Consider the following 144,179-nt stretch of genomic DNA (forward strand, 5'->3'; position numbering starts at 1 on the left):
TCACGTTTTCTAATTTATGTAAGCATGCACATGTAAGATGAACGTTTATTTCACATCGTTTATTTGAGAAATTGGTTCTCTAATTTAATCCACTCAATAAAGTCAACATGGATTCAGCCACAGTGAACAGACTGGCGTTGATAGTATTGATTATTTATTTATTTTATATTTTTTTAATGGCTAGTGCAGGACCTGTTACGCTATTTCACGATGAATTGAGAAAAATAAAGAAATGTTCAAAAAAAAAAAAAAAAAAAAAAAAAGTTTTTGTTACACCTACGAAACAAAGTAGCCTATACAGCGCCAGTAAAGGAGCATTTATTAGGCCCCATATACTATAATTATTCGTACTTTAAGTTATTAATAGACTGTCTATATTTCTTATATTTCCATTCTAATAAACATTTCGTATTACAAATAGCGGATATAGACTATAAACATACATTTGTGCTTCTGAGATCATTTTACCTCAGATAAAATACAAACTTTTGACATGTAAGCAAATTTTAAATTTCGTGTGATGTTCAAAACAGTGAACATTAATGGACTGTCTTATTAGTCTACAGTAGATCATGTTGATGACACGCATTTTAATCGCTATAAAATGTGAACTTTAAATAAAATTCAGTGCACAAACAAATAGTAAAAACTGTTATTTATTTGAAGTCATTGCAATAGCTATTAAAACAATTATGATGGATTTTTTATTTATTCATTTTTTATTTTTTTATTTTTTTTGTCAGTGTCTTTAAAAATAACTGTATGCATATTATTATCAATGCAACGTTTTACATGATCTAGAGTAAGCGACACGAAAAAAAGAAAAGAAAAAACCCACACAACATTTGACAAAACAAACAAAATTACATGTCCAGCCCAAGCAAGTATTTATAAATTAAACAGGCACATGGAGTTTAGTTACATTTTCTTTAAACAAGCTGTAATTTCGTTTATGCGTGTAATGCGTTATCAGGAAGGAGGGTAAGCAATGGTGAATCATTTCTAACAATAATAATTAGACAATAAAGTTAAAGTCTATGTAAAAAAAAAAAATTTAAAAAAAAAAAAAAAAAAAAGGGGGGGGGGGGGGGGTGGGGTTGGGGGGTTCAACACTAGCGCACTGCGCCCCCATACGATTAGGTCATCCGAACGAAACACTTGTGAAATGCTTAGAAAATGAATATTCACATTTCCAGGGTTTATGCATATTGCACAAACTCGCACAATTTGCACACACAAAGTAATAATTGTTAAAGTGTTTTAATGACCTGTAGAGGTGTACTGGAAAAAGTGTCAATGCTTTTTTACTGTTATTTTATGAACAATAAAATAACACTATGATATTTATAATAGAAACAATAAACATTATTTGTGAAAAAATAAATAAATAAGCTATAACAAATGTCAAAATAAATCAGATATCAATAAATCTATAGAGAATATATTTTTTATTTTTGTCACAGCTCCATGGAAATGTTCAATGCTTATTCTTGAGCAACACAAAATAAGTTTAAATAGAAACAAACCTTTTCCCAGATTTTATATAATAATCCTTTAACTGGAGGGAGCCACCCTGCTATTACTATCTGATCACCGGTCACAAGGCATTGACGTTTTCTGAAAAAGAGCTCATGATAAGGCAGCTAGATTTAGTCCTAAAACAAACTAAACATTTTGTGATCCAGAAAATGAATCAGTAAAATCTATTAAATGAAAGATTCTAACTGCGCCATTTTAAATATTATTATTTATCTCTTTTGTACAGGCCTTCATTTAAGACAGACATACAAAAACTAGCATAAATCAAAGGGAGTTTGTTAAAGTTAGTGAGCAGATACTTGGCCATTCACTAGTGCATTGTAGGGCCCTTGTTTGGCCATGAGATGGGCATGTGTCCTCTGCTCAATCACCCTTCTGAATGACCGTGATGATGTCAGCATTCTGAATAGTGGACAAGCGGTGGGCAATGATGATACATGTGTGGCCAAGATGAGCATCATCTAAGGACAATCTGTACCATAGGTAAGAGAGAAGTGGGAAAACATAAGTCATGCAGGTTTGTTTTTAATTCCACACTAAAATACTGTATACAATAGTTAAAAGTTATTTCTATGGTGAGTAAATAATGAATACTAAGTTGTGAATATTTACATAAGCACTTTATAATGCTTTTTAAATTGGTAAACGCAGTCCTTAAACTTGATTCTTATTTTAAGCCTTCTTTGGTTTCAGGTCCTATCTAAATGTAAGTGGGTAATAAAGTAAATGGAGTTTATAGAGTAGCACTTTAAAGGAATTCTTAATAACATAAAAGGCTCACAAGCGTCAAAGTTCATACAACCTAAAGGGCCACCTGCTGGTTGAAGGCAGAAATGCATATTGTCTTATTATGATATCAAAAGTGGGACAGCAGTTTTCCATTGAACCGACTTTCCATAAAAAGTGCAGCAACTTTTACTTCATCAAATGAACTAATAAAGTTAAAGGGAAGTATTAATGAATTTACACACACACACACACACACAAAAAAAAATTATGTTCTTATGTTCTTTATGCCTTGCATTTACATGCAAGAGTCAGTAACACTGTAGGTGGTAAATTATAAACCATGTGGAAAAAAAAACTCACTCATGGTCTCGAGGGCTTAATGAACTTATGTAGAAATATGTATGTTTAACAGTTTTAAGCAAATAATATTTTTCATCCTTGTGTTCTTCAAGTCATGTATTTTACATTTAAACTATGTGCAAAAGAACCCCTTTGCAAACCTTCTCACTCATGGTCTCGAGGGCTGATGTGGCCTCGTCCAGAAGCAGGACTTTGGGCCTCCGGACCAGCGCTCGAGCAATGGCTATCCTCTGCTTCTGTCCTCCAGACAACTGAGTGCCTTTATCTCCTACTTGAGTGTTGTATTTCTGAAGGGAATATGACAATTACATATACCTGTACACATATACATTATATATGCATTACATAAATACAACAGGGTTCAAATGTCTGAGCCCACTTTTGTAAATGCTTCTATTTTGTTTGTATTTTCCCAATACAAACAAAATGATCTGCATAAAAGTAATGAGAGTGAAACATTGAATTAAAAAATGAACGTGAATTTCAAAACATCTTAGTATTTGCTATGTCCCCCTTTTGCTTTTATTGACAGCATGCGCTTGAGCTGGCATGGACTCCCCATTTGTGCATAAACCTGATCAGCCATGTAACGAGCATGATCCGAGGATGTTCCAAACAGCATATTGTGTTCTTTAATGGATGCAAGGAAATCTTACCTTTAATTTTTTTAAATCCTAAAACTTTGTTTGTTTTCAGGCTTAATTAAGATTTTAAATCACAGATTTGCAATGTGGACTTAGACTATTGAACCCCACCGAGCAGTACCCATACACACACACACACACACACACACACACACATTAGTGCGGCTATCCTTATGAGGACTCTCCATAAACATAATGATTTTAATACTGTACGAACTATAGATTCTATCCCCTAATCCTCACAAAAAACTTTCTGCATTTTTACATTTTCAATAAAACATCGTTTAGTATGTAAGTTTAGTTTTTTAAGCGATTTGAATTATAGGGGCACTAGAAATGTCCTCATAAACCACATTTATAGCATAATACCCTTGTAATTACCAGTTTGTAACCTACAAATATTTCCCTGTAAACCACCCAAACCCGCCCGCACACACGCACACACGCACACACACACACACACACACACACACACACACACACACACACACACACACATTAATGCACATTTCATGTGTACAATACCTCTGGAAGGCTAAGGATGAAGTTATGTATGTTGGCCTTCTTTGCAGCTTCCTTAATCTCCTCCTGGGTGATGGCACGACTGTTGTCCCCATACTGAATGTTCTCTGCAATGGTGCAATCAAAAAGGATGGGCTCCTGAGACACTAGCACAAGCTGGGTGTACAGCCATGCCAGGTTCAGCTTTCTTGTGTCAGCCCCATCTACAAACTGTGCAACAGAAAGAAGCAAACATCAGACAAAATGTGAAGCATAAATGGATTCCTTAGCTAAAATAATGGTTCACACCTTTAGGTACACAAAACCACCTGATGAACTTACCACATCAGACCCTGCAGGACTTTCACGTTTTGACAGGTTGGTTACAAGAACTGCACCTCACAGAATTCTATATTGCCTGTAAAGTGTGACTAAGTAAAGGGAGAAAAAAAATCCTTATTAAACTGAATAATGATTCAATATTTTTTATTTTATTTAGTTATTATTATTATTATTATTATTTGGACTACTTCCAACAGATGTTGAACATATATACCATCTAGTACAGTGGTTCTCAACTGGTTTTGCTTTAACCCAGATTTTACACTGGACTTCCATCAACTTCCCCGACATACAGTATCAATTTTCTTTCTTTCTTTCTTTCTTTATTGTACAGAAGTAATTAAACATGTTCTTAAAATCAAACTGCATGAACAGAATAGGCCCAAAAAGATGCTTGGTTACTTGCAAGCCATAATTTGCTTTTGGCAATGTTTTTTCTGTCTATGACTCTATCAGAACAGACATGCAACTCATTTTTGTGTCGCGACTCACCAGTTAAGAACCACTGATCTAGGGGGGCCTGGGTAGCTCAGTGTGTATTGACGTTGACTACCAGCCCTGGAGTCGCGAGTTTGAATCCAGGGCGTGCTGAGTGAATCCAGCCAGGTCTCCTAAGCAACCAAATTTGCCCAGTTGCTAGGGAGGGTAGAGTCACATGGGGTAACCTCCTCGTGGTCGCAATAATGTGTGGTTCTCGCTCTCAGTGGGGCGCGTGGCGGGTTGTGCGTGGATGCCGCGGAGAATAGCGTGAAGCCTCCACACGCGCTACATCTCCGCGGTAATGTGCTCAACAAGCCACGTGATAAGATGCATGGACTGACTGTCTCAGATGTGGAGTCAACTGAGATTTGTCCTCCACCACCCCGAGGACTTAGAGTGCATTGGGAATTGGGCATTCCAAATTGGGGAGAAAAGGGGAGAAAAAAAAAAAAGAACCTCTGATCTAGGATTGCTTTATGTTACATAATCAAAAATTCTCTCTTACTGGTTTGTCTCCTCACTCATCATAGATATCAATGGCTGGTTTCTTGCCTAGCAGCATTAAGATCCTCACAGCTGCTGCTTTAGCTCTGGCAAAGCAGCAAAGACAATCACAGAAAACACCTTATGTGGAGGAGGAACCAACAGATTACTCCAGTATTAGAGAGTATGGATGAAGGAAAAAACGGACTTTTGATAGAGTCTTCATACAAATGGTACTTACAGGAAAACATTTTCATATTCTGTGTAACAGTGTGCAATGAGCCAGGCTCCAAAGCTTAAGATAGAAGCATTGACCAGGTAGGGAATCTCATGGGCAAGGGCAAAGGTGATTCCGTAGATGGGTGCTTTACACAAACTAGATCTGAAATATCACAGTGTTGTTCATAAGATAGAGACTTGAATTTATTTGAGCACATGTTTTAAGGTGGTTTGTCCTAAAAAATGGGCTTATACCGATATGGCTCACTGAGACTGTCAATTAACCTGTAGTAGAAGACATCTTCATGCACTGTTAAAAATTTTCCCGTAAAAAAACAGTAAAGAACTGGCAGCAGGGTTGCCAGCGAGTTACTGTAAAATTAACAGTATCTTGCTGTAGCTGAAATTTACAGTTTGTTACTGTTTTTACAAATACAGCATAAAGCTGTTATTTTAATACCTTTACAGTAAAATACTGACAAAAAGATTAGCAGTTAATGACTGTTTATTTGCACTTTTTCACAAGAGGTATATTTGCAGGATTTTACTGTAAACTACAGTAAAAATACACTACATGCTACTGTATAAGCTACTGAGTAATGGACTGCTAGCAAAAAGGACTACAGTGTGTTTACTTTTTTCTAAACCTTGTGATTTAATAAATTATTCCTTAGTCTTGCAATAAAAAAATACCATGTTTTAATAGTGTATAAATGTAGCCTTTTAAAAGTTTAAGTCACCATTTCAGACAAATAATACAGCTTCAAAGTGTCTTTTCAAAACGTCTCTCTTTATTTGCAAAACCCCATTCTTGCAAAACATCTGTACAAAATTATAAAGCAAAACAATTGGTGAAACAAAGCCCAAAGCTGATTTGGGTAAATAAACTTACATTTCAGCCATATAAATAATAAATACATATTATAACAAATAATAACAAATCTCTGTCTGTCCAAACACTGAACTCTGGACACAAACACTCAGTAAATAACTGAGAAAGTGGCTGAATGAATGACTAAAACAGTGTGTGTGAGTGTCTGAGAAAGTGTGTGTGTGTGTGTGTGAGTGTGTATGTGTGTGTGAGTGTCTGAGAAAGTGTTTATGTGAGTTTGTGTGTGTGTGTGTGTGTGTGTGTGTGTGTGTGTGTGTGTATGTGTGTGTGAGTGTCTGAGAAAGTGTTTGTGTGAGTTTGTGTGTGTGTGCATGTGTTTGTGTGTGAGTGTTTGTGTGTGTGTGAGTGTTTGTGTGAGTTTGTGTGTATTGAGTGTGTGTGTGTGTGTGTGAGAGAGAGAGTGTGTGTTCAGTGTGTGTGTGTGTGTGTGAGAGAGAGTGTTTCTGTGAGTTTGTGTGTGTTGAGTGTGTGTGTGAGACTGTTTGTGTGTGTGTGAGAGTGTTTGTGTGAGTTTGTGTGTGTTGAGTGTGTGTGTGTGAGAGAGAGTGCTTGTGTGAGTTTGTGTGTGTTGAGTGTTTGTGTGTGTGTGAGAGTGTTTGTGTGTGTGTGTGTGTGTGTGTGTGAGAGTGTTTGTGTGAGTTTGTGTGTATTGAGTGTGTGTGTGAGAGAGAGTGTTGTGTGTGTGTGTGTGTGTGTGTGTGAGAGAGTGTTTGTGTGAGTTTGTGTGTACTGAGTGTGTGTGTGTGTACTGAGTGTGTGTGTGTGTGTGTGAGAGTGCTTGTGTGAGTTTGTGTGTGTTGAGTGTGTGTGAGAGTGTTTGTGTGAGTTTGTGTGTGTTGAGTGTGTGTGTGAGAGAGTGTTTGTGTGAGTTTGTGTGTGCTGAGTGTGTGTGAGAGTGTTTGTGTGAGTTTGTGTGTGTTGAGTGTGTGTGTGTGTGTGTGTGTGTGTGTGTGTGTGAGAGAGAGAGAGAGAGAGAGTGTTTGTGTGAGTTTGTGTGTGTTGAGTGTGTGTGAGAGAGTGTTTGTGTGAGTTTGTGTGTGCTGAGTGTGTGTGAGAGTGTTTGTGTGAGTTTGTGTGTGTTGAGTGTGTGTGTGTGTGTGTGTGTGTGTGTGTGAGAGAGAGAGAGAGAGTGTTTGTGTGAGTTTGTGTGTGTTGAGTGTGTGTGTGTGTGAGATAGTGTTCGTATGTGAGTGTTTGTGTGAGTTTGAGTGTGTGTGTGTGTGTGTGGAAAGAGAGAGAGAGAGAGTGTTTGTGTGAGTTTGTGTGTGTTGAGTGTGAGATAGTGTTCGTATGTGAGTGTTTGTGTGAGTTTGAGTGAGTTGAGTGAGTTGAGTGAGTGTGTGTGTGTGTGTGAATGACTGGGTTCACTGACTTATATAAAGTCCCACTCAAAGTCCATTAGTTTCTTTAGTAGACTGGAGACACGAGGGTTGACTGATGTCATCTTTTTCTGGGCGACTTTCCCCGTATGCTTTGACAGGACTTTGCCTCGTCCAGCCTTGGTGCCTCTCTCAGGATTATCCCGATGAAACGCCTGAAAAACAAATGTGTGTATTCATAATTAGTGTCAGGAGAGCTTTCTTAAAGGAATAGATCACCCAAATATAAAAATTCCAGTATCACTAATGTTTTCAGATTAAAAGAGAAGGAATATCATGCATCCCTGCATAAAACTTAACATTATCAGCTGTTCAGCTGCGTTTCCCAAAACCGTTGTATACTTCAACTTCGTCGTAAGTAGATTGTAGAAAGTATTGTCACCAATGGTTTCTACAACCTATTTAAGCTTACAATGCTTTTGCGATTTGCAGCCCAGATCTGAACATTAAAGTTGTTATCGTTATCTGAGCACACTGACCGCTTGAGTGAGGTGTTTCTGCACTGTTTTGTGTGACTCCAATTTCAAATCTGACATGCAAATTAACAAATTAACCCAAATCCAGTGCATTATTCAATCTGACAACAAATCACTTAAAGAAAACAATTTTAGTAAAAGAAACAAAGATCTTGACAGAAATATAATGTTACAATCAGCTTATTTAGTTGATATTGGGATCTGATGGCAGATAGGCTACCAAAATCATTATCACAGCACAATATGAGTTGAACATAAATGTAATGTTTTATGGCTATGCTAAAAAGCAAAGCAAAACGGTACTCACCTATTAATTCAGAAGATGAAGATGGGTGAAAAAAATCACCCCTTAAACACGTGTGGGCTCACTGTAGTCTTGTGTTCCCAAAATGCAATGCAAAAAATATTGTAAAGTACTGTTTTCTTTCCTTTGAGCAATTAATACTGTAAAATACCGTAATATTACGTCTAAGTCATTTAACCAACCAAAATTAACAGTAATGTACTGCATTTAAAAATAACAGGATTATACTGTTGATATTTTGATGTAAATTAACAGCAATTTTTAAGAGTGTGGGTTAATGCAACAACCGTCTTGAAGTTCTCGACAGTTTCTTTGGATATCTGAGGGGGAAAGTTTTAAATGATACAGTAAACTACAAATTTTACACAATCGTATACAGAAGGAGTTTTCAAACTTTTTCCCAAAGACCCCCAAATATGATGATCCACTTTGTAAGGGTCCACCCTCTTAAATATAAAGGCAGCTATATATTTTCATGTATAAAGACCCATTTATACTGTTTGAGAAAAACAGTAAATTGAAAAGACTACATATTCTTTCCAAAATTAAATAATTGGCATATTGACATTGAACTAAAGGCAAAGAAAATTATTAAAATATTTTCTGAAAATACTACTACAGTGTCTTTTATTTTATTTTTATTATTTGTTTTACCCACTATTAGAGTAATGCTAGATGTATAAACCTGAAGTGAAACATTTTCAATGGCAATTTTTACAATAAATATTGTTTCAAAGCAGCTTTACAGAGTCCTTGTGTGAGCAAATAAAAGGCAGTGGTGAGGAGAAACTCCATTGAAAGATACAATACAAATACAAACTATTCTTGTACATAAATGTGTCACAAGGAAGGAGTGATTTATTTATTTTATTTTTTAAATGAATATAAAAGAACATTTAGAGTGTTTTGTTTTTCTCCACAAAAGTCGACAAATTTGATTAATCTCATGATGTCTGACCAGTCTTTTGAACGTAGAATGAAACAGTTATATCAAATTCTGTAAATGTGCTAAAAAAATATTGCGTTAAACATATTTATTTAAAAACACATTAACTTTGGCAGCCCTAAAAATACATTCTGTAAAAACATTTTTTTATTTTCTCTCAAATTTTCTCCAAACCCCTAGCACCCTATTGAGGCCCATATGGGGTTCCCAGACCGCAAATTAAAAACCCCTTGAAATGCATAAAATTGCATTCAAACAAAATGGTTATGTTAAAAAGGCAAGGACTAGTGTACCTTTCCGTACATCTCCAGTGCACTCTGATCTTTGGTGGCATGTCCTGTCATGGCTCTCATTTGTATGAAGTCTACTCCCGTGAGAAAGGGAACACAGGCAAGGATAAGCAAGGTTAGCTGCCAGCTATAAATAAAGGCTACAATGATGGCAATCCCGAGAGCACAGATAGTGTTTGTGGCCAGTCCTAATCTGGATCCTGCTGCCTAGAGATGAAGCAGAGAGAGAAGAAACTAAATTTTTACTTTAGGAAAGTTTTCTCATGTTATTTGGATAGACCATCTTATGGCATATGAATAAAACAGGCAAACGATACAGTATCTGTACTAATGCTTAGACTAAGTGTAAAATTTAAAGGGATAGCTTCCCTTAGTTTCCAAAAAATGAAAATTCTCTCATCATTTACTCACCATCATGCCATCCCATAGGTTTCAGACTTTCTTCTGCAGAACACAAAGATTTTTAGAGACTATTTCAGCTCTGTTGGTCATCACAATGCAAGTGAATATTGACCAGAACTTTGAAGGTCCAAAGGGGACATAAAGCCAGCATAAAAGTAATCCATAAAACTCCAGTTGTTAAATACATATCTTCAGAAGTGATATGATAGGTGTGGGTGAGAAACAAATACATTTTTAAGTCCTTTTTTTTACTGTAAATCTACACTTTCATTTACACTTCCACATTCTGGGCTGCATCTGGGCGGAACCTGTGCAATGGGTTTAACTGGAACACCCTAAACCCTTGATCACTTGTTGCACATTGAGGGCTGATGTCAATTTGTGGAATTATTTAGTATCTCTGCACCTGAGAAAACAATGTTTTTCGGAGATTGATACAACCTCAGATTCAGGTAAAATTTAGTTATAATTTCAGAATCTTATGTATAAATCTTATATATGTTTAAAAAATATTTTTCATTAGAATTAATTGTTAGAAAGGATTAATTAAGCTTTACAAAAACGAACATAATGGTAACATGGTAACATAACAATTAACAAATAGGCTATAACTGTGTGATAAACAGTTAGTTTAAGGTAGCTACAAGTATTATGCTGTTAAATCTCAATATAACTTTTCTAAACTGCTTAACTTACCTAACTTCACTTCCATCATACATTAGAGTTGTGTGTGGGGGTGGGGTTGATGAAGCACGATCTGCTGTCACATCACAATCGAGTTGCATTGTGGGATATGGAGCTGCCTGAAGCGTACATCAGAGTAGGCTCGCTCCCTCAGTCAAAATCAAGGGGTTGAGGGTCTATCAACAGAAACTTCCCTTGCTCACTTAATGAAGTGGAATGGTTTTCTAAAATGGCGGCAGGTATTCCCCTGAGGGGAAGTGCTTAGGGGTGTTAGCGAGTGGAACACAGCCCTGGTGTGGAATTGACTTTCACTTTCACATTAAGCCACCTTCTGCTTGGAGCTGATCAACTTATAGTAAAAAAGGACTAAAATATTGATCTGTTTCTCACCCTCAGCCATTATATCGCTTCTGAAGACTGAAGGATTTAACCTCTGGAGTCATATAGATTGTTTTCATGCTGCCTTTATGTGCTTTTTGGACCTTCTGAGTTCTGGTCACCATTCACTTGCATTGTGAAAGACCAACAGAGCTGAGATATTCTTCTAAAAACCTTAATTTGTGTTCTGCAGAAGAAAGAAAGTAATACACATATGGGATGGCATAAGGGTGAGTAAATGATGAGAGAATTTTCATTTTTGGGTGAACTATCCCTTAAACTTTTTTTGATAAATGACTTATGGATGAAAAATGTAGATTAAATTGTATGGCCTCTAGCAGGATATACAGTCGAATTCAAAGTAAGTTTCAGTATTAACACTAGAAGTTGTGGGAAATGCAAAGGAGAAATAGATTCAGCCGGGCCTATAACAGTTTTGAGAGATGGATGTACTGAGCCGTTGCCAAAAACATAGGCTGTATCCACAGTGAATACTTAATTACTGGTTCTGATGGCAAATCACTGTGTTCCACTCACCCCTTTGACCAGAGACACATCTGTGGCTAATTTAGTGGTCAGGACTCCCACTGCATTGTTGTTGTAATCAAACCAGGCAATCTCCTGTTAAGAGAAACAGGCTTGAGGATGAAGCACAAATTTTGATAGCATTTTATTTGTGCCAGATTAGCTCTCTACTGCATTAGTTTTATACAGTAATGAAGTGAGAGATGCAGGATTTGTGCCATACCTGTCTTATCATGGCACTGAAAGCCTGACTTCTCAACCTCATGGTTAGAAGCTCCCCAGATTTACCAAACACGAAGCCCTGAGGACAGAGCAACAGATGTGAAAATTATCAGTTAATAAATTGATAAAACTTTGATTTGGATTACAAAACATACTAGATTTTTACATTTTCTGAAGAAAATGTGCTTTTCCATGCAAAAGTCTCCTCCACGCTAGGGTGTTTTCCAGGGCTTTGCTTTGCAGTTGCAGTGTTTTTAGAGTGTTCCTATTTGTGTGCTATGTGGTTGCTAGGGTGTTCTGGGTTATTTACTGCCCCACCCTCAAGTTTCTATGACATGCTGGTCCTATATGGCATATGGTCCTAAAGAGTCTATAATATATTTTATTTATTTTTTGTCCGCCAGGTAAACAAAGTAAGACTGGTTACTTAGAAAAGTTATACAACACCTCTCCTCAACAAGCTGCATGACTAGAAGTATTATTCATGTCCATAGCACAAACAAAGTGTATGATGAGTTACATGTTACGGATGTTTTTTTTACAATGAATAGTTGCTTGCCTTAGAACTAATAAAAGCATTGATAACAGATCACAGATAAAGGGGGCCTGGGTAGCTCAGTGGCTGGCTACCACCCCTGGAGTTCGCTAACTCGCTAGTTCGAGTCCCAGGGCGTGCTGAGTGACTCCAGCCAGGTCTACTAAGCAACCAAATTGGAGGGAAGAGTCACATGGGGTAACCTTCTGGTGGTCGCTATAATGTGGTTCGTTCTCAGTGGGGCGTGTGATGAGTTGAGCGTGGATGCCGCGGTGGATGGCGTGAAGCCTCCACACGCACTATGTCTCCGTGGCAACACGCTCAACAAGCCACGTGATGCGATAAGATGAGCGGGTTGGCGGTCTCAGACACGGAGGCAGCTGGGATTCGTTCTCCGCCACCTGGATTGAGGCGAATCACTACACGACCATGAGGATTTAAAAGCGCATTGGGAATTGGGCATTCCAAATTGGGTAAAAAAAAAATAAAAAAATCATTGATACATTCTCACCTGGAATAAATGGGTGATAAATGCCACTACTCCAGTTAGCAGAAAGAAAAGTGAAAACATCATAGACTTCATAGTCATAGATCACTTTACTTCAGGATCAATCTCTGCAAAAACCTACGAACAGAAGAAGTGCTACTGAACCGAACTTACTGGGTAAATAATTTTAAATGCTAAGGATTTGTGATACTAGTATAAAATCCACTGACATATAGCTGTCCTAAGAAAAGGGTTGTTATCTCAGGTATTTTAAAACTTAGGGGATAGTTCACCCTAAAATTAAAATTCTGTCACCATTTACTCACCCTAATGTTATTATGATTACCTGTAGCTTTCTTCCTGTAACACAAAAGGAGCTTCAGTCGCCATTTACTTTCATTGCATGAAAAAAAAAAAAAAAAAAGCATGACTGAGAGTAAAATAATGCCTAAAAAGTTATATGGTTGTGGAATAACATTTAAAGTAAATTAAATTTGCAGTTTTGGGTGACCTATCCCTTTAACATCAGTTTAAACAGGGAGATGAGCAGGAGGCAAAATATACACAATAGAGATTTTTATTCAGAGAAAAAGTATGCAAACAAAGACAAAGGACACTCATACCAACGATTTTGGCAAACAGGATGGCCTTACAGGGATAAACACAAAGCCAGTGTGCCCACCAGCAGGTAAAGTTTGGGTCTCTGTCTCTTACCCTTTTGCACCACCAACAGTACAAATTTGAACCATAAGGCCTTGAGACAAAGACTAGATTTTCCGCCATTTTAACTTTCCAAAAAACAACTTTTACGAAATCCTATGCCCTATATCCGATTCGAACAAAATGTGGTGGGTATCATCTAAGGACATTCAAGACAAAAAGTAATTAAAAGCTTTTTGAAAGACCAAACCATTCACATTTAAAGCTTCAACAAATTTGACAGTGAGCACGCCAAAGAGGTTGTAAAGCTATGTGGTGATGGGGGAGTGGCTGAGTGACGTTTGTAGAGAGCGAGGCCAGGACAGACAGAACGGTAAGGATTGACACCTGTGGGAAATCACCTCTAACAGCTGTTTTGTGTTTGCAGTGAGAGTGGAGAGGGATAAAAAGGGCAATCCAGACTGCCGGAGGAGAGAGAGAAAGAGAGAGAGAGAGAGAGAGAGAGAGAGAGAGAGAGAGAGAGAGAGATGCATGCAGCAGTGTGTGTGGAGTATTCGGCTTAAAAGCATCATTTTGTGTGTTACACTAAAAAGTGTGTAAAATAAAAACTCACATGGATTGTTTTCCTGGCTCCCACTTCCTCCTTCAGACAGAACTAAAGACCTGTCACAGTGGTGCCAAAACCCGGGATTAGGAGCCATAGCCCAGCCCCACATCACGCTCGTGAAGTTGGGGCCACAAGACGATCCAGATGCCTTCATCGAGCTCTTCAAGTGGGCGGCTTAAGCGTGGGGCTGGCCCAACACCCAGTAGGCAGCCTGATTGCTGCCCTTGCTGTCCGGAGAAGCCCAGCTCATGGACAAATAACTTCCGGTCACAAACGTCATGGAGTACGCAGACCTAAAGCGGGCAATCTTGCAATGAGTCGGCCGTAACCCGAACAACACCGGCAGCGCTTCTGTATGCTGCCGTACTGTGAATGCAGTCGCCCGTTTGCCTTCACCCAACAGCTCCTGGCAGAGGTGGCTGCTGGCAGAGGATCATGACTCCAAAGCTGTCATCGACCTCGTAGTACTGGAGCAGTTCGTCAGCCGGTTACCAAAAGGAACGGCTGAGTGGGTCCAGTGCCACCACCCGGCGTCGCTGACGGAGGCAATCCAGCTGGCTGAGGACCATTTGGCAGCATATTCGGGGGCTGTTGAGCCCTCTTCTTCTCTCTCTCTCTCTCTTTCTCTCCTCCCTCACCCCTTCTTCCCCCCGTACTATTGCTATTCCCTGGATACTCTTCTTCCCCCCATCCTATTCCTATCCCCCAGTCCTGTGGGAAGTTCAACCTGCCAGTTTTCCCTAACCCTCTCCACTCTCCCCCACAGGCTGGTGAATCCACTGCTGCAGATGTGGGCATGAAGTCTGGGCCAGTCTGCTGGAGCTGCGGGGAGCCTGGGCACTTCCAGGACCAATGCCCTGCGATGGAGGTGGAGACATTGGTCCGGATCCCCGACACACCACAGGCCGCCCCCGATCGAGCAGGAGCGTACCGGATACCTGTGATTATTAAGGGGGGTACATACCATTGATTCAGGTTGTAATCAAACCTCCATTCACCAAAGCTTGGTTCAATCCGAGGCTATGGATACAAGCTGGTGGGTGAAGGTAAGGTGTATGCATGGGGATAACCAAAATTACCCTGTATTGATGGTCATTATCCAATTTCGGGTACAAAAACATAGTGTTGAGGCTGTGGTTAATTCCTGTCTCACCCATCCACTAATCTTGGGAATGAATTGGCCAGCATTTACTACCTTATTAAGGGGAATGTGTGTGGATGGGTCCTGCAACAAAGCGTATTGGTGGCTGGGGAGGCAGAGCCAGGGCCGTCTATGTCAACTCCACATCAGGAGGATGCAAGGGACAGGGAAGTCTCAGCTTCCCCAGCCCTTATTCCCTGCTGGGGATTTCCCTCTGGAGTAGACGCAAGATGAGACCCTTACACACGCCTTTGATCAAAGTGATTGATGGTCAACGCCTCCAGCCAGACATTGCACTCACATATCCATATTTTTCAATTATTGTGGATCGGTTGTATCGAGTGATGCAGGATGCTCAGACAAAGGAGGATACAACCCAATTGTTAGTACTGAAGAGCCATCGGGAAATGTTATTCCAGATGGCTCATTATAATCCTGTGGTGGGTCACTTAGGGCAGGGAAAAACACTAGACCATCTGATGGCCCGTTTCTATTGGCCAGGCATTCACAGGGATGTTTGCAGGTGGTGTGCGGCATGCCATGAATGTCAGTTGGTGAATCCCACAGCCACCCCAAAAGCGCCATTGCACTCCCTTCCTTTGATTTAGGTCCCCTTCAAAAGAATTGCCATGGACCTCATCAGGCCATTAGAGCGGAAGGCATGCCAGCATCGCTTTGTGTTGGTTCTGGTGGACTATGCAACACGATATCCAGAAGCAGTTTCTCTGCGCAACATCTCAGCACGAAGTGTTGCGGAGGCACTCTTCAAAATTATCTCCCGAATGGGGATTCCGAAAGAAATCCTCACTGATCAGGGCATGACGTTTGTATCATGTACACTACACAAACTGTATGAATTATTGGGGATTAAATCGATAAGGACCAGCATTTACCACCCCCAAACAGACGGCTTGGTGGAACTATTTAATCAGACACTAAAGAATATGATTTGCAAGTTCATGCACGAAGACGCTTGAAATTGGGACAAGTGACTTGAGCCCCTATTATTTGCAGTACGAGAGGTCCCGCAAGCCTCCATGGGGTTCTCCCCACTCAAATTATTGTACGTCCTATGAGAAAATTGGGAGGAAGGACCTTCAAACAGCAAAAATGAAATTCTTGGCCTGAAGCAAAACTCCACACACTGGGGCAATTAACACAGGAGAATTTGCTCCAGGCTCAAGAACATCAAACAGGCTGTATAACGGGGTACTAGGCTACAGGAATTTGCACCTGGAGATAAAGTCCTTGTATTACTCCCCACATCAATCTCTAAATTAATCGCCAGGTGGCAAGGACACATTTGAGGTCACACGGCGAGTCAGGGAAATCAGATAGAGGTGGAGCACGTCAGATATACCACCTCAATCTCCTAAAACCATGGAGAGAGGTGGTCCCCGTGACTTTGACGATGGTGGTTCCGGAGAGGGAGGAGCTCGGACCAAAGGTGAACTTAAAAGCCACCAATCGCCTCACCCCGGTAACTTGTGGAGACCACCTCTCACCGTCTCAAGTCACAGAGGTTGCCAGGTTGCAAGAAGAATTCTCTGACATGTCCTTGCCTTTTCCCGGTCGTACAAGTTGTCCCTACTGATTACCCGAACAAACAGTTAAAACAGAACAAGTAGTTCGGGAAGAATTAAATGCCATACTAGATATGGGGGTAATAGAAGAATCCCATAGTGACTGGGCCAGCCCGGTGGTGCTGTGTGGATTGTAGAAAAGTCAATGCAGTGTCTAAATTTGATGCATACCCAATGCCTCGGATTGATGAACTGCTCAATCAGTTAGGTGTGGCTTGCTTTTATTCAACACTGGATTTGACAAAGGGATATTGGCAGATCCCCTTAACTCCCATGTCCTGTGAAAAAAAATATATTTTCCACACGTTTGGCTTATACCAATTTGTTACCCTTCCTTTCGGTTTGTTCGGGGCCCTGGCTACGTTTCAGCAGCTCATGGACAGAATCCTCATACCGCACACCACTTACGTCAATGCCTATCTGGATGACATCATTATTTATAGTAATGATTGGCAGCAGCACCTGCAGCATCTGAGGGCTGTCCTGAAGTCATTGAGGCAGGTGGGACTCACGGCAAACCCTAAGAAGTGTGCAATTGGATGGGTGGAAGTATGGTTTCTGGGCTTCCATTTGGGTCATGGGCAGGTGTGGCCCCAAATTGATAAAACTGCAGCGAATGCAGCCTGCCCGAGACCTAAGACCAAAAAGGAGGTGAGACAGTTCCTGGGGTGGGCTGGCTATTATCGTAAGTTTGTGCCTAAATATTCAACTGTCACCAGCCCGCTGACTGATCTTACTAAAAAGGGGGCACCAGATCCGGTCCAGTGGACAGATCCGTGTCAGCAGGTGTTCCCGCAAGTGAAAGCTGCACTCTGCGACAGGCCGTTATTGCAGATGGACGTACTGGACAGGGGGATGGGAGCAGTGCTGTCCCAGATGGTGGAGGGGGAGGAGCATCCCATGCTGTACATTAGTTGCAAGCTCTCGCTGAGAGAGACTAAGTACAGCACCATCGATAAGGAGTGTTTGGCCATCAAGTGGGCTGTCCTCACCCTCTGGTACTATCTGTTGGGACACGTATTCACCCTTTGTTCGGACCACGCCCCCCTCCGGTGGCTCCATCGCATTAAGGATACCAATGTGTGGATCACCCGTTGGTATCTAGCTCTCCAGCCTTTTAAGTTCGAGGTGGTCCACAGGCCGGGGTCGCAAGTGGCTGTTGCGGATTTCTTCTCCAGAAATGGGGGGTGTAAGTGACAGACCAGATGGCTCCCCGGCCTGAGTCGGGCAATGGAGGTATGTGGTGATGGGGGTGTGGCCGAGCGATATTTGCAGAGAGCGAGGCTGGGAAAGACAGAATGGTAAGGATTGACACCTGTGGGAAATCACCTCTAACAGCTGTTTTGTGTTTGCAGTGAGAGTGGAGAGGGATAAAAAGGGTAATCCAGACTGCAGGAGGAGAGAGAGAGAGAGAGAGAGAGAGAGTGCACGCAGCAGTGTCTATGTGTGTATGCAGTATTTGGCTGAAAAGCATCATTTTGTGTGCTATACTGAAAAGTGTGTAAAATTAAAAACTCACGTGGATTGTTTGCCCGGCTCCCACTTCCTCCTTCAGAGAGAACTAAAGACCTGTCACAAGCTATATCTTGGAAACACTTTGGCATATTAAAATGAAACTTGGTATATGTCATAGCCATTATGCCCGGCTGAGAGTACCTGAGCAGTTTCGGGGAGCGCCACCGTCTTGTCAAGAAATGTGAAAAATGGCTATTTTTGCTTATAACTTCTGAATAATTTGGCCAAAATGTATTAGACTGGTCTGTTTAGATTCCTTGGGGCATATAGAGTAGAAAGATACCTAATAGGTTGGTTATAGTTTAGTTTTTCAGATTATTTAGCTTTCTATTTCAGTTTTAGTAATTTAGGGCTCCCAAAGTTAATGCATAGACTGATATAATTTTAATTTGTTTAACACTTTTAAAATTCTCAGTGTTGTCAAATTATTTGCTAGTGACATTTTTATGTTTTATAAAGGCGGGTTGTTAAGCTTTCAAATTTTATAAAATACTGTGAATCAAAACTAAAACTAACATTAATTTGTGGTCAGTTTTTATTTAGTTAGCTTCAGTTAACAAAAATATTTTCATTTAGTTTTCATTAACAATATTAATATGATCCAACACTGTCTAATTGCTTTGCCTTATATGTTGTTTTGCATATACGTATACATGTAGAGACAAGTGTACCTGTTGCATTACAAGAGAAAAGTACACTCCTTTCTTGGCCATGAGTTCTCTGTGAGTGCCCTGTTCCACCACATTTCGCTGAAGCCAGCAATTATATCTGCTGAACAAATAGTTGACAGGCGATGTGCAATCAAAATGGTGGTGCACCCAGCTCTCTCCTGAGACAAAAACACACAGCATTATTACCAGCACTTCTTCACTGCTGTGAACTTTTGTGCACTTTGTTAGTGCAACGGAAACTGTAATAAAAGATATATTTACACCCATAATCAACAATAAAACTTTTGTTGTGCTTATCAAAAAATCCTTCATGTATGTTACAGAGTGAGTTGTTTTGTATTACCTTGTCTAAAGCTGCCTGAACGATGGACTCACTTTGTGTGTCCAAGGCCGATGTGGCTTCGTCCAGCAGGAGGAATTTGGGGCATTTGACGAGAGCTCGAGCAATAGCGATTCACTGCTTCTGCCCTCCGTTCAGCTGAGCACCCCTCTCCCCAACCATAGTGTTCAGCTTCTATCTCAGAGAAAGAAAAAACAAATCAAAATTTAAAACATTTAACCCCACAGGCTGCACATAACTTTGATTAGTATAGAGCAAATATAAATAGTCTACTTACAAATCTAAACAAAATAAATTATATACTGCAGAGACGTTGGAATGATATGAGGCCAGCAGGAGGAATATAAAACATGGACATTTTTATTTGTGACTTTTTGGCTATCATACAATGTTATCATATGGCTTCAGAAGACTTGGAACGCTGCATACAAGTTATATGTACTACTTTTATGGTATTTTTTTACCATAATTTGAGCTTGTCATCATGGTCACTATGAGCTGTCGTTATATGAAAAAAGAGTTGCATATAGATCCTTTAAAATTCAGCATACGGGTTTAGAAAGACATGAGGATGAGTAAATGACAGAAATGTAATTTTTGGATAAACTACCCCTTTAAACATAAGTGGGTGAAAATGAAATTGATGGCTTCAAGTTTCATTCATACAAATTTGACAGTCCGTACATCTGGTGGTCTGGAAATGAAATCATAGGCATTTGCTTCTTTAATGGCTCGCTCAGTGTCTTCATCGGTGGCATCCTCACGGCCGTAGTGTCCATTATCAGTGATGGTTGTTCCAAATAGAACTGGCTCCTGACTCACGAAACCAATGTTCTCCCTCAGCCAGCGCACATTCAGAGAACGGATATTATGGCCATCCAGAATCACCTGCAACCATACACATTTCATAAACAAATGACAATTGTTTTTTTTAAATCAGTTAATCTTTCCTGATATAAACTGAAGTGAACTGCTCTTGTGACTGAATTACACCATTTTTGTGTGACGTCTTAAAAAGCATTGAGGGAATGTGATTTTAACTGAGACGCGACATTTTATGGATGCTCATTAACTGGCTCTAGGTGCATGTCAGAATTACCTCTCCTGAATCAGGGTCATAGAAATGCTGCAGAAGCGGAATCATTGTGCTTTTCCCACAGCCGCTGGCTCCAACCAAAGCAATAGTCTTTACATGAGGGACCATGAGACTAATACCCTGGAGAATCTAAAGTGGGACACTTAGTCCTTGATATCATATAGGGTTATTACAGTTTTTAATTTAGTTTTTATTTCTTTTGTATTTTCAATTTTCCTTTCAACTTTGTTTAGTTCAACTTAATATTAATCAGTTTTCACTCTATGACTGTTGTAGATATAGTTTATTTTTTCAGTCTTTGCTAGTTTCAGTTAAGTTCTAGTTTTTTAGTATATTTAGTTTTAGTTTTAGTATTTAAGTGCTTCCAAAGTTAATGCATTAACTGATACCATTTAAATTAATTTAATTTCTCAGTGCGATCTACTGTAGTGTTTTCAATATCTGGTGGAATTTTCATTTTTAATGAATGTGGGTTGTGAAAGTTTAAAATTGTATAAATGAATTCTCCAAGAAGCTTGGTACATATTATCTGCCAACAACCAAGAAAAACTGTGTCCAGGTGTACCTAGGTGAATTGGTGCTGTTTTAAAGGCAAAGGTGGACATGCCAAATACTGATTTAGCTTTTTTATGTTTACTGGACTTTGTATGACATTAAGTGATAAATGAATACTATTTATGGCATTATATTTGAAGACGTCCTCACTATGCAACATTTTTCACAAGTGCCTAAAACATTTGCATAGTACTGTATAAATGTTTTCCATCTGAAAGGACTAAATATTAAATTAAACAAATGAAATTAAATTGCAAAGTAATCTCTTCAGTAATCAAAATACTTTTTGAATGTAACTGTATTCTAATTACCAGTGATTTAAATTGTAACTGTAGTGGAATACAGTTACTTATATTTTGTATTTTAAATATGTAATCCCATTACATGTATTCTATTACTCCCCAACCCTGCACACTAGCAACATATAGAATGCACCTCTTTGTCTTTAGACTATTAAAATCTGTAAAATTCCTGACAGGTGAGTGAATTATCTACCTTCACATTTTTTCTGGACAGATAGCTAAAGTGAATTATCTTGAATTCAATATCTCCTTTCACTGTCTGGTTTGTGTCCCTCTTTTGAGCTGCTGTCAATGTGGTGGGGCTGCAAGGGGATATGGAACAGAAAAAAATTATCTAGAATTTGAAAATGTAATAAACATTGAACTTGTGAATTGTGATGAACACAGATTGAAAGTCTGTGCCATGTCAATGGTTTTGTTGGTGATGCTCTCCAAGTTTGGAGCTCCCTGACCTAAAGAGAATGTGCCTATCATCACAGAGAAGAAAGCCTAGGGACAACAGTAACAAAATTGCTGGTTACTAGAGTTACTATAAAAGACTCTGTTAAACCAGCAATTTTATTATATATCACGAACAAGTTTCACAAACTAACAGTGATGACTCTTCCAGTGGTATAATTCTCTGGTTCATCCACTGACAGTTTTGTCCCATACCAAAATGCCAAAGCATAAGTGCCAAATAGAATGAACTGCATCAGCCCCATGGACACATTAGTAGTAATGGCTTTCTTTACCCCAAAGTTCTTTGCTTCCAACAAGTTTTTCTCATACCTAGAATACAGAAATTTGCCTGTCACAGTAACCCTGTACACAGTCAGTACTATTTGGTTGTATTCTTGTCATTCAGAATAACGCCTGAACTTATTGCCCCGTTTAAAGTGACAGTCCAACAATGTGCTCACTTCTCCACTGCTTTCTTTTGTCCATTAAATTTAAATGACACAACAGTTATGATGGCGACCAGAATCTCTTCAGCTACAGCTCCTGCTATCCACAGTTTTCCTGAGCAATCACTGGGTGGAGCCATGATGATCCTAATTGCCTGTGTTTTGTTTCTGGTCTCGAGACGGCAAGTAAAAATGAGCAATTTAGATGGAGAACAACCACCATTAAAGTTTTTTATTTTATTTTTTTTTGTAGTAAAAAATAATTTCAGGCTCAACTTGTGCTGTTGTTGTAACTAATCTCGGACCATCTACACACTCAGGTGAAGCACTGTCAATAAAAAAACAGTAATCTCGACTCTGCAGATTTGGCACTATACAGCCACATGTTTTTTGACCATTTTTGCTAATGTAATACTCGAAACATCACATTACACGCTAAGAATATAAGGCGATGGGAGTGTAAACACTGGAGAACGTAAATTGAAATCAGTCAAATCGTGGAACACTTCCACGTTCAGGAAATAGGTAGATAGCATATGCCAACAGCTCCTTACTGGTCAGACTGGTAACAATCTATGTATAACAGAAAAGCAACATATTAACATATAGATCAGTGGTGATTGGGGGGGAACTGGAATTTTTTCCAAGGTTTTCAAATATACATCAGCCTAATGTGCCTAATGTGAACTGTAAACATAATTAGAACATGTAACATCAATATGCTTCATCTCCTTTAGAAAAAAGTAAAAATAAAGTTCATTCACAATTGCCTTCTGTCTCCATGACGTTAACCTCTGCATACATGAAAAAAAAAAAAAAAAAATCCCCTCTACCTCTGCTTTTTTTTTTTTTTTTTTTTTTTTAATTAGCCTGCCTTTTAAACTAGCTGTCATGTCCTGTATGCTTAATTTTCCCCCCACCCGTATTCTGGTGTTATGGATCAACTGGGGATCGTGTTAACTGGGGATGTGCACCTGCATGTGAATAATTTTACTTGCATTTTCAGCAGATTCGCTCAATGTGAATTGCCAAGGAGCCAAGAAAAGGCATTTTACACATCATAAAAAAAAATTGTTATCATTTATTAAACCGCTTTGTATGATCGATGTCTGTTCCAATGAATTTGACAAAGTTTAAAAGCGATTTTAACATGGTTTCACAGGGTAACATGGTTGCCCATGTTAACGTGGGACATTGGTTTGAATGGGAACTGCCGATTACACTTGTCAGAGAAGTAAATCGCATGTGGAAGTCTTTTATTTGCAACACTAAAGCATCATAGGCTTATGTGTGTCAACAATAGGCCTATACTCTTAAATTGCTTTTATTTATAAATAAGCCAATAGCTTGATAAAGTTGATAAAACAATTGTTGCTGTTGACATAGAAGGTCTGTTGGTCTAGGCCCTAGACCAACAGACCTTCTATGTCAACAGTAACAATAGACTCTAGGGGTAGTATGTTTGCTAACCATGTATACAGACCTGGGTTCAATTCCCTGTGAATTTCTGCATTTTTATTTAAAATGTTATAATAGCATCTTTTATTTTTCAAAGGTTCTATGCATGACAATGTCATATGTTTATGACTACCCATGACACTGCCAAAAGATGATCTTTCAGAACAGTGCAATATTTCTGGTGGAGCGCAAGGCCAAATTGACCAATGGGTAAGAATAAATGGTACTCTGAGAAAGCTTTTCAGAAACATAATGATTTTGTTTGTTAGGCAAAATCTTACCACTTACCACTGGACCAGTGTACCACCTATTGATTCACTTTATATATTTAATGGTTGGAGAAAGTGACTCAAACTATTAGTTCATCAAGCCATTATTCATTATAAAGAAATAAAAGCAAATTAAAGTATATTATTGACACATATGATGCGTTAGTGTTGCAAATAAAAGACTTCCACATGGAATGGGCAACCATGTTACCCTGTGAAACGGTTAAAATCGCCCTTAAACTGTGTCAAATTCATTAGAACAGACATCGATGAAAAAAGAAACTCGGTTTTAATAATGAACGTCTTTTCTTTGCTCCTTGACAATTCACCTTATACGAATCTGCTGCAAAGGCAAGTAAAATTATTCACGTGCACGCGCACACCCCCAGTTGATCCATAACACCGGCAACTCTCGCTATTGTTATAATTAGACGTCAAATGATTGGACGAAATTTTTTTATACGACGCCTTCTGATTGGATGGTTATCTTACGCGGTTAAGAACGAAAACAGTTGGAAGATGCAGGGGAAAGATGGACAAAACAGGTAAATCTCTTTGTTGGTAATTTTATAGTTGATAGCTCCACACTGAAAGAAGTAACCACCTTCAAGATAAGTCATTAAGGTGATTCTATAACTACTGACACTTTGTCATGCGAACAGCAGATCTCCTTGATTTAAACATAACCATAACGGTTAAAATATACGATATAACATGCAAATATAAATGTAATGTCAACTGTAGAGATGGGGCGTTGGTGGGATACTTAAGATTTCTTGAGAAAAAAAGTAAATATCTTTAATATTTCCTTGTCAATTTTGCGATCGATAAAGCATTTAAAGGTGATACATTTTCAGAACGCTAGATGGCGCTAGAGCAATATTTTTGGCGAGCATTTAGCTGTCAATCAAAATTTTATTTAATTTACTTCATTGTTTATTTGTCTTGCTCTGTTTTCAGTCTTCATTCATTTACTCTTGTTCATTGTTTTATTGTTTCATTGCTTGTAAAAACTTTGCCATTACTAATCTGTAAACTTAGCTGATACTATTACTTTGCACGGTTACTGTGTTAGGCCATTTTAAATGAAATATCAATTAATTTATTTATTTATTTAATTTCCTGCCTTCTGGGACAATTCTCCAAAAGTCCAGCAGTACCAGTGCAGACCATGGTAATGTACAGCCTGCAAGTGCCCTGCCAACGGACCCTGCAGACTGGCCTTATGTTCCTTTTACATTTATTTATTGAAATTTTGGACCTTATATACTGTTGGCTTATTGTCACTATAAAAATTAATAAATACTAATGTTCCTTAAAAGTAACTGTTGAAAATTGTTTGTTTACTATGAAACTGCTCTGTAAACAGGCTTAATGTGTGGGGGATCGTTTTGGGGGTGACGACACACTGATGGGGGGCCCCCCCAGACAAAGTATTGCTTAGAGACCCCAAAATGATAGGACAGGCACTGTTGGATCTTCATTGCTCTTTGATGATCTGGAAGCAAATGTGCAGTTATTGTTTGGTTGTTGGGTAACACTTTACAATAAGGTTCCATTCGTTAACAGTAGTTAATGCTTTGGTATAATGAACAAAAAATAAACAATAGCATTTATAGCAATCAGCATTTATTAATCTTTGTTAATAATGTTAGTTAATAAAAAAAATACAATTGTTCATTGTTAGTTCATAGTGCATTAATTTATGTTAAAAAAAATTATTATTATTTGAACAATGTATTAGTATATGTTGAAATTAACACATTAGTGAATGCTGTAAAAGTATTTTTAATTGTTAGTTCATGTTAAATAATGTTGATAACTAATTTCAACAAATGGAACCTTATTTTTAAGTGTTACCAGTTGTTGTACAGTATACCTCTTAAATTATTTCCAATATTTGAGTCATTGAGTAAATCTGTGATACACATGTTCCAAAGTTTTATAAATATGTTATAATGTATGTTAACAAGAATTCAGTATTTCCCCTAGGCAGTATTCAACAGGATGTACAAATAATCTGAAACTTAATTTCCATCCTTAAAAATCATCAAAGCTACAAATAGAAAAACCCATTTAGTGTAATTAGCATGCAAAAAAATATGCAAGTTTCATGGTATTTTTTTTTTTTTTTTTCAGATACACAAGTCTTAGAAATACAAATACTATATTTCTAGAGTGACAATGAACATATCTGTTTGAAAACTAATCAGGACCAGCACAAATTACCGGTACTTCATATTTGATTAAATTAAGAGAGACATACAGTAATCTAATGCTTTAAGTTTGGATTTATATAAACAGAAAATTTTCTGAGATTGTTTAAATGATTTAATGTTTAAATTGGAAAGAGCTGAAAGAGCAAAAGTTAGCCACTTGAGGGCAGTTACTGAAAAAGTTAATGTGTAGCCCATTTCACTTTAAGTATGCTATAATTTAAAATGGTTCATGACTTGTCCTAAGAATCTGAATTTTGCTGAAGAGTGCATGCGATACTGAAAACATTATGTTTGAACACTCAAAATCTGAACTGCAGCACTTTCCTAAAAACAAAGACTTGTTTTGTTTTTCAGGTCAAAGAACAAAGACAGTGTAATATAGATGCATGCTTGACAATATGTGTACACTTCAAAAGCTTTAATCTGGCCGTTTCAGGGACTATCTGCCTCTCAGTATTATTAAGAATGACCTGTTAATGACCTGGGGGGAACATTATCAACTAGAAATGAATTTTATATTTAAAAGCATAGTTGGAGATAAACATGTCTGAGAACTAAAATTCTAAACTCAAAAGTAAAATTCCTTAAAGGTGGATAAAATAAGATTTGTGTGAATAGTTAATACAATGAAATTACAAATACAGATGGCTATAGACACAAATGTAATTGAATTTGTATACCCAAACCATTTTTTTTTTTGCCCATGCAGTCTCAGGTGTTGCATCGCTATGTACATACATTTAGAGGAAGCTTGTTTGGGTAGTGTTGTCTAATGAAAACATGAGAAGGACGTACAAACTGTTTGACTGTTTGGAACTCCGTATTCCAAGATGCACTTCTCCACTATTCGAGCACATACAGGCAACCAGAAGTAAAAGGTGTACAGTTGGTGACACTGCCGATGATTAAAAACACACAAAGATTAATATTTAAATGCAGCCTCTTCGTTTTGTGTTGTTTCTTGGAATGGTTTGCAATAATCTACAATGACAACAACCCTAAGACATTAACAACTTGTAGACTGTACTTGATATACTATTAATATTTTGCCATCATCGAGCAGACAAAGGATAATAAAAGTAATACATTTATAATTAATAATAATTTGGTACAGTAACCTCATTTACCTCTTTAAAAATTGAAAACTGTTCCCCAAAACTTCCAGTTCTTCTCATTTAACTTCCGTTTTATTATGAGGGGGGTTTGGAAGGGGTGGTGATTGTGTCTCACACTAGAATGTGGCCTTGTGAAGGTACGGCTTATGCTGATTGGTTGTCCATGTCACAGTGGCACTTCAAAGCCTTTAGAGGAGCTACAATTGTGATGAAATGTGGACTACATAATTGTACTGCACATGTGGAAAGCGGAGGCCAGTTTTAAAAGGCACAAGGTAAAAATCTATCATGTAGCCAACTACAGCACCTTGGGGGTTTACCTAAGGAGTTCAAAGCTTAAAATGTCAGCTGAGGGGAAAACTATGGAATCAAAAGGACACACAGGTTTGTTATACCCAGTGAAGATAGAGACAGTGTCTTCCAAAGTAAAGCATATTTATTATTTATGTATTGCATAATGGCCTTTGTCAAACTACAGACTACAAATCCTAAAGTTTGAATGAAATGTACTTATTTCCTGTTGCTGCAAAAAGTACATATTGAAAATAAAATAGAATAGACTAGAAGGTTATTCCACGCTGATGTAAAAGTTGGGTAATCAAGCTATTCAAGAAACAAATTTTAAATAGTATTTTAGTTGCATATTGACTAGTAAATATCCAAAACCATACGGGAGAGTTTTTTGTGAAGAAAAATGTCATATTTATCTATGAGTTGGACTTGATTTTTAAACACACTTTGAAATGATTTGAGGGATTTTAAATTCAGAATTCTGAGTTTAATCACGTTTTCTAATTCTTTTCTGTAATTTAAGCCACTAAATAGGCTACATAGATTCATCCACAGTGAACAGTCTGGCGTTGATATTAATGTCCAACTTAAAAAACAGTTGCTAGTAATCGGTGCAGGAGCTGTTACTCCATTTCGTGATACTATGGAACAATAAACATTTGTTCAAATAGCCTATATTAAGACAGTATTAAAGTTTTTATTATCCTCACAAAATAAAGAAGAAAATTAGCACTTAAACTCAGAAAAAAAGAAACGTCCCTTTTTCAGGACACTGTATTTTAAAGATAATTTTGTAAAAATCCAAATAACTTTACAGATCTTTATTGTACAATGTTTTCCATACTTGTTCAATGAACCATAAATAATTAATGAACATGAACCTGGTCGTTAAGACACTAATAGCTTACAGACGGAAGGCAATTAAGGTCACATTTATAAAAACTTAGGATACTAAAGAGACCTTTCTACTGACTCTGAAAAACACCAAAAGAAAGATGCCCAGGGTCCCTGCTCATCTGCGTGACTGTGCCTTAGGCATGCTGCATGGAGGCATGAGGACTGCAGATGTGGCCAGGGCAATAAATTGCAATGTCTGTACTGTGAGACGCCTAAGACAGCGCTACAGGGAGACAGGAAGGACACGTGGTCAGTGGGAGACCACGTGTAACAACACCTGCAGAGGATCGGTACATCCGAATATCACGCCTGCGTGACAGGTTCAGGATGGCAACAACAACTGCCTGAGTTGCACCAGGAACGCACAATCCCTCCATCAGTGCTCAGACTGTCCGCAATAGGCTGAGAGAGGCTGGACTGAGGGCTTGTAGGCCTGTTGTAAGACAGGTCCTTACCAGACATCACCGGCAACAACGTCGCCTATGGGCACAAACCCACTTTTGCTGGGCCAGACAGGACTGGCAAAAAGTGCTCTTCACTGACGAGTCACTGTTTTGTCTCACCAGGGGTGATGGTTGGACTTGCATTTATCGTCGAAGGAATGAGCGTTACACTGTGGCCTGTACTCTGGAGCGGGATCGATTTGGAGGTGGAGTGTCCGTCATGGTCTGGGGCGGTGTGTCACAGCATCAAAGGACTGAGCTTGTTGTCATTGCAGGCAATCTCAACGCTGTGCGTTAGAGGGAAGACATCCTCCTCCCTCATATGGTACCCCTTCTGCAGACTCATCCTGACATGACCCTCCAGCATGACAATGCCACCAGCCATACTGCTCGTTCTGTGCGTGATTTCCTGCAAGACAGGAATGTCAGTGTTCTGCCATGGCCAGCGAAGAGCCTGGATCACAATCCCATTGAGCACGTCTGAGACCTGTTGGATTGGAGGGTGTGGGCTAGGGCCATTCCCCCTTGGTGGAAGAGTGGGGTAACATCTCACAGCAAGAAGTGGTAAATCTGGTGCAGTCAATGAGGAGATGCACTGCAGTACTTAATGCAGCTGGTGGCCACACCAGATACTGACTGTTACTTTTAATTTTGAGTCCCTCTTTGTTCAGGGACATATTATTCCATTTCTGTTAGTCACATGTCTGTGAAACTTGTTCAGTTTATGTCTTAGTTGTTGAATCTTTTGATGTTCATACAAATATTTACACATGTTAAGTTTGCTGAAAATAAAAGCAGTTGAAATTGAGAGGAGTTTATTATATAATACAACTAAAGGGCACTTTTTTTTTTTTTTTTAAGTTATTAATATCTATATTTCTGTTATAGCTAGGAACACGAGAATAAACCTAAATTTGTGCGTCTGGCATAATTTACCTCAGATAAAAATAACAACTTTTGACATGCAAAACTCAGTCATTCAAATTTGACATTTTGTGTGTTGTTTTTCAGTGACTATAAATTTAGGTTGTCATTTTACTCTACTGAAGATCTTGCTGATGAGCTATGCATTTTAGAAACTATAAAAACAGGAGTTTTTAGTAAAACACAGCCTACCACCAAATGATACAAACTGTTAAGTTTAAGTAATTTCAATAGCCACTAAAACAAGTAATGTGGATTTTTGTATTGGATTTCTGTCTTTAAAAAATAACTGTTTGCAGATTATCATCAATGCATCATTTTGAAATTATGTGGGGGCGTGTAAATGTTTTAAGGAAAAATGGTAGACAATAATGGATAGTATAATTTCTAACTTTATAACAATCGAAAGTGAACTTTAACAATTACTTGTTTTTATAAAATTATCAGATATAATAAAATATTGTTGTCAGTACTTCTGTTTTAGAGAAAAGGTGTGTGTAGAAAAAGCCTTAAAATGCCACTGGAGGCTAAAATCATGAGCGAACATATAAATGAGGTCATATAAATTAAATACTTGTGAAATGCTTAGAAAATTAATATTCACATTTCCAGGGTTAATGCCCAATGTACGTACTTGAACAATTTGTATAAAAAAGGGAAAAAATCAAGAAAGTAAAGATAAAAGTTGCAAAAAAAATGCAAAATATCAGGAAGACCTAAAAGTGTTGTAGTTGTCTTTTAGAGCAGGGACGTGTTAGAAAAAGTGTCAAGGGAGTTTTACTGTACATTATTTTTATGTAAAATAAAATATTGCTAGTTATAATATTTATAATACAAACAATAAACAATATTTGTAAATAAAAAATAGAGAAAAATAAATTTACAGATATACAATTTTATTTTCATTTTTGTAAAAGAATAGTACCTTTATGGAGCTGTAACACAAAAATGTAACTTCCAAAGTGGAGTGAGTCACCCTGCTGTTACTATCAGCTGATAACCACCAACCACACAGCACTGACTTTTGTTTTCGAGAGATTTATATACATTTAAATATAGTTGTTGTTCAAATGTGTGTATACGTTCCTATACACTATCTGTTGACATGGATAGAGAGTGTATTACAACTTGCTCATGATAAGGCAGCTAGATTTAGTCCTAAAACAAACTGAACATTTTGTGACCCAGAAAAATAGGCAGTAAAAATATTAAAAGATACTACCTGCCATTTAAAAAATATCATTCATCTCTTAGTTTAGGCCTTAATTTAAGACAAACAAAAACTAGCATAAATCAAAGGGAGTTTGTTAAAGTTAGTGAGCAGATACTTGGCCATTCACTAGTGCATTGTAGGGCCCTTGTTTGGCCATGAGATGGGCATGTGTCCTCTGCTCAATCACCCTTCTGAATGACCGTGATGATGTCAGCATTCTGAATAGTGGACAAGCGGTGGGCAATGATGATACATGTGTGGCCAAGATGAGCATCATCTAAGGACAATCTGTACCATAGGTAAGAGAGAAGTGGGAAAACATAAGTCATGCAGGTTTGTTTTTAATTCCACACTAAAATACTGTATACAATAGTTAAAAGTTATTTCTATGGTGAGTAAATAATGAATACTAAGTAGTGAATATTTACATAAGCATTTTATAATGCTTTTTAAATTGGTAAAAGCAGTTCCTAAACTTGATTCTTATTTTAACCTTCTTTTGTTTCAAGTCCTATCTAAATGTAAGTGGACAATCAAATATAGAGAGTTTATAGAGTGTAAATCCATGGAGTCTCACTTTAAAGGAATTCTTTAAAACATACAGGCTCATAAGCGCCACAATTTATACTGCTTAAAGGGCCACCTGCTGGTTCAAGGCAGAAATGCACTTTGTCATAACAGGCATCAAAAAAAATTGGACAGCGTTTTTCCATAATAGCAGCTTTGATTAAAAAAAAAGAAAAAAAAAAGAGTGCAGCAAATTTTAAGAAATCAAATGAACTTACAGTTAAAGTGAATAATTAATGAACTTATGTAGAAATATGTATGTTTAACAGTTTTAAGCAAATAATATTTTTCATCCTTGTGTTCTTCAAGTCATGTATTTTACATTTAAACTATGTGCAAAAGAACCCCTTTGCAAACCTTCTCACTCATGGTCTCGAGGGCTGATGTGGCCTCGTCCAGAAGCAGGACTTTGGGCCTCCGGACCAGCGCTCGAGCAATGGCTATCCTCTGCTTCTGTCCTCCAGACAACTGAGTGCCTTTATCTCCTACTTGAGTGTTGTATTTCTGAAGGGAATATGACAATTACATATCCATTATATAATATGTGTGTTTGTGTATATGTGTGTGTATATATATATGTACAATATAGTTTTGACCTAATATTGACCTTAAGACATGCCAGTCTATTGCATACTGTGGCAACTCAAAAATAAACACAAAGACAATGTTAAGCTTCATTTAATGAACAAAACAGCTTTCAACTGTGTTTGATATAATGGCAAATGATTTTCTAGTGCAAATGAGCAATTTAGAATGATTACTCAAGGATAAGGTGTTGGAGTGATGGCTGCTGGAAATGGGGCCTGTCTAGATTTGATCAAAATGTTCCATTACAACACATTACTACTCAATGCATAATAATAATTCAAATTAATGCATATATATATATATATGAACCATTTTGAGAAACCTTTTACTAGTCTAAAGAACCCTTTTCCACTACAAAGAACCTTTTGTGCAACGGGAAGGTTCCATGGATGTTAAAGGTTCTTCATGGAACCATGCATGCTGAGAAGGAACCTTTATTTTTAAGAGTGTAGAGTTAAACAGAAAAATATTATGTTGACACTTGTGAAATGTTAGCGATAATTTGCGTTTCCATCAGCTTTATTTTGATGCGCTCGCAAAAAAATCCTTGGATGGAAACATAGTAGTGTTGTGTCATGCAAAGACAAGTGATTACTTCAAACTACAGTCTTGCATAGTCAGACCTATATCCACACTTTGTTTTAGCCCTGTTCCAGCACTGGAGAGTCAAATATAATATACAGTCTCAAAGTTTGCAGTAAAACAATCATAACTGTGTAATTTTAATTATGCTACCTCATCTGTCAGCATGATTTCGGTGAATCACATTCAGCCTCTTTGTACGTTACGTCATTGTTTTTGTCGATGCTCACGTCCCTATGGAGTGTGTGCGCGAGCACGAGCAACAGGTAGGTGGCTGCAGTTCATTTAACGGCCACAGGTGTCATTAATAACAAGGGTTTCTGAATCTTACATACTGCACCTTTAAGTGTAAACAGAGTGCTTCAAAGTGTACATGTAAGATCATTGTGGGTGCGCAACATGTAGTTCAAGGCATCCAGCAGTTTTTCTTCTGCATCAGTTTATTAAAGCAATCCGTTGCTCCGTCAGACACCCCAACATAAAGAATCGGCAACAGACTCTAAATAATGTCCACAACACCTTACAAATAATGGGAACATTGCTTACAGCAGGCAATTTAAAGTCTAATCATGACTTAAAGTAACATTTATTGCTGAATGCGGTGAATTTGTACAGAAGCAATGCTATAAATAATGAGTACAATTTAAAATGCAAATTTTCAAAGTTTACTCGCTGATAGTAACTACACGCACATGCACCAAACGCTGTCAGCATGCTTAAACAATACAAAAAGTGGCATATTTAATTCATCACTTTAAAATCAACACAGCTAAAAATATTAAACTTAATATTATCCAGTCCCATTTGCAGAATGTGTATCTTTCTACAGTACGACTTCTGTCTGCTTGTTTTACATCCGTCATGTCAGTCAGTCATTTATATGCTCCCAAACAGCCGATTTAAGTCGCTTTTTTGATGGAATTCACGTGTTTAAGCTTCAGTTTCACGTGAATTGAACGTTCAAGTTCAATCTTTGGCACCTGGCCATAAAAGCACCACTTGGCCACAGTCCGTAACCATAGCAACAGCTCCAGTACCCACACAGGCACAAGAGTTTCCCATTTAGACTTACAAAACCTAACGAAAAAACCTTTTCTATTATATATTTATACATTTGCATATTTTTTGCCACGTGTAAATAAAGCATTTCACAGTTTTTAACCGTGGATTCTAAATTCTTACGGTTAAATTAACCGTGATATTTTTAATCGTGGTTAATAGTAAAACCGTATAATCGTGTCATCCCTAATTCAGTGCATACTCTTTGATATTTATACACTGTATCATATCAAACATTCACAAAAAGCATTAGGGTTTCAGGAAATTACAATTCTTACCTACTCATCTGAAATGCCTGTCTGCTTTCCTCACCATGAAAAACAACTGATTATTTCTATGGACGCCTTTAACATCTTCACTGACTCCACATATGGCTTGTGTTATATTTAATATTTTCTAAATTCATATGAAAGTTTTGTGTGGGTTACAGTCCTACAGACCGAAATTGCACGTTGTCCACCACTGACTGTCGTGTGAGTTTTATTCCTGCAGGGGGCGCTTGACACTTGAAAACCGAATCCTCCATGCATCCGCATTTAAATCTAAGAACGTTTTATATCCATTTGGAGACATTTTACACTGGATATTTATTTTTAATAAAAACGGATAATTGCAAGGATTCATACCTGTGAATGAAAATCCGCCTCGGCATTATCTATAAAAGCATTTTTTAAAAATCCTCATACAGTAATAATTAACGACTGTGAGTTCATGCATCCTGGCCAGCGCTGTCAAAAGTAACAGGTACCACGTGACACCACTGTCTAGTTGGGCGATTCCAAATCATTCAACGGAGGGGGGACTTTAGCAATTGCAAGGTATCTCATACAAAGTTATTTTCAGCGTTGATAAAAATATATAAACAAGGACAGATGCATGATGGGGGTGGGCAAATCACCCACTTCACAGCATTGGGGGGGACGTGTGCCCCCGTCTCCCCCAATTCTATGCCAGTGGTTTAAATACTTCATAGAGTGTAAATCTCTTCAGAATATTCCTGCACACGGAGGATAAAAAAAAAAAAAAAAAGAAAGAAAAAAAAACATGCATTTTTTTTTTCGCTTTTCATTTCTAGAACTCTATGGGGTGCCATTTTTTATTTTCCTAGTTAATGGTTGTGCCGAACACCCCCCACCCCCGCCAAAAATATATGGGCGAATTCAAATCGAAAGTGTTCGTCCCTATGCCCTACTCACTACAAAGGACAAAGCTCTTGATGTGGGCTCTCTAAAGAAAGCATGGCATTACAATTTGATTGTAGCCATCACAAACATTTTTTGTAAAAGGGCTTTTTGTGAAAAAAATAAACTTTTTTTGTTTGTAACGTCTCTTCGAGTAACGTCCCCTTCCCGAAGTGCCCCTCTAATGCGCAGAAATGCCGTTAGGAAAACTCCCCATATACAGCTCTGGAAAAAATTAAGAGACCACTCCAAATGTTCAGTTTCTCTGGATTTACTATTTATAGGTGTTTGATTAAAATGAAAATTTTTGTTCTATCTATAAACTACTGACAAATTTATCAAATTCCAAATAAATAATTTAGAGCATTTATTTGCAGAAAATGACAACTGGTCAAAAAAAAAAAAAAAAACAAATGCAGTGTTTTCATACCTTGAATGATGCAAAGAAAACAAGTTCATATTCATTTTTAAACAACACAGTACTAATGCTTTAACTTAGGAAGAGTTCAAAAATCAGTATTTGGTGGAATAACCCTGATTTTCAATCACCGCTTTCATGTGTCTTTTCATGCTTTCCACCAGTCTTTCACATTGCTGTTGGGTGACTTTATGCCACTCCTGGTACAAAGATTCAAGCAGGAATTCATCAGATACTGGAAACTGGACTTTCCTGGTTCGGTTTGGTCTGTATCAGGATCCAGACACTCATGCTCCATGTTCTGTCTGTTATTGAGTGCATTGCGCTTATGTCATCTTGGAGACATGCACTCGCATCAGTAGTTTATGTCTGTCTCTCGCGAACACGGGTGCGCCTCGTGTTGTGCTGCGTGCCCGGGTCACGAGCTGTCTTCAGGTTGTACTGAGGTTCGGTCACTTCGGTCTGAGGTGTCGGGTTTGTGTGTGGCCGAACTCTTGCACAGGTGTCCTGTTTAAGCATCATAATCATTTACCCACAAATGACATCAAAGCATAGCTATCATACATTCTACAGTTAACTGCTGAGCATGACTTTTTATCAAGGTAAACAAAATAAGACAATTGTTTAGTTGTTCAGCAGATCCTCGATAATGTTGACTGATCCATGCATTTAGTTAACGAACAAGTGTACCAGTACATTCAGTTCGTTCTTGAATGAGACGTCTCATCTTGTGCAGACTCTGAACTTCAGTGACAGGGCGTGGCTGATTGATTGATTTTATTTGACAAACAAAAAAAATGCTCTGTGCTATAGTCTCACCCATTAATTTCCTATGGTGGGTCAAATTTGACCTGGAACAGGATGAGCTTCTTTTTTTTAGACTAATCAAATCAAGTCCAGTTGTTTTCTGTGTGTTCAGATGGCAAAGGAAACCATTTTTAATTTTAAAAAGAAATGTCAAATGGGTAAAAAAAGACACAAACAGTAACCAAGTGTTAACCCTATAATGCTGTGTGTATCAAATATGATACACAATATTTGACGGCTCCCGTTTCACTCTCTGTTCAAGCTGAAGAGCCAAAAAACATATGGTATGTAAGTTTCACATGTTTATGGCACCATCTAGTGGTTATTTGTAAACAAAGAAAAGAAAAGTGGTTTCAATGTTTATATCGATCCATTTAAAATGGTGCCCGACTTGCGTGAAAATTGACTCTTGGGATAAATGGCAGCTTATATTAATAAAGTAAAAGTAACAATAATGTTTATATTGTTACTGATATTTTAAAATGAGTATTTGCTGAATACAAGCAACTTGTGCTTGGTTACAATTTTTTGTATTATTTTATTGAAAAAGCCAGTTGAAATTACATGTATCAAATATGATACAACAGGCTTTTGAGTTATATCTCTTGATCATCATTACATTACATTCATGCCCACCACAAAAAATCACAGAGCTTTGAAAATTCTGACATATATTTTTTATAAGATACATTTAAAGTGTGAACTAATATATCTGTGTATTATCATATATGCAGTCTGCTCTGTCATTTATAAAGATCTCATTATTTTACATTACAAGCTATGATAATGTCATCTTACCATACGTTCCTGAGACAGAGCGAAAAAAAGTTTAACAATTTACTTTTTTTAAATGTCAGTATAGTGTTTGGTGCATAAAATACATATGCTAAAAAATGTTTATTGAAAATATAAAAATAAATCCATATTTATAGACCAAGGAGAGGAAGTTGTCATGACCAAACTCTCAAAAATGTGCCATCTCTGAAAATCCCAGGGAGTCCTCTGATAATACCCCAAGATTTACCACTGTAGCATGTATGGGCTAAATAAAACTTAAATAACAAATGTCCTACATAAAAATGAATTGCTGGGCTTCAGGAGGATAATGACCTTTAAAGCATAATGTATCAAATATGATACATAATTATTATTATTGTTTATTTTTTTTTACGATTTCTTTTTATAATTTGTCTAGTGGTACAAAAAACAGTATTTTCTGACAATTCTTTCATATATCAGGCTTTACAGGGTTAAAGGCAAGGGTGGTCACACCAAATTTTGATTTATTTTGATGTATATTTTATGTTTACTGCACTTTGTATGATGTTAACTAGTTGATAACTAGTTATGGCATTACTTTTGAAAACATCCTCTCTATATAACATTTTTCAAAAGTGCCTAAAACACACGTTATATTATCAGCTTGACAATTTGTCTGAAAATTAGAATTTTTAAAAATAACATGAATTAAAAAATGTCTTAGTATTTGGTATGCCACCCTTTTGCTTTAATTACAGCGTGCACATGAGCTGGCATGAACTCCACAAGTTTGCATTGTTTGAAAATGTTCCGTTGATCATAAGTAAATCCTACCTCTCGTATAAGATTAACATGTTCCATGTCACAAATTAGTGTATCAAATATGATCTTTGATCTGAACTAATTCTTATTAGTTCATTTTATTTCATTTCATGTCATAACTAGTGCTGTCAGTCGATTAGAATCAGAATCAGAATGAGCTTTATTGCCAAGTATGCTTACACATACTGGTCTTGGTGACAGGAGCTTCCAGTACACAACAATACAAAACAGCAACAAGACTTTTAAAAAATAATTAAAAAATTCAATAAAATAAATATTGAAAAGAAAAAACTATATATATAATACACAATAGACTAATATATATATATATATACACACACACACACACACACACACACACATACACACACACACACACACACACACATATATATATATATATATATACACACTACCAGTCAAAAGTTTTGAAACACTTCATTCTTTATTATATATATTTTTTTTTCTTCACATTTTAGAATAATAGTAAAGTCATCAAAACTATGGAATAACATAAATGGAACTATGAGAATTATGTAGTGACTAAACAAAAACCAAAATAAATCAAAACTGTGTTATATTTTAGCATCTTCAAAGTAGTCACCCTTTGCCTAGAATTTGCAGACATGTGCTCTAGACATTTTCTCAACCAACTTCTTGAGGTATCACCCTGGGATGCTTTTTAAACAGTATTGATGGAGTTCCCGTCTATGTTAGGCACTTACTGGCTGCTTTTCTTTATTATTTGGTCCAAGTCATCAATTTCAAAAACTTTTTTTTAAATTAAATTTTAGTTTTGTAATTAAATAAATTAATATGGCGGCACAATTATATTTTTGTCTACAAAACTAATTTCAAACATTTAAGCATTCGCATTCAGATCACAATATTTTTAAAATCATGAGAAACATTTCAGTCAAGTGTTTCAAAACTTTTGACCAGTAGTGAATATATACATATACATACATAAATACATACATATATATATATATATATATATATATATATATATATATATATATATATACATACATACACACACACAGACACACACATATATACATACACACATACATAGTGCAAATCTAAATACAAATCGGTTATGTACAGTGCAAGGGAATGTAATGGCAGAAGAGGTTGGATGTGTTGGATAATATAAAAAGACTAAGCTGTGTATAGCACATTAATTATTTATATTATTTATTATTATTATTACTATTATTTATTTATATTATTTAATCACGATTAATTGCATAAAGATTTAATTGAGATTAATCACAGATTTTAAAAATGCTAAAATTTGACTATATATATATATATACATCTTTTCTTGTCAAAATGCATTTAGCTCCTTCTTAGGAAAGAAAACAATACAATATGTAACAAACAGTTTAGAAAATTTGACAAACAAAGCCCTAGAAATGCACTAAAATAGCACCAATTCAGGTAGCATTAAAAAGTTTCTGAAAGTCTAAGTGTGGTTGACTGATTGAAAGAACTAATCCCTAAAGGTTGCATATTTGTTAAAAGCCTACACATCAAATCTATTAAACACTCATCCTTTATAGTATTAATCTGCAGGCAGGCTGTGGCTATCCACTTTGCTACAGCAATGATGAAGCCAAATTCAAATGATTCGCGTCAGACCGTCAACGCTAGCGATGTGCCACGATGGTCCACTAATCGACTAGTTGTCCAACAACTGACCAGTCAATTAGTAAGTTCGACAACTAAAAGTATTATTTTTAGTGGTGGGGGTTTAATGGGAGATGCAGTTCTCAAATTAACTTAGAGACACATCTTCTTGGAGAGCAATTTTGCTAGCTTGCTGTGCTTAACAATGAATAATAGTCAGCACAAATAAACCTCAACATGATCACACAGGAGGTCGGCATGTTGTTTCCAATGGTTCCAGTACCCTAGGATCGGCCACGTTTTGCCTAGTCACTGACAAGCACCATCTCCTATCAGCCAGGTCTGCATCGGCTCCAGCATGTTTACCTTTCCCTGTGGTGTAACCGGAGGTACGTTGCGTCAGCAGCGTGGGACAACCGGGTTCGGATACCATGATGCAGATAACCAGGAAGTAATCGTGCTGGCATAATCAGTGACAAGCATGATTCAGAGGTTTAATTTTTCCCTCTTATGTTACATTTTTACTATACTTATGGTTAGGTTTAGGTTTGGGATTTGGGTTGGGGGTGAAGTTTATAAAACATGCATTCCTCTGCACAGCTAAAAACAACTCGCTTCAAAACTTCTTTTTGGTGCCCATCCATGGACATTACACCCAGAAAATGGAGTTCACACTTGCCCATATGCCCATCAACACTTATCGCTGTGGCCACTGGGGGCAGTGTTTTGCATTTCGGTGAGCACAGACCAATTTTAGCTAAAGAAAAGTTAACCTACTGTTTCGATTTCACTGTAAGATCAGTCTCAAAACCTTGTTTTGTCTCTTTAATGCTTTAAGTTTAGCCCATTTATCCACCGCTGCTGTTTCAGCCATCAAAGCGCCGCATTTACAAAACATTACAAGATGATCACTGTCGGACATCAAATCCTCTGTTCTGAGTAATGTTCCTGTATATGTGAGGTGTTTTGGAGAGATTCAAGTCTTTTACTGATTTTGTCTGACACAGTTTAAATAAATAGGTGCAGTAAAAAAAGGTTTAAACTGCTTGATGTCGTGAACTAGATGTGTATACATTATTTTCTTAACGCTGATTAGTCGACTAGTCGTTCAAACAACCGAACGACAAGTCAATTATGAAAATGGGTAGTTTTGCACATCCATAGTCAATGCACAGCTCAACATTCAACAGTCAAGCGCCGCTTTGAACTCCACATAAAAAAAGCTACAGACAACAGTCAGCCATGTTCAAAATGGAATACAACCCATACCACTCTTACTGCTTCTGCCATATCTACAGTATGTATTTATCTTCTGCCATATCTTCGAAAGGACAGCGGCAACAGGTTCAAAGTTGAAATTATTTAACCTTTGAGTGACGCATTGTCAGACATTTAACGAAAGAACTCAAACTAGCTAACCAGACGCAGTGGTCCCTCATCAGTGTCATGTATCGTGTGGTTGACTTTTAGGTGATGGTTCAGACATGCTTCTGTGGTAATTAAATTCCACATTACAAAGATAACAAAATCCTTGACTTTTGTCACAAGTCCCATCTGGGTTTGTTTTGTAAGAGGACCTTTCTCCATCACTTAATCACTGACACAGAATTGCTGTCGTGTGTGTGTGTTTGTGGTGTTTCCATCAGTGTAGTTGACTCTGGACAAATCGCCAAATTTACGCCCTATTCCAACCAGTGTTTAGAACTCACACAGAGCTGAATAAAATGTCAGAATCTAATATAAAAATTGTTGAACGTGTTAATCGCATTAAAGGAACATTAACGCCTTAAACATTTTAAATTAATTGTATGCATTAACTCTTAAACTTGATTTTGACAGCTCTAGTAATGACATTTCTTTGTTTTTAATTTTTCCAAATGACAAAACTTTATATATTTCCAGGTGTGGAGATTGTGGCATAGTTGAGCGACATTCTGTGGAGAGCGAGGCCGGGAGAGGAAAGCGGTAAGGATTGACACCTGGAGAAATTCTTTCTAAACAGCTGTTTTGTGTTGCAGTGAGAACTGGAGAGAGATTAAAAGCAGCCAGAGCTGCAGATGAAGGGAGGAGTGATACACGCTTGCTGTGTGTGCACTGTGTGTGTGTTTAGGAAAATTATTAGTGAAACTGAAAAGTGATTTATTAAGATAAGAGAAAGGTGAAAATTCGTCTGGCTCCCACTTCCTCATTTTCACAAGAGAATTAAAGAACCTGTTACACCAGGTTTAAATAAGACTTTAAATCTCTGATTTACTATGTGGACTCCCACTTTTGTGTATATGTATTATCTATGATACCTATACACACACACGTTCATGCAAATATCATGTGAACCTCTGGAAGGCTAAGGATGAAGTTATGGCCTTCTTTGCAGAAGAAGCTACCTCAGTCTCCTCCTGGGTGATGGCACGACTGTTGTCCCCATACTGAATGTTCTCTGCAATGGTGCAATCAAAAAGGATGGGCTCCTGAGACACTAGCCCAAGCTGGGTGCGTAGCCACGCCAGGTTCAGTGTCCTCATGTCAGCCCCATCTACAAACTGTGCAACAGAAAGAAGCAAACATCAGACAGAATGTGAGGCATAAATGGATTCCTTAGCCTAAATATTGGTTCACACCTTTAGGTACACAAAACCACCAAATGAACTTGCCACATTGCCTGCAGCAGGATCATAAAAATGCTCTAGAAGCTGAATGGTTGTGCTTTTCCTACAACCACTGCTGCTCATCAGAGCCAGCATCTGTCCCTGCATTACTGATGCATTCAGACCCTGCAGGACCTTCACGTTTTGACGGGTTGGGTACGAGAACTGCACCTCATGGAATTTTATATTGCCTGTAAAGTGTGACTGAAATTTGTTTTGTTTTTTTAAATAAATAATAACTATACTGAATCACGAGTAAGTGCTTTTTTGTGACTACTTTTGACAGAGGTATTGACCAGGTAGGGAATCGCAAAGGTGATTCCGTAGATGGGTGCTTTACACAAACTAGATCAGAAATATCACAGTATTGTTCATGAGATAGAGACTTTACTGACTCAGATTTGAATTTATTTAGGCACATGTGTGAAGGGGTTTTTACCGATATGGCTTACTGTGGCTGTCAATAAACTTGTGGAAGACATCTTCACGAGTTAATGAAACAACCGTCTTGAAGTTCTTGACAGTTTCTTTGGATATCTGATGTGGAGAGTTGTAAATGCTTCTGTAAACTACCAATCAACTGTGCATAACATACGTTTTTTTATGCCAAGGACCCCAAAATATGATGATCCCCTTTGTTAGGGGCTCCCTTCCTAAACTATAAAGATAGCCATATATTTTCATGTATAAACACCCATTTACACTGTTTGAGAAGAACTATAAATGTGATAAAATAAATGCAACAAATTATTTTTAAAAATTCTTATTAAATTAAATAAGAGTCTTGGACACTTAAGATGAACACTTAGAAATATATTAATACACACATCAACCCTAAAAATACATTTCCTAAGAAATAATAATATATTTGTCTTCCTCCAAACCCCATAGTCCCCTTGAGGCCCCTTGAGATTAAAATTGAAAACCCCTGATTTACAGGATAAATTGCATTTCAATGCATTCAAAAATGGTTCTGTGGGGCCTGGGTAGCTCAGGGAGTATTCACGCAGACTACCACCCATGGAGTTACAAGATGAATCCAGGGTGCGCTGAGTGACTCCAGCCAGGTCTCCTTAGCAACCAAATTGGCCCAGTTGCTAGGGAGGGTAGAGTCACATGGGGTAACCTCCTCGTGGTCGCAATTAGGGGTTCCCGCTCTCAATGGGGCACGTGGTAAGTTGTGCGTGGATCGCGGAGAGTAGCATGAGCCTCCATGTGCGAAGTCTCCGCGGTGTCATGCACAACGAGCCACGTGATAAGATGCGTGGATTGACAGTCTCAGAAGCGGAGGCAGCTGAGACTTGTCCTCTGCCACCCGGATTGAGGTGAGTAACCGTGCCACCACAAGGGCCTACTAAGTAGTGGGAATTGGGCATTCCAATTCTAATTTTAATTAAATTAAAGGACCAGTGCACTCTGATCTTTGGAGGCATGTCCTGCCATGGCTCTCATTTGTATGAAGTTTGCCCCCATGAGAAAGAGCACATAGGCAAGGATAAGCAAGGTGAGCTGCCAGCTATGGATAAAGGCTACAATGACGGCAATCCCAAGAGAACAGATAGTGTTTGTGGCCAGTCCTTATCTGGATCCTGCTGCCTAGAGACGGGGAAGAGCGAGAAGAAACTAAATTGTTTCAACACGAAAGTTCTAAACAGGTTATTGGGATACCACCATTGTATGGCATAGGAGTAAACAAGGCAAATAATACAGTGTCTGTTCTACTGTTGAAATGTAGGAAAAGGGATAGTTCCCTAAAATATAAAAATTCTGTTATCAATCACTCACCCTTATTCTGTTTCGAAACTGTATGACTTACTTTCTATTGAGGAACACAAAAGGAGATATTATGAAGAATTTTAGCCTTAGTCACCATTCAATTTAAATAGAAAAAAAGATGCAATTATGTCATTCTGCCAAACATCTTGTGTTCCACAGAGGAAAGAGAGTCATATAGAACTGGAACAATATGAGGGTGAATAAATAATAGAATTTACTCAGAATTTTCATTTTGGGGTAAATATCCTTTTAAGGGTGGTGTTTTCATCCAAATTCCTAAAAATAACTATTGTGTTTAAAATGTCTTGATAAATATTTACAGAATAAGAAAATATAAATGTACAGCATCTGGCAAAATATAATTGCAAATTCAAAGAAATTTGCAGTATTAACACTAGAAGTTGTGGTTGTATGCATTAGCTCTCTTATAAATACAACAAAGAAATAGATTCAGTCGGGCCTATAACAGTTTCGAAAGATGGATGTGATGAACTGGTGGCTGTATCCACAGAGATGCATCTGTGGCTAATTTAGTGGTCAGGACTCCCACTGCATTGTTGTTGAAATCAAACCAGGCAATCTCCTGTAAGAGAAACAGGCTTGAGGATGACGCACACATTTCAATAGCATTTTGTTTGTGCCAGATTAGCTCACTACTGCATTAGTTTTATACAGTAATGAAGTGAGAGATGCAGGATTTGTGCCATACCTGTCTTATCATGGCACTGAAAGCCTGACTTCTCAAACTCATGTTAGAAGCTCCCCAGATTTACCAAACATGAAGCCCTGGAGGACAGGGCAACAGATATGAACTTAGCAGTTAATAAATTCATAAAACTTTGATTTGGATTACAACAGAAACTAGATTTTTACATTTTATATAGAAAATTTGTAGTGCTTGCCCATGCAAATGTCGCTTGCATGCTTGGGTGTTTTAGGTGGTTGCCAGGGCTTTGCTTTGCATTTGATAAGACAAAAATATGTAAGACAAGTTTTTTTTATTGCAATAAAAGTCATAATTGTAATTTATTGTAATGAAAGATAATAATCAGCAACAGTATTTCAACTGAAATTGATATACTGCTTGTATGAAAATCCTTTAGGTCACAGGGTGAGTTGTTTTTTATTACCTTGTCTAAATCTTTTTAAAGAATATTTCCCCCAAAAATTTAAATGTATAATTTTGTAATATAATATTTACCCTGAGCCTAAAGTTGTTCCAAACCTATAAGCTGTTATTTTTTCTGTGGAACACAAAAGGAGTAATTGCACACTCTTCTTTTCCATACAACAAACGTTCATAGTGACCACATCTGTCACTCTTCAAAAACAATAATAATAAAAAAAAGTAGAGGAAAAGCACGATAAGAGTATTCCATGCAGCTTGTGCGCTATATTCAAGTCATATGATAGTTTTGTGTGGCCAACAAACCGAAGTTTTTGTCATTATTCACTGATAATCTTGCCCTCCAGTGAATTGTTAACTTGAGACAGATCATTGATTCAGTGAGTTGAACTTGAGAAGCAGATCCAGTTCATCACACTAACTATGTTTCCAGCAACGTTTTTATGTGCATTTTGAGATATCGCATAAAAACTGCTGGCTGGAAACATCAAGATGTGAATAGATCTCAAAATGCGCATAAAAAACAACAACTATACGCTCACTTGAGGTGGATACATATTTATTCAATAAAAAGAAATGCGCATAAACTATGATGGAAAAACATTTACTGAATAAACTCCTATTGAATTTGTTAGGAATAAAAGATGCGCATCAAAAAGGTCATGTGACTGAATAACTTGCTCATTAATGGACTAACCAGCAGGCCAATCATCGCATCTGAAATGTTGCTCCGGTCATCCTGAATTAACGGTGTCTAGAAAATCCAAAGCCTACAAAGAGTTTGCAGAGCAAATAAACGAAAACAAAATGTAACTGTACAGAAAGTTTATTGACACTTTTTAAAAATATCATATAGATCCGCACGGTATAGTCATAAGGATGGATGAACACACATATATAGTGCTCAGAAGTGTATGACACGCTGTCACTCCCAAAAATGAGACAAAGTTCTTTACAGTGTTTTGTCTGCATGCTCTAAACCACCAGTATTTTATTAATAAAACACTCACAGTGGCTACAGTTTCTCCGGAAAAGACAATTTCATCCTTTTGAACAGACTTGGACAGAAACGCAACTTTACTCGCACATTATTTTTGCAATAATAAAAAAAAATTTTTGCAAAAAATTCGCAACTCTGATGGAAACATAGCTACTGAATCAATGATCCAGTCTCAAAGTTTCTGGAGTTAACGGCTCAAAGTGAATAATGACTTAAATTTCAGTCTGCTCATCTCACCAAAGCTATTGTATGACTTTAGGAGACTTGTAACATACTGTAGCACACAAGTTATATTGACTACTTTAATAGTATTTTTAATCATCATTTTACCGACACTGTCAATGAACTGTCTCTATATGGAAAAGAGCTGCATGAAGATTCTTCAGGAATTCCCCTTTTGTCTTCCACAGAAAAAAAATTACAGCATACAGGCTTGGAATGACATGAGGATGAGTAAATAATGACAGAATTGTTTTAAAATAAAAATTTTCCTTCAAGTTTCATTCATACAAATTTAACAGACCTTACATCTGGTGGTCAGGAAATTAAATCATAGGCATTGGACTCTTTGATGGCTTGATCAATGTCTACATCAGTGGCATCCTCACAGCTGTAGCGTATATTATCTGCAATGGTGGTTCCAAATAGAACCGGCTCCTGACTCCTGACGATGCCCATGTTCTCCCTCAGCCAGCGTACATTCAGAGAATGGATATCATGGCCGTCCAGTGTCACCTGCAATCATACACATTTTACAAACACGTAAGGAGAAATATTTTCTTACCTTAGATAACCTGAAGTGAACTGCTCTGACTGAATTACACAGTTTTTCTTTGACATCTTAAAAAGTATTGAAGGAATCAGTTTTAACCGAGACTTGAAATTTTTTGGATGCTCATTAACTGGCTCTGGGGGCATGTCAGAATTTCCTCTCCTGAATCAGGGTCATAGAAATGCTGCAGAAGCGGAATCGTTGTGCTTTTCCAACAGCCGCTGGCTCCAACAAAAGCAATAGTCTTTCCATGAGGGACCTTGAGACTAATACCCTGAGAATCTAAAATGGGACATATCGTCTATATTACCATGCAGGGATATTATAGTTTCGAATTTTTGTTTAGTTTTTGTTTCTAATTTATTTTCCTTTTAAATTAGATCAGCTCAACTTAGTTTTCAGTGGTTTTCACTCTATGACTGTTAGTTCAGTTTCATTTTTCAGTGTTTTAGTTTCAGTTTAATTCTAGTTTTTCAGCATATTTCATATTTATTTTAATATTTTAGGGCTGCCAAAGTTAATGCATTAATTTCATTATGTAAATATCATTTAAATTTGTTTAAGTTCTCAGGGCTGTGAAATGTAGAATTTTCAATTGGAATTTTCACGCTTAAGAAGGCAGGTTGTACAGGTTTCAGGTTTCAAATTTCATAATACATGTATATAATGTGATAATATTTGTATTGAAAAGTAAAACCTGTACACAAAGTACACAAAATTGTGAAGCTTATAATTTTATATAAGCACTTACATTAATTATTCTATTAAAAGTCATGTATTATTTGAGCTGTAAAGTTGTTTTAATCATAATGTTTACAGTCATTTTATAGTTTTACGGTTTGTTGACATTACATTGTCATGGCAACAAAGTTGTAAAATTGGCTATAACTTTACACAGAAAAGGTTAGTAAGTGATTTTATCACATTAAAATCATGTTTACACACATATCCTTTATGTCTTGTGGCTATACTTTTGAAACAGTGAGTATTTTAATGTAAAAAAATGGCCCCCATTGACTTCAGTTGTAAGTGCCTCATTGCAACATAGATTTTTACATTTGTTTTTATTTTAAGAAATCAAGATCAAGTCCAAATTTATTTTTGTGGTAATCAGTATTATGCCACAAATGTCACTCAACTTGTGTTGAACCGGGATTATTCCTTTAAATAAAACTATCCATCACAGAATGAATACAAATGAAAAGGACAAATTTAAAATGAAAGGACAAAAATAACTAAATAAATAAAATTGCACTTGACTCACTCTGTAAGTCTTATGTTCAGCTCTCCGATTGATGCGTGTCAAACCATGACATCAGCTGGTGGAGGATGGCATGAAAGTGCTTCTCCCGGATCCTCTTTGTTTGCTTTGCAACTGTCAGCAAGAAAAGCATTTTCTGGAACGTGCCCAGGAGCAAGACTGCAGCCCGATTCCAACAAAGTAATAAGCATGTCTGTATAAATAAACCACCAACTTCAGTCACGGTACAATGAAGAACTTATCAACAGTGTTTGATTCTAACGGTCAAAATGTTAAAAACATTTACAACTGACAACTGAGAAACTTCAATAAATTATTCATGGGTGAATTGTGTGAGTAGGAATGAATGTGGCACCAGAGGCTGCTCACTTAGTCATTTTTTCTCCAATGCCTATTTCAGGAGAAACAGCCAAACACTGCAATTTGGAGAAGTTCAAAGAGGAGTTTAAGGTGAAGTTAAAGGTGAAGTTTCCGGTGAAATTGCCTGAAAACATATGGGAGAAACATTTCCTGAAACCAGTAGTACCAGAGCACCCAAAACCACAAAAACATGTGAGTCAAACTTCAGGAAAAACACCCGTGACACATGGCCGCTACCCTCAGGGCTTATTATTACCACTTGTATCACTGGTGACAAAAGTTAGAAATAAATTATGTAAGAAAGCAGAGACATGTGCACTCTTACCAGTTGAAAAAACCCAACTGATTTCACTGGCTCCTTTTTCTTTTTTGGCTTTTTTTCTTTTTTGGCTTTTTTTCTTTTTTTTTTAAACAAAAAAAAAAAAAAAAAAGACATTACGTTTAAGAAAAACACAAAATGAACTGTGTTTATTGACAATTGTCCTTTATATTTTAAAGTCTTTATCATTGTATCAGTGGATCTACTTGCATATTGCATTTATGCATTAAGGTAAAAGAGGCAATGCTATATTTTTATATACAGTATTCTCACAGCCCGATGCAAAGCCCTTCAGCCATGAAAATCATAAGATTTTTTTTTTTTTTGTATTAAAATATATTTTAAGTTCATTAAATGCCATTCTTCCATTAGAAAATAAAGTCCCTGACAGTAAACAGTAACAGGATGTTACTATGGGTGCTATGCAATTATACAGATAGGAGCTTGGTGAAGAGGTCATAGTGGTGCTTTATTGTAATAAAACACGCCTATTGACCAATCAGCATCCAGGACCGGAGCTGAATCTGTTTTATAAAACTTTGTAATAATATAGAAAATCTAATCCAAATCTTTTTTTTTTTTTTTTCTCAACATTTTGGAATGCCCAATGCCCACAGCTCCTCAATCCGGGTGGTGGAGGACGAATTTCAGTTGCCTCTGCTTCTGAGACAGTCAAGCCACGCATCTTATCACATGGCTTGTTGAGCACATTACCGCGGAGACATAGTGCGTGTGGAGGCTTCACGCTATTCTCCGCGGCACCCACGCACAACTCACCACGCACCCCACCGAGAGCAAGAACCACATTATAGCGACCACTAGGAGGTTAACCCAACGTGACTCTACCCACCTTAGCAACTGGGCCAATTGGTTGCTTAGGAAGCCTGGCTGGAGTCACTCATTATGCCCTGGATTCGAACTTGCGACTCCAGGTAGTCAGCGTCTTTACTTGCTGAGCAACCCAGACCCCCTCTAATCCAAATCTAATTCAAATGTACATATATTTGCTTTCTGTAGCAGATGATTTCTTGCCAAACAAACTTCGGTAGTTGACATGAAATACTTTTGGAAAGCTGAAATGTCTTGCAGTGTGAAATGCCATCCTTCATCTATTTTAAATATTATTTTGCACATTCTTTTAAAATGAGTATGAATGAAGCTTGGAAATTCATTTGTCACATTCTAGGACCATTTTATATGAAATACCAAAGCCAAAAAAGGTCATTTAAAATAAATAAAAAACAGAAATTCTTATAAATTTTAACCTGCAATATTGATATTGACATAAAAAAGTCCACTGACATGTTTTACATGAATCTAGCCACTTGCTGAAAGGCATTCTTTTTTTTTGTTTTTTTTTTTTGTTAAAGGCTAATTTCGGAACATCATATAACATACCACTCAGGATGGTAAGGTTTTTTTCATGATACCACTCAAGATGGTATGTTAGCCAAAGTCACAAATACCTAAACAGGCCTTTGCCCTTTGGTTTTGCAGAGGACTCCTCCTTTGGTGGCTCCTCTGGTTTTTCTTCTTGAGGTTTCTTATCCTGGGTGTAAGCCAGGTTGACCAAGCCCTCAGGGATCACCTCTGAGGAAAAGGGTTTTAAATTTACTCACTGAACAGGTGTGTATGTCTAAGGTGTCTTACACACCACAGTATTTGAATAATTCATTCGAAACCAAGGTCCAGACTTTTACAAATTAGACAATCAATATAGTAATATACTATTTGTAGAACTGCCATTTAAAAAAAAAACAAAAAAACCTGGAGAGCAAACCATGTAAGGTGGCGGGTCTGTCGATTGAACACTCAGCTCTTTTTTCATTGTAATAGTACAATATTAATGTGCTGCTAGACAGAGGAAACAGTAACTTTGTGTAATTTTGCTTCAAAAAGTACTGTACTGTAAATTGTTACTGTAAGGTTATTTTCATGATTATTATTCCATTGAATATGGAGAAGAGATGCAAAAACAACATGAAAACTGAAAAAGCGAACGTAAAAATAGATTTATGGTACAGCTGTATTTATATTTTCTCATGAAAACAGGAGCTATTGTAAACTTTGGGGATTTTTTCCAATCATGTTTTTAGTGTCATTATGTCATGTGCATATTGGCGTAATTGCATAAGGCCAAATATTTACCAGTAAATTACACTGGCAGTCATCTCTGGGTTTAATCTCATTCATCAGCTTGTTACCTAACCAGTTGTATTACAATTAAAGTTTGTGTCACATGGATATGACACTTCATTGGATGTGCATCCTGAAAATAAATAAATAAAATAAAATAGAAAAAAACCCAGAGGGGTCAGTTTTAATTTATATTTTAACTCTAGTTGCCACTGATCTTCACATTTTGTACTCTCAAAGAATATTTTAGCCTATTTTTAAGATTCATGCATTTCTGATTAACAATTTTTCTTGATTCACATAAATGTACCTCATAGAATAAAACATATATACATAGAATCAAACTTAACCCCAACTATTACTCCTCCGCCTCCCAGTCCTACCCTAACCACAGCAACATAATAGTGGTCTTAAATGACATAGACACACATGCACACACATAAAAAAATAAAATAAAAAAAAACACAACAACAATAATCACACATCCACAAATGACAAATACCCGCCCCATTTCTCCACGAACACTTTATACCTCCCCGTTCCTCTGAATATAACTTCCTCAAAGGCCGCCACCCTTCCCATCTCTGAGCACCACTCCTGAAAAGAGGGTGCTCCAGCCCCTCAAAATGATCTGCCTGGCGATCATGACACTGGTTAAGACCCAATTCTTTATGTGTCTGCTTACAATGTCAATGACCGCCAAGATACAGAGTCTGGGGCAAAATAATACCTGAATACCTAACACCTTGCATACCAGACTCTGCACCTTTAACCAAAACTTTTGAATTTCAACACACCCCCAAAAGACATGGGTTAAATCTCCATACTCTGAGTGTCTTTAACACCAAGCCTATACAATTTAGAGGGGGTCCGATAGAACCGATGTAAAATCTTGAATTGTATAAGGCGCACCCTTGCATCTCTAGATGCAGTTTTTATGTTTTTTTAAAATCCTAGCCCACTCTCCCTCCTCCAATTCCAGAGGTCTAAATCCCTCTCCCATAATCTTTTGAGAGTGGTTGAGACTCCGTCCCCCAGACTCTGAATTAATAAGGATTAATACATTGATGCCTCATGGCCTTTCCCAAAAGCAGAAATTACCTCTCCCAGAGTATCTGCCGCTCTAGGGGGGTGTAAACTATTCCCAAAAATAGTACAGAGCAAGTGTCGTAGCTGAAGATACCTAAAAAACTGAGATCTGGGGATCCCAATAAAGATCTCATAAAGATCACAGAGTGTATTAACCCCCCTTGCAATCCACTCAGACCAACAAAAAGGGGACTTATTAATGCATAGTTTGGGGTTTAGCCATAGGCTCGAGGCAACATTTAGATAAATATCTGAATTAAACACTCTGGACACTTTTGTTTATTAAGGGATCAAAATTAACTCTGACTAAATCAGACAAATTTGCTGGGAATAAAATTCCCAAATACTTAATGCCCTGTTTGGGCCACTGGAAGGCGCCCGGCTGGAAGACCATTACTGGACAGTATACTGTCAAAGCCAAAGCTTCGGATTTAGACCAATTGACTTTGTATCCTGAACTTGGAAAAGGAATGAATAATTCTGTGGAGGCAAGGCATAGATCTAGTGGTGTCGGAGATGAATAATAAAATATCATCTGCGTAAAGCAGAAGCTTATGCGCCACACCTCCCGCAATCACCCCTGGAAATCATCCTCCTTTCTTATCGCAGCTGCTAATTGTTCCAGGGCAAGACAGAACAATAAAGGGGAAAGAGGGCAACCCTGCCGGGTGCCCCTATCCAGAGTAAAATAATCAGAAATGAATCCATTTGTTTGTACCGCTGCTACAGTGTGTCTATAAAGTAACTTAATCCAACCAATAAAAGTACTCCCAAACCCATACATTTCCAAAATCTTAAAAAGATAATCCCATTCTACCATATCAAACGCCTTTACGGTGTCAAGTGAGATGGCAGCGACCAGAGATTGATCATTCGCTACTGACCACATGATATTGATGAAATGCCTAATGTTATAAGAAGAGCTACGGCCCCAAATAAACCCCACCTGATCTATATGTATAAGTGATGTCATAACTTTACTTAATCGGTTAGCCAAAATTTTTGACAACATTTTTACATCTAACTGGATCAGGGAAATTGGATGGTAACTTTTACACTCGCTTGGATCTTTGTCTTTTTTAAGAATCAGACTGATCCGGGCTTGTGTCATGGTTGGCGGGAGCTTTCCATTCTTTAATGATTCCGTATAAACTTCTAACAAAAGTGGAGCCAGTTCTGTAGCATAAGATTTGAAAAATTCAGCAGCAAAGCCGTCAGGCCCCGGAGCCTTGCCTGTAGGCAGGGCCTTAAATACCTCATCAAGCTCCTCCAAGTTTATCTCAGAATCAAGAGAATTTTTTTGCTCAGTCGTCAATTTAGGGAGTTCTAATAGTTCCACAAAGTTTCTAATATCTTTATCAGTAGACAAAGACATGGAACTATAGAGATCAAGGTAGAATTCTTAAAGCATTAAAAGCATTATTAATATCAATGGCCAAGGTAAATATTTCACCACCAGCAGATTTCACTGAGGAATGGTAGAAAAAGACTCTCTCTTCTTTATATATCTAGCCAAAAGTTTTCCTGCTTTGTCCCCTGACTCCAAGTACGACTGTCTTGCCCTGAATAACCAAAACTCCACTTTCCGCAACAAAATAATATTACATCTATATTTCAATCGGGTCAATTCTCTTGTCAATTCATTTGTCGTCTGAGGCCGTCAGACGACAAATGGTGCTTCAGCTCTGCCTCTGCACTTTTAATATTTCCTTCCAACTCCACGAATTCTCATGCTTTGGATTTTTTGATGAATGAGGCATACTGTATGATCCGACCCCTAAGAACCGCCTTAAGTGCCTCCCAAGCCGCGCCCACAGAGGACACTGAGGACCAGTTGGTCTCCATATAAATATTGATTTCAGTCTTTATCATTTGTTGGAAATCAGGATTTTGAAAAAGGGATACATTAAAGCGCCAACTATATGATTTCTTTTTCTCGGTATGTGGCAACACCTCTAAACTCACCAAGGCATGATCTGAGACTAAGATGTTTCCAATTGAGCAATCCACAACAGATGAAATGAGGGACTTAGATATATATATATAAAAAAATCTATTCTAGAATAAATCTTATGGACTGATGAAAAAATTTACAGTCCTTACCAGATGAGTTCAAAAGTCTCCAAATATCTGTAAGACCAAGATTTTTACACATCCTGTGAAGCGTCAGTGTTGCTCTTGGGGGCTTACACACTTTTGCTTCACTATGATCAAGGACTGACTCCATCAATAGATTAAAGTCTCCTCCCAATATTATATCATGAGGGGTGCCAGCGGCTTGCAACATCCCTTCAAGATCTAAAAAAAAGCCCTGATCATCAGCATTAGGTGCGTAAATATTAGCCAAAATAAACCTTTGCCCCTGAATTTCAGATAAAACAATAATTACTTTCCCTAATTTATCTTTAATCTGTTTAAGACATTTGAATTGTAGATGCTTATTTACCAATATAATGACTCCCTTGCTCTTACTTGAGCCAGCACTAAAAAAAAAAAAAGTCCACCCCATATCTTCCCAAATTTTTCAGCTTCCTGCGGGGAAAGATGCATTTCTTGAAGAAACACTATATCATATTTCTTACATTTAAGAAAAGTAATAACCTTCCTTCTTTTTATAGGGTGCCCCAACCCATTTACATTCCATGTGGAGAGAGATAATCCACTAATTTTAACAATTGACATTTTGATATAGTAGAAAAAATAAATTGTGTGTCAAAAATAAAATAATACAGATCACATTCCCCATTAGTGAAACAATCAAACCCCGAAGTTCCCCCCGAACAAAACAAACAGAAAAAAGAAAAATGTGCGCATTAACCCCATGCATGAAAGCGCCAACCAGCGACAATCCCTCTAAACTCAAAAGGTCCATGAATACCCATGAGCCCCCGTGACAACTTTGCCATCGGAATGTACAATTTTGCCTCACAAATTTGAAAGGCAAAACTACATAACAAAAAATACTTTGTAAAATAAACCCCAGCCAATAGGCAGAATAAACACAAAGAACATGTAGATTCATTCACAGAACTGTCTCAAAGGTGTGATCCTCCACAAAACAAATTCCAGCCGATATAAAACTGTTCAGATTCCTCGGACAGACAAACGAATGATCAGTGAGCGAGCTATTATGAGTCCAGCAGATGGCGTGATCATTCCAGTGTCCCGTAAAAATACTCAACAAAACAAACTCCATCCAGCAGGAGGCATAAGCACGAAGAACGAAAGATTAATCCCCAGCTGTTCCAAAGGAGTGTAATTCAACAGAACATACTCTAGCCACTAGGCAGAACCAATACAAAAAGAAACAAATCCGGCATCCCGGTTCCCTAGTTGATCAAGTCAATTCACTCGGAGGCCGCATAAAAGTATATACCATGACTTATTCAATCCGTCAACTTTATAAAAGACATCCTTTGTGTGAGCAGCATGTAGATATTTTACAGTCATCCGTAATGTCCACTCTCAAACTGGCCGGGAACTTCAATGTAAAAGTGATCTTCCGTCAATGCAAAAGTTTCTTTAAGGAAAAGTGTAATTCACAAAACAAACTCCAGGCGCTAGGTGGAGCCAATGCAGAAAGAAACCAAAATGACGCCCAGCATCCTCAAAAGCCAGAGTAAGTACAGCGAGTCGACCCACTCACATGAGAAACACCCAATGGTTTACTCACCCATTGATTCAATAAAAGACATTGCCTGATTGGGACATGTAAATACTTTGCGACCATCCTTCGATTCTATTCTCAGCTTGACCGGAAGCATCAATGTAAAAGTGATCTTACGTTGATGCAAGAGTTTCTTGCATTCCCTGAACCGATCGCGTTTCTCTCTTGTTGAACTCGCAAAAAAAAGAATGAAAATATTATGATTCTTCCAAGAAAGCTTTCCTTTGCTCCTCGCCTGGCGCAACACAAGATCTTTATTGGATAATCTCAGAAATCTGGCCAGGATTGATCGGGGCCTGTCTCCCTCAGCAGATCTGCGAGCAGGGTTTCTGTGAGCTCGCTCGATTTCCAGCTTGTGGCCTGTTATGTCGAGCAGACTCGGGAAGAGCTCGTCCAGGAATTTCACCATATCTCTGCCCCCCTCATGCTCAAGAATTCCAACTATTCGAACGTTATTCCTGCAGCTTCTATTCTCAAGATCTTCAAGCTTTTCAAGAACCCGTTCCAAATCAACTTTGGTCGCAGGCAGATTAGCGGATGATTCCCTCTCCGAAGACTCCAAATAATCGATTCGTTTCTCAGCATCTGCCACTCTTGTAACTAACTCAGAGAATTTTATTTCCATTGCCGTAATCGATCGGCATATTACAGCGAGATCCTCCAAGTCAGCAAGAACCTTCGTCAGCATCACCGACATGTTGGACAACTGACACTGGATCTCCTCTCCCGCCGTGCCATCTAAATCGAGTCACCGGTCTGTAGGCCTGTCGGGGCTTTCATCCTGAACACGTAAGTGTCTTTTAATGTCTCCAGAGCCCGAGGATTTTGACTTCTTTGCCGTGTTTTACCTCAAAGAGCAAATGTGTAACTGGGTGTATCGAATTTCAACAGATTATAACATGAGAATAATTAAAAATTAGCAAAGTGTGCAGTGCTCGTCGCTCACACGTCTGCTTCTTGCATGGCATCACGTGACCTCCCCCAAGATTCATGCATTTCAATTTCATTACAAAATTCCATCAAACTGAATTGTGTGACTCTTAAAAGTAGGCTAAATGATTTTTTGAGTGTCCAAAATGTGATTAATATTTATTAAAATAAAAGTAATATTAAAACGTGCAAATAAAACTTAAAATATTTCTAATATTCTAATAAAAATCAACATTATAGGCTGCACCTAGCGATGTGTTTTGAAATAATCCAGCACAATTTAGATTATAAAACTATGTTTTACACATAATTCACAGTGTTATTCTTTTCACAGTTTTCATGGTAACACTTTACAATAAGGTTCCATTTGATAAGATTAGTTAACAAAATGATTTAACATGAACTCACAATGAACAATTGTGTTTTTTATGAACTAACATTAACAAAGATTAATATATGTTGTAAAAAATATACTAATTTTTAGTTCATGCATTAACTAATGTTAACAAATTGAACCTTAATGTAAAGTGTTACAGTTTTCATTTCCAGGATTGCTTGTTTCACAATATTTGTTCACTGCATTTTTCTTAAACTTTCCAAGAATAGCTTTTTTATTATTAATAACTTAGACAATGTCATCAAGCATCTCTCTTAAGAGCTGTTTTTGGAGCTGAGTTGCACTCAGTTGCATATTAACAAAGATCATACAGGCATACCAGATACAGTATATCTTGATTTAGTGGTTTTTTGTTTTTTTTTCATGGCACATGCAATCCAGTTTTGATTTTGTATTTATTTATGTAGCAATGGTTTCATGAGTGAACTCTTTTACACTGGTGAACTTCAGCACATGATCTAAGAAAAAAATATTTATCTCCTCTGTTGGCAGTCTTACCAGTAAATCATCATATTGGCTAGGTGATCTGCTTGAGATTTCATTAGCAGTGAACCTGTATATGAAGGAACCAATTCCACCTTTTTCAATATGTGTGACACCTGTGCAGTCAGGATCCTTTGTAAATACAGGAGTGTTTTGCAATAAGATAACCTTAAGTGCAAGTCTTGATTACAAAATGAAAAGTTTATAATTTCCATGCATGGTTGTACACGAAGACTGACAATGGCCATTGATAAGTAGGTTTTATCTCTGTCCTCTGTACTTGATATTATAAGAAAAGATTACTGTATTTGTGTGGTGGGCCAAACGGGCTTCAGCACCCCAACCCCCCTAACAAAAATTGTTACTGTCTACCTCTAGATTGAAAATGCACTTACCTGTTTTAAAAACTAATCAAAAACCAGCACAAATAGATACTTCATATTTTAATAAATTACGTGAGACATACAATAATTCAATGTCGTCAATTTGGATCTATATAATGAGAATATGTTGTGAGATTGTTTTAATGAATTAAATAGGCTGAGACGAAAGAGCTAATATAGCTAACGTTAGCCACTAGAGGGCAGTCACTGAAAATTAATTTTTGTTGCATTTGCGAGTTCCACATTTCATTTTATAGAAGTATTCTTTCACATGGTTCATAACCAGGGTTGGGAGGGTTACTTTTGAAATGTATTCTACTACAGATTACAGAATACATGCTGTAAAATGTAACTTGTAACGTATTCTGTTAGATTACTTAAGGTCAGTAATGTATTCTAAATACTTTGGATTACTTCTTCAGCACTGGTAGATTTTTTCACTTGTTTTGACTATAAAAACTCTGCCAGTACAGTAAGACAAAATACACATGTTAAAAATACATTCTCTGAAAAACCTAAATATCTTATGCAGTCTTGTTTCTAAAACAAGATCAATCAAATTGATCTTGTTTTAAGGATTTTTATATATTTTTACAGGAAAACAATACAAAAATATTAATCAAGAATATGGTTTTTGCCCTTATATCAAAGGTCTTACTAGAAAAAAAGAAATTATGAGATAACGTGAATTTTCTTGATAAGAAAATATGATCGTGCCTGGTAACATGTGCATGTAAAATGGCTAGAAATAGCATTTTAGCTTAGCGTAAAGCTGACAATTTACACAAGGTTTTTTTCTATTTCTTCTGCTCCAAACATACTTCAAACTTACTTCTCTGTCTGCTTGTATGAATGTATAAATGTTTTCCATCTGAAAGGACTAAATATTAAATGAAGCAAATGACAATAAAATGCAAAGTAATCTCTTCAGTAATCAAAATACTTTTTGAATGTAACTGTATTCTAAATACCAATTATTTAAATTGTAACTGTAGTGGAATACAGTTACTTATATTTTGTATTTTAAATACGTAATCCCGTTACATGTATTTCTTTACTCCCCAACCCTGTTCATAACATGGTCTTCAGAATTTTTCCGAATTCTAAAAAAGATCTACAGCAACAGAGACATTTAAAATGTAGTATGACTACTCTTTTTTTGGTTAAAACATGATGTTTGAACACTCAAAATCTCCTCAGCAGCCCTGACTTTCCTAAAAACAAAGACTTTTTTTTTCCCAAGTCAATGGTCAGACCCTACAGCACGTTCAATGCACTATCACTATCTCACTATATGTCAGACTCTGTGATGAAGATGCATAGCTTGAAAATGCGTATGCTTCAAAAGCTTTAATAAGGCCATTTGACAGACTAGCTTTCTCTCAACATTAATAAAGAATGACTTATTAATAAACCTGAAATGTTATTCAATTTAAATTCAAAAGCACATGATAAACATGTCTGAACTAAGGTTTGAAGATCATTGGAAAGGTTCCAAAAACTTTATATTATGAGTATCTTGGATAAGAAATTAAATGATCTTCACATCAAAAAGTGTATAAGAAGTTGTTTTCCGAAAACACTTGTGAAATGGAAACACAGTTTTCCTACAGATAAGATATGGTCCGAGATCAATACATTTTAACACCCCATATAGGGTAAGGAAATTCATTTTAAAGTGTTGCAAGAATCTATACTATTCATACCCTGTCTCTTTGCAATGTTCTTTTTGCAATCTTAAATTGAAAATCTTTACAAATTTATTTTGCACCTGTAATTACTCTAAAGACTTCTTGGCCCAGGTAGGCTAAGTAGATATTTGATGTATTTCGACTAATCGAAATGAATGGCACTATTATTCTGTTTTTAGACTGTAACACTGTCTTCCCCATATGATGACACTATAAAATACTCTTCTTGGATAACTTCACATAGAAAAACATAAAATTATGTCTACTAAACCTGTTTAGTTGTTTTGTATAGATAAAAAAAAAAAAAAAAGCTTCAGTGAATATCTTGTTCAGTAGGCTAATAATAATTTTAAAAATTGCATTTGATCTCTCCGTAACATGTAACTTTTACATGTTTGTATGTTGTTTCATTAAAGAAAAAAGTTTGAAGATCAAAAGTACAATTCCTTGAAAGTAAATAAAATTCGTGAGAAAAGGTTATTGTAATGATGTCACAAATACATATGGCTATATAAACAAATATTGTCTCACGAATTTGCATACCGAAACCACCTTTTGCCCTTGCAGTTTCAGGTGTTGCAACGCTCTGTGCGTACATACAGAGGTGGTTTGTGGGTGGTGCAGTCAAATAAAAACACGAGGAGGACGTTCAACACAACTGTTTGACAGTTTGACTACGTATTCCAGTATGCACTTATCCACTGTTCAAGCACATACTGGCACAGAGATGTGTAATGTGTACAGTTGGTGACACTCCCCGAACGATTAAAAAAAGTTCGCGCGAGGAAAGAGTTGGAAAATACCATGTTTCAGGTGAGTGCGTTTCAAGTTCAAACCGTTTCAAAAATACTTTTTAAAATGTATATTTTTACTAGCCTAAGAGTTTGCGTGGATAAGCGAAAAACAACAACAACAATAAATAAATAAATAAATAAAAATTAGTTCAACTTGACTACATCAAATCTCACGTGTGTTCATTTGTTTTCAAGAATATTTAAATAGACTGTGTAGGCAAGCTGGGGAAGAACGTGACATGTGTGATGTTTGCGGCTTTTTAATCATTTTGGTGTAAATGATTGCAAGTATTATTATTTTTCTGATAGAACGCATTGTTGCCCGCGCAGCTCAGTAGAATAGAACGTTTATGTTTTCTTTTGTGTGATGACGTCTGCATGCGGTAAAGGACAAACAGGTGTATTGTGACGTGGCGGATGCAGGGCGTGTTAGAGCATGTTGATTTGAATAGAGTACTCAGGACTTCCACTGAGAGAGCTTTGTTATGAGACGCTAATTTTCAGACAAGACAAACCCGTTCCATTGCACTGTCACTGCACAACACGAATTTAATGAGTCATTCACGCAGACAGAGAAAATTGGACAGTGAATCAGAGACCCATGAAACAACTATAATGTAAAACAACAAGAGAAGTTTCATGATTAACTCAATAAACCTCCTTAGGTCACTGTTATGTTTAATGTTTATTCATTCATTGATAAAATGAAGAAATAAATGTCTGTTGTTGAATTGTTTGAATAAACAATCCATCATTTTATCAAATTTAAATTTAAGAGAATATAATGGTTTGTCATTATGTTGATGTGAGTTTTAATTTTCTTATATGACTTATTATGTAGAGAATCAATACCTACAACCAGCTACACTCATTATAGTTTTTTAATTGCCTCATTTTAACATGTTCATTTATTTTTTAAAGCTTTGACATTAGAGACAGACTCTTGTCATATTATTGGATGTAAATGATGGCAGCTATGGTAAAGTCAGACAACCGTACTGGGAATCTGCTTCGATGTAGATCGGAGGGAACGCTGATAGATCTAGACGAGAATGTGACCATCAACAACAACAACCTTCATGGTAATTATGCTGAAAGATCTCTCTCTCTCTCTCTCTCTCTCTCTCTCTCTCCACAATTTTATCCAGCCATTGTGTTCTTCGGTTTTCAAACTAAAGCAACACGCTATTGCATCTATTTATTAATATTGTGAAGAAATTTCTTAAAATAGTATTCAAGATACTTATTCCATCTGAGTAATACTATGCATTAATACGCAAACTGATCTGCCACAAAGTCAACAAGAATAATTATAGAATTTTGTTCCTTAATGTAGTTCTTGAATGCTTTGTGTCATTTGAAATGTTCTCTTCTCTTAGGGAGCTATGCTCATCAGATTGGAAAAACCTCTGTGTGGCCTGATCTGCCGAAAGAGATTGAACATCCAAAACAAACTACCAACCCCTTCTGGAATCAGCTGGGCCGATCGAATCCATTCTTAAATGAAACAGTCCACACAAGCACCTATGATTCTGGTGTGTCCATGCTGAAAGAGGATCCCTTATCTTTGTTTGATAATAATAACGATGACTCAATCAGCACATCTTCAGATGAAGCAAACTATGCCCATCTTTTAGCACCCAGACAAAGCAATCTAAATCGATCTGGGAAGTGGAGAAGTGCCTCAGATATTCTTGAAAGTCTTGAGAAAAAGGAAAACAAGAGGGAGAAGAGACTGAACTCTCAAGGACCATTCCTGAATCCTGATTTCGAGTGGTTGAAAAATGACAGAGAAGCTTACAAAATGGCTTGGCTGAGTCATAGACAGCTAACAAGGTCCTGCTTGGACCTCAGCTTAATGAAGCAAAGTCCTGGATGGGCACAAACCCAGGCCACAGATATTCAAATCGTCTGCAAGATTGACCACAATGGAGGCTCGGTACAGTTGCCCGACACTGATATCACAGCTCATGTTCCCCAGGGACACGTCCCCCCAGGTGAGATCCAGGAAATTGCCCTCAAAATTCTCCTCAATCCTCCCAATGGAATAAACAACAACTACACCACAACTCTGAGCCCTCTTTTAGAGGTCAACCTCAGTAACCTCAATGTTTCAGGGGGCATTTCACTGGAAATGAGAATGGCTGCTAAAGTTAGGAATGACCCCACAAGTCACGTTATGACTTCATTTGTGGGTCTGGTCTCGCAAAGGAAAGAGGGACCTTTTCAGAGGTTAAAAGACTGTTATGTATACAATGGTGTGTTACAAATGAAGCTCCTGGATTTAAAACCTTGCATGTATGTAATAACTGCTGCTGAGGCCACAGTTCTGGAACCACCTGCCATATCGGTGTGGGATTACTTGGATCACTTTGTTACGGTGGCTATCTATGGTCCTAAGCACATACACCCATCCCTCAAAGTGGTGCTGGTCATCTCATGCCATAACAATATTCCTCCTAGGCTCCCTTTCTCTGACATCCAGAGGGGTAACAGGAACCTGCCCCCTGTTGTCTTGGAACTTTGGGGAAAACATAAATTCAACCCACATGGTCTAAAAGATCTTCACATTGCTTCAAATGTACTGAACTCAAACTTTAATGTGAAATCAATATATCGAAGTAAAGAAATCAAACAGGAGCAGCTTAAAGCTGGCCGAGTGCTCCATATACCACTGGAGCTGGCCAAGGTGGGTGGAGGTGAGATGAGTCCATTCAAACTCAATATTGAGGTGAAAGACTCAAAGAGTATTGCTTTGGGAGACTTTCACGTTACCTCTCCTGACACTGCCCCTCTGAGATCAGACAAACATGGCCATAGGTGGTCAGACCAGCAGAGAGAAGTGACTTGTTCCATGCCCATTCCAGAGGAATCCATCCCAGAAGTCCTTACCGAGAAATTTCAGGACAGGCCTGTGAATTTGCTGTGGTACGGGGTAGCATTAAAATCAATTCTCAGACAACCGAGAGTTGAGTATCTTCTGGAATATTTTAAAGGTGATACAATTGCTTTGCTCTCCAAGGAAACTGTTAGATCTGTAGGTCAGCTGAAGGTTAAGGAGTGGTATATTGGTTTTTTGCACGGAAGGATCGGCCTTGTGCACTGCAAGAACCTTAAGGTCATAACCAGGGATCAAGTCATCGACTTCACTGGAATTAAGCTCACCACTCAAGTTCTTCTGGACAATATGACAATTCCTTTTAAGAAACTCACGTACATGTACTCCGCTATTCAGACCCTGGTCACAGATCATGTAAAATGCTGGAAAACCTTTGCTGAGGCTCTCGATTACTCTGATGTCTCCGTTGATGCTATCTCCAGGAGACATGCTGAAACGGAGAGAGAAAAGGTGGCGTGTGTACTTGAAAAGCTGAAGGAAGACTGTCACGCCGAGAAGATTAAGAAAAAGTTTCAGCATGAGCTTATTATTGTACGTACCATCTATTTTGACGTGAATATACTGGATGTCTACAACAAAATGCAGGGAAAAACAAGGGTTATTTTAATTACTTGTGTTTCCCATAGGGGCTGTTAAAGATGGATGCTCAAGGCCTTGTAGCCCATATCATCCAGGACATAGTGATTCTGTCCACAGCAGTTGAGCTTGGAGTCCGTTGGAGAGAACTTGCTGAGCGAATCGGGAGGCTGTCAAATGGTCAGATTGCTGCATATGAGGCTCCACACAGAGGGAAAAATGGAGAAGTTAGTACACAGGTGAGCTAAAATTAAAGGTTATAACAATAATTCTTCGCATGAATTGTTTCTTTTACTATTTTCGTATCTTTCCAAACCTGCATGGCTTTCTTTCTTATGCAGAACACAAAAGGAGATGTTTTAATGAATATCATGGGCTGTCTTTTCATGACAATCGCACTTTAATCTCCTGAGACCTGAACGTGACTGCTGTGTGCATTTTTCGTTTCCCTTTTTGATTTGTAACTAGTAGCACCTAATAAACATGCAAATAAATAAATAAATAAATAAATAAACTTAGACCAAATAGTTTTCCTAAAAATGAATGGCTATATGGCAGCGGGGCTAAGTTGTGAAATTTTAAATATTACCAAGCTATAGAAAGTCCGATTTATTTATTTATTTATTTATTATTCAAATTTGTTGTTTTCAGGAGTGTTGGTTATTGATGTTTTTGAGACACTACAGACATTACATCAGAAATTAGCATAAATAATTCTGATTCAAAGTAATGGCCAACATTATCCAAGCACTGCCAACCATGTTAAATAAAATTATACATTATACATTCTAAATCTATGTACTGATTATCATTGTCCCATGTCTGCCAAACATGTTGAGTGGTTCAAACATTATTTGCAGCCTGAAACTGAACTTTTGGTTGGATTTTAAGAGTGAATGCACTTAGCTACACAGAAAAGCTATAGGATGCTCCCTTGCTCCCTATTTAGTGAATGACTTAACCTTTCAGCTTTTGGATGAACCTTTCAGCTTTTGGATTGATTCTCAATGTGATGTGCAGTATGCACAATGCACAGCAAATGTAGTTTTTCTAAGGAAAAAATGTGTCAAAGTACACATTAGTGTACATTATTGACCACAAGTCTAAAATCCTGTGCTGACCAGCTGGCCCTCATCTTCACAAAAATCTTCAATAGATCACTGGAGCAGTGTGAAGTTCCCTGATGCTTCAAATGCTCCACCATCATTCCTGTCCCAAAGAAAACCAAAATCACAGGACTTAATGACTACAAACCCGTCGCTCTGGCGTCTGTGGTCATTTAGTAATTTGAGAGATTGGTGTTGGCCCACCTGAAGGACATCACTGGACCCTTTCTAGATCCCCTTCAATTTGCTTAGAACAAACAGGTGTGTGGATGATGCAGTCAACATGGGATTGCATCATATCCTGCAACATCTGGACAGACCAGGGACATATGCAAGGATCATTTTTGTGGACTTCAGTTCAGCTCTCAACACCATCATTCCAGCTGTTCTCCAGATTAAATTACACCAATTTATTCCCACGTCTATCTGTCAGTGGATCACCAGCTTTCTGACGGACAGTCAGCAGCTAGTGAGACAGGGGAAATTCACTTCCAGCACCTGTACGATCACCACTGGTACCCCCCAGGGATGTGTGCTCTCCCCAATACTCTTCTCCCTGTATTCCAATGACTGCACCGCCAAGGACCCCTCTGTCAAGCTCCTGAAGTTTGCAGACAACACTATTGTCATCGGCCTCATCCAAGATGATGATGAGTCTTGTATACAGAAGGGAGGTTGAATGGCTGGCTCACTGGTGCAGTCAAAACAACCTGGAGCTGAACATGCTCAAAACAGTGGAGATGATAGTGGACTTTAAGAACACCCCAACATTGACCCCGCTCACCATTCTAAACAGCACTGTGGCAGCAGTGGAGTCATTCATGTTCCTGGGCACTACCATCTCACAGGACCTGAAGCGAAACACCCACATCAACTCCATTGTGAAAAAGGCCCAGGTTTGCCAGCTGAGGAAGTTCAACCTGCCACAGGTGCTGCTGATACAGTTCTACTCAGCAGTCACTGAGTATGTCCTCTGCACTACAATAACTGTCTGGTTTGGTTCAGCTACAAAATCGGACATCAGAAGATTACAAAGGACAGTTAGGACTGCTGAGCGGATTATTGGTTGCCCCCTGCCTTCCCTTCAAGAACTGTACATTTCCAGAGTGAGGAAAAGGGCTGGAAATATCGCTCTGGACCCCACTCACCCTGCCCACTACCTTTTTGAACAGTTGCCTTCTGGACAGCGCTACAGAGCACTGAGCACCAGAACTGTCAGCACAGGAACAGTTTTTTTCCCTCAGGCTATCCATCTCATGAACAGTTAAAACTGCCCCATTGAGCAAGAATTATGTGCAATTTATCCAACATACCCTTCCTCTTCTGCCATACATTCCCTGGCATCTGTATATAACAGATTTGTATTTGTACATACGCATATATATAATATATAATATATATATAATTTATTATTGTGTATTTCTATATATACTTATATTATGTATTCACTTTATTTTTTTTATTATCTATCTTGCTGTTGTATTGTTTGTGTACTGGAAGCTTTTTTCACCAAGACAAATTCCTTGAATGTGTAAGCATAAATTAATAAAAACAAAGCTCATTCTGATTCTGATTATGTTTAGCAGCATGGCCTTTCGCTATAAACCGCTCAAAATTTTAAAAAAGCATATCGGAGTAAACTAAAGATTCTAATATTTTGACTCAAACAGGTTTCAATGTAAAAACTTAATTAGGTTTTTTACCAGTTGTAGTTTTGTTGGCGTTTCTGCCAAAGACAAACTCCACTGTATTCAGCGCCATGTTGCTTTGTCACATGACTCCAAGGTCGTAACTATGTCTTGAACACTGGGGGGGACCAAACCATTTTGGGGGTGGGGGGTCGGTCACGGGTGTTGAAGTCATAAATATAATTGTCCTCTTTGGTCCTTTAAAATAGTAAAGGCTCTGAATGCAATAATTTTCTGAATAAAGGCTTTTAAATGCAATAAAGGCCCAAACTTTTATAATTTTTGGTTTTAAAAGATATATATTTAATATTTTTTTTCTCACACAGAAGTTCACACAGTACAAAACTACCACTGTGTCTACATTGCTAGCAATTTGCGTGTTTTGGTCATCTTCTCTTTCTTTTTTGTGCTGTATCAAAGAAAAGATGAATATAATTAAAATTTCATTTCATCACGGATGTATCTGTAAAATGACATGATTGTGTCAGCTGGCTTGCAGAAAAGAAAAGACACAAAATGTTTTACTGCCATCAAGTTGTCCCTCGTGTTTTTTTACCCAGTAGAATCTTAACACAATCTTTTCTTCGAGAACCCGAACGCTGCTCTTTTCCATACAAAAACAGTTCATATTGAGCACTACTGTCAAGGTCAAAAGAAAAAAAATCATTATTAATATACCATAAAAGTAGTCCATACAACACAAAGCTGTTGTGTGGCCCAGAAAGCTTGGAATTTAATGCACGAGTCATATGGACTACTGTTATGATGTCTTTATACTGAAACTTTAATAGTGCTTTATAGTATTTGTCCTTTTTGAAGCTCAACATAAAATGCTCACTATAAAATGTTATTAAAATGTTATTCTGTGGAATAGAGCTGCTTAAAATATGTTTTTATGTTACAAGAAAAAGTAACAGCATGTGGGTTTTGAACAACATAAGGGTGAGTTAATTAGTGAGTAAAAGTACATTTTCCATTTTTAGGTGAACTACTTTAACTGGTGGCTCATTTAAAAAAAGACTCTTAGGAGATGCTGTACAAAATTCAGAATTAATTAAAGACAAAGAAATTATTTCGAAAATCTTAAATTGATTTTAAATTATTACCTAATAATATTTGCATTGAAAATATATGACACCGTACTTGCCACAACATAAAAACTCAATTGAAGCCACAAGTCACTGGTCTTACCATGTTCTAGTTTTAATCTGAGGGTGAAAACACTCTACTTTGTGTTATAGATCATTTTCTAAGACAATATCAAGTGAATTTTTTAAAAAAGGTACTTCAGAAACAATCTGGAGGCAATCTGGACATATCTGATTATTTGGGGGAACTTGTCCCACTCAGTGTATATTGTGGTTACGGCCCTGCATGACTCCGTACATCGAAAGATTTACCCTTTACTGACAACATTTTTGAACAGTCTTTTGAACTGATATCAGTCAGTTTAAATGAATTTAAATTGTGTTGTGTATAGCAAAGCAAAAATACAACATCCATGCATGTGTACACGGGGTCGCACAAGGTTAAAGATTACATTATTTTTTTAGCGCTAAACAAGGCAAGTTCTGCCGTGAACATGTGCCTTTGTGAACAAGCTTCTCTCATACTACTCCCCAACAATCTGGTCTCATTGTAAAAACATTATATACCGTATAAATGCATTTTAGCATAATTAGTTTTATGTGCCTCGTTCTATGTATCACTGCAGTTTTCTGATGAAAAAATCACTAGTGGTGCTAAAAAAAACAGTTATATTAACTTTCACACCAATCACGAGTAACACGGCAAATTAGAACTTTATAAAGTTATTTTTTGCTCTATTCCCCACACAATACTATCTTATTACATCAAAACACTTTTACTTATTTTTTTAACACATTAGTTGAAAGACGATGCATTTTAACGTTTGCACTTGATAACCAACTACATATACAGTATATACAGTATAAGCTTATTCAAGCATAATTAACTTGCGCAGTGGCACAACTGATAGAGCTTCAGAGTTTGAATGCAGAAGACCCGGGTTTTAGACCAGTAAATCATTGTAGTCGACACTTGAGTCGGAAGTGTCATAGAAGTACCACAAAATGGTGTGGCTGCTTCAGCTATTGCATTTTTCATTTCACATTTGCTTTTTATGACACTGTGGTGTTGGGGTTCAGGTTTAGGGTAAGGATCTCTGTTTTGTTAACGTTTAGACGTAGCAGTAAGGGTAGGGATGTCGGTTTTGTTCTTTTCAAAATAGAAATTACCTTGCTTTTTTGGACAGTATTGGTTAGGTTTCAGTTAAAGGTTTAGTTTAGGGAGGTATGTTTTTTTTTTAATTTTTATTATTATTATTATTATTATTATTTTTATTATATTTTTTAATACTCCATAGAGCATTAACCTTAACCTTATCTTTTGGGGAGAACATTAAACTTACTTTTAGCATCCCTCAGTGGACATTTCTTCTTAACTGCAGCAAAATGTGTAATGAACCACATAATATAATTTTGCAAAAATGTCTTGTAATTTTCATGAGATCAGGCTGCTCTTGAATGTGCAATGGCATCAAGATTTTTACTAAAAATGACCTAGATTTCAGGTTGTTTCACACAATACTCACTCATGACACCAGTGCCATTGTATTGAAAAGACAGACCATGATACTCATTAAAACATCTCCTTCTGTGTCGAAATGACATAAGAAAGAAAGTCATATGTTTTTGGAATGACATGATGGGGTACATTATGGCAGAATTTAAATGGGTGAACTATCCCTTTAAATTTAACACCATATCCTAAATTAAGTTTATTTAACTCATTCCTAGATGCACTGTTTGCCACCTCAGCATTCTAAAGCTATTATTTTACACTGATTTCTTCCAGTCCATGTGGAAGCCTGCATATGACTTCCTGTATGCCTGGAGTAAGCAGTATGGTGACAGCTACAGGGATATGATCCAGGACCTTCACCTGGCCCTGGATAAGATGAAGAGCCCAGTGACCAAGCAGTGGAGACAGATCACTGGAGCTCTCATCACGGTTAACTGCATGGAGATCCTGAGGGCCGCCAGCATCCTCAGAGATTAGGGTCGGCACTTTCAGAGCATCCCCGCTTCATACTGAGGTGAACCTGCTGAGTTTATTTGGACAACTGTGACTTATTTTTTTATGTGATAACATATCCAACCTTGATGGCATTTTTTCTTTGAAAAGTACTACATTTTCGTTACTGTATACCTGTTTGTACTTTATATGTGTTGTATTTAACTAGACTGCAAATTTACAGCCATGCTGGTTCATGTTGAATTTACTGTGACATTGAAATTGTTAAAGAATTAAACTTTGACAGAACTTTTGTCTGATTGCCAATTGCAAGGCTGTTGGAATTAGATTTGCACTTGTAGGTCTCAGAGTTGTTTTTAAGTCCCTTATGCAATACTAAAACGTTTTAGTGTTGTTTAGCTGTTGGTAGATATTTCATAAAGAAGATTATGAAAAAGAAATATGAAACACATTTACATCATTCTGTTTGAACTACCTAAAGGTTACCTTCTTTGTTTTCTTTCTTTTAGTTAAACACATTTTGTCTGAGTTATAGTGTCTGTCTGTACGTATATGTTTTTAATATTCAAATTTATATGTGGAATATTTGAAGTGTTACATGTCTTTTGGTCCTTGCGGAAGGTGATTTGTTGTGATTCACTATTCGTCAGTGTATCAGTATGTTGATTCTTTCAGTATCACAGGTTACAGCATTATAATAGGTTTTCATCTAAATTAATTTATCTTTGTTTCACAAGTATATTGCATGACACTGGCAAATTGTATTTATCTTGTTTTTCATCATGTGTAAGAGTTTAGTTGTCATTTTAAAGATGCAAACTACAGTGTTTCAAAGTAAGTCCATGCATAATTGCAAACCTTTCCTATCTTAGCGGAGTCTTTCAAATAGATTTTGTATTGATGTATTTGTTTTCACATAACTTTCTTTTTTATGCTAATACGTTTTGAGATTTGTATGTAACACTTTTAAAATATCACCTTTTATGTCATGAAGGTGCTCTAGAATAAAGGGCAAATATAATAATACAAATGTTGTTTATGTGTTTTGATCTCAAAAATACTTGCAGATATATTGATTAAAATTGGTTAAAATCATCTCATTTGATTACATGGGAAATACACAATGGGCTGCATATCATAACCACACATGACATAATATTTGCACTGCATTCTGAGTGGTTCAGCAATGTGCAGCTCAGCCTCACATTTGTCACTTCCTTTTGTTGATTAAATAATTATGCCATTATTTGGACACCAATGGCCTCTTCTGACCTCAGTGTCACAGCCTCATTTGTAATATAGGATGATGAGACCCATAATTGTCATTAGCCTTCAATCATGCCTGTTTCTCAGAACTATTTGATTAGAAAGTACGGTCTATTGCTTATAGAGCTCTGGTTTTCTCAGTCACGCATACACACAGCCTCTCTAAACTCCCAAATTTCCTCTTAACAGGCTAGCACACCAAAATGTCCTTCATCCCTTTCTGTAGTATCTGTTGACATCCTAATCTCCAGTGTGCTTATTTAATGTGTGTTTGCCTAAGCCTTATCCCACTAAAACTTTCATTGTTCAGTGTTGCTCTCTAAGACTCCAGTTCAGCTAAGCCTTATTAAATGATTTCTGAGGCCTTTTACCAAGTCATGATTATTTACCATAAATAACAGTGTAACAAAGCCCAGGGAAAAGTTACTGTATGTATGCCGAAAGAATGGGCTGCCTGTAGAGTTAAGCTTTAAAAAATGGGTGATTTGCATTTGCTGAATCCTTTCTCATATCCTATTTTTATGTGCAGAGTCAATTAAATATAATAAGTTGGTATGTTGAGGAAAACATTGTGTCTCTCGGGCACTTTCAAAACATTGCTCTGTTTGAGCATCCTGAATATCCCAACAAAGTAACACTGACTAAACAAATGGTGTGAGTTGGGGGAGGGACTATATGTTTGTCCAACTAATGGAAGATGGGGAGTGTTTAGGAAACTTGTTTGATTATTTTTGCAATTGCGTTTGTTGATGCTAGAGGCACAAAAATTACACACATCACATGAACTGTGAACATGGATACATCATGTAACTGTTTATGTTCATTATTCCTAATAGATCATGATACCAATTAAGTGGTCAACTAATTTAAACAAAAAAAATTATAGTATCATAAGCATCCATTAATACATTGACAGCTAATCCAGCCCAAGACAGCACTGGCAACACACATCATTGTTTATGAATGGACAATTACAAACCATCTCACATCTCTATCTCTATGATTAATGTGATTGATGTCCAAAACTCTGGACATAATTGAGTGATCTTATGTCCCAAAGCCCACAGGGTTGAGTGTGATCATACTGTAGATAACACTGGCCAAGTCCAAACCTTGGCATGCAGTGTGGAGATACAATAGCTCTCTCATTTGTTACCTGGATAAATGTTTGCAAAATGAAGCAAAGACTAAATTAACTTCACAGAAACCGTCCTGACCCAAATAAAAGTTTCCTGAGTATAGTGCTGTGTATTTTAAATCGTCAGTTTTTTTTAAATGAACAGAATGTTATGTCATCATTAATTTGTATTTTTTTTTTTTTCTAAAACAAATATATTGTTACATTTCACAGTGTACAGTTAATTTGTGTAATATTCTTAGTAACTGTATTGCTTTCATTAATGACATGGCATACGGTATATGCTTTCGGTTATAGTTTTCCAATATACACCAAATCACAGAATAATGACAGGAATCTTATATTTAGTAATTTGCAAATGCTTTAAAATAACTGATCCTAAGGCAATTTTTAGAGGTTGTGAAGTCAGTTCCTGTCAAGTGTCTTTAAGATAAATGCCACCTGGTTAAATTTTTTTGTTATCTAGTACAATGACATTCATCCATTTTTATGTGTAACTCAAGTGTCCAAATACTTTTCAAGCCACTTTATGTAGAAATGACTGGTAAAACATATAGTATATGGACCCTAAGATTGTGTCAAAAACCTTTTTCACTTTATTCTGCGATACTCCGATTCAAGCTCTGATTCATACTCAGATTCCAATATTCTGGTGCATGAATGTTGATTGTGATAAACAGCACAACTTGTAAAAGATTCTCCACAAATATTGCTTGTCAAAAAATAGTGTTCATTACACTTACAGAAAAAGAATGTAATGAAAAAGATCGTAATAAACACTATTTCCTTCAGAAACATTCTGAATTAAAAAGAATAGGAGGTCATGTGTCAAAATCTCCCTCTGCAAACCTACATACATATTTACATCTGCAGGTCACTAAAAATGCTAGGGAGGTTCAGTTATTAGATAATAGTTTTCCACAGAGCACAATGAACATCAGCCAAACAACATACCAGAAATAACTGATGTAACAATGTTAAACTAGAGAAGTTTTGCTGTTTCTATGTGCCGTATGCCTTTAAGAGTAGGCCTTACATGATTATGGTTTTACTGTAGTTCAGTAAGCTCCATTGTTTGAGTGTTTGTAGTTCTCACTAATAATAAAAAATTAAATGAAGACCATTACACTATGCTTGAAAACCTTTCCCCCTGAAATCTACAATTCCACTTGCCACCCAAAATCAACTGTAATATGTAATGTACTCACTTCATCATTTTTTTGTTTTTCTGTGATAACAGATTTGTGCTGGGTCATTATGATGCTCTGAAATTGCAAGACTTGTCAAATGTCATTTCAACCTGCTTCTGGGATATTTTTGAATAACAGAAATAGACATGTCAATGCTCATTCTGCAGGGAGAATTCTGATGCAGCTCATTAACCCCAAGTGCAACTTAGAGAGAAATTATTAGTTTCAGTCTTAGTTTGATCTTAGTTTAATCACAGTAAATGATTCTGATTTCCATTATTCAACCGTTGCATTAAGCAAAAGCTGTTTCATGAATCATGCAAAGTAAAGTGTTCAAAGCATATTTTATTTAATAAACATGAGAGCATAGATACAAGTGGGAAATAAAGTGTCCAAGCGGCATAGTTTAAAAACTCAGAGGGGGCATGGTTCCATGGTTGGGAAACCAACATGATCGCATGGGAAATCGATATGCTACTTCTGAATGTTCAGGTTTCCAGAAACCCCCCTCAGATATTTTGCATAAGTTCCAGCATGAACACATTTGCTTCTAGCACTATCAACAGCACGTTGTGCAAGCAACTTCCAAAGACATGGGTTCTGGTCCCATGGAAACCAGGATGTAATTGCCTTCACATAAACAATGGTGCGCGAGATTCGGAGGTTGCATTTTCACTGATGGGTGGGGTTTGGGCTTAGGAAATTCCTGTTGACTGTTTTACATAATTTACATCAGGCCATCCACTACATGGACCCTGAGATGTGGGAGTTTATTCTGTTTTCTGAGTATTGTGTGGGCAAGCTTTATGTGTACTCAGTTTAGAGCAAACTGCAGGACACCAGGGTAATGAACGGAAAACACACTGGCTTCACACTCCAGAGGCACAAACAGGGAAAACAGCAAGCCTCACATTGCTGTGCTTCAACACAATTACCTCCAGTTCTGTGCAGTTATTGCTGTGTTCTTGTAACACAATAGGCTTGCGTGTTACCATAAAGAAAAATTAAAACCTCTTTATGATTCCATAATTTATGCATGTTTTCAAACAGGATAGAACAGTAAAATATTTTTTTATTTATTTTTTATTTAAGCTTAAGAATTGAAAACTGCTGCCTTCAAAGTCCTATGTCTGAGTTAAGCAATTGTTATTATGTTGTCAACATAGTGTTATTCTTCAGACATGGTTTAGAGTTTTTCCAAAATCCCTGAACCAAGACAAAATGATCAATAGTAACTCCTCCTAGAGCTTTCAAGCTACATTCACCCAACTTGGCACAGATCTGCAGACTGTCTTTTCTAACTGATTGGACTTACACTTTTCCCATAGCGGACAATAGAGCGCACCAGTGCCTGCCTACTTTTTCATCCATCTGGGTTCCGGAAGTATTCCATAAAAGAGTTGTAAGCCATGAACCAAACGAACTAGCTCCCAGGTAAATCACAACATTAGAACCTTTGTTTTGAGGCAAAAAGTATTTGAAAATCAGAAAAAAAAAGAAAAGAAAAAAGGTAAGACTGTGTACTTACTATCTTTCATGAGGGTACGAACTACAATCCTACGAAGCATTGCAAATTATGTAACAGAATAAATAATACTGAGAATATATACAACTTTTTCAGTCATGACAACTCTCTGAAAAATTTAGCATGTTAATGTGGGTATGACATATTGATAGGATATTGGTCTTGGTGGACTAGATTTGCTACACTGCTGCTGCTGCTGCTGCAGAGCAAGTACGTACAATTGCTACTGCTAGAAAATACAGTACACATACATACTGCATTGATCATGTATGACATGCTGCTGCACAAATAGACATTACAAACAAGCCCCATGTAGCAGATCTAGGCAGGTGGAAGCTGGGGTTGAGGTGGGTTTCAGAGATTACTCACACAGAGCACTGCAGAGAAATCAGCTTATGTGCAAAACTGAGCCATTTAAATGTTAGATAAACAGAGAGACACAAGCTGATTTGCTTCCTGATTACAAGTCAAAGGACCAATCAGCTTACACCATGCAAAATGATTGGCTTAACAGGTCACATGTGTGCGAGCCGATTGGCTAACAGATACTGTAACAAGTCAAAGAACGCACCACGTTTCATGGCTGAACACTGGTAATTGATTTTAGTTTGTTGATTATACATTTAGAAACAATTTATTTTACGTTTATTGCAAAATATTTTGATATGTACAATAATAGTAGTTTAAGGAAGACCGACTCGAATCTTCATTCGAAGTGCATCATGGGAGTTGTGATGGCAGCAACGAACCTTTCCTAAACTTCGAGTCAACTGAACCAATTGCTTTGGAAAATATGATTCACTGGCTGTGTCTCGTTTCGAAGGTTGCATGCTAGCTAGGACGCATCCTTTGAAGGCTGCAGTATACCGAGAATCCTCCTTTAAACAAATCTCGTTTAAATGAGACGGCCTTCGTAGGACAAACGTAAACGGAATGTAACATGGTTGCTATGACAGCACGCCACTCTTTAACAAGCGCGAGCGCTTCGAGTGAGACAGTGACAAAGAAGGGAATGTATGAGGTAAATTTTAGGAGAGTTATAATGATGTAAAGAGAAAAGAAAATAGATTTTACAGGTGTACTTTTAATCTAATACTTTATTTTAATTATATATTAATATAATTATACATATTATACTCTGCACCCATCTACTGAGGTACTTCAACTTGGGAATTAACATTACTTGCGTTTGAACATCATATTTACGGGCAAATTGGCATCATTTTTTTTTTAGACATTTCCGTTGAAGCAAAGAATTGTGGGTTGTGAGTGCCCACGAAGGATACACCTCATGCATCCTCCGAATTCCAGTGAAAGAAGGTCGCATTCAAAGGCTGCATTCGAAGTGTCCTACTCGCTTTTCTGAAACGAGACCAGCCTCGATGACGTATGCGGCCGACAAATGCGACCTCCGGAGGACGCATCCTTCCAAACGAGACACAGCCACTGTTTCGAAGCGCTTTCGAAACACCGCATGCTGAGGACATCTGCTGGTCACAGGCGTGTAACTGCAGTGAGAAGACTCGAGCCAAAAGCAGCTACAATGACACAATGCATTGGAAATTATTTACTGGCCTGTATTTGTCATTTATTTTTCATGTTTGTCTACAGTATCCTGAAATAAAAAGATCTGAATATTTGAAAAATATAGACCTTTTTATATAAGTTGGCCTTTTTATGGTTGCTGTTTTAAAATTATTTTATATACCAAACAATGCCATTTTTATTCTAAAACAACATTTTGTTTTGTATAAAAAAATGTACAAATATTTATGCTTTGACAGATTGTGCAATAAACATTTGAAAACAAAACATATTAAGTTACACTCAGGCAGTGTGGGGACTTAAACTTAAACAAATGTTAACATCTACACTACACAGCATTTCTATTTTCTATCACATGCAATAGTCGAAATTCTAGATTCACATTTTGTGTAACATATTGATATAACAGAAGCATAAACCATGAATGAACTTTGGAGCTCATGGTAGGTCTCTCTTTGTTTGTTGTTAAGTTATCATTGAAAATCTATTTGTCTATAAAAAAAAATTCGATTTTTACTTCCGGAACCAGACTGTTGGGCTCTGTTGAAAATCGAAAAAGTCCATTTAACTTAAATTGATGGAATGTTCAAACGGCCACTGTGTTCTGTGACAATGCTAAATTCCAGCCTTCTGTTCACCAACTAACTAGAACACCAGTGCCTAGCAATCAGCCAAAACTCCCTAGCAATGCCTATTAACAAGCCAACACTGCCTATTAATGCAATTAACCAGCAAGAACATCCTAGTAACTCCTAGAAACAAGCAAGAGGCCAATAGCAATGGCCTATCAACCACACAGTCGAACTTAGTAACCACTTAGTAACTTTCGGACTTTCAGTCTGACTGTAAGGCCTGCATAATCATTCAAACTACTGCAAACTTTCAGAAAAGGCTTAGTCAGGCCAGCATCAAAGTTTTCTTGATAAATTTTACATATCAAAGTCTTTTCTCACACATGTGTACACAGAGGCATAGGAAGTGAAATTATTTTTCAGCAGGTCAGCTCCAGTTTAAAAGCATTATGCATGGGAATGTGTCAACATAATCCAAACAAAAAGAGAGTATTTAAAGAATATAGATATAAATAATACAGGAATATAATTATAATACTTATAATAAAAGAAAATTATTACACATTTACATACACTCACCGGCCACTTCATTAGGTACACCTGTACATCTACTTATTCATGTGATTATCTAATCAGCCAATCGTGTGGCAGCAGTGTAATGTATAAAATCATGCAGATTTGGGTCAGGAGCTTCAGTTAATTTTCACATCAACCTACAGAATGGGGAAAATTTTTATCTCAGTGATTTAGACAGTAACACAATTGTTGGTGCCAGATGGGCTGGTTTGAGTATTTCTGTAACTGCTGATCTCCTGGGATTTTCACACGCAACAGTCTCTAGAGTGTATAGAGAATGGTGCAAAAAACAAAAAAAACAACCAGTTTTTGCCTTGTTGATGAGAGAGGTCAACGGAGAATGGCCAGACTGGTTCGAGCTGACAGAACACTTATAATGGATGACACTCCCCTCCCCTATATATACAGTTGAAGTCAGAAGTTTACATACACCTTAGCCAAATACATTTAAAAATCAGTTTTTCACAATTCCTGACATTTAATTGTGGAAAACATTCCCTGTCTTAAGTCAGTTAGGATCACTACTTTATTATAAGAATGTGAAATATCAGGATAATATTACAGAGAATAATTTATTTCAGCTTTTATTCTTTCATCACACTCCCACTGGGTCAGAAGTTTACTTACACTTTGTTAGTATTTGGTAGCATTGCCTTTAAATTGTTTAACTTGGGTCAAATGTTTTGGGTAGCCTTCCACAAGCTTCTCACAATAAGATGCTGGAATTTTGGCCCATTTCTCCAGACAGAACTGGTGTAACAGAATCAGGTTTGTAGGCCTCCTTGCTCACACACGCATTTTCAGTTCTGCCTACAAATGTTCTATCGGATTGAGGTCAGGGCTTTGTGATGGCCACTCCAATACCTTGACTTTGATGTCTTTAAGCAATTTTTCCACAACTTTGGAGGTATGCTTGGGGTCATTGTCCATTTGGAAGACCCATTTGCAACCAAGCTTTAACTTCCTAGCTGATGTCTTGAGATGTTGCTTTAATATTTCCACATAATGTTCCTTCCTCATGCCATCTATTTTGTTAAGTACACCAGTACCTCCTGTAGCAAAGTACCCCCACAACATGATGCTGCCACCCCCATGCTTCATGGTTGGGATGGTGTTCTTCAGCTTGCAAGCCTTACCCTTTTTCCTCCAAACATAACGATGGTCATTATGGCCAAAAAGTTATATATTTGTTTAATCAGACCAGAGGAAATTTCTCCAAAAAGTAAGATCTTTGTCACCATGTGCACTTGCAAACTGTAGTCTGGCTTTTTTATGGTGGTTTTGGAGCATTGGCTTCTTCCTTTCTAAGCAGCCTTTCAGGTTATGTTGATATAGGACTCATTTTACTGTGGATATAGATACTTGTCTACCTGTTTCCTGCAGCATCTTCACAAGGTTCTTTGCTGTTGTTCTGGGATTGATTTGCACTTTTCACACCAAACTACGTTCATATCTAGGAGACAGAATGCGTCTCCTTCCTAAGCGGTATAATGGCTGCGTGGTCCCATGGTGTTTATATTTGCATACTATTGATTGCACAGTTGATTGTGGTACCTTCAGGTGTTTAGAAATTGCTCCCAAGGATGAACCAGACTTGTGGAGGTCCACAATTTTTTTAAGAGGTCTTGGCTGATTTTATTTTGATTTTCCCATAATATCAAGCAAAGTTTGAAGGTAGGCCTTAAACTACATCCACAGGTACAATTCAGTACACCTCCTATCAGTAGCTAATTGGGTAATTGTCAAAAGGCTTGACATAATTTTCTGGAATTTTCCAAGCTGCCTAAAGGCACAGTTGTCTTAGTGTATGTAAACTTCTGACCCACAGGAATTGTGATATAGTCAATTAAAGGGGAAACAATCTGTCTGTAAGCAATTGTTCATGTCATGCATAAAGTAGATGTCCTAAATGACTTGCCAAAACTATAGTTTGCTAATATTAAATCTGTGAAGTGGTTAAAAAATCTGTTTTAATGACTTCAACCTAAGTGTATGTAAACTTCTGACTTCAACTGTTAGTACTTTGACTTAGTATAATTACAGTTTCAGAGATCCACAAAAACTACATTTGTAAAATGTCCATGTTAAGTTCTCTGAGATAATAACACCCAGGTACTTGTAGTTGCTCACCCTCTCCACAGGGGTGCTGTTGATCCTGAGAGGAGTGAAGCAGCTTTGGTGCTTCTCAATCAGATGGCTGCAACCTAGTTAGGCTGGATATTTCAGCTGTCACATCATCAAGCAACATCAAAGGCCATCTCAGTTGTTGAGGACCCTTGAAAGGCAGCCTTGTTTCACAGCCTTTGTTCGCCATATTTTGTAGGATGCATCAAGTGCATCCTTCGTGGCCTTCAATCACCCACAATCCCTTGCACATGTCCCAATTTATTTTTAAAACATTTCAAAAACGAGTCCTCTTGCGTGTTATCGCATGACTGTGCACTGCCCTGGTTTATTCCTCTGTATCTACAAAGAACTTGTAGAGGAACAGCACAATTTTCACATCTGTCATCGCAGAAATATTTATAACGTAGCCATGCGCACTTACTAGACAATCTCATTCTAGCACTGAATGCTGAGGAGGAGCCAAGCATACAGCCTCAGAAGGACTGGTCTAGGAAGGACACAGACTAACTAGGCCACAGCCTTCAGATCAAGAAGCACCACTTGTTTGTTTCCTAACCAAGTCCACTATTAGCTGCTTAGTTTTTCTGACGTTCAAATGTAGAAAGTTTTCCCTCACACCAACGTGCCAGGTTCTCCACCTCTTCATTGGCCTTCATGTTGTCAGTGATCAGACCCACCACTGCTATATTATACAGGGAGTACAGTAGGGGACTCAAAACACAGCCCTAAAGTGATGGACTCAGAGATTCTGTTGCCCACTCTCACCACCTAGGGTCTCCCCATCAGGAAGTGTAGTTCCCACTGACAAAGAGGGGAGCTCATGCCCAAATCCTTTAGTTTGTTGATTAGCCTACAGGGAATGATCAGAGCCCTTTTTCCAGGGGGAGCCTACAAAGTTAACATAAAATAGCATAACACGGTGGTCCCACAGACATTGGCTGTGTCCGAAAGCAGGAAAATGCTACCTCCGGAGGCTGTATACGGAGGTAGGAAGGGACCAAAGCACACCCAAATCCAATGTTTGTGTCACATCCTGTCTACTGAGAAACCTTCATCTGATCAATTTTTTAAGGTAGCATAGATGTATCCTTCGCTGCCTATGAAAGACCACAATACTGTGTGTGCGGATCCATGGCGGTTAAACTGAAGAAAGGCAACTGGTAGCCAGTTTGTGTATAAATGCGTATAAAAACTTTTTATCCACTTTTTCCAACTTTTGATTCCATTTCTAGCAATAAAGTAGTATTGTAGTAATTAAATATATGCTAGTTATTACCAAAACTCTTTTAAATTAGTTCTAGATGAATAGTCCGTTGTGGTTTGGTTGGTCTGACTGTACGTAAACGCTGTCTGTTAAGTCATTGATTGGATAGGTCAGCGAGGCTACAAGGTAGCTACATTTGGACTCGAACAGAGGTTCCTATGTGCAGTACACTGGCGAGCAGACCAGAGGCCATTCTTTTTGAATGGATGTATATGGAGTAGATACTTCAGTACACAGAATACACTGCTTTTGTGAGGAAACAGCTCATCGTTTAATGACTTGACCACCTGTCATCTAATCTTAATTTTTTTTACACTAAACAGTCATTTTGGAGTGAACTTTGGGTGGAGTTTACTATGATAAAATTTCTGTTTTTTAAGAGAAGTCACAGACAGTTTTGTGACAGGTACAGTAGGTGTCAGTTTAAGGCTCTCCCCATTCATTTGCATGGTATAAGAAAACTGTCATAACACACTAGTTTACCTTTTTGCTCTCTCCTATGGAAGATCTGCGGAGGTCGTTATATCAGTATAAAAGATGTCTAAAGCGATGTTGTTGAATGCCAAGCTATAATTTACAAACAGTTTCTACACATAGCTCCACTTCCCAGGATCCACATGTGACATTGATGATGTGTGCCGTACAAAAGTGATGGCGTCATCCGTTGATCTGTTGGAGTGATATGCAAACTGGAGTGAGTCAAAAGAGTTCAGGAGTAAAGAGAAGATGTGGTGCTTGACTAGTGTTGGGGAAAATATCCAACGAAGAAAGACTCAAGAAACGTCTTTGTATCTTTACACAAGTGCAAGAAGCTTGAGTTGAGAAGTCACAAAAACAAAATCACCCAAACACAATATATTCTATCAAGTCAATGATTCTTGCACATCTAGCAGTTCTAAGTTTAAACTCTGATTGGTTACATTTCTTTAAACAAACAACATGCCTAGATGGAAACAGGGCATATTGAACCTTATGATTCTGATACCGTGTGTGAATGTACCACAAGTCTTTATGTTATTGTAACAGGGTTATATTGGGAAAGGAGGAGGGGGGAACTGGATGAACCATAAAAGTTTATTTTAATGAAAACTTAAACAAAAGACAGAAACATAAACACACACAGCAGCGGAGTGTGGCTCGCTCTCTCTCTCTCTCTCTCTCTCTCTCTCTCTCTCTCTCTCTCTCTCTCTCCCGATCTGCCGCATCTGGCTGCCTTTATCCCTCTCATCGGCTGATTAGCCCTCCTCCTCGTCACAGTTATATTTAGACACTTGGTGCCTCAGAGACAGCTCTACGTTCCTTTGTCAAGGTCTAGACACACACACAGCAGAATCCTAGTCAACAACTCTTATTCTAAAATGTCATTCTAATACCTTAAGGAATTAATATTCAACGTAACATCTAAACATTAATATCGTAAATGCAATGTAATCGGAAACATAATCAATAAATTAATTTCTCCCACACTAGTCTTTCATAGCATTTTCATAGCATCAGGCAGGTTTTGTTGTTTTTGGCACACTTACTAGTTACTTCATGTTATGCTTTCAAGTCAGAAACCAAATTAGGAAGCAGCTAAACTAAAACAAATACACAATGAACAACGGCAAAAGCTTCTCTTTTTTTCTTTTTTTCTTTTTTTTTTTTGCTGTACCAATGGATAAGTGGATAAGTGAATACACCCACATTACTTTTATACAACCCATATGATTTATTAATGCAAGCATGGTCATGAGCTTTACATTACTTTAATATCTGTCATACTGTCACGCTCTCCCCAGTCTTTGTCTGTCACTCTCTCCACAAAACTACATTACCCAGAAGCACCTCCTCAGACTCCTAATTACCTGCATCTGCACTTAGTTAATACAATAATCAAAGACAGCTTAAATACCCATCACAACCTCACAGTCACTGTCTAGTCTCCCTTAAGGCCCAGGTATACTTCAATTTGCGCGTTCCGTTGCATCTCGTGGACAGTCCACATGGACAGAAAAATCTGGCTGCATGAGGACACTGTGCACGGACGTCCACAGACACTCCTGATGACGAAAATTATGTCACGTGGACTGTGCGTGGACTGTCACAGAATGCGGACAGGCGAAGTATACTTTGGGATTTAGGAACACACAGACCTCACTGCTATTCCACAGCAGTGCCCTTACTCTTCGTACGCTCATCATTGTGATACCTTCTTCAGTCATCATCATCTGCAAACCAAGTGACTCAGTACACAAGTTAAGTTTGTCTACTAATATACTCGCCAGTTTTTCTACCTGTGTTTCAATAAAGTTACCGCATCTGGGTTCACCTTCCATCTATGTGTGTTGCCATCCTAACAGAAGACTAGACCTGCAAAAATGAAACCAGCAGGATACAATTACCTGCAACAACCCCATGAAGCTCACAAGCAAGTTATCGGATTCAACACACACTGGATCCTATAGTGAGAGTTCCTGTTATCGCCCCTCATCGGTCAGTGCTACCAGAACTACAGCAGCCTACTCTGTTAACTCCTCCTGACCCTCTGGTTTAAATTCCCGCAATACACTGGCAACTCCGACTTTTCTGGTTCTGCCGAGGAGTGCCATGGATTCCTCCTATGTCTTCTCCTGTTCCAGAGTTCTCCACATAGTTTTCCCACCGAGCTAGCGATGATCGCTTGTGTCATATCCCATTTGACCGGAGATGCTTGAAGTGGGGGCCCGCAATCTGGTGGCAAGAAGGTAAAGTAACTCAATCCTTTGATGCCTTCATCACCCACTTTCGGGAGGTCTTCAAGCTTCCAATGTGGTCCTACGCTGCTGCAGTTCGCTTTTAAGGGTTTTACGGGCCAATGTCTGCCATAGCCAACAGGCCAACGCCTGCCACGGCCAACGCACCACCGACCACGCCTGCCACGGTCCCAGAGCTAGCATTGCAAACCTCGTCTGTACCAGAGCTTGCGTCGCAAGCCTCGTACGTCAGACCTCACATAACTACGATATTTCTGACTACTCTTGAATGCACATACTTTGTTTCCCAACTCTGTTCCAACAGTGCTCATTTTAAATGCAGTTCTATCTGACACCCAGTTCATCCTCTACTAATGAGCTGATGGGTTGAATCAAGTGTGTTTGATTTGGGAGACATTCAAAATGTGTCGTGTTTGGGGCCTCTAGTAACAGGGTTGGGAACCACTCACTGTAGTAGCCTAATATATCTTTTTTTGTTTGTTTGGTCTTAAATCTTCAGTAAAGCAATTTAACACATTTGTAATTAAGATTTTTTTTTTTTTTTAGGCTGAGAGAACTTGTCCTGTTGCAGATCTCAGCAAATGAATGAGAAGTGCATGGAGGTAGAGCAGCACATAAGTGGCCATAATCTGCAGTATCAGAGCCCCTTTTTCCTGAGCACTGAGGCACATCAAACTGAGATTAATGAGATTTGACTGCCTTTGTTGCAGGACCCTTTCACTGGATCACATGCAGAGAGTGGTTGAGCAGTGTCAAACTCACTGAGGGGGATCTGAGCACATCAGCGTGGATAGTTGGCCATCTATCTGGAGTTTATGTAATATCAGGGATAGGAGCTAAGAATAGGACAACCCCCTACCCCCCACCTTCAATCTATTTCAGAATCTGATTTTTATTGTTTTTAATTATTATACTGGCTCATAGTCATATCTTATGCACAGTAAATTTAGACAAGGCTGTTATTATATCTCCAAAGTAATTTGGTCATCATAATACATTTGCCATATAGAAACAATGAGATTGCACTGCATGACACCTCCAGCAGTTCTATTGCCACTAAGGGACAAAAAATTCAAGCTGAAGCAAAAATGGGTTGTATTCTGAACTATTTAAATGTATGACTTAAGTATTCAAGACATCTGTGAATGTACCAAAAGTAGGACTCTCAGAAGACTATCCTTTGGCCTCAAATTATTCAACTGTGTTAATGATTTGCATGTTAATGGTCAAGCAGTCATGTGACATGTATTGCCATATCACAAACTGTCCAACTGCTTAAGAGTTCTGAAATCAGAGAAGTGTGCATTTATATCCAATGAATGAAAGCAGCAGGATTTTTGGCTTTTACTTATTTCTGATTTACAGTAAGAGGAAATATTTTTCATAAAATACATGAAAAAGAAAAACCCAAGTTATACATTTATCTGTAGATATTACAGCAGAAACTGAACCTTACAAATATTAAAATAAATGCAGATACAGCTGAAACAGTGTTCCTCTATGATGTGCCATACTTTGCTCAGTAGGTCAAATAAAGCAATTCACATATACTGTATGTGTTTAAATGCAATAATTCAAAATCATACACATCTGTATCTGTATAATAACTGTAATGCACTTCAACCCCCCCCCCCCCCCCCCCACCCACACACATACACACACACACTTTTTTCCACATTCTCATTTTTTTAATACTGTTGACTACAGTGACCTGGAATCCATATACTGTAAATTCTATCTACAACTCACACAATCCACTTTTATATTACTATCGATAAAGTTTTGATAATAATAATGTTTGATAATGTTGCATTATATGTAGTGTTACTGTATAAAACTGGGAGACTTTGAATAAACTATTCTTGAAAATTATTATTCTAAATATTAGCGTGAATCGGCATGATTTTATTTATTTATTTATTTTTATCAGTATCCAAAGCATGTGAAATTGCACTTCTGTCCTGGGTTTGATTTAGATCCAGTAACAGATCTACTGTATCTTTCACAGTTTATTGTCTGTGGACTTTGTGGGATACTTTGTGCCAAGAAGAGGACTGGAGCAACAATATAACTTCTTAACATACTTCTTATCTAATCTCTACACCTATTAGAAAAGATAACAGTCATTGCAAGCCATTGATTGTAAACGTTGTCTCTAATCTCAGCTTTATCACTATTGTGATGCCATCTTGTAATAAGATGCTTTTTTTTTTATTTAGTTGAAAAAGCGTCATTACTGTTATCTCACACCTTTTCTTTCCTACCTCACTTCACAGATGATCCTATTTTCAGCCTGTTGCATATGTAGACTAATTGGGGGAATTCTCAATGTGCTGTTTGTGTGGGCAATGGTGAAAAAGGTCAACAGTCTGCACTCTCTGAACCTGGCATTCCTCTGCCTGGCCTGCCTGGGCACCTTTGGCTGCAATCTCTCTACCTGGCTCACCTGCAGACTCTCCAGCTGTGAGCAGAAAAGATTGTTTCTGGAAAAGGATTTGTCCCTGCATCATTCCGTTAATATGACTGAGAAGGTGAAGTCGGTGTGTGTAGGTCAACTGTAACTGATAGCCAAGGGACAATTTATAGTCAATTTATTTTAATTTTTAAATGCACCTGAGTTTAGTTTGTAAAATGGATCTTCCTAGTTTGTGTTCAGATTGTAATGACAGTTTGTGCTCATAAGTCATGCCAGTTCAAATTGTCTCTTTAAACCCTTGAGATAGGAGTAAATCTAATGCCACTATTAAAGGTGTATGAAAATAAATCCTGGAATATGATCCTTCTAAAGGATTTGTTTTTGCAGTGTAAGTATAATGTTGGGTTTAGTGTTATCTTTCGTGAAGTGAGTCTTCTTTCCTAGTTTGGTGATCAGGGACACCTTATTGGGTAAATTAACACATTCCAGGCATACTGTTTTTCAGCTGTAACTGGATTAAAGTCAGGTATGATGGTGTCAGTTTGCAACACTGACCTCAGCACAATGCAACATAATGAGGCCCCAAACTGTGTTCAGGCACTTTCTGACACATAAAAATGTTGGAATGTTATTGCATTAGATTTAAATATGAAAGCAAGTTGCAAATGATGCAAAGAGGGAAAAATACATGCTTTTTCCTCAGAAATACACTTTACTGAGACATTTTTGCAATGACTATACCAACAGATCTCAAGGTGATTTTTAGTGGATGGATGAAGTCAGTTTTCCTCAAGTTCATATAGGTGTCTAAGCAGAGTAACCACAGGTGTAGTTCATCACATTCACTGTCTACATGTACCGCTAACATTTGAAAACTAGAAATTGTCCAAATACTTTTTCTTTTCATTTCGAACAGTAGCCTAAATCTGAATGTTTTGTCTATCTTTCTAGTAAATGCCACTTGCTTTGATATTTTACTACCTAATGCACTGACATTCACACATTTTATATTGCCTTAAAGGGATAGTTCACGCAAAAATGAAAATTCTCTCATCATTTACTTACCCTCATGCCATCCCAGATGTGTATGACTTGTTTTCTTCTGTAAAGCACAAACAAAGATTTTCAGAAGAAGTCTGTATCTCAGCTCTGCTGGTCCTCACAATGCAAGTGAATGGGTACCAACATTTTGAAGCTCCAAAAGCACATAAAGGCAGCATAAAAGTAATCCATAAGACTCCAGTGATTTAATCTGTCCTAAAAAGCAATATGATAGGTGTGACAGAGAAACAGATTAATATCTACAGCTGAAGTCAGAAGTTTACATACACCTTAGCCCAGTGTTTCCCAACCACTGTGCCACGGCACACTAGTGAAAGATTGTCAGGTGTGCCGTGGGAAATTATCAAATTCCACAAAATAAATAAATGCATGCATGAAAAAAAAATAAAAAATAAAAAAAAAAATTTCAGGGATTCAAACTCCTCCTCTTTCTGAGAAATTCACCGTTTTGAAACCATAATCGGTCACTTTTGTGATTGTGAAGAGCAATGATTAATGTGCAAAAGTGACTGATATTTATACACATTAAGGGTCTTTCACATGACTCGCGTCAGCGCTGCAGAATACATTGAAGTTTATGAAGTGATGGCAATTTACACCAAAGTATTTTTCACACACGTTTTTGCTTCACCAATAATGTCTTTGAGCGAACTAAGCAACAAGAAATATTTAAAAACTGTCCAAATTTGTGAAGAGACATTGAATGTCTCATCATTTCTTTTAATTAAATATTACCTTATCGTTTACGAATATCAGAGACCCCAGTAATTGAACTAATTTAAATTCACCAAGAAAACACTTAGACCTAAACATAAACGAGTCCTTTTATTACTTTCTACTATCAAAGCAACTGCAAGCTTTTTTCTCTTTTCCAAATACATGTTTTCAATATTTATTTTGCACATCTCCCACTTTTTTACATGGCAAACTCGTAAAATCGCCCCTCTGTGACGATTTCTGCAACTCTTGTCATGTGGAGGGCAATGCGGCGCTAGACACTGGCGTTGAACGGGGCGTTGACACCTCGACTCAACTCATGTGAAATGCGCTTTACAATGACGAAAGAACATTATTGAAACTCAAAATTATTATTATTTGTCTATTATTGTGGTCTTTTCTGATAAAAGCCATGCTCAGCAGTTTAAATAGGCTACTGTAGGAAAATGATACCGTAAATCTGCTTTGTGTTTATAATTCTTATACTGAAGTCAGTAGATTTGTAGCCATGTAAGTTTTAATAAAGGAAAAGGTAAGGATGTTATTGAAACATTATTTTTAGACTATTATTGTTGCCTTTTTGGAAGAAAAATAATGCTCAGACCAAGGAAGACTATAGATCTGTTTTGTTATTTTAATGCTTAAACACTATAAAGTCTCCTGGTAGATTTCGGTCATGAACGACTCAAAATGATTCACTGACTCACTCATAGCACATATGACCCTTATTTGTCGCCACCTAGTGACATTTCCAGAAGGGGTCACTGAACTAATCAGTTAATAAAATTGAACAAATTTGTGAAACAGAAGCAAACCTCACCAAAATACTCTTTATTTTGCAGCTAATTCTGCACAAATGTAAACTTAAATAAACTTGAATCACTAAAATAGCTGGAATTGTTGCTTTTAGCTTATTCTTTAAAATATATATAAATATATCCCCACAAAAAATGTTCGTGGACCAGTGATTGATTGTCTTGACACCCTCATGAGTTTGCATCCCTGTAATTTGTTGTGGCATTGCAAGAACAAATCTGCAAATTTGTTGTATTTTCATTATCATGTAGCGCTCTTGCCGCCTGTGACCTCGCATAGCATAGCCTACCTATGTGACTTCCATGTCTTAGATCAGTTAGGATCACTACTTTATTTTAAGAATGTGAAATGTCAGAATAATAGAGAGAACTGTTTATTTCAGCTTTTATTTCTTTCATCACATTCCCAGTGGATCAGAAGTTTACATACACTTTGTTAGTATTTGGTAGCATTGTTTTAATTTGTAGTTAATTGTTTAACTTGGGTCAAACTTTTTGGGTAGCCTTCCACAAACTTCTCACAATAAGTTTCTAGAATTTTGGCCCATTCCTCCAGGCAGAACTGGTGTAACTGAGTCAGTTTTGTAGGCCTCCTTGCTCACAGTGGCGCCTGCAGCTGTACAGCCGTACACTGTGTGTACCATGAGCTTTCCGACTGACTTGAGACATATTTACTCACAGAATATTTCACCAATCACGACATGTGTCCCGTATTTCAGTTGGTTGTTTAAAAGAACTAGCAATGCCCAATTTGCGAATGAATAATTCTTTTGAGTCGGTTCTTTTCAGTGAATTGGCCAAACGGGCTTGCAAAACGGTCTGAATCGATTCGTGATTCAGTACAATTCGTTCAGAGCGCTCTCTCACTGAATCATTTGTAGCGGTTTCTCACACAGTAAAACAGTATCGGGATATTTACGAATACTGTGCTGGATCCAGTGTAAATTTTCCTAGAGTCAACTGAAACAAAGGTCTGTCTTTTTGAGAGGTGAGAAACTTCAGCTAGTGCTGTGTCACGTGAGCAAGGGGCTGTTCAAAATGAACGTCTTTTTGCGTCCGCTTACGCTGTTTTTCAATCGTTTTCCATGTAAACATTCGCCAGATGGATGTCTTTTGACAACTGCGTCACGTTTCATTGTGTTTTTAGCATCTCTTACTGGAGCGCTGCATTTTTAGACGCTGTGTCAAGTTAAAAAGAACTTCTTCAACTGATAAAAACGCATCTCGAGACACCTGCGTTCTGCTCTGTTCGTTGTGGTGCGTTTTGCTTTTTTAGCGCGAGAACACGTCTGTCTGAACGGTTACTGGAAGAAATGCTTCAGCCAATAGTTACATGAATGCTACTCATTCTCGATAAAATAAAATAAATGCTTATCTCAAAGTCACCAGAATTGAACGTTTTTTTTTTTTTTTTTTTTTTTTTTTGCACAAAAATAAAATATTAGGCAGATTTAGAGGTCTGCAATGTGACAGGTTTCGGGTCAGGATCAGGTATGTAATTAATGACAAAATAAACAGGCTTACTATTCTTGTTTGGCGTACGCGCTCTCACGCACAGACACGTGTGAACGGACGAGTTATGGGGCCGTTCACACCGAATGTGTTTTTGCGCACACTGTTCTGTTTTCCCATTGTTTAAACACTTGCTGGACGAATATCTTTGACATTTGCACTGCGTTTTGCTTTTTCTTCAGCGTCTCGCGCAGGACCGGCACTGTTTAAACACCATGTCAAGTTAAAAAGAACTTAACATTTTCAAAAACGCATGTTGAGATACCTGACGCTCTGTTTCATTCTTTGCGCTGTGTCTAGATTGTGTTTAGCGCAGGTGACACAAAGATTCAACAATCTGAACAAGTTCAGGCTGCATTGAGGGGACTGTTGCATTGTTTCATATTATTCCAGATTGTTCTGCACCAGGTTAAGTTTCAGCAAATTAACGGTAAATCAATGCTTTTTTCCCTTCTGCTCTAATGTACTGCTGTGCCTTGTTAAAACTGTGTATGTTTACTGTTTCAGTACTGTTAAGAATGTTGCCTATATGCTTACATAAAATACAGCTATGATAGGAGAAGAAATTAGATAGTAAGCGATGTAGGGTTTGGGCTTAAAATCTGACGGTATCGTTTGGGCCAGGTAGGGTCGGGCCACACGGTCTTGGGTTCGGGTTTAATTTTAAAGCACATTTCTGTGCATACCCTCAGATTAAATCCTGCAGGCCCCCATGCTTGCTCGCACACGTATTTTCAGTTCTGCCCACAAATTTTCTATCGGAGGGAGGTCAGGGCTTTGTGATGGCCACTCCAATACCTTGACTTTGTTGTCCTTAAGCCATTTTGCCACAAATTTGGAGGTATGCTTGGGGACATTGTCCATTTGGAAGACCCATTTGCGACCAAGCTTTAACTTCCTGGCTGATGTCTTGAGATGTTGCTTCAAAATATCCACATAATTTTCCTTCCTCATGGTGCCACCTATTTTGTGAAGTGCACCAGTCCCTCCTGCAGCAAAGCACCCCCACAACATGATGCTGCCACCCCCATGCTTCACGGTTGGGACGGTGTTCTTTTTCTCGCAAGCCTCACCCTTTTTTTCCTCCAAACATAACATTGGTCATTATGGCCAAACAGTTCAATTTTTGTTTCATTAGATCAGAGGACATTTCTCCAAAAAGTAAGATCTTTGTCCCCATGTGCACTTGCAAACTGTAGACTGGCTTTTTTATGGCTGTTTTGGAGCAGTGGCGGCTTCCTTGTTGAGCAGCCTTTCAGGTTATGTCGATATAGGACTCATTTTACTGTTGATATAGATACTTGTCTACCTGTTTCCTCCAGCATCTTCATAAGGTCCTTTGCTGTTGTTCTGGGAATTATTTGCACTTTTTGCACCAAACTATGTTCATCTCTAGGAGAAAGAATGCATCTCCTTCCTGTGCAGTATGATGGCTACGTGGTCCCATGGTGTTTATACTTGCTTACTATTGTTTGTACAGATGAACGTGGTACCTTCAGGTGTTTGGAAATTGCTCCCAAGGATGATCCAGTCTTGTGGAGGTCCATATTTTTTTTTTTTTTTTTTCTGAGGTCTTGGCTGATTTCTTTTGATTCTCCCATGATATCAAGCAAAGAGGCACTGAGTTTGAAGGTAGGGCTTAAAATACGTCCATAGGTACACCTCCAGTTCAGTACACCTCCTATCAGAAGCTAAATGGCTAATTGTCTAAAGGCTTGACATCATTTTCTGGAATTTTCCAAGCTGCTTAAAGGCACAGTTGACTTAGTGTATGTAAACTTCTGACTCACTACAATCCAATCTGTCTGTAAACAATTGTTGGAAAAATTACTCATGTCATGCACAAAGCAGATGTCCTAAACGACTTGCCAAATCTATGTTTTGATAAGATTAAATCTGTGGAGTGGTTAAAAAATGAGTTTTAATGAAGTGTAGTCAACCTAAGTGTATGTAAACTTCTGACTTCAACTGTAAGTCCTTTTTTACTATAAATATACATTATCCTCCCTGTCCAGTAGGTGGCAATATGCATGAAGAATGCGAATAGCCAAACCCCCCCCCCCAAAAAAAAAGAGAGAGAGAGATTATTACACTGACTGTTTTCTCTGGTCTGTCAGGAAGTTCCAGAGAAGTGTAGCCCTTCTCATACCATGCCCAACAGGAGAACCTCACTACCATAAAGCTCCCAGCCTTCGGATCTACACCCAGGTCTCCTCAGACAGACTCACTTTAAACCATATTGCAGTTAGTATTAGGAATTCAGAACCACCTTGACTTAAACACTGACCAAAAGTCAAACTTGCTCTTGAGAAGGAAAACGGTATGTTTTAAATAACAACTCACACAAGACAAGCATACAAGTGAGTGTGAAACAGTGAATGACTGCTAATTACTGAACTCACAATACAACAGCGACATCTGCTTGTGAAATGTGTCAGCATGCTCACTGGAGTTGAGCAGGAAGTGCCTAACAGCAGAAAACAATCAGGGATTGGTGGACACACAAATATCTAGAGACATTTATTGTTCTAATTTAATGTTGACCAATGAAAGTCTCCGCCACAGGCAATTAGATAGACCATCAAGAAATGGGCTGCGTTATATTGTGTTTACATGTTTAGCTTCAATTAGTTGTATTATAGACTCAGACTAGATCAATACAAGTGGGCTTAATTATCTTGATCTAAACATGAAACATATATTACATACATGCAAATAAAGATTTGTAAGTAATAAAATAATGCTGTTTTCTTTGAACACAAAACCTTATTTCTAAAACCAGAACAGACAATGTTTAGGGTTTTGTTCACCAAAGAGGGTTGCAGGTTAGCAATGGTGTACAATAGCAATATTTAAACCACCCCTTTCATCATTCATCCTTTAAAAGGGATAGTTCACCCAAACTGTCATACCAAACTCGTTTGTCTTTTTTCTGTGGAACACAAAGAGAAGTTGGCAGAATGTTTGGGGACTAATAGCCTCTATCACCATTCACTTACATTGTGTTAAGTATTATTTATTTGATCTTTTTTTAAAAAAAATGTATGGAAGTGAATGGTGACCGTAGCTGAACATTCTGTCTAACATCTCCTTTTGTGTTTCACTGAAGAATGTCATAGGCTATGGGTTTGGAACAGCATAATGGTGAGTAAATGATGACAGAATTTTGGGGTGAACTGTCCATTTAAATGGTATAAAAGCAGTGAGAAACTACTGGTGGATATCACTTAGATATTCAAGACATCCTACCAGAAGATTTTTAAATATCTGGAGTGAAATATCTGTATGCTGTCACTGCAACTGTGAGGATCCTAGATGGCACTGTTTCTCAGACACTATAACTTAACCCCTGCTGCCCCTTTTCCCCTGTGTCACTTTGTAATTCTGAAGCTGACAGCACATGAACCATCCACAAATCATGGTTATGAACAGAAGCATTCCTTTGTCCTCTGGGTATAAAGGGGCTTATTCCCATGATATATCCCACTAAATCTTTAAACAAAATTTATTTGCTTCCTGAATGATTTATATCCCATGAAAAAGAAATCTGGTCTCTGGCCATCTCTCCCTCCACTCTGAATACTAATTTTCTGACTGATGACGTGAACGTGAAGAAAGTACAACAATTACATTTATAAATTTATGTAATTTATATTTTATGAAAAATAAATAAATACAAATAAAAATGAGGTGCTTTCCATTTCCCTGGCCTCCTCTACTCTGGTCATCTGTACGCAAAGTTTTCTTAGTTCTGTTTGTAATGTTCATTCAATTTTGATAATGAGGTATGACAAAAGATTTCATGTTGTTGATCAGAACTGCATATTGTACCAAGGCAAACTAAATGTATAAAGTGTCTTAATAGAATATTCCAGGCTAAATGCAACAGAATCTGTGACATGCCCTCTGTTACCACAGAAAATAATTTTGGCTCCTTTCAATTCCAATAGAAGCCTTAAAGGAATAGTTCACTCAGAAATTAGAATTCTGGCGTTATTTACTGATAGGCTACTCAAGTTGTTCCATTTTTATTTATGTTTTCCATGGAACACAAAGAATCTTTTTAAAATCTTCACACAGCTCTTTTCTGATCATGTCTTTTAAACTCCAAAAAGGGCAAAAAAAACAAAACCAAAAAAAAAAATACCACCATAAAAGTATCACAAAAGTAGTCCATATGACTAGTGTGCTGTATTCCAAGTCTTCTGAAGCCAGACAATAGCTTTGTGTGAGCAACATTATTTGCTCACACAAGCCATTATTCACAGAAAATCTTCAAATCTCTTTGTCCATTCTGCATATTTGAAATATGTTGTGATCGGTCATGTGATACACAAGAACAAATGGCATTTCCCCTCGTTTTCTTTAAAAAAAAAAAAAAAGGAAAAGCCCATGTTATAGAGATGCACTTCAGTACAATGGAAGTGAATTGAGCCAGTTCATTAAAGGTCTTACTGTTTCAAAAGTATAGCCACAACATGTAAACAATATATGTGTTGTTATGATTTTAGTGTGATAAAGTTATAGTCAGTTTTACAACTTTGTTGTCATGACAACGTAACACCATAAACCCAAAAACCCTCAAACAACCATAAACCAATGATTTAAGCAACTTTACAGCACAAATAATGAACAAGTTTGAAGATAATTAATGTACGTTTTTATCAAATTTAAAAGCTTCACATTTCTGCCTTTATACCCTCCAAAAATTGGCCCCATTCACTTCCATTGTAAGCGCCTCACTGTAACCTAAGTTTTTGCTTTTTGTTTCTTAAAGAAATGGAGGAACAAGTTGAAATTATTTCTTGATGGTAATCAACATTATGCTATTAATGTTGTTGACAGAGCTTAACTTGTATTGAACTCAGAATATTCCTTTAAATTTCAGTCTGTCCCTCACACCATGCTATCGAAATGACATTAGGCTGATTAAATAATGCAAGAATTTCATTTGTATGTGAAATTTGCACATTTGTGTTGCTAATGTGGCAAGGTTCCTAATATTCACATCCCTAACTATTTAAAACTTCCCAATTTTATCTTGGATAAATATAAACACACTGTTCTCGTGGAAAATGTTTTATGGATAATTATCAGAGTAAAGCGTTCTCAATCAGATGGAACAATCTTTCTTTAAATCAGTCAGTTCGTTTCTGTTGCTGGTCGCTCTCCACAATTGCTGGATGAGCAGCGACCTTGTTCCACTGACTCATATGAGCAAAGATTTTGTGACTCACCGTTGGCGGCATCTGAGGGATGAGCTGTGTAAATCATCTTTGTGCTCCCCTCCCTGAGCCACTGAGAACTAAGGGTAAACTGCACTGATGGGGATGTTCTCTCCATAACTGTCTTTCTGTGTCTGTGTATTAAACCACACAGCAATATTTGGAGGAAACCAGTGGAGACAGGAAATATTCCTCTCATATAATTTGCTGGCTCATCACTCTGGCAGAAGATATTTGGAAATGTATATATCATCGTGTGGTTCATTTCAGAGGTGTCACTGACTTGATTTTGAACACAGAGTTCAAAGTTCTTCTGACAAAGTTCAAAAATAACAGTTGCCTTTGGCTTTCACACTCTGCTGATCTGAGCTCAGATACATTACTGTAGATACGATGCATAGCAAGGGTTTTGTTAATTTCACCACTCACACGGAGGGCTCTACCAGGTAGCACCACATGTTGTGATGGACTGTTTTAGATGGAGAAGATGAAGGGAATTCTCTTGTGACAGGTCACATTGACACTGTAGCTGAGGTCTGCCAACCCTGCCTTTAATAGAAAACACAGACACGGAAAAATACACATACAAGGATGTGGTCAGAGGGAGAGGAAGCTTATCGACTTCATTAATGACTAACTATAATTGGCTGTAAATGTAAGAGGTAATTCCCCATAGTAACACATCCTTTTGGGACACTGTGTCTGATCCCAGATCAGATTGGAAATTTGTCATTTCTGTGGAAAAATCTCAGCAATTATGGTTTAGTAAACATCACCTTTAGTGTTTTATTTGGTTTTACAATATAGGACTGTTTTTAATCAGCTGAATGTCCATGGTTTACAATTCTCTTGAGTCATACATAAATGACAATTTGCAGATATTGTAAATATTTACATTCTTTAATTACTGTTTGTATTTGATTTGGTTTATTGTTGTGGTCTATGTGCAGTGCTGGATGGATTACTTGTGAATTGTAATCCGGTACTGATTACAAATTACATGACAAAAAATGCAATCAGTAACATAATCTCGTAGATTACATTTTTGGGGCTAATCTAATCCAATTACCTTTGGTTTACTTTTGGATTACTTTCAACCTAATTCTATTTTATGTTATGTCACATGCATTTGAGTAGGATAATCATTTTAACATAAAAGTACAAAGAGGAAAAAAATGTATTCCATTCTTTATTACTAACAATTAGAGCCTTACAAAAAGAGCTCCTTGTGACATTTTAAAATGTGCATTAAACATTACATGAATGAAATAAACATTAAATCTAACAGCAATGACAGTGCATGATCAAAGTTTATAATTCAAAACACTGAGACATAAAGTTCATTTTAAGTGCACAAAACAATTGCAACATTAAGAAAATGTATGACCATAAAATCAACTGTAATGACTTTGCTAGGTCAAAGCTTTCATCTAAAAATACTGAAACACTTTTAACCTTTACTGCTTACTGACAGTCCGTCACCTATTCCAAAGCTGAGGTGCAAGATATTATCTTTTGAACAGCAAGAATATTCTAAAAGAGCAGAATATTTCTACTTGACTCAGAGTTCTACCGAGTCACACAAGGAACAATTGTGTCAAGTTTTATGTCAAGTTTCATGCAGTGGACACTGAATCAGCAGCAACAGTAGAGCGATGGGCTTTGTTCCATATTGCTGCACATTTTGCAGTTGAACTATTGTGTACCCTGCGGGCAGGACCCTTAGACATGGCATCCACTAGATCTTTCAAAGCAGTTAAGTTCAGTGTGTGAGCTGCACACCATTGGTGTCATTTTATTCTTAAAAATGAAATTATTTCTATAGATCCAGTGGTTAAATACTGAGGTAGACCACTCCATCTTTACCTGGCTGGCCAGTAGCGAGTATCAGTTCTGAGTGCAATACACACTACCCTCTCCCTCTCTTCAGAAAACACTCGAAGACTTACCAAACATATATCAGCAATGTGCTGATTTAGAATGAAAAATGTAAAAGATTGCAAAAAAAAAAAAAGAAAGAGAATGATTAGGATGATCAATAAATTATTACCAATTGTTAATATGTAATCATGTAATCTATAAAAAAATTAACTGTAGTCCGATGTAATCTGATTACGCAATCCATTTCCAATCCGTCACTACTGTGACTCACTCAACCGCTCCTTAGTTAACATAAATCCCTCATGTGCTGTGCTGTGTGCCAGTCGTCTCATCTACAGACAAACAGTGACCCACCATCACCTCTGTAATGTGCAGCAGATGGCTGTTATAGGCATGAACTGCAGGTGCACATACGAATACCTGCTTTTACACACAAATTTATCCATGCATTAGCGCACTAACATAGAAAGTTTTACACACAATTTTTGCACTTAATTTTATTTACTCTGACGAAGGTCTTTGGTATCTTCAGCTTATGAAATTACACTTAAAATTTGTTACCGCTTGAAGCATCACTGTATGATTAAATCAATATAGATTCTTTTGCATTTTTGCATTAGTTACAATGCCGGTGACTCAAGTTCATGTATTCTTGATTGAATAAATTTTTCCTACCAAAATTAAAGTATACTGTTGCCCTAAAAAAGAAATTTTTATTTGGACACTTAAGTCAGACCTTAAAATATATGAATTAGATAACAAAATATCAAAGCAAGTGTCATTTATTTAAAAGAAAGATATCTATAGAGGTATATTATAAGACATATAAGTAGATGTAGACTGATATATTGGTTTTACCGATTAATCTGTGCTGATAGTTGCTTTTTGAAAATCGTTTATCGGCCCGATATTTGTGTATTTGCTGTTCTATAAATTTTTCATCATTGACAATATTCATTCATATTTCTTTCTTCACTTCAGTGCATATATTTTTATTTTGCTTAGATAATTAAAGGGATAGTTCACCCAAAAATGAAAATCCTCTCATATTTTACTCAACCTCATGCCATCTAAGATGTGTATGACTTTCTTCTGCAGAACAGAAATGTATACTGATATTTCAGCTCTGTAGGTCCTCACAATGCAAGTGAATGGGTGCCAAAATTTTGAAGCTCCATATAAAGGGAGCATAAAAGTAATCCATATGACTCCAGTGGTTAAATCCATATTTTCAGACACAATATGATAGGTGTGGGTGAGAAACAGATCCATTTTGAAGTCATTTTTTTATCATGAATTCTCCTCCCTGCCCAGTAGGGGGTGACATGCATGAAGAATGTGAATCACCAAAAACAGAAGAAGAAGAATGGGAAATTGAAAGTGAAGTGGCCATTGACTGAGCAGGGAGAAGAATTTATAGGGTACGTTTACATGACAATGATGTACTAAAAACAGAAAAGTTTTTCCTTTGCGTTTTTGAAAAGTTTCACGTACAGACGACAACGTTGTCAAAACGATCCCCGTTCACACGGATCTGTGAAAACGACTAAAAACGCTGTATTATGCACGCCAGGCCAGTAGTTGGCGATGTCACTTTGTAAAGAAACACTACGAGCGGTGAATACAAACAATGAAGATGGCGAAAGCATCGAGCAATTTTGTCTGGATGGATGATGAGGTTGCTTTATTTCATGAGGGTGAGTAAATGATGAGAGAATTTTAGTTTTTGGATGAACCAACCCTTTAAGTATTGAAGTGAGGGCATGCAAAGAAAATGTGCCCAGTCAGCACATACATTGTGTCTTCAACTTCAGATCTTATTAATAATAATAAACCTTATTTTTCATTAAACCTCATCTGGTGAAATGTATATAATATATACAAAATCCTTCATCTGGCAAATATATACAGGTATAGGCAATACAATGCTTAATTTGGTAAATACTTAAAAATAGAGCATTGTAAGGGCATAAAGTCTCTTTAAAATAAGTAAATTTAAAATAAGAGTCCCTGGTGTGTTTCAGGCTTCTTCATAGTTTCAAGTCCCACTTTGTGCACCAATCTTTTTCAATATTTTTTTCTGGTTATTATTGTGATTTTGGTTCAACAATAAAATGCATCTGATTCTGGGATTGTATTCATTTTGAACTCTTGTAGCATCTATGTCTGTGCCTGTCATAGTGAGGAAAGATTAAGGAAAGTTCTCACACCTCTATCACTCACCACAATCGCCCGCTGTTGGAACATCACATGGTGCATCACAAGGATTTTCAGCTGTTTCCTGTTCCGGTTGCTGCCGGCATGCTGCATGAGTCTGTTTGTAACTTGCTAGCCTGCTTAGCATTGCTTATTCCAATACATTCATCATTTTATCCTTTGCCATTTTACCGCATGCTTCATTTTTTCCGCTTGTCTACATCTCGCATTTCGACCGCGTGCATTCGTTTTCTCCTCTGTGTTTTACACGGATTATTGCATAAATCTCAAACATCTGCTGATCAGGAACCTCCACAACAACAGCAAACAATTGCATGAGGGATTCACATCGATCTCAAACCCTCGCCTTTCAAGAACAACCATAACAACAACAACAAACAATTGCGGTAAGTCATGGCATCCGCTCATGTTATTGCTTCCTGCATTGCATGCCAAATGTTTACTATACCTTCTTCCATCAGCAGTGAGGGATTTACTTGTGATAAATGTAAGGAATTAGTCAGGCTGACGGAGATTAATGAGTTAAAGTCACGCATCTGAACGCTAGTGGAGGTCAGTGAGAAAGAAGCCGGAAGATACTGTTTTGGATGCGGGTAGAACAGCTAGCAACACACACACTTTGGTTCTGGCTATAGTGCCCCCACAGCAGGCCGTTTGGGTGATGTCTCAGCGGCATACTCACTCAGCAAAGCGACACCACTCTCCCGTTCCTGTTAGGGTTTCCAATCAAATCCAATCATTCAATGATGCACCCATTGAGAATCATGTTGAAAGCGCCCTTGTTATATGACATTCTATTGTAAAGAACGTGGAAATAGAGACTCCAGACACTATTGTTAAATACATTTTGGGGGCTTTGGCATCTGACATCAGATCAAATTTACAAGTGCTGGCTAATGCTAAACGTAGATTTTCTAAAATTATTATTCATGTCGGCACTAACGATGTCTGGTTTCACCAGTCGGAGATCACTAGAGATAATGTTAAAGAGGTGTGTGAACTTGCAAAAACAATGTCAGACACTATAATTTGCTCTGGCCCCCTCCATGCTCGTCGTGGTGATGAGGTTTATAGTAGATTAGTGTCACTGAATGGCTGGATGTCCGGGTGGTATAGCATAAGATTTATAGACAATTGGAAGAGTTTTTGGGGTAGACCTGACCTGCTAAAGAGAGACAGACTCCATCCCTCCAGGGAAGGTGCTGCTCTCCTCTCTAGTAATTTGGCTTATAGTATTAATAGTTATAGTATTTGACGAACTGGGGCCCAGGTCAGGAAGCAGACAAACTGGCTAATCCAAACGTCTGCTAGCTGCCTTGTGACGTCACACAGGTCACATAAACTACAACACATAGAGACTGTATTACCTAGATATCACATAGAGACTGTGTCTGTTCCCCGAACTACCAAACACAAATCCCTCACTAAATCATTTAGAAAAATTTAGATTAAGGTAAAACTTGAAAATAACAAAACATTTTAAGATAAATATCATATAAAGGTAGGGCTACTAAACATTAGATCTCTTTCAACCAAAGCACTAATTAAATTATTACAGATCTTAGTTTGGATGCACTCTGTTTAAATGAATTTACCTCCTCAGGTTATTGTTTTAAACATGAGCCTCATCTGAAGGGTCGAGGAGGAGGTGTTGCTGCAATTTACAGGGAAGTTTTTGGTGGTACTCAGAGGACAGGATTTAAGTTTAAGTCTTTTGAACTAATAATGTTTAATATGACACCGTCAGATACAAAAAAACAAAAAACAAAATCTCTGTAGTCTTATGCCCTTGCTACAGTATATAGATCACCCGGGCCATATTATGATTTCCTTGGTGATTTGCAAATTTTCTACCAGATCTAGTAGTTACTTTGGATAGAGCTTTAATTGTTGGTGATTACAAAATTCACATAGATAATGAAAATAACACACTGGGAGTAGCATTTGTCGATATTCTCAACTCTCTTGGAGTCAGACAAAATGTGACAGGACTAAGTCATCGCCATAGTCATACGCTAGATTGAATTCTGTCATATGGAGTTGATGTTGATACTATAGAAATTCTGCCGAAGAGCGATGACATATCAGATCATTACCTCGTCTCTTGTATGCTACGGTCAGCTAATGTTTCTCAATCTACACCACACTATCATTTAGGTAGAACTGTTATTTCGACCATTAAAGATAGCTTCACTAATAATCTTACAGATTTATCTCATATACTCAGTAAGCCAAAAAGTCTATAAGAACTTGAAGTAATAACAGAAAATATAAATACAGTCTTCTCTAAAACCCTTGATAGTGTCGCTTAAATTAAAGAAAAAAGCCTCACACCATGGTACAATGATCACACTCATGTTCTCAAGAGAGCAGCTTGGAAAATAGAGCACAAGTGGAACAATAAAAAATTAGAGGTATTTTCCAGTGCATGGAAGGATAGTGTCTGTAGCTACAGACAGGCACTAAAAGCTGCCAGGTCAGCATATTTTAGCAAACTCATAGAAAATAACCACAACAATCCTAGGTGTTTATTCAGTACTGTGGCTAAACTGGTTAGGAATAAAGACTTGACTGTACCAGATACTCCGTTGCAGCACAATAGTAATGACTTCATGAATTTATTTACTGATAAAATTGAAATCATCAGAAATAAAATTGGAATTATGCAATCAGCTGTCACAGTACCTCAGAAAACAGTGTATCATAATTTTCCTCATGAGCGACTACAGTCCTTTGCTGTCATAGGTCATGAAGAGCTAACAAAACTTATAAAAACATCAAAATCCACAAAATGTATGTTAGATCCAATACCAACTAAGCTCTTAAATGAGATATTCCTTGCAATCTCAGAACCTCTTCTTAATATTATTAACTCCTCGCTATCCCCAGGACATGTCCCAAAAAACTTTAAAATGGCAGTTATCAAACAGCTTATTAAGAAGCCACAGCTTGATTCTGGAGAATTGACTAATAATAGACCGATTTCAAATCTCCCACTTATGTTGAAAATACTTGAAAAGGTAATGTCCTCCCAACTATGTTCATTTCTACAGAGAAATAGTATATACAGTATTATCAGGAATCGTGGAATAAGTTTCCACTGTTATGCCGATGATACCCAACTTCATATTTCTTCGAAATATGATGAAATTTCACAATTCTCCAAATTAGCAGTGTATCAATGAAATCAAAGATTGGATGGCCAGAAATTTCCTTCTACTCAATTCCGACAAAACAGAGGTCCAAATTATTGGACCAAAAACCTCTAAAAATAAGCCGCTAAAATATAATTTGACTCTTGATGGATGTACTGTTACATCGTCTTCTACAGCGAAGAACTTTGGTGTTATATTTGATACCAATCTGTCCTTTGAAAATCAAATTTCCAATGTTTGTAGAACAGAATTCTTCCACCTCAGAAATATTGCTAAGTTATGTCACATGCTTTCTGTTGCTGATGCCGAAAAACTAATTCATACATTCATGACCTCAAGACTATATTATTGTAATGCATTACTGGGAGGATGTCCAGCAAGTTCAATAAATAAAATTTAATTGGTTCAAAATGCAGCAACCAGAATGCTGACTAGAACCAAGAAATATGATCATATTAGCCCCATTTTATCATCGTTACATTGGCTAACTGTTAAATTTCGTATTAATTTTAACATTTTGTTAACAACGTACAAAGCTTTGAATGATCTAGAGCCGCAGTACTTAAGTGACTTTCTACCACGCTATATTCCATCACGTTCATTACAATTGCAAAATTCTGGCCTGTTAATGGTTCCAAGAATTTCAAAATCCACAAAAGGAGGTGGATCCTTTTCCTATTTTGCTCCTCAACTATGGAATAGTCTCCCTAACACTGTTCGGAACACAGACACACTCACTCAGTTTAAGTCTAGACTAAAGACTCATCTATTTAGCCAGGCATACACCTAATATATTCATCAGCTCACAATTAGGCTGCTTTAGTTAGGTCTGCTGGAACCAGAAACATTTATCATGCTTTATAACTCTGCAAAAAATATAATGGCATCTACACTAATATTATTCTACTTGTTTCCCTGTATACTATATAATATAATTAATATCCCGAGGTTACCAGAGCCGGCCAGATCCAGTACTGTTCCTGCTTGGTGTCGGACTCCACTGCTACATGTCTCTGAGTGATAATGACTAAATGCAGCCAGTGCCAGCCATGTTTCTGTTTGAAATGATAAAACAAAAGATATACTGTTGAAAATGAAGTATTGTGACTCTTTTTGGTTGCCAAACAGTGGAACATGTCCATATAGTCACTGCACTGTGATGAACTATACCTGTGTTTATTGCAAGGTCACCTGTGTAAATTTGGAGAGAACTGACAAATACATTAGCTAAAAAAATCATTTTTCACCAGTTGTTTAAAAGTTATTGTAAAAATTGTTAAGAAAAGTTAAGTTCTGAGAAAAGCTTTAGCATTTGTTTTCAGGTTCCACTTGCTTTCATATTTTGTTATTTAAGGCAATGACATTCATGCATTTTTTCAGTGTAGCTTAGTTGTCCAAATTGGGTCATTGTATATTGCCTCATACCAACCCTCTATTACAGTAGCAGAAGTAGCAAGTCAAATCCTATCCCCCTTTTTTCAGCCCCATCTCTGTGGAACTCTACATCTCTCCTCTGAATAGGAGAAAGTGTCTATAGAGCTATAATAAGTTCAAAGTGCAGTTTCCAGGAACTATGGCCTGGCGATCACTCAGGAGGGGTGTAGCTTTCAGTGTCCTGCGGGGAAGGGCTGAAGGGTGGCGGAGTTTTCACTGCTCACTCTGCACCTCTTTCCTCATAGACTTTCTCTCTCACGATGTCTGTTGCTCTCGCTCACCATCTGTATCTCCTAAGCTGCTTGTTTCACTCTCACGCTCTGCATTACTTGGGCTATTTGAATTTCTTGACTTCTGTCTGTCTGTCTAACTCACATTGCCTGCCTGCCTTGTGCAGCTCACACTGGCTGAGATGGGCTAACTTCATAGTCATGCCATTAAGTCACTTCATTAACATTAAACAAACAAGCGGCCAGAAGCTCTGAGAGGTAACATGATATTCATCCCAATATCATGAATTCAGGTTGTTCTTTGTGCTAAAGTAAGTTTTCACCACACATTTCTGCCAGTGAGTGCATAATAAAGAAACTGTGGCTGTCTGCACAATGTTCCAAGAAAAACATTGTTTAGTGGGCCAGTGATTGTGCACTGACAGGCAGGCGTAGCTCCCTATGAATTGAACAGTTAGTGTGATGGAAAAATTGTGATGGTGCAGACAAGAGAGGAGAGATATTGCTGTTGCTCCCACACATTTTTGGAGATCTCCTGCTTATGAAACACTCCAAATAATTTATAGTTGGTGTAATGCTAGGCCCTAAAGCTGACAAAACGAAAAATATTCAGATGTCTGCGGTTCTAAGTACCCTACTTGAATCGAAAGGGTCACACAAATTTGAATGCCTCAGACAACCAGTGCATAACCCCCAAACAAAATCTCTCTCTTTCTATATATCTCTCCCTCTCTTTTCCCAGCTGCAAAGTGAACATTAAGGAGTGGTGGTGGGAGGACGGTTGTGGCTAAGCTTCCCTCGAGTGCAGGCTGCAGAGCCAGCGGGAGCATCCGTCCCCTTCCTCTGTTGTTTTTGGCTTGAGCCGCTCATCCCCTCCCCTACTCATGCTGCTCCCTCAGCCTGCAACCCCCAACCTCTGCCTGTTAACCCAACGTCCCATTTTCATCCCCACACACAGCTGTAGCACTCTTAATGACCTCAACTGTCAACACACACATACACACAAACCAATAACTTGCATGTAGGGTTGGGAGGGTTTCTTTTAAAATGTATTCCACTACAGATTACAGAATACATGCTGTAAAATGTAATTTGTAACGTATTCTGTTAGATTACTTAAGGTAATTTAAATACTTCTGAGAAATACTTCTTCAGCACTGGTCGATTTGTTTCACTTTTTTTTTACTATAAAAAATCTGCCAGTACCATAAACAAAATAAACATGTTAAAAATATATTCTCTGAAAAAAGCCTAAATATCTTATGCAGTGTTGCTTCTAAAACAAGATAAAGCAAACTGATATTGTTTTAAGGATTTATATATATATATATATATATATATATATATATATATATATATATATATATATATATATATATATATATGACGATATAAACAAATACCATATTCCTATTCATGTCAATATAGAAATACCTTGGCTATATTTCTCCCAGGATCTGCTCTTCATCTTGTCATTCTGAAGATTCATTGATATACAGTATATTTTTATCAGTTCTCTCAACAACTGATGTTTTTTTGGATGGTTTGGCTGAAGTCTCATTAGTCTATAAAGAGGAGAGCAAACTGCATTTATAATGCTCAAATTCACAAATTGTTTCACTTCTCTGTTGCTAATCCGACCACATCCAAAGGCCTGATAAAAACCACCACAGATAAAAGCCACCACAATTCTGAAAGCACTCATTCATAGTCCAGTCCTCCGACTCAGACAGGCTAAATTTGTCTACATTCATCCTCACCTCTCTAATCTTTACCCGTGTCCTCTCCCTTTTGCCAGCCAGACAGGTCCTATCAGGAGCTGATATGATGTCTGCAGTCTGCCTCTCATCATGATGTTAGTTCACTAAAGGCCTTGTTCACTAAAGGCATTGCACTTGCACTTGCACTTACTACCGCAATTAACCTGCACTTAATGTAAAAAATAAAAGACAAGGATTTTTTTATTTTATGTCTCTTTCTTCTGTGCTAGCATCTTTACTACTCCAGCCACTGTGAGAACTTTGCAGTCCAATACTGCAGATGTTGTTAAACTTTGTATGACAAATTGCTTGCTATGTCTCTCATTTGTAAGTCGCTTTGGATAAAAGCATCTGCTAAATGACTAATTTAAATGTAATGTAAAATGTAGAGTCCTTAATATAATGAGAACAAACTGTCGACCTAAGCCCTCAAGCAAACAGCTCTGCGTGTACTCATCTAGAACCTTGCACCTCTCCATTCTCCCCGAAGAAAATATAAAATAATTAAGTCTCTTTTTTTTCATTACTCCCTTTCTAAAGAGCTTCACCAATAACTGTGCTCTAATAATGCTCAGAATTTGGGGTAAAATCAGCACAATGAACACTCAGTGAACAACAGTTATCTTAAACAACACATAATACTTCCATGGACTATTATTCAGCATGTCCCAACCAGAAATTATTTAATTATTTACATATACAAGAATGTAAGATGATGTAGCTGGTGGTTGTAAAGAAACAGCACACAATACAAAAATATATTTTGGGGTTTTATTTTGACGGCTATTTATATATATATATATATATATATATATATATAAAAAGAATAAAGAAGATACAAAAACTGAATATGGTACAATGAAATGCAAAAAATATTTTTTTTAAATAAAAAAAAAATACAAAAATGAAATGAAATACAAAAAAATGAAATGCAAAAAATGAAATATGGTTATGAAATACAGTAGAGGCGAATGTCAAATGAAAATACAAATAGGGCATTAGCCTACCCATATGCTTCAGCATAAATCACCTTCATACATGCTTATATCATTCACAACATTTTATGCATTTAAGTACTTGCTTAAATCACTCAAAGTGTTCTGTACATTTACACATGCTTAAACACTCACAGTAGTTTATGCATTTACCACATAATTAAATCACTCAAAGGACACTCAAATGCATTAAAAACATGTATAACATTTTAAAACAATATAATTCTCATTACAAGTTTTCACATATAACACGTATTACAATTATTCACTAAACTGGAAAACACTCTGGGCTATAAATTGTGAGATATGATTAATACTAAATTTACATACCCAGTTCTCTCATGTGCACCAAACGTGGTCAAACTCCACACATGCAATCCATATGCATCCTTCAAAAATGATCCATAACAAACACTCAATTTTAAGATGACTCTTGTGAACACATATTTAATGCAATTTAACAACATTTTGTGTAAAATGTTATATTTACCCAAAGAATTCTCAACCGATGAACAAAAGGGAGCTCTCTTGCCCAACGTATATTCTCACGTTTCTAACATGTCGGAAAGCAGGTGTCACAAAACTCCGGTGTCGCAAAAGTCTGGTTCTTAAAGGGACCACGTCCAATTTATGACTAGAGTTAAATTGCATGAAATTTCTCCACTTTGCTACATTCTCCCCTGCTAAAAGTCATTGTCCCTGATGACTTAATACATATTTTTCACCTCTTTAACAGCTTCTATAAAGAACACACTACCCGGAGTCATGTGATGCTATGCGAGGGTTGATCACTTGAAGGTGAGCTCCGCTTTTTAAGCAATATTATCCAGTGAAAACCATAATAGTTTTGTTTGTTAAACTGTGCTGGGAGTGCAGGATGTTGAAAATGTTTTAATTGTCAGCCTGTGGGAACATTAAAAAGCACTTATGTTCTCACATGGCAGATGCCTTGCAGGATCAAGATGGCAGGGGTCCAGTTGATAGTGACAGTGAGCCTCACGACGTTGGTCAGGATATCTCGAACATTTATCACTAACAAAAATCTCGACTGACAAGGGGGGCCTCGCGGAAATACGTGGTGTGATCACGTCTATGGAGGCGAAACTTTCCACCCTGATCACAAGAATGGATGATGTTGAAAAACGGGCTGAGTTTCTGGAGTCGGCCGAAAGAGAGCTGCAGTCTAACCCGCCATCCACTAAAGCCAATGTGGAATGGGCGTGGGAAAAACTAGAGGATATGAAAAATCGGAGCAGATGTAATAATATGCGTTTCGTGGAATTCCCAAAGGAAAGGATGGTCAAGGTATGGTGAGGTTTTTGGATGGGTTTATTCCAAATTTTATCGACACTGTGGGTCTTCAGTTCAAAATTGAGCAGTCAGCTTTCCAGGGCGAGTGACAGACCCCGATCTATCCTGGCAAGATTATTGCGGTCAGCTGACAGAGAATTTGTTCTACGAGCGGCGAGTAAAAAAGGCAAGTTGTGCTGGGAGGACCACAACATCATGGTTTTGCCAGATTTTCATCTGGAAAAAATAATTTTACTTTGAGCTATACATATGAAATGATATGGATTCAAGGAGTTTAAGAAATTATTGTACCATCAAAAGATAAGCTTCACACTGCTTTATCCTACTAAGCTGAGAATTGATGCCAAGGATGGGCGCAAGACTTTTACATGCCCACAACAAGCTATGGCCTTCATTAAATCAATGGAGTGAGTGGGTAACTTTGCCTGTACTCATTCAACAATACAGACTACACATCGTACATTTTGCTGACGCAACCTGAGAGGGTATGCTGTTCTGTTGTCTATCCACTGGCTCCTGCCTGACTCTCTTTATTTTAATTTTTTTTTTGTTGTTTTTTTTTTTTTTTTTTGTTAACTTGTTGTTGAGCTCATTTACTCAAGTTGTGGGTTCAATGTTATTGTTTACTGGGGCCTATTTCATTTTTATTTTTCATTTTATTGAACATATTTATGTACAATTTAATGGCACGGTTTATGTTAAGAAGAAAATTTAGCTTTGGGTACACAATTTTCTTTGCATGTCAATATGTCACACTTTAACATAGGTAAAATGTTTCTCTCCACATGGAATGTTAATGGGCTGGGGTACCCTTTAAAAAGAAGGAAGGTTGTATCTTTTCTTAAGCGTAACATTTTTTATATAGTGTTCCTTCAAGAAATGCACCTTTCTTCACAGGAAGCTAAAATAACTTGGCAGGGTATGGAATGGGCATGTCTCAAACAGATTAAAGATAATTTAGGAAGAATCATTATTGTTTCGGCTGAAATACAGGGGCAAAATCTGATTTTGGCTAATATTTATGCACCCAGTGCTGATGATCAGAACTTTTTTATAGATCTTGAGGGAAAGCTACAAGCAGCTGGGATCCTTCATGATATGGTTTTGGGTGGAGACTTCAATCTTTTATTGGATCCGGTCCTTTATCACAGTAATTCAAAGCTGTCTATACCCTTTAGAGCAAAGTTGACACTATAGAGGATGTGTTAAAATGTTGGTCTTACAGACATTTGGAGACTTCTGAATCCATATGGGAGGGACTACACCTTTTTTTCTATATATATATATATATATATATATATATATATATATATATATATATATACACACACACACTTATTCCATCTGCCACTGACTGCTCAATTGGGAACATTTTAGTTTCAGATCATGCTTTGGTGTGTTTAGAGATGTTGCCACATATAGAGAAAAGAAAATCATATAGATGGTGCTTTAATACATCCCTTCTACTGGACCCAGCATTTCAACAAATGTTAAAGACAGAAGTTAATGCTTATGTAGAAACCAATTGGTCCTCAGTGCCCTCTGTGGGCGTGGCATGGGAGGTGCTTAAGGCAGTTCTTAGGGGGTGGATCATACAATATGTCTCATTCATTAAAAAGATCAAAGTACAGGAATTCATAGAATTGTAAAAGAGCATTAAAAGTGCTGAAGAGCTGAGGTGCAGAATGTCATCCAATGGTTTTAGAGAGCTGACTCAGCTAAAGTATCAGTACAGTACTATTTTTTCACAGAAGGTAGAGTTTTTTCCACCATTCCTTCAGTGAAGTCTTCTGGAGGCAATATATTTACTTCTGCCACAGATGTTAAAGGTCATGTCAAAAATGAAAATTTGCTGATAATTTACTCACCCTCAAGCCATCCAAGAGTTTCTTTCTTCATCAAAACAGAATTTAAGATTTGTAGGATTACATTTCAGGCCTCCTCCTTTAAACAATGCAAGTGAATGTACTCCATTTTTTTGACAGTCCAAAATGCATATTTAGGGTGCATCAAAATAATACACACGACTCCAGTCGACAAATAAAGTTCTTCTGAACCCAAATGATTGATTATTTTTAGAAACAAAACAATACTTATATACTTTTTAACTACAAATGTTCACTTCTGTACATCTCTGTGACGCGCGCTCATGAGAGGGATGACGTAAGCTCGCTGGTAAGGTCACGCGTGGAGGAGGAGGCAGGAAGCGTGTCATTGTTTACAAGAGGAGCAGCGCTGTACAAAAGTTTAATTGTCTTTGCTGTAGATTTGTATTTGTATAAGTGTATTGTTCAAAATGGTCATTTGGTGTGTGTATCCTGGATGCTTCAACCTTCAGAAACCCCAAAGAAAATGCATGCTGGGAAAAATATTAACTTTTCATCGATAGCCTATACATGATCATGAGCGATTGAAGCTCTGGCTTATCGCGCTGAACCTGGATATCAATTCACCCCCTACAATTCTCTCAAATATTGGAGGGTGCGCAGTGAACATTTTACCCCTGAGGATTTCAGACCATCGAAAGAAACAAAGGGTCGATATCTGAATTCATTGGCTGTGCCCGTGCTGTTTTTCCAGCAAACTCAGGTATGTGTGAAAACTTTGTCATATTGCCTATATATTTCAATATAGTAGCTATAGTAACAAACAAAACATGATACTTACTCTACTGATAGGATGCCATTGGGTCCTTCTGGCCTCAGACAGCACTTCCAGTTTATTCATGGCAAACTGAAAAACACCTCTAAAACACTGGGGCTCTGTAATGGTGGAAAACCATTATGTTTGGTAATGCAGCTAGGACTAGGAGTGTTCTCACCAGCTGCCTCGCTAATTGTTTCAAATGGTGGGATTGCTATGGTCCAATCGTGGCAGCACAGGCTCTCTGCCTCTGTTGGCATTGGTTGGCATTTACTACATGAGACTTGTGATTGCACCGCTGCTGCAGCCTCCTCCATCTCCCTCATTTCCTCAATGGTGTATTTGGGCTCAAATAGGTAGGGTTGGGCGAAAAACTCCATCTCCTCTTCTCTTCAAAATCAAAATCCTCCGACATCATGTTTGAAATTGTTTTGGACTGTTTTGGTTTGTGAACGGCGCTTGGTCTGTGGTCTGTGCAAGTTTCTCTTGTAAATAATGACACGTTTCCTGCCTCCTCCTCCACGTGATTCGTGAACTTACCAATGAGCTTACGTCATCCCTCTCATGAACACGTGTCACAGAGATGTACGGAAGCGAACATTTGTAGTTAAAAAGAACATTCATAAAGAGTACATTCACTTGCATTTTTTAAAGGAGGAGGCCTGAAATGAAGGCCTTAAATTCTGTTTTGATGAAGAAAGAAACTCAGATACGTCTTGGATGGCCTGAGAGTAAATAATCAGCAAATTTTCATTTTTGGGTGAACTATTCCTTTAATAAAGCTTTTAAAGAATTCTGTTTCAATCTTTATAGTTCCACTTCTACTGATAAGGATATTAGCAACTTCATAGAGCCATTAGAACTTCATAAATTGAGGACTGATCAAAAAGACTTTCTTAACTCAGATATTACTTTGGAGGAGCTTGTTGAAATAATTAAAGCGTTGCCAACAGGTAAGGCACCAGGGCCAGATGGTTTTGCCACAGAATTTTTTTGATCTTACGTCACAGAACTGGCTCCCCTTTTGTTAGAAGTTTAGTCATTAAAGAAAGGTGAAATACCGCAAAGCATGACGCAAACCCTGATCAGTCTCATTCTTAAAAAATGAAATACTTTCTTACATGGAAGTAGTTCTTCTGATAATATTAGACGTTTTATAAATATTATGTGGTCAGTAGCAAATTATCAGACCCCGATTGCTGCCATTTCACTTGATGCAGAAAAGGCATTTGATAGGGTGGAATGGGACTATATTTAAGATTTTGGAAATTTACGGGTTCAGGAACACTTTAATTGGGTGGATTAGGTAACTTTATAAACAACCGGTAGTGGCAGTGCAAACTATTGGATTAATTTCAGATTTTTTTCTCTTGGTAGGGGAACCTGGCAAGGCTGTCCTCTCTCCCCTTTATTGTTCTGTCTTGCCCTGGAACCATTAGCAGCCGCAATAAGAAGAGGATGATTTTCCTGGTATTGAAGCAGGAGGTGTGGTGCATACACTTCTACTCTATGCAGATTATATATTATTATTTGTCTCCGACCCTAGTAGATCTATGCCTAGCCTCCATAGAATTATTAGTCCTTTCTCCAGATTTTCAGGATATAGGGTGAATTGGTCTAAATCGGAAGCTATTGCTCTGACAGCATATTGCCCTGCAATGGCTTTCCAACCTGGGACCTTCCAATGGCCCAAGCAAGGCGTTAGGTATTTAGGCATTTTATTTCCAGCAAATTTGAGAGATTTAGTTAGAGTTAATTTTGACCCATTAATGAAAAGGTTCTCATGTAATATGTATAGGAGGGCTTCACTACATTTGTCTATAGCAGGGAAGGTCAATACTCTACTACAGTCACTCCCTCTAGAAGTTCCTCTTTCTTATTTTAAACAAATTTGATAGAATATCTAAGTCTTTTATTTGGAATGGTAAATTACCTCAGTTGCATTTCAGTAAGTTATATAAACCACTTGACAAAGGAGGTTTAGGCCTCCCCAAAATTTACTATGTCTTTAAACTCAGACACCTGACTCATTGGTCTCTTCCACCTGAGGGAGCCCCTCCCTGGTACAACATTGAATAAGTGGTACTATCCCCAACCTCACCATTGCAAAGTCTTTCTATCAAATTGCCTAGAGAAGTAAAAATGCATCCCATTATTTCACACTTACATTCAGTATGGACAAAGGTTTCCCGTATGTTCAATTTTGATACTTACCTAAATGTTTCCTCAAGCATATGGCTGAACCGCAAATTGTGTATTAACAAGTCCCGCTTTTGCTGGAAAAAGTGGATTGAGAGGGGTGTTGCTACACTCGGTGACCTTTATGAAAACTGAGTTTTGAGATAATTTGAAAATATAACCCAGCAATTTGGGATTTCTAGGTCTCAATTTTTCAGGTATTTAAAGTTGTGCCATCTACTTTGTACTATTTTTGGTGGTAGTACACAGTGCCCTAAAGCTGCAGACACCCTCTGTATGGTGCTCACAGCCTTTGGAAAGGGGCAAGAAGTATCAGTGTATTATTCCTCGTTGATTCAGAGTCTTGGTGACGGGGCCTTAAGAGTTCTTAAGAGGTTCTGGTAAAGAGATTTGATCTTGGTATTGGAGGATGGGGAGTGGGAAAGAATAATAAAAAAAAAAATTTAAACTATGTCTAGGGATGCAAGGGTACGCCTTATTCAATTTAAGATATTGCATTGTTTCTACTGGACTCCCTCTAGATTGTTTATGCTTTGTTTAAAAGCCACACCTACCTGCTGGCGATGTCAGTTGGAGGATGGAGACATAGCCCATGCTTTGTGGTTCTACGCTAAGATTCAAGAATTCTGGTTTAGAACTCAAAATGTTATCTGTGAGGTTTTAGATACTCAAATGTAATTCTGCCCCAGACTATGTATATTGGGAGATGGGGCGGTCATTAAAGTAGTTGACAAATATACAAAAAGCTGGGTCCAAACTAATGTAATGATTGGCATACAGATAATTCTTAGAGGATGGAAGTAAATTGGCGCTCCCTCATTTCAAGAATGGTTCACCAAATTGGGCAGGGTGGCGGCATTTGAAAATATGTCATATTAACAGCTTGGCAGATTAGACACATATGGTAAGAAATGGGACAGGTATCTGGCCTTTCTAGAGGGCTCTCACTAAGGACCATGTGGAGAGAAACAGAATTGTGGGGGTTATTGTAAATTCTATTCTTTGTGGATTTTTTTTTTTCTTTATTTGTTGATTTTTTTATTTCCTCAAATATTTTCTTTTGTTTGTTTGCTTATATGTGTGCATGGTGTAATTTGGGCTTTGACCACAGGGATATTTGTTAAGGGAAAGGATGGGGTTGGAAAGGGGGAGGGGGAAATAATGGGAGTTAAGTTGATTCTGTATGTATATGTTTTGTTTACTCCTTATTTCACATAAGAATAAATAAAAAATGTAATAGCAAAAAGAACACACTACCCAGGCTTGTTAACACCTGAGAGAAGACTTCAGGACTAAGTGAAACAGCACTGCATGCTGATTTTGGCTCATTAAATGGGTTTGAGTGTATGCCAGCATTGGCTCTCTTAGTTCTTCTTGGTGCTGGTACAGGCTTTTTCATCTCTGGTTCAGACACTCTAGGAACCATGCCAGTGTCAGGTTAAACCCTCTCTAGACCAGACACTCTAGTACAGGTCAGTACAGGTTCACCTAAAAGGGCTCCAACAGCTGACACAGGGTTCGCAGGGTTCACAGGGTTCAAGTCTCTCCGCAGCCTTGTGTTCAGCATATTCCCTGGCTTTATCATGAGCTTCTCTCAATCTGTTTTGGTGAGTCACTAACCAATCATTTTTTAGTCCACAGTTTTCTCTTGACTTGATCTACTGGAAGATGCTGGTTGGCCCCAAACAGCAAGTAATGTGGTGAGCATCCAGTGGTTGCATGTGGTGTTACATTATAAGCATAAACCAACTTAGGAAGGTGTTCTGACCAACGCTTTTATGTTTCAGGGGGAATTGTACGAAGTAGATCATGGAGCATTCTGTTGAAGCACACGCACTGAGCTTTACCCTGAGGCCGACAGGGTGTGGTGCTCGTTTTCTTTACACCATGCATTTTACACAGCTCAGCAATCACGTCGCTTTCAAAATTTCTGCCCTGTTCAGAATGCAAGTGTTCAGGCACACCTTATTTCATGAACCACTCTTTCAGAAGGATCTTGGCAGTGGTATCAGCCCTCTGATCCTTGGTTGGAAATGCCTGTGTGAGCTTTGTGAAAATATCAGTAACAATTAACACGTTCTCACAGCTATCAGAGGCAGGTTCAAGCACAGTAAAATCTACTGCCACTACTTCAAGGGGCCTTGAAGCCAGAAATTGCTTCAAAGGAGGATGTATCCTTGGCTGTAGCATCTTGGTTAGGATGCACCTTTGGCACATTTTGATCCACTGCTCCACTTCATTATACATGTCAACACAGAAGCATCGTTTCCTCAACAGGTTTAGCGTGCGCTCAATGCCCTTATGTCCCATACTATCATGAACCCTTTCAAGGACCTGTTCTTTCAGACGTGAGGGTAAGAGCTGCTGTTGACATTCACCATGATGTTGGTCATTCACAATGTGATGAAGCAAGCCATCCAGCTCTCTAACACACTTCCACTGCTTTATCAGTGACAGAACAGACTTTGATAAACCAGATCTCTCATGAGTGGTGGGCTTTTGTTTACGTTCCTAAAAGGTTCTGAAAGAACTGAGAGTGGGATATTTTATTTGAAAATCCTTCAGTTCAGCTGTTATATAAACTGGCAGAGTATGCGTACTTCCTTGAGTGTTAATGCGACTTTTCACCAGCCATCACTAAGTCAGGCTCTAGGGCTGTTCCTTTGTTTATTATATTGCAGATGGCAATACAGTCATCATATTCTGCATCCTCAGGAGTGGCAGGCTCCCCTGCTGTTGGCTGCCAAGAGAGGGCAACAGCAGCTGCATTGTGCCATTATGGGCAGAATTTCACCTCAAAATCAAAGACAACTAATTGAGTGATCCATCTTTGCCTAACTGCACTGAGCTTGGCCATTTTTAGATGGCACAGAGGGTTGTTATCTGTTATGACCACAAACTTGGAACCCAGCAGATAATCATGGAATTTTTCAGAGATCTCACTTGAGGGTCAGTCGCTCAACTTCATGCTGTCATTTCTGTCATCCCTTCCTCCTTTACGAAGTCTCCTACTGGCATAAGCTATGACTCTCCTTCACTCACCCTGTTGCTGGTATAAGAAAGCACTTCACTGCTCGCATCAGTCTCTAGTGTGAAAGGAAGATTGAAATCTGCATACCCTAACACAGGAGAAGTAAGCTTCTCCTTCTGCAGCTCAAACGCTGATTGGCACTCTGATGACCACAAAGCACTAAACTCTCTCTTTGTGGTGCCAAACTGCTTGATACACAGGTTCACTAAATCATGGAGAGGGCCAGCAATTCTAGAAAAACCCTCAATTAACTCTCTGTAGTAAATACAGAACCCTAAGAACGAGCATAATTCCTTAACTGTACAAGGAATTTTCCATTGCTTGACCACTTCAACTTTAACTGGATCAGTACCAATACCTCAAGCTGAGATCTTATGACCTAAGAAAGTTATTTCTTGCTGCTTGAAATTACACTTTTCAGGCTTAACTTTGAGACCTGTTTCTTTTAGTCTGTTAAAGACTAATTCCGGTCTATGCAAGTGCTCAGGGAAAGTGGGCAAGTACACTAGTATGTCATCAAGCATGATCTGAAAACTTAGATCACCCATGGAAGCCTACATAAGACATTTAAATGTTGAAGCTCCATTGCAAACTCCAAAGGGTATCCGAGAATACTCAAAGATCCTAAATGGAGTAGTAAATGCAGTCTTATGCCTGTCTCACTTGTGGACAGTAACCTGATGATATCCACTAGCCAAATCAATGGAAGAAAAGAACTTTGCTCCTTGTAGTGCATCAAAGCTTTTATCTATCCTAGGAAGAGGAAACACGTCTCGCTTGGTCTTCGAGTTCAGCTACCTGTAATCGACACAAAGCCTTTGACTGCCATCACTTTTCTTAACTAGCACGATAGGTGAAGCATAAGCACTAGTGCTTTCTTGGATCACTCCTTTATTAAGGACCTTAGTGATATGTTCTCTGACTTCCCTATACTGAGTGTGTGGAATACCCCTATAAAGCTGGGGTACAACATCCATCACATGAATCTCATGTTGCAATTTGTCTGTAAAACTGAGGTCTTCATCCTAGAGAGCAAAAACATCAGAGTACTTCATCAACAAATCTCTCAGCTCTGCCTGCTGTTCAGGAGTACCACCAATGCGTAGCTTGTTGAGAAACACTTTGGAGCTGTCCTCCAATAACTGACTGTCTTTTGTGTTTACATTATCTCTTTAATGTCAGCAGAAACGCTCTGAAATCTCACCTCACACATTTCCTTGGACTTAACACTCACTACACGAGACAGAGTACCAAGTCTGGTTCTGGCCTGTAACCAGATACCTTCTGGGGAGAGGTTCACATCCTGTACAGGAAACAGTTTCTCTGGAGACACAAGAAAGGTAACAACAATCAGACTGCCAGGTAAGGGTGTGTTCCCTGGTTCTAACAGAAGTCCTGTGAACCAGCATGTATGTGTACGATGTATTTTCCAGCTACTCGGACTATGCTTCACTTCTCTAGACTGCTGACACTCTGCATCTGCTGAAATGCCTCCCTCCAATCAGACTGCAAATCTCCACCTAGGGTAGTATCAAACTTTGCATGAACCAGTTGTCCACATCTGCTAATGATGTTCATGCCAATGAGGGCTGGTACAGCAGAAGAGTTTTGTGAGTCACTACTAGAAATCCACTTTCTGGTAGGGTAAACCCATGGTTTCAACCTCCAACTCAAGATAACCATGGTAAGCTATGTCTAAACTGTTGGTAGCTGTAATCTTCAGCCAAACTGCCGTGGACAGCATATCTTCATCCTCCCCAGACAGGTGTTCTCTGAAGAAACTTTCAGAAATAGAAATAGCTTCCTATATCAAGTAAACAAGAGTCCATTACTCCACTAATCTTTAAATTAGCAACAGGACATTTTCCCACAGCATGCTGGAGTAGTCAGTCACGACAAGCATTGATACTGGCTGAGCCTATGGACTGCTCTCGGACTTCCTGGCTCACAGCAAGCGAGGGTGCACGTTTCCCTGCTGCACTGATGATTTAGCATTCTCTGTGACAGTCCGTTTTTTTTCTTCACACAACTCTTAGCTATGTGTCCTACACCATTACACCAGAAACATATTGGCTGAACATCATCTGTAAACCTTGGCTGCATCTTGGGTTTACTATGAGCCATAGGTTCTGACTTAGTGCACTGCAATGTGAGTTTCTCAACAGCTTGTGTTAGTTCTCCTATAGCTTTACCTGGTTCTGCAACAATTTTTAAAACTTATACAAGGGTTTTTCTCAGGTATACCAACAGCAGCACACTGAGCTTCTGCTGTTTCAGACACAACACTTCTGTTGCTGACTAATTTTGTGACGAGATCTTCTAGAGACCACATAAGGGCTTCATCTCGCACTTCAGTTAGTGATGACTGTGGCTTGTCTCTCACAAGCTTACAAAGCTCCCTTAGAAGGCCTGTGTCCCTAATCCCCTTAATGAATATCTCGGATTGCCAAATTCACATTTGATATTGCATTTAATGACTACTTCAGGATAGAACTCAAAATATGGGACAAAGCATGAGAGTCAGTACAGACATTCTCACCTTCCATTTGTTTACATTTATAGAATGTTTGCAATAACTGAGACACACTGCGCTTTTCTCGAAAAGCTTCTCTCAGGTACACAAAGAGGTCACATGGTCGCTTTGGTTCATTCCCCATCTGTAATCTGACCTCTTCTAAGGCTACACCCTTAAAGAGGGAGAGTACAAGGTCTAACTGGTCCTCGGTAGTCTGATTTCTAGCATGTAACACCCTGTCTATTTCGTCAATGAACTCATCAACATGTCTTCCATCTTTGCTGAAATCATCACTAAAGGTTTGGATGTGATGCTCTCTTGGCACATATACATAAGACCTGGTTGGCTCTCTACTCAAATTGGTGATAGTCTCGTCATGCTTTCTGTTGAGTTTTTGAATCTGTCCCTGAACATCATGCATACTACTACCTTCACTATGTTCATTATCAGTGTTTTGTAATACTGGACCATCATCATTTGATTCTGACATTTTGAAATGTTCAAATTATCTCAGTTTGACTCAGTAAAAAACCAGTGAAAGCCCATTTGTGGGCAAAAAGTCTCTTAATCGTCTGCAATGTTTTTTTTTCTCTCTGTCTCTCTCTTCTGGAGCAAAAGGATATGTTGACAAATATCTGTATAATACTTCTATGTTCTCTTGTAGACAGTCACTGGTTAGGTGTCTCATCAAACAGTACACCCGTGGAATCAGTGGAAATCAGGTGCTCTCTCTCTCTCTCTCGTTCAGCAGTCTCATCACCTTGCCATGTCACCTCTGGCCGATGTCTGTTCACTGGACAACTGAAGCACTGATGACAGCCTCCACTCTGTGTTCCACAGGCACCTATCTTCACCTCTACCTTATTTCAAGATGAACACGCAAAATAAAACTGATCTATAGGCTCTTAACAGTCAGATACCCCACTCCTGGTATCAAAAATGTAGTCTGAGGTTGTAAAGAAACAACACAGGATTCAAAAATATCTTTTAGGGTTTTATTCTGATGGTTGTTTATAAAAAAAAAAGGCAGTTGATGGGGCCGTATTGTATTAAAAAAAAGAACAAATAAGATACAAAAATTGAAATATGGTACAATGAAATGCAAAATAAATAAATAATTAAATACAAAAATGAAGTGTGAAAAATGAAATACGGTTATGAAATACGGTAGAGGCTAATATAAAATTAAAATACAAACAGGGCATTAGCCTACCCATATGCTTCAGCATACATCACCTTTAAACATGCTTATATTATTCACAGCATTTTATGCATTTAAGTACTTGCTTAAATCACTAAAAGCATTCTATGCATTTAACACATGCTTAAATCCTTTAAATCATTTTATGCATATTTAACCAGGCTTTAAGGACATGTATAACAGTTGAAAACAATAGAATTCTCAATACACATGTTTTCACATATAACATATATAAAACACATTCACTAAACTGGAAAACACTCTGGGTTATTAATCATTTAAGTGAGATATGATTAATACTAAATTTACATACCCAGTTCTCGCATGTGCACCAAACGTGGTCAAGCTCTACACATGCAATCCATATGCATCCTTCAAAAATGATCCATAACAAACACTCAATTTTAAGATGACTCTTGTGAACACATATTTAATGTAATTTAACAACATTTTGTGTAAAATGTTATATTTACCCAAAGAATTCGCAACTGATGAAAAAAACCGGGATGAGAGAGTGCTGGAAAGTAGGTGTGTCAAACCCCGGTTCTTAAAGGGGCCACTTCCAATTCATGACTAAAGTTAAATTACATAGAATTTCTCCACTTGGCTACAATGATAAGATCCTTACAAAAATTGTACAGGTTTAAGAAGTGTACAAATTATCCTTATAGCCCACATTGTGAAAAGTCCCACTTTTAAATATCCATAATTTTGCCAGACTGATATTTTGTTCTTATTTTATTGAAATTAACTAGACTGCCACTTTGAGCTAATGAACCAAAATGTATTGACTGCCCACAAGCTAAGAAATTGGATCGAACACTTACAGACACTGACATGTACAGTAACTGTGAGTTTCGTTATTGAAGAGGAAAGAAACAATTTATCACAAATTAATGTTAACACAGTCAGTTAATTCATTCTTATGAGTTGATTAATCAGTCGATTAATTCAATGTTGGTGATTTTTGTCAATTACAGTATAATTATTTTAATCCACAGGCAACAGATGACATTTTGAGAACCTCTGATCTGGTAATATGTGCAGTCATACAAAGATAATGGCTTGTGTCAGCTCTTGAGAAAGACAAAGGACATAAGAGAGGAAGCTGTACTTGCTGATACATAATATAGTGGTCATTGGAGCCGTCAGTGATGTGCTCTGGCTCCAGAGCAGTCCTGGATCTGCCACTGCACTTTGTGCAGCTGGAGGAGCTGTAAAATATCTGATTCTTGGACTATTAAATATTTGAGTCAGAGCGTGAATCACAGTCACATACTTAGTGTGCAGGGTTGGGGAGTAACGGAATACATGTAATGGGATTACGTATTTAAACTACAAAATATTGGTAACTGTATTCCACTACAGTTACAATTTAAATTGTTGGTAATCAAAATACAGTTAAAAAAGTATTTTGATTACTGAAAAGATTACTTTGCATTTTATTGTCATTTGTTCCCTTTAATATACAGTGGCTAGAAAAAGTATGTGGACCCTTTGGAATTAGCTGGTTTTCTGCATTAATTGGTCATAAAATGTGATCTCATTTTCATTAAAGTCACAAGTATAGACAAATACAATGTGCTTAAGCTAACAACACACAAACAACTATAATCTTTCATGTCTTTATTGAACACAACCCATTTAACATTCACAGTGCTGTGGAAAAAGTAACTCACATAGGTTCACATACTTTTTCTTGTCACTGTATAGTCTATTCCGTTGAAAAACATTTATCAATATAAATGATGCAATCCAAAGAGCGATGTGTTAAATTCATACCAGCTTACTTCAAAGTAAGGTTGGAGCAGCAGAAATAGACATAAACCTTGTGCAAATTGTCATTTGAACATTTAGCTTTATGCTAGCCATTTTACATGCACCTATTACCAGGCACTATCATATTTTTTTTATAAGTAAAAAAATATCTCTAGTAAGGCCTTTGATATAAGGTGAAAAATCTTATTCTTGATGAGAATTTTTGTTATATTGTTTATGTTAAAAAAAAAAAAATATATATATATATATATATATATATATATATATATATATATATATATATATATATATATATCCTTAAAACAATATCAGTTTGCTTTATCTTGTTTTAGAAGAAGCATGGCATAAGATATTTAGGTTTTTCAGAGAATGTATTTTTAACATGTGTATTTTGTCTTACTGAGTTTTTATAGTCAAAACAAGTGAAAAAATCTACCAGTGCTGCAGAAGTAATCCAAAGTATTTAGAATACGTTACTGACCTTGTGTAATCTAATGGAATACGTTACAAATTACATTTTACAGCATGTATTCTGTAATCTGTAGTGGAATACATTTTAAAAGTAACCCTCCCAACCCTGTTAGTGTGAGACAAAATCCTCTCTCACTCAGCAGTCCTGTGCAGGGAAATCGATTATATGCTACGTGTGTGGTGTTAGATATATAATGTGAATCCAGGATTCCTCTGAAACAGGACTGCATAAAACACTGGATCAAGCTGAACCAAAATCCCTTATCAAAACGACACCCTAGCTGCACAAATTGTGCAACAACTTTAAATTATGCAAGACATGAAGATTGGACTTTACCAAAGATAATTGATGTCCCCATGGTAGGGCTGCGACCCAAGTGTTATCAGGGTTATCTGCTCATTGCTGAAAGATCTTCAGCTGTGCTATGTGTGTTGTACTCTTTAGTGTTACTCCTGGATTAGAACATCATAGGATAGCAATAAGAGAGCAGGTTTCTTCTGGAGGACATGTTACAATTAATCTTTAAGTTTTTACAAATTTTTATTTTAAATTGTTTTCAGTTGAACTATGTGAGTTAAAAAAAAAAATGGAGGTTATACTGTATGCCTGCTAGTCTTGATGCTCATAATGGTTTTCTAACATTCAGTGGTGTTTAAGCTACTTTCTGCCTGATCATGAATAGGCTATAGGCTACTGTTAACAGAGCACATTTAGTTGTTCCTCTGCATGTAAAAGGACCACATAAACTCTGTGAATGCATGTGGATGTATAGACATCTAAATATGTTACGATAAATAATGCTTTTAATAGCCTATAGTTCAAGCGCTACGCTAGTATTTTGGGTTTGGAATAAGCAAATATTGGATCAAACGGAAAATCGTGACCCCTGCTGGAGAACTTTGTAAATTACCGTTGCGTAAGCAACACTATAAAATTACAAATTTGCAGTCTTACAGTAAACAGTAGCCCATTTTATTTCTGGATTAAGCGCATAGATAATAGTAGTTTGAATCTGAATGGGTATAATTCTCGTTTTTCCTTTTTCCCCTCCTACTTAAAAGTCTGTCACAATCAAAACAGATTATTTAATAGACATTTTATAAATAGTTTTTCATTGAGATGTGTAGCCTGTATTATATTCTATATTCTCTATAGCCCCTATTTGAGCTTTAATAGCAAAAATGCAAAATAAATAAATAAATAAAACAAATACAAAAAAAAAAAAAAAATAATAATAATAATAATAATAATAATAATAATAATAATAAAAGACATAGCTGTATAACTGATCAGCGTTTGAATCCAACGGAACATAATGAAACTTGTTTAGTAAAATTGTAAACTTGACCAGAATATTAAAAACGTGTTTCATCGTGAATCGTTAGATAAACCACCATTAATTATTGACTGTGTCTGAGTGGGTGTGATTGTATTTATTTGTTTATTTATTTGTTTTTTAATTAGTAAATAATAACCAGTAACCAAATTATTTTTTAGGTTATAATTCCATGAGGAAAATCAATTCGATTCATTGATGGAGTCTACTGACTACATAGCACGAACACATTTAAATTCTGTTTCGAAATCTAATTAAACAACAACGAATGTTTTCAGTTCGTTGAACAAGCACTCGCTATTTTTTTCTGTTCACCAAAGAACTGTCAGGCTTGTCAAGGAAAATATCTCGAGTTAAAAAGAAATGTTTTCTTCTTCTTCTTCTTCTTCTTCTTCTTTCAAAGATTCCCCCACCCACCTTCTCACGTCTCGAGTTTTCTTGGCCAATTATCTCGCTTCCCACAAACACTTTACCAGACTATAAAAACTCCCCAACTTTTTCCCGTTCAAGCTAACTTTCAGTTACTAGGAAACCTGGATGCATAGACATTTTCGCTTGGAATTATATTTCAGTCTCATGAGGGGATAACGTATTTATTTGCACGCGCCTTCAGACTTGAGCGAGATGCCCGAAGAGCCAGCGCGAGACTCCTCCAGTTCTCCCGTGTCTCCAGCGGACAGCCTCAGCAACAGCGACGGAGAGCCCGACAGGCCACCGAAGAGATCCGCGAGGAAAAGACGGTCGAGCAGAAAAAACGGGGACGATTCCGATAGCTCGACCCAGGGGAAAAGGGGGAAGAAGTCCAGCAACAGCAGCAGCAGCAGCCCTCAGTCTTTTGAAGAGCTACAGACTCAGCGCGTGATGGCGAACGTGCGCGAGCGACAGAGGACGCAGTCGCTCAACGAGGCGTTCGCAGCTTTGCGCAAAATCATCCCCACTTTACCATCCGATAAATTGAGCAAAATACAGACGCTTAAACTCGCAGCCAGGTACATTGATTTTCTCTGTCAGGTTCTACAGAGTGACGAGCTGGACTCCAAGATGGCAAGTTGTAGTTATGTTGCGCACGAGCGCTTGAGCTACGCGTTCTCGGTTTGGAGGATGGAGGGCGCTTGGTCCATGTCTGCATCTCACTAATGTTCAGGAAACTTTTTTGTGTGTGCAAATGGTACGCTTTATTCTTCCACACTATTGTCTGTCTTAAATGATACAAATAATGTGAATAATTAAGATCTTAAAAACTATAGTTTAACTCTGCAACTTCGGACAAGCTGCAAAACCACCAGCTATTGCATGTAACGCAGATCGGTTGGATTTGTTTACACTATGGCTTTATTCTTCCACACTATTCACCTCTTTACATATAATAATAAAATAAACTAAATAATAATTGAACATTGCTCAAAATGTAGGCTATATGAACTCATTCATTAGTACACACTCAGGTAAACGTTGCAGAACTCCAACAGCAATTGCATGTCATGTAGTTAAATTGTATGTCAGTATGGCCTACTTGTATTTTCCACAGTCGACTAGAATAAAGATGCATTATTTTCTCAGAATAAATTAGGTTTCTGTGAATAATATTTTGCCTGACAATCAGTATCTGCTTAAATCATTCTATGATTTGCAGGTGAAATCCATGCGCTGGCGAAACACATGTGGACAAATACGTCGACACAATGGTGGATACGTGCATTCCTTCATAATCTGAGGGGAAAATGGAAAATTGTTCCAATAGAGGTCATGGCTTTTATCAAGAGAAGGCCACGGTCAGCGGACTGTTGCGCGTGCGCTGCATATGGACTTCCTTGCGAGTGTTATTAATGACGACGAATGTTGGAAATGTGTGCTTATGCATGTTTTTATTTTTATTTTTATATATATATATATATATATATATATATATATATATATATATATATATATATATATATTATTTTTAGAAGACTCAGTTGTGCATAGCTTTCTTGGAGAAAGTTAAATTGCATCACAAGGACTCTCGATGAGGAGTTGGGGAATGAAGCCTCTAGTTCGAATCCTGTGCAAAATATAAAGTTTTAGTATTTATTTATTGATGACACAATTTTTGAAATGAAGGCAAATGTATCCTGTGTCGAAATGCATTCTTATTTTGTTGTTACTTTTGTAAATAAAGGTGTATTTCTGTAATAAAGATGAAGAGCGTTTAAGAAATATTTCAAATTAGTATGACAAATAATTTCCTAAATGGTTTATATTTAGGAAGACAATTGTAATACATCTTTTAGACATGTTATTACCTTTCCTTCAGTTTTCCTGTAACGAATCATAGTTATTTGTAAATTTTATGAAATATAGGGCCAAAACAATGTATTTCGTTCTGTTATGTGAATTTAAGGTATTTGATCAACAGTCATCATATGGTATAATTACCTTTAGAATGATCAGATTGATCACGTTACTCTCAATGCCCTCGTGTTTATTTGAGTCAATATAAAACAATGTCTTGGCTCAAATATTTAGAAAGTTAGAAATATGTAAGTTGGACTATAGTTCAGAGGATATCAATTGTGGATGAAATAGCTTTTGTATTCTTGAATACGTTTTTTAAGCGATTGCATAAAAATTGTGATGGAATATTACGTTTAGTTCCAGCAGGCCTCAGGCTAATTTTGGTCTGTATGGCTTTCTGTGTTTGACTGAAATTCATCTGAACTGCCATAACGGACGTAGATTCAACAATTGATGCATGTCAGTTTGACTGAAAAAGACAAAGGAGGAAGACGGGCAAAGGGCGAGAGAAGGGGTTTGGATTCAAGGATTAAATGTCTAAATACTTTTTACAGAAGAACTAAATATTAACCGTTTCACAAATACACCGAGCTTCACAAATACACACATGTGCGTCATGGGGTCACATCCCCAGGGACTGCAATGGGTGCAGCCTGAGGCTTCTCCAAAATAACTGTGTGCGGGAACAGCCAGTGTTACCCATTATTTTATTTATTTATTTGTCTTTTTATGCCATTCATTTAAAAAAAATAAAAAAAATAAAAAATAAATATAATAATAATATTAATAATAATAATAATAATAAATGTAAATAATAATAATAAATAAGGAGATTATAATCTATATTTTATTACAATAAGTGTCACACAGTTAATTGAAGCAAACTGGTTAATCTAAATAAATACAGCTTAAACGGTATCTCGTCTTGTTAACATAGAAAGGCCTGTGCAGGGGACGCTTTCTTCGCTTGCGGCTTGTGTATAGCTTTGAACCATACACGTTCTGTCAGTTGCCTTTCCTTTCATATGAAGTCTGGGAAAGTATTTTGGAATCATGGAATATTTGAAATAAAAGCACGTGCAAATTTGAAGGCGTGTAATTGAGTTTTTGAAGCATGTTTGGAATTCCCAGATGTCTATGAAATTTAAGATGACTTCAGCAAGACCTGGGAAGGTGGGATGGATGAAGCTGGCCTGCGTGCAGCAAATAATGTTAACCTGCATAATATTATGTAAAATACCCCTTGAGAAACATACAAAATTACTAAATATCATGTTGTTTTGAACGAATAATGTATTGCGGGAGACTTTTTTTGTTGTTGTTGTTGTAGTATTATTATTTATTTATTTATTTTTATTTTTTTTATTGCTCTAATATTGGTTTAAATAATAGTGCTCATTTCTCATTTCTACATAAACATCATATAGATCCAAGTGAACTTCCAGAGAAAACTGGGACAAAGTTTGAGTTCATTTCCAGTTGTAAGGCATTTGGCAGATGGATGTTAGAGGCACACGAAAGAAACTTATTTTGAACAGATGTTAGCATTTCAGAGTCACGTGAATTGAACAGATGTTCAGATGTCGAGCCTGAGGTCCGCCTTTAAATAGACTATACTGAAAATCTTCGAAACAAAGCGATGACTTTTCTTGGAGGGAGAGAACACATCTAGCGTTGCTGATCGTCCTGGGACACTGGAGGTATACGGTGATTTCACATTTTTGTTCCGAAAGGCCTGAATCACGGCCCGTGGGATCCAATTTCGAGAAGAACACGCGTGGGAGTTTCCCAAATAATGAAACCCGAGTAGAACTGCTGCTTGAACAGGTAGTGTACATGATGGTGCTGCTTGTCCCAGATCATCGTGCAAATGTTTGGCTTTGTTTGTTTTTTATTCTTTCAAAACATGCAAAATAAGCCAACTGTGGCCTACTTGTCTAGAACGAAATAAATACGAATAATCAATATATAGGATAAATGCCAAGCTCAAAATTAGATTCGGGTTCACATTTATTGATATAACTGTGACATGGTGTCACATCTAATCACAGCTTGCTTTTATTATGACGCGGTAATGATATTTTGAGTCGTAAGCTGTCTGCTGTGATGTCATTGCTAGCCCCGTTTGATCAGCTTTCCTGAACCTGCCTAAATAACTGACCAACATTATTAATATGATTCTAATTTTTTTTTATAAAATTTTGGGGTAAATAATAGCCAGAGTTTCAGGTCCATGGGGAAATTAATTCATATGTAATATGGTATGTAGCTCTTACTTCTGAGAACAACAACAAAATGACTTGAAGCTTATTCACCTCCTAATGAGTTGCCCAACTTGGTAAAAGAAAGAAAAAAAAAGTTTAAATAATTGTTAAGTTTAAGTAATTAAATTATATTTTCTGTTTCGTGCAAACGGATACCATTAAAAATCACCTTAAAATGTGCGCATCATTTGTCATCATTAAACACAGCATAAAGAGTGAAAATAAATTGTATTATAAAACAGTGAATGTCACTCGTTCATTTACACAGCAGGCTCTCTTGTAGAATGTTTTTTTTTTGTTGTTGTTGTTGTTGTTTGTTTTATTGTATTTTTTTTTTTTTTTTTTTTTTTTTTTTTGCAATACAGCTCATACAACAATAGCCTGCAATTGACTTTATGAAGGCAAATCATTAGTTTTCTACTAAAATGACAAGCAGTTCTACTGCTCCTGGAAACAGGTGCAACATGCAGAATTACAGTCATTTAAAAATATAGGCTACACGTACGAAAAAGCAATAGAAAATAGACTCAGCTAACTATAGTTCACATACTACAGGATGTGCCGATAATTCATAGTCTTTCAATACATTGACAGATAGGTTTTTAATTGACAAAAATAACAATTGCTCGTGCATGGGTAGTGTGTTTTATGGGAGGTGGACTGTACAGCACCATTTTCTGTTATTATGTAATGTCAGTTTTTATTATAATATTACTATAATATGGCAAAAATTGTTTCTTCCTCCAGTTTTTCTGTATTGTCAATCATGGCTTATTTATTGTAAGATTATTATTATTATTATTATTATTATTATTATTATTATTATTATTATGTTTTAAATATTATATACTGCAACAGCTGTGTTAACTAACATTATTGTCACACCAACAACCAGTAGGCTATTGAACCTTCCATCTTTGTTTTAATGGTTTTAAGGATTTAAACATTTGTGATTTAGTAGCCTATATCTGTAATTTGTAAAACAGGGGAGATGCAGTATATGGTGCATGATTACAGTTACAGTATGCTTAAGTTAGGGCTGGGTCCAGTTAGGGCCTGTCACTGAAGGCCTACACCTTGAAACCAAGCTCTTGACATTTATTTTCCTATTTAAGCTACAGGATTCAAGTTTTCAAATAATATTGTTGCTACAGCAAAGAGAAACAGTCTGGTTTTCAAGCTTATTTAATAATTAGTATTAAATGTCAACCTCACACACCTGATTGCCCCAAAGAGTACCACCTGTCAAGGCGAGTCATGAAATGCTGTTCATTTATTTGCAATACCTAAAAGTAAGCAAATGTTGTTTGGAATTAATAATGCACATTCACCAAAAAATGAAATTGTAATTAACTGTGTTTTATTTTTATTCAAATGAGAACATAGTTTTGACATACACGTAGAGTTCTCATGATCCAACTCAATGAAAAAAAAAAAAAGTATGTTGTGTTTATGCCACAGTTCTCAAAAAGAATGACAGGAAAATGCACCTTCAATAAAGTGTTGTACACTAAATATGCCTAAGAACATCAACAAGAATGTCTGAAAAGCAAACAATTAAAAAATCTCTGTTCAAATACAAATGTGTCTTCATTTTGAAGAGATCATAAGACTTTATTTATTTTATTTATATGATTTCATTTGATCAAAATTCAAATAGTAGGACAAAGACATACTTTGGCTCTTTTATAACAAATTATGGATATACTTATTTAAATAACTAAAGAGTCAGGAGGTAAAAGTCTGGTACAGTGAACATCAAGAATGAAAAATTTCCCTTCTAAACTGCTTTTTGAGAATCCCATCACCAAATAATAGATTAGGTTAATTTCACTCAGTTTCACAATGATTATATTTGTGACAATTTGGGAATGAGAAAAGGTCTACTGTAAGGTTGTATTGGACCTAGTGCTGCAAGAGTTGCATTGAGAGTGACAAAGCATCATAGGTCCCCTTTCAAATACATTCAACAAAGAGAGTGCTGAACCCCATGCTTATGGAATGCTTAGCACACGCCACCCAGGGAGCAGACAAAACACGCATCATGCTGCCGCAAGGGGATACACAATGATGTCACACACAGGAAATGGCTGGGGAGACTTGGCACCTCACGGTGCTTGGCCAAGTATACATTGGCTCAGGAGGGCTGCTGTGAAAATAAACAGGCAATCAGAACGCTGCACGAGACGTACACAAATCCATTGTGGCATTTCATGGATAATAAAGACAGAGAGTTTTCACATCTAAGCAACTGTTTATTTTATGCAATCTGCTTGTCCATAAATAGCTTTGTCTTTTTCAGGATGTATAAACATATAGTAAAGGTTAAAGCAGTTTTGTCCTAGGCACAGCTTTCAAACTTTCCTGTTAATATTTAGTGATGTTTATTGGATGCTCAGCTGATAAAGAATAAGAAAAAAATAAATAAATAGATTAGTAAACAAGCTCAAGAAATTCATCCTGGTGTAAGCCATCTAGTTCGACGGGACCTCAAAATATGATAGCTCCGATATTTTAACATAAGCTCAAAATGATATGTTTTTAGTATGTTTATTAATGAACATCAATTGATTATGCATTTATTTGTAACAATCCTCAAGTTCTGTCATTTAGCTTTCAGTATTTCAGTGCATTAATACTGCAGTGAATTATGTTCTGGTCACATAAACACGTGAGTTTTGTTCATGCTAAACTACAATAAATGCAAACTTATACATAGTAATCAGATTCAAAGTATTCATTAAGAGTCATATTGTATCAATTTAAACTGTATTGCTCTGTGAAACTCTTTTGTTCTTCTGTTTGGCAGTGAGACACCCCATCTGGATCCAACCAATGAGGGGAAAGAATATATATTGACTAGTGAAAATACTGCTTTTCATTGCTGTTATATGCATAATACAACTTGCAGCTCTGGCACGAAATATTGCAATTGTCCTGCAAAAGAAATGAGAGCTAAATGTCAACTCTCAAAGAAGAGACTGACTCTTAACAATGGCATATTTTATGACAGCCCTGTTAAATAAACATGTCCTTTCAGACATCTTCAAGCTTTTACTGGGCACTTTGTTAATGTCCATAGATGTCAAATTAATGAACTTTTCCAGAATCATATTTTGTTAGTAGTGCAAAAAGTGAACCTTTAGGTCTGTTATCATTGGCTCATTAATGAAGTTCCCCAGCTCAGTAGTTTATTTAGTACTTATTCTTGCCTTAAATTGAATTTGGTGCTATACTGTAAAATATTTTTAATACATTCAGAAGTAGACAACGTGACAATGTGTGTGACTGATGCTCTTACCAGTCAAATGGCCTATGCCACTTTCTCTAGCCCAGGGGCAATCAGTCTAATGACATACCCCCCCCCCAGGTCGGCTCCTGAACAGCTACTAATCTCCATTCAGTCATTAACCTGGAGCCCACTGAAGCACTCAAACACAGGACTATTTTTACTGCTATGTGAGGAGGATAAGTGATGTGTTGTTTCTTGGGCACTACAATGATTCCTCTTTTCCTTCCCCTGCATGTCAGGAAGCGTAACTGGGGCTAACAAGGCAAAGAACAGCCTTGCTTGTTGGAATATTCCGGATTCCATACAAGTTAAGCTCAATTCAAGTAAATATTGAAAATACATTTTGACTTGTTCCTCCTTTTCTTAAAAAAAAAAATCTGGGTTACAGTGGGAGTGTGTTGGACATGGAAGTGAATGTGGCCAATCAGTAAATGTTAAAATACTCACTGTTTTAATAGCCTCAAGACATGAACAATATGGGTGTTTTAGTGTATTAAAATCGCTTACTAACGTTTTCTGTGTGAAGTGACAGAATATCCAATTTAAGGCTTTTACAAGTTTTAACAGAAGAATTATGTTAGTGCTTTTATAAAACTATAAGCTTCACATTTCTGCTTTTTAACCCTCCAAACATTGGCCCCATTCACTTCCATTGTAAGTGCCTCACTGTAACCTCAGAAGGAGAGACAAGTCAAAATTATGTTTTGTGGTAATCAACATTATGCCACAAATGCTGTCGATTGAGCTTAAATTGAATGGAACCGATAACATTTCTTTAAGCATTTTTTGTCAAAAATGGCAATAATTTCTAATTTCTTGCTTATATTTTGTAATTAGGTAACACACAAAGGATGTAGAATTTTGTATTCCTATTTGGAGCCCATAAGGTTGTTTCAACACAGCATGAAACTACAGTACCTTCAAATGAAGTACTTGAATAATAACAATAATAATAAACACACACACACACACACACACACACACACACACACACACATATATATATATATATATATATATATATATATATATATATATATATATATATATATATATATATATATATATATATTATTATATATTATTATTATTATTTTTTAATTATTATTATTTATTATTATTTAATATCCCTTTGTTAAAACCAAACTCATTAAAACTTTACAACTGTCTCAGCATTTAGTAGTAAAGGCACAGAAATATTCACTTAAATATAAACATGTTTAGTTGTTGTAGCACAGTTTGTGAAAAACATAGAAAACATTCAGCTTTAAAAGTCGTTCAGCCATTCTTTGTGTCTTGGTTGTTTCCTGATGCTGTGAAAAAGTTTTTCATCAGCATCAGTTCTGATCAGTTATCTGACTCATCCTTCAGTCCATTTCCCAAAAGGATGACTGTTAATTCTCAGTTAAAGGTGTCACATTTCAGAGTAGCTCATGCCAATCCATGAACTGAAATGAAATAATTAGAAAATCACATGCAAAAATTTAATAGCAAAACTCCAGTACTTAAAGTAATAAAGTTCACCCAAAAGTGAAAATTCTGTCATCATTTACCCACATTTTGTTATAAACCTGCATGACTTTCTTTTTCAGTGGATCACTAAAGGAGATGTAATTTGGGTTTAAAACAACATAAGGGTAAGAAAAAGATGACAAAATGTTCATTTTTGAGTGAACTATCCCTTTAACATTTAAAATAGGTGAAACTGGGTAATTTCTCATGGGTAGGTTTAATTTTGAAAAACAGATTCTGAAAATACAGTTCATACTGATTTCTTTGACAGCATCCTCCAATTGCGGGGCATGTTGTCACACTCATTTAAGGTAAGAAGTAATATTGGTAACCTACCATTAAGCGGCCAATTACAGGCTTTTTCAGCAAATTTTAAACAGTAAAACAATTATAAAACACAAAAGAATTGTACATACAAGAATTTGTATGTAAAAGGTAACATATAAAAACATCAAACCATTGTTTTGGTCAGCAGATATTGTACTTAAAAAAACAAAAACAAACATATAGCATATAATAACCTGTCCTGCCAGCCAATATACATGGAATTTCTGTTTGGAGCATAGAATTAATAACACATTTTAAAATGTAAGACTTCTTTCAAATTTAGGGCTTCTATTACATTTTGTATCAAAAGCTGAAAGCAGCAGTACTGTATGCATGTTGGAATATTAGTTAATAGACTGTATGGTGTATTCTACTGACAACACCAGAAAGATCACCAAAGCTCAGAAAAAACTCAGAATAAACTGGCATAATTTGACTGGATGAAATATCTCCAAGCCACCACATGCAACACCAGAAATTGGAAACATTTTAAATGAATCAGTTCAGAAGAAAAGATGATGCATCTTTGCATCCATGATCAAGAAGTTTAGATCTGATCTGTGTGCATGGTGGTTCTGTTTCTTATTTTGAACCTACCTTTGATGTAATTGCTCAAAAAATCCTACAATGACATCGTAATTTAGACTGCGTATAATGCTACTTAGTACTGTTCAGTGTCTGATGTTTATTACTGCTAGTAAAACAGGCCTTAATAGGACTAATTATTTTGCTATGTGCTGTATCTATGTATCTACTGTCTGAATGATCTCCGTATGGAACCTTGTTAGTAAATCTCATGACTCTTTGTCGTAACATGGAAGGTGACATCAAGCTCTGACTTATCTGTGTGCATGAGGTTGCCGTCCACGGGGAGCTGGCTCCAACCTGCAGTGAGGCAAACCAAGCCGCTGGTGACCAGGGTACTAAATCAAGTTCAAAGCATCCCACCGCTTGCAGGTATTGTATTACACATACACTGTTGGGATCTGGCCAGCCTGCCTTATGTTTGGTCAACCCCTGGGTTGCCTCTTTGACTCTTTCTCACAGCTTGAAGTATGGTGGAGTGACATTTCTACAGGCAGGAAGTACTAATTTAGATCTTAAACTATTCCAGAGTACTACCTAAATATCCTCTCCAGCAAAATGGGACTTATATATTTAAATGAGCACTTCCATGCAAATTCAAAAGGCACACTTTGACAAAACTGAGTAATGACCGAAATCGGTTGTCTTGAATTATGCTCTGTGCTGTGACACACAGGTTTGTCTTAGCCATGCCCAGAGTCAGAGAAACAGAGATGAATTCAATAATCAACATTAAGCCGGATAATCAGCATACACAGTAAAACTAAAAATGCATTGTGAATATAGATTTATGAAACCTTGTTGATCATCGTGTCACCAACATGTGATAAAATCTTGAAAATGTGAGAACTGCATTAGTCATTGAGAACAAAACAAGTCCATTAGGTCAGCATTAGGATTTTCTGCCTGAAATCAACATGTTAAATCAGCCCGCTGGCATCGTTATTTTCCGACTGCAAATGCCACATGTTCGATAAGATGAAACTATGCAGTGGGGGAAACTAGCTAGAAGAGGCATGGCGGAACGTAACGCTGTTTTAAAGCTCAACTGCCTGGCACCATTGATCGTGTTGATTAGCCAGCCCAAAGAATGTGGACATTCACGTAAAGTGTGGTCTGCATCCCAGCGTGGAGCATTCTGAGCTGTGCGGTGGCATGGGACAGTAATTACTGCCTTTTCCCTGCGACACACCACATTAACTCTTCATGGGCTGTGGATGAGTGCAAACAACCAGCCTTGAAGGGAAACGCTGCCATTCCATCCTCTTTTCTTGCCATTTCACTAACAGTGTAGAGCTGCATGATGTATACAAGGATTGATTGAAGAGCTATATTTGAATCATGTGCTTAGATTGGACAGAGATATGGAGAAAAATATGAAAAAATATACACTGGCTGCCAAAAGTTTGGAATAATGTACAGATTTTGCTGTTTCGGAAGGAAATTGGTACTTTAATTCACGAAAGTGGCATTCAGCTGATCACAAAGTATAGTTAGGACATTACTGATGTAAAAAACAGCACCATCACTATTTGAAAAATTTCATTCTTCCAGCAGCCATCACTCCAACACCTTATCCTCGAGTAATCATTCTAAATTGCTTATTTGGTACTGGAAAATCACTTGCCATTATATCAAACACAGTAGAAAGCTATTTGGTTCGTTAAATGAAGCTTAACATTGTCTTTGTGTTTGTTTTTGTGTTGCCACAGTATGCAATAGACTGGCATGTCTTAAGGTCAATATTAGGTCAAAAATGGCAAAAAAGAAAAAGCTTTCTCTAGAAACTCGTCAGTCAATCATTGTTTTGGGAATGAAGGCTTAAATGGCCAAAAAACTGAAGATTTCTTATAAAGGTGTACACTAAAGTCTTCAAAGACAAAGGACAACTGGCTCTAACAAGGACAGAAAGAGATGTGGAAGGTCAGATGTACAACTAAACAACAGGATAAGTACATCAGAGTCTCTAGTTATAGAAATAGATGCCTCACATGTCCTCGGCTGACAGCTTCATTGAATTCTACCCGCTCAACACCAGTTTCATGTACAACAGTAAAGAGAAGACTCAGGGGTGCAGGCCTTATGGGAAGAATTGCAAAGAAAAAGCCACTTATGAAAAAGAAAATCAAATAGAAAATGTTAGAGTGGGCAAAGAAACACAGACATTGGACAACAGATAATTGGAAAAGAGTGTTATGGATCTTAACCCCATTGAGCTTTTGTGGGATCAGCTAGACTGTAAGGTACGTGAGAAGTGCCCGACAAGACAGCCAGATCTATGGCAAGTGCTACAGGAAGTGTGGGGTGAAATGTCACCTGAGTATCTAGACAAACTGACAGCTAGAATGCCAAGGATCTGCAAAGCTGTCATTGCTGCACGTGGAGGATTTTTTGATGAGAACTCTTTAAAGTAGTTTAAGAAGTTCTGAACATTTTTTTCAAATTGTAATAGTAATTTTTCACATTATTAATGTCCTGACTGTACATTGCGATCAGCTGAATGCCACTTTGGTGAACAAAAGTACCAGTTTCTTTCCATAAGAGCAAAATCTGTACATTATTTCAAACGTTTGGCAGCCAGTGTATATATATTACCCTGCTGAAAAACATTGTTACAGTTGGTCACTAGCATATGTGAATGCTGGTCAACAACACGGGATGCTGCTGACGGCTTTTTGACTTAGTTAACCAGCAAGACTTCCTTGGTTAACCACCAGAAAAACAATAAAGGGGTGTGTTTCCACAATGTAGCTCACTGCTTAAACTGCAGAAATTCTCTCATAATTTACACACCTTTAAGCCATCCCAGATGTGTATGACTTTCCTTCTTCAGCAGAACTGAAATGAAGAATTTTATAAGCCTATTTCAGTTCTGCTTGTCCATACAATGCAAGTAATCGGGTGCCATCAGGCTGCTTGCTGTTTGATGGTAAAAAAAAGGCATATTTAGGCAGCATAAAAGTAATCCACAGGACTCCAGTCGATCGAATTAATGTCTTCTGAACTGATACGATACATTTGTGTAAAAATAAATAGATAATTAAAACTTTATTAACTTTGTTAACTATGTTGCAAATCAGCACATCCATTGTTCGAACCACATTGTACTGGGATACAAACCACCAAACTGTTTTGTTTATAATGAATATGGATGGAGCAACACGATTAGACTGAATAGAGATGATAAAAATGTTTGTTTTGATTAAAAATCATTTGAATAAAAGACGTTGATACAGCGATGTTGTATGAGTCATGAGCTAAAGACACATGATCAAAAATGACAAGGAAACCCTTATTTTCAAAGACTAAACTTCAAGCTCTTTGGAGGACGTAGAAAATCATAAACATCAGCTATTCTAACATTTTAAAAATACTGTCACGAATACAAAAAAAAAAAAAAAAAGAAATGTCTGGGCAGATATCACTTTATCACTTGAAAATCTCTCTTTTTTTTTTTTTTCAAAGTTTCATCAGCGGAATGATCCAAAACACTTTAAACAACAGTATAGCCCATGGAAGAGACTGTAAATCTATACCTCATTACCTTGTCTTTCCCATCAAAAAATAAAGATGCCACTACTGTGATCCATGCTTTCAGAAAACGAACCCCTGGTCGACCAATTTCACCAACTAAAATTTGCTGGTGAACAACATGCTGGTCCAACAGCTAGACCAGCACCAAACCAGTTGTAAACAGTTTAAACCAGCAAGGGAATTGAATGCAGTCAGATTAAGCTGGTCTTTTCAGAAGGGAAAGCATAGATTCTGGAGAATAATACAAATATTGCATGTTAGTGCTGCGTCATCTGGTACCATTATCTGCAATTTTTGCAGTTTCGATATTACTGTATGTTAAGATAAACACTTAATTCAATGATGAGGCAAAGCAATCAGGTTTCATATCCCACAAAAGTGATCACTGTGTAAAGTTGTAGTATCACTGAACTTCATGTAAACTTGCTAGTTTTGTTGCACACATTGTTAAAGTTTCTACTGCCACCCACACATTCATGCTTACACTTCCACCTGAGAAAAGAAAGAAAGGCCTGGAAATCTTGGACTCTTTCCACTTTCTTTCTATGAGCCTTTGCATCCTTTATAAGTAGTTGCCAGATCATGATCAAATATTTTTGACTAGTAGGCTTTTGCTTCTGTGACATAATTTATGCAATTTGGTAAGTCGCAGCTTTTAAAAACTGGTTCTGTGTACTCTCAGATGACCTTTGACACTGGGCCCAAAACCACGCAAATGCCCATGGCACATATAACGGCTGCTTTTCTTTGTAATGAAGTCAGCTATAAAGTGTGCAAATTAGAGAAACCATGGCAACTGTATTAGAAGGCCAACAGTGCTGCGAACACTTTTGAAACTTCAAAGGTCTGCAAGCTACAGACTCGCAGAACTGGAGCTGGTTTTAATTAAGAAGCGTCTTCCACACACCTTCCAAACACAAACTCAACAGGGACAGAAAAAAAAAAAAAAAAAAAAAACATTATAAAAGTAAAACCCAAAAAAGTGAGAAAGGTCCTGGGGAAAGCCTTGCTGAACCAGCTTTCTGGATTCTATTAGGGCCAATTATCTTATCTGTTTCATTTCAAAGGCTGACCCAAGGGGCTCAATGGCATTTCAATACTGTGCTCAAAAACAGACTGCAGCCGGCCGACTGGGTCATTACAACACTCAGGCCCCCTGCCTGGGGTGATCAAATATTTGTGTGCTTTTGTATATAATGCTTACTTTTTTTTTTTTCTTTTACCTCCCCACAGGAAACAAAGGTTCGGTTTTCATGCAATTTATTTAGCTAGACAAGGTATACAATTTACCTTTTTTAAAATTTTTACATCTGGTACTGATAGTACATATACATACATTTCTATATCTCATATTGTGTTGTAGAGGATCAACAGTTTGCCACTCTTGTGTTAGCTTTCCCTGCACTGCACAATCTACATTCATTCAAATATCACATACGCCTTGTTTCATAATTCAAAACATTTTCATTTGATTCCGATAAGGTGAAAACTTGCAAACCCTCTTGGTTTCATTCCCTGAGTCACTGTAATGGCTCCCAGTTCATGCATCAACAGTATCACTGTGAGGAATGTAGTCCCTACGCAAATTGATCAGTCCGATAGTATACTAGATGACAGTTCAAAGTTTCCACCCAGCGGTTACATAACACACCTATGACTTACAGTGTGATTTTCCATCTAGGCTATTCTCACTACTCTGTTCTCAAAACATGCATCTATGTGAGTATGTATGTACATGAGTTTTTATTTGTATTAATATATCTGATGACTAAACAACCTAAGCAATTATGAACAGATATATATATATATTTTAAAATGCTCTGATTATAGCCCTACACATTAAACATATTTTTTAAAGGGATAGTTCACCCAAAAATGGAAATTTTCTCATCATTTACTCACCCTAATGCCATCCCAGATGTGTATGACTTTCTTTCTTCTGCAGAACACAAATTAAGATTTTTAGAAGAATAGGTGTTAAAATGTTGAAGATCCAAAGCACACAAAAGTCAGTATAAAAGTAATCCATAATATGATAGGTGTTGGTGAGAAACAGATCAATATTTAATCCTTTTTCTTTTTTGTACAATAAATTCTCTTCCCTGCTCAGTCAATCTCCACTTTAACCCTGCATCCGAAACCATGTACTGTCACAGTATGTACTACAGTTGATGAAGGATGTACTTATCTGCCGGCAAAACATTATGTTCTTTTCGGTATGCATGCAAGTATTATGGATAGATTTTGGGCATACTTCATCCGGGGACATGGGCATTGTCTTGTGACCCGAATATATGACGTAAGAACAACAACCGCAAAAATTGTCTGCACTGGTTTTGTTAAACATGCACCATTTAAGCACAAGGAACTATTATCTTGGTATAATGTATATAGCACTTAGAGTTGAGAGGAGCCATCCGACTCACAATTCACCGCCATTCTTTTAATCCAGCTTTTTGAACGTGACGTCGCCTCAGCTCCCAAGGGATTATGGGATTGTAAGGGGGTTTGATGAAAGGAGGAGGCGAGAAGCAGATTTCCTGGTTCAGGTAAGCGTTTTATTCTCCTCACTGTAGTAGATACACTCTTTCAGGGTTTTCAGGCTGTTCAATAATTCACACTCAACATAAACAAACTTCTTCACAATAATAAACTCAACTTCACAATAATAAACCCTTGGCTTCACAATAGGATCTCTGGTATCCAGGCTCTCTCTCTTGTCTACCTGCGGTGTGGCTCTATTTATGCCACTCTCCCCGTGCTCACTGGAATTAGAGACAGGTGTTAGACATAATTTAGCTCAGGTGTAAGCGCCCTTACCGCTTTCTCTCTCCGGAGAGATGCTTGACCACGCCCCCGCTGCCACAGGGATCGTTAAGTGTCCAGTCGATCCACACATCAGAATCTCACCGGAAGTAGTAGGTCATCTGAGTACTTCTCGCTTACTGCTTCATGAATACTGTGGATTCGGACATACTACTCCATTGGCATACTGTTTTTGGCATACTATATAGTAGGGAAGTATGGATATTCCAACGCAGCATAACTTTTATTTTCACATTCTTCTTCTTGTGTTTTTGGTGATTCACATTCTTCATGCATATCAGCCCCTACTGGGCAGGGAGAAGAATTTCTAGCAAAAAAGGACTTAAATATTGATCTGTTTCTCACACACATCTATCATTTTACTTCTGAAGATATTGATTAAAACACTGGAGTCGTATGGATTACTTTTATTATGCCTTTATTTGCCATTCACTTGCATTGTACTGACCTACAGAGTTGAAATATTCCTCTATATTCCTCAAATCATAATTTGTGTTCTGCAGAAGAAAGAAAGTAATACACATCTGGGATGGCATGAGGGTGAGTAAATTATGAGAGAATTTTCACTCTTGGGTGAACTATTCCTTTAATTTGAAATATAGCATGAAATGAATTGGGTTAGTTCACGCAAGTTTCTGACATTTAACATAAAAGGATATGTTAGGCAGGATATTAGCAACCGATGGCCTTAGTCACCATTTGCTTTTATTGTAATTACAAAAAGATGCAATGGTGAATGCTGAATGTTCTGCATAACATCTCCTTTTTGTTCCATGGATAAAATACATTAATATGGGTTTGGGAATACATGAGGGTGAGTAAATGATGACAGAATTGTTATTTTTGGGTGAACTTTCCCTTTATGTTTCAAGTTATGTTTTCTAAAGTGAAATTGCAGTATTTGTTAGAATGGGACATTTGGGACACTCTCTTAGAGTAAGACGTATATTGTTCAATGATTCTTTGGCAATGAATCTAGGCTGTCAGTATAATAATTATTGGATACATAAAAAGCTTAAGCTGAGATATTTACCTTAAGGTAGCAACAGATCACCTGCCCAAGCCATATGTGAATGATTTAAATCTGGATTCATGCTTCCACTTGATGGTTCAGAGAAACACCATCCCAGAAATAACATGAACTGGTCATGCTCTCTGGCCAGCGTCATCAAACAGCACAACAAGCAGGGGCCCAAGTCATGGACCCTGATAGGCCCCTCTCTAGCTCTGAGTGACACCCGGGTGTGGTGGGGTCCTGTAGGCCAATTTGGGTAATCATACAATTAAGTAGCCCTGTCACACAACTTAAACAATGTAGGTCTAATCAGGCAGGAGCTCGGTTCTGATTGAACAGCACTGGGGAGGAAGGGGTAGAATGAAGGGGTTTGGGACGTGAAGCTGATATAAAGACTCGGCCTCATCATAGAGATCCTTGCCCCTGGAAAAGCCTTCCTTCATCACTGGCACACCAGGAAATGCAAAGGATGGAGGGGTCACCACCGATTGGCCTGCTATGTGCCGTTGCCATGGCAAAAATCCCTGGGGCCAATAAAAACAGATGACAGGAACAATAATATGAGATGTAATCACCAAGGTCAGTTGCCTTCTACATGCCTCCACTTCAGTCCACCTAACCCTCCAGTCTGAACAAACCTAGCTAATATTATCATTTTTTCAGCACGTCACAAGAAATTTGTATGAGTTTTCTGAATGTGCCTCACAGATTCAGATCCTAGACTTTTAACCCTAACTTTTACATCCTTCTTGTTGCACAATTTTGCATTTGGTATTCAGCAAGCAGATTTTAATAATAATAATGACTTTTTAGTTATAAATGACTTATGAACTATCAACAGTTCAAAACCCCGAAAATGCTATATGCTTTCCTTTCATGGTCCTCAGAGTAATGCAAATGTATCAAGTTGAAAAAGGACGTGAGGGACTTTACTTTATGAAACGAAATGTTAGATTAAATTATTTTGTCCTTAAGTGCAGTTACATACATCCACATGCCATGTCAAAATAAAATAATTCATAATTCCTATAGCTCTTTGCTATTCTAAACATATTTCTTTAATTGGATAATAGATCGTTAATTGAAAGTTATTTTGTACTTTTCTGGAATTTTGTTAAGTTTTAATATTTTTTCACATGACTTGATTTTATATCTAAATTAAATATTTATTTAACATGATATATGTATATAGTTTAAGTAAAAGCGGTGTTGTTCTCACCCAATACACCCCTGGCCATACAGCTGAAAAACAGTCCAAAAATAGCCTTCTCTGAATTTATCGCAGTTATTTTACCTTCATTTTGTCATGCTGCCAAAGAATTTTGAATTACTGTATAGTTTTTAGGAGCATTGTTTTTGTCTTGAAAAAATTATGTCAGAGCCACATGGCTAAATCTTTTATCACTTGCCAAAAATTAAGAGGGCAAATAATTGCGTCCAGATGTGAGGCACTCTCATTGATAGCAGCCTGCATTTCCTGCCTCTGCTTTTTCTTTTTCCTATTACACCTCAGAGGAAACTGCTGTTAAAATATACCATCATCTTGTAAATCAACACTAACTTTGGGCAAGTGTCATTTAGAAACATCTAAACACATGCTAAGCATCACTCTTTGTCTGCTGTTTCACAGCAAGTTTTTTGAGAGTTACTGAAAGTGCTGTTTACTATCAGTCAAGTATGTGATCAGTCTGTCATACCATCAGGATGTGCTAATCGGACCTGACTGAGCTCATCATGCCCCATCGACATTCTTAGCAGCTGTATTTATGAGACGGAAAGTTGTATTTCTTCATTCTGGATGTTCTTATATTGTTCTTTGTAATTTGGTCATTTGGAAATATGCAAATGCATGTCGAGTTTGTTTCTAAAATAAATCTAAATGAATAAATCACTTAAAAGGATAGTTCACCCAAAAAATGAAAATTCTCTAATATTTTACTCACCCTCCTGGCATCCCAGGTGAGTATGACCTTCTTTCTTCAGCAGAACACAAATGCATATTTTTAAAAGAATATTTCAGCTCTGTAGGTCCATACAATGCAAGTGAATGGGTGCCAGATTTTTGAAAGCAGATACTATTTGCACCCTGGTGCAAATAATGGTAAATGCTATTTACACCCCAGTGCAAATAGAGGCAGATATTATTTGCACACCAACCCTGGTGCAAATAATGGTAGACACTAATTGCATCCTGGTGCAAATAGTTTCAATTACTATTTGCATCCATATTTAAATACTAACATATAGTATGGGCATCAGTGCAGTGTATTAATTGTGTTTATTTAGAGTCCGACAGACACACGACATCAATCTCTACCCCTAAACCTAACCTACCTCAGAAAAAATTACCTTGGTTTTACTACAGTAACCATGGTTTCACACAGGAATGAGTGTGATCGACAGACCCCGCCTCCGGATCAAACCCTTCTCTGCACTCTCCGACATTCACATTGACCAAATCACTGTGATGAAATCAACATTTATATTCAACATTTATGTATTATTTTAAGGTGTATTAAAGGAAATATTAAGAGTGGAAACAGGAAATTGGATGGAAAAAAGAGTGAGACAGAATGCGGATTTGAACCACGGTCACCAGGACAACAGAACTCATTCACATACTGTCTTTACACCCCACGCCATTGCAGCAACATCTACTGATTAATTTGTCATATATTTCTGTTGTTCCACCAGACTATTGGGGTGCAAATAGCTGCCATGTGTGACAGATGCTATTTACACCAGGGTGCAAACAGACACTCGAAATTTTGAAGCTCCAAAATCCACATAAAGGGAGCATAAAAGTAAGCCATATGACTCCAGTGTTTAAATCCATGTTTTCAGACACGATATGATAGGTGTGGGTGAGAAACAGATCAATATTTAAGACATTTGCTTTTACCATAAATTCTCCTCCCTACCCAGTAGAGGGTGATATGCATGAAGAATGTGAATCACCAAAAAAAAAAAAGTTAAAATGAAGTGTAGATTGACTGAGCAGGGAGGAGAATTTATAGTAAAAAGGGACTTAAATATTGATCTGTTTCTCACCCACACCTATCATATCGCTTCTAAAGATTTGGATTTAACCGCCAGAGTCATCAGGAGTACTTTTATTATGTTGCCCTTA

General features: G+C 37.4%; 4 protein-coding genes and 1 pseudogene across 5 annotated transcripts in view; 4 read left to right on the top strand and 1 right to left on the bottom strand.

The window, feature by feature from the left end:
• Nucleotides 1-250, top strand: part of LOC127453061 (transcription factor Sp8-like) — a 3,199-nt gene extending 2,949 nt beyond the window's left edge. For both annotated transcript variants that reach the window (XM_051719073.1, XM_051719074.1), the window contains exon 2: nt 1-250. This exon is cut by the window's left edge and continues 2,436 nt beyond it. The gene's annotated coding sequence lies outside the window, so the exon portion shown is untranslated.
• Nucleotides 251-1,823: 1,573 nt separating this feature from the next.
• Nucleotides 1,824-50,508, bottom strand: LOC127452676 (ATP-dependent translocase ABCB1-like; annotated as a pseudogene).
• A 9,641-nt stretch (nt 50,509-60,149) lies between these two features.
• On the top strand, nt 60,150-70,584 carry LOC127453053 (metastasis-associated in colon cancer protein 1-like). The gene is made up of 5 exons (XM_051719063.1): nt 60,150-60,269; nt 61,172-61,332; nt 61,630-63,680; nt 63,776-63,964; nt 69,397-70,584. The coding sequence occupies exons 2-5, from the start codon at nt 61,215-61,217 to the stop codon at nt 69,598-69,600; spliced, it is 2,562 nt and encodes an 853-aa protein (XP_051575023.1). The 5' UTR covers nt 60,150-60,269; nt 61,172-61,214; the 3' UTR covers nt 69,601-70,584.
• Nucleotides 70,585-123,892: 53,308 nt separating this feature from the next.
• On the top strand, nt 123,893-125,618 carry LOC127453064 (twist-related protein-like). The gene is made up of 2 exons (XM_051719086.1): nt 123,893-124,588; nt 125,054-125,618. The coding sequence occupies exon 1, from the start codon at nt 124,045-124,047 to the stop codon at nt 124,555-124,557; it is 513 nt and encodes a 170-aa protein (XP_051575046.1). The 5' UTR covers nt 123,893-124,044; the 3' UTR covers nt 124,558-124,588; nt 125,054-125,618.
• Nucleotides 125,619-127,344: 1,726 nt separating this feature from the next.
• LOC127452677 (uncharacterized) overlaps nt 127,345-144,179 on the top strand; it is a 20,525-nt gene continuing 3,690 nt past the window's right edge. The window contains exons 1-2 of the mRNA XM_051718300.1: nt 127,345-127,524; nt 133,946-134,046. The gene's annotated coding sequence lies outside the window, so the exon portion shown is untranslated. The remainder of the gene's footprint in view (nt 127,525-133,945; nt 134,047-144,179) is intronic.

Source organism: Myxocyprinus asiaticus, chromosome 15 (genome assembly GCF_019703515.2).
Source record: "Myxocyprinus asiaticus isolate MX2 ecotype Aquarium Trade chromosome 15, UBuf_Myxa_2, whole genome shotgun sequence".
NCBI lineage: Eukaryota > Metazoa > Chordata > Actinopteri > Cypriniformes > Catostomidae > Myxocyprinus > Myxocyprinus asiaticus.

Bases quoted from the DNA above. Each gene is read 5' to 3' on its own strand.
- LOC127453053 (XM_051719063.1), top strand. From the start codon at position 61,215: ATGATGGCAGCTATGGTAAAGTCAGACAACCGTACTGGGAATCTGCTT. The intron at 61,333-61,629 runs GTAATTATGCTG...CTCTTCTCTTAG, and splicing joins CAACAACAACAACCTTCATG to GGAGCTATGCTCATCAGATT. The intron at 63,681-63,775 runs GTACGTACCATC...TGTTTCCCATAG, and splicing joins TTCAGCATGAGCTTATTATT to GGGCTGTTAAAGATGGATGC.
- LOC127453064 (XM_051719086.1), top strand. From the start codon at position 124,045: ATGCCCGAAGAGCCAGCGCGAGACTCCTCCAGTTCTCCCGTGTCTCCA.